The 128,455-nt window shown below is 28.5% G+C and overlaps 5 protein-coding genes and 1 non-coding gene across 10 annotated transcripts in view; 1 reads left to right on the forward strand and 5 right to left on the reverse strand.

Moving 5' to 3' along the window:
* The window catches only part of LOC149056758 (uncharacterized), a 2,207-nt gene extending 1,706 nt beyond the window's left edge, over positions 1-501 (reverse strand). The window contains exon 1 of the mRNA XM_089223172.1: positions 370-501. Coding sequence (XP_089079298.1) covers positions 370-501 — 132 coding nt within the window. The remainder of the gene's footprint in view (positions 1-369) is intronic.
* A 28,981-nt stretch (positions 502-29,482) lies between these two features.
* LOC149056759 (uncharacterized) lies at positions 29,483-34,322 on the reverse strand. 2 transcript variants are annotated; one of them, XM_089221875.1, is made up of 5 exons: positions 30,826-34,322; positions 30,526-30,590; positions 30,280-30,370; positions 29,987-30,061; positions 29,483-29,906 (listed from the first exon to the last, which is right to left on the reverse strand). In XM_089221875.1, the coding sequence occupies exons 1-5, from the start codon at positions 30,884-30,886 to the stop codon at positions 29,821-29,823; spliced, it is 378 nt and encodes a 125-aa protein (XP_089078001.1). In that variant the 5' UTR covers positions 30,887-34,322; the 3' UTR covers positions 29,483-29,820. The 2 variants fall into 2 exon arrangements, with proteins under 2 accessions (XP_089078001.1, XP_089078002.1); XM_089221876.1 differs by lacking the exon at positions 29,987-30,061 and having other exon boundaries at positions 29,483-29,749.
* A 2,827-nt stretch (positions 34,323-37,149) lies between these two features.
* LOC107162645 (uncharacterized) lies at positions 37,150-88,779 on the reverse strand. The gene is made up of 12 exons (XM_015509642.2): positions 88,413-88,779; positions 69,636-69,823; positions 68,215-68,369; positions 67,829-68,002; positions 64,459-64,757; positions 63,061-63,167; positions 62,831-62,978; positions 43,125-43,546; positions 42,381-42,897; positions 41,981-42,231; positions 41,616-41,848; positions 37,150-39,139 (listed from the first exon to the last, which is right to left on the reverse strand). Exons 1-12 carry the CDS (start codon positions 88,442-88,444, stop codon positions 38,882-38,884), a joined length of 2,784 nt encoding a protein of 927 aa, XP_015365128.1. The 5' UTR covers positions 88,445-88,779; the 3' UTR covers positions 37,150-38,881.
* Positions 88,780-100,509: 11,730 nt separating this feature from the next.
* Positions 100,510-100,581, forward strand: TRNAP-UGG (transfer RNA proline (anticodon UGG)). The gene has a single exon. It is a non-coding gene; the product is annotated as a tRNA-Pro (tRNA).
* A 95-nt stretch (positions 100,582-100,676) lies between these two features.
* On the reverse strand, positions 100,677-121,639 carry LOC107162646 (uncharacterized). Of its 3 annotated transcripts, none has more exons than XM_015509643.2 (13): positions 120,809-121,639; positions 119,204-119,383; positions 118,510-119,142; positions 117,867-118,093; positions 116,174-116,429; positions 114,360-114,410; positions 112,243-112,365; positions 108,335-108,605; positions 107,914-108,255; positions 106,747-106,895; positions 106,500-106,661; positions 104,898-105,037; positions 100,677-103,781 (listed from the first exon to the last, which is right to left on the reverse strand). In XM_015509643.2, exons 2-13 carry the CDS (start codon positions 119,360-119,362, stop codon positions 101,102-101,104), a joined length of 5,193 nt encoding a protein of 1,730 aa, XP_015365129.1. In that variant the 5' UTR covers positions 119,363-119,383; positions 120,809-121,639; the 3' UTR covers positions 100,677-101,101. The 3 variants fall into 3 exon arrangements, with proteins under 3 accessions (XP_015365129.1, XP_015365131.1, XP_089078435.1); XM_015509645.2 differs by having other exon boundaries at positions 120,805-121,639; XM_089222309.1 differs by having other exon boundaries at positions 119,204-121,639.
* A 1,676-nt stretch (positions 121,640-123,315) lies between these two features.
* On the reverse strand, positions 123,316-127,024 carry LOC107162642 (KICSTOR complex protein ITFG2-like). 2 transcript variants are annotated; one of them, XM_015509637.2, is made up of 6 exons: positions 126,679-127,024; positions 125,680-126,070; positions 125,358-125,617; positions 125,097-125,294; positions 124,070-124,307; positions 123,316-123,877 (listed from the first exon to the last, which is right to left on the reverse strand). In XM_015509637.2, the coding sequence occupies exons 1-6, from the start codon at positions 126,681-126,683 to the stop codon at positions 123,710-123,712; spliced, it is 1,260 nt and encodes a 419-aa protein (XP_015365123.2). In that variant the 5' UTR covers positions 126,684-127,024; the 3' UTR covers positions 123,316-123,709. The 2 variants fall into 2 exon arrangements, with proteins under 2 accessions (XP_015365123.2, XP_015365124.2); XM_015509638.2 differs by having other exon boundaries at positions 126,741-127,023.
* Positions 127,025-128,455: the final 1,431 nt, after the last annotated feature.

A 128,455-nucleotide genomic window follows, 5' to 3' on the forward strand; every position in this document is an offset into this window, starting at 1 on the left:
TCTTCATGAGTTTGTCTACTTTTATCAAAAAAAAAAATTTTACCGGAAAAGTCGTATTAAATTTTTATGAGCATTAGAATTACAATATTAGATATTCGCTCAATTTCTGTTGTACCTGATTCATTGTGAATGACAGCGAAATACAAAAATCCAATTTGTCAACACACACACACACACAGACCATTGTAATATCAATACAATAAATTATCCACTGAATATATAATTTAATCATACCTACCTATATAATATATTATATAATTCTATATTATATTTAAAATTGATAAAATCTTATGTTACTAACAAAACAGTTTTTATTCATTAAAAATATAACCATAATATATCAAACCATAATCAATGTATTATAATTACCTCATTATTGTTTCCATGATCTTCAGGTTCTTTTTCAAGTTTTTTACATTTAAGATTAGCCAGGTTAGGTTTTTTTCGTGGTGCACCCAACCTGAGACGCGCTTTTTTACCCAATCGCCAGTCTTTATTCATTTTGAAATTCAAACAAAATAAGTGACACGAAAAATTGAACTTCACTGTCCGATTATTTGGAAACAAGTAATACTTTTTTCGTTTTGTCATAATAGTATAAATTTGATCGAGTAGGAAACCAACTTATCACTAATCGGTTTATAATCGCCCGGCATACAGGTATTATTTTTATTGCGGCTACCTAGATTCTTAGAAATGTTCGAATGCCCGTACGCGCATGCACATGTCTAATTAAACGAGGAATAATATTCTGTTCCGGTTCTCCGGCACAAATTTTATGCCAACAGTACCAAAAAAGAAAGAAAAATTCGTATTGTTTTGATCGACTTATATTAATTTTGAAAAGTGATTTGTATTCGTTGGTCTATTTTCTAGGTTTGTTCGGAAATAGATTTACGATTTTATTTTTAGTTAATAGAGTATTATGCATAGTAAGTTTATTTTATTTTCAAAAAATACTTATATTTTGACTAAAATTTAGATAGTCACAAAATTAAAAAATCAAAAATTCACTTCCGAGCAAACCTAGAATAAATAAGCACAAATCAGATGTAGTTTTCAAAATTAAATTCAAGCAACTTGAAGTATGTTTATTTTACTTTTGCTTATTGGTATAAATGCGTGGAATATGAAGGTTGCTCCAGCCCCCTTAACCGTAATTTAGCGTATTTTAGCGTGATTCCACAAGTTCCTACTAAATTATTTGCAAAATACAAATAAAAATAAGTGCCGATGCTATATTATGCATATATTAATTTATTTTCTTAATTCTACATATAATATTATTTTATCATATGTATTAAGTATTTGTACATTGTGCTATTTGATGTGTATACTGTATAGTGTTTAATAAATTATTTCAATTTTAAATTTTCTATATAAATTACTACCTGTATATGGCTTTTTTAAAATTTTTTATTTTTTTCAAAATAAATTTAGAAAAACATAATATGTTTCATATCTGTGGAAAACGTACCTAGATCTAGTCTATGCCTACACTTAATATCTTATAAATCTATTAACAGAGATTTGAACAATAATTAGTGTCTGTATTTGCATTGTAACAACTGCCAACTAGATATTTTATCCTCACGGGGGTACAATCACATTTTATGCGTCGAAATTTCATCTTTAAAGAATCAATTTGTTAGGTGTCAAAAATACCATTGGATCCGCTTGTACGTTTAATACAATGTCAGTAGATAGATAAAATTATAATATTATATATTTTGTTTAAAGTCAAATCGATCTGCCGGTAAGACTTGATAGCCCTGAACGAGGATTACTCGCAGGTACCCACGCGACATCGTCGTCTTCATGATTTTAATAATAGATCTACGGACTACGACACAAAATAATTAAATATATTGTCAATATTTGTCGAGATTAGTTTATTTACAAGTGAGTCCAATTCATGTAAATAATACATTTTTTTTTTTTTTTATTCATGGTACAGCTTCAACTGCGCTAAGGTTATTAGCTTGTAACAAAATTGGTATTTAGTACATAGTAAAATATTGTTATACAATAGGTTCTTAAATTAGATTATACATATCAATTTGTTTTAAAAATGTAATTATTTTGTTGGGGTTATCATAGGTAGGGCTGAGGGCTTCGAAGAGGTTTTCGGGCAATTTTAGATTTTTTCTGGTATCTATATGGATACGGCAGTGGATAATGTGCTTGACTAAATAATAAAATTATAATGATGCCATCATTGATATTATAATATATAGGTTTATATAACTTCAACAACAAGTTCAATATTATAACATAATATGAAAGATTGTCTTATATTTTAACTTCCCGTTGTCTATCTATTTTAACCTCGTGCTCAACTTGATATATTAGCTGCAGTACATCTAGCAAATTATTATACTCTTACTGCATTATACGTTCATACATATCGCATTGTCATATAGGTACAAGTTAACATATTTTAGAAGGTCAAACGTTAAGTCGTTAAATATAAGCTTACTGTTCTATAATATTACGGATAGTAGATGTTGCAAATATTGTGATGTATATTTAGAAAATTTTTGAAAAATACAGTTAAAAAAGCTGTTTTATATTATAATGACAGGCCATACTATATTAGACATTGATTGTATTATAATTATTTTTCCATATTGTGATTTGGGAATAATCGCAGGAATTTATAATAGGAGGGTGGGGTGTTCTGGATAATAATAAATTGAAATGAATTATAGTGGTAAATACCGAAGACACAAAGAAGGGGATTTATTGGACAATGGGAGAGGGGATATTATAATCCTTATCCTCCCCAATGGGCACGTTACTGATCACACGACACTTATAATAATAACTCGCGTGTTATATTTATAATATCGTATACGATTTGTCATGAAAGTAGCGAAAAAGATCAAGTCTTCTCATAACTGTGTATATTAGTGGGTGGGAGCCCAAGTCTAATAGTGATATACTTTATATGTACATACAATATTACATAACCATCATATCCAACAGACCGTACGTACTTTTGATGTTAGACACTAAGATCTAAGATTTTCTATTTCTTGATAGCCTAACATAAAAACACTAAAAAAAAAAATGGAATTTAAATTGTATACATGCTGATAAGTGTGGATAACCATTCGTGCAACTCAAAAGTAATGTTTACATACGTAAATAGTGCTTTCGACTTTTTTTTAGAAATTGGTTTCCATTCACAGTTTTATTTATTTACATTGTTTATACACGGGTTATTAAATACTATAAGTTGATAAAAAACGATTTTGTGGAATCAACAAGGAAATATTTGTAAGGACTTTCTTTAATAACAAATTCATCGTAGTATAACATTAAATATATATGAAATTGTCAATATTTTATTTTGTAATTTCGGTGTTGGATGTTTGTCCATCGTCCCTTCGGTCCTCCGACAGGATATTGTAATAATTTTACTGTATTCGATTTGAATGCAATGATTGCATTCGATAAAAAACGATTCTGAGTGGACGAGGGAATCTTTTTATTTAATTTTATTCGTTTCTGCGGAGAAAAACAAAGCAATATAAGAGCAGCTTAAGAACGATTTATATAAATAGGTAATTTATATAATTATAATTATAATTTATAATTAGGAAATTTCATAAAACTGAAAAAAAAGAAAAAGCTCAAAAGTCGCTCAAATGTTTTGAAAATTTTACCATGTCTAGGTAAAGCTAATATAATAGTATAAACAACTGAAATTTAAAGTGTTTACAATTGTTTTTAACCGAATTACAACAAAAAACTCCCAAAATTAAAATGTCTATAAATAGCTCAAAAATAGCTAAAATGTTCCGAACTTTAAACCGTAAGGAACAAAATCCAAAATACGACAAAAAAGATCTCTAATCATTTGTCATTTGAAGCAATATTTCTAGTAGAAAACGTCGTCCGTAATTATTTAATATTATACAATCGTGAAATCGTACTTTTTCTCCTTTAACCGCTTTTATTTCGAGTACCGTTTCGAAAATTGAAAAATGACCTGTTTAAAGTACCAGATCAAGAACATTTCCTTTCAGAAAATATGCTTCATTTGATACTTTTGAGCAAGTTTAGAGGGAGAAAAAGTGTTTACAGAATAAGAAAGAAAAAGAAATAAACATCATTGTAAAACCAATACATTCCTCGCTCCACTCAGAATCTAAAATAAATTCAACATAATATTTATATTAAAACAAATATTTATTAAATAAAATTGCTCATTCTCAATTTGTGTTGTTTACATCATAATTATAAGTTATCTATAGCCACCCTCAAACCCTAAAAAAATGTTAACTTAGAGCTATGACCTGATGAATTTCATATTCATCACAACCGATACAACATATTTTTTTTTTTAGTTATCCCGCGGAAACTAAGGCCATTGGGAAGGGGGTAGTGCTGTAGGTTCTTATGGAACTGTAGGTTGGTTTTACACGTGGGTGAGAGTTTTGGCAGAATTTCTATTGGGGCACCCGTAGGTTTCTGCCATGCCCTGGAGTGGGGGATGGCGGCACTTGTTCTCCGGACACCGTGACTTGCCCGGAGAAAAATGCCACCCGATGGTCGAGGATCGAACCCGGTCCGGCTGAGCCACAGCCGACGCGGTAGACCACTCGGCCATCTCGTCCCCACAACATATTTTATAATGGGATATATTGTATTACACAGTAACATTATATAGGTACTATTGTTATTATTCGATTATTATCATTAATTTATTGCGTAAAACAGATGATTAAAATAAACACTATGATGTTGTTTGAAGTCGCTACTCGTTTGGCGACTCTTCGAATTGGCTCCAAAACTACGTATTGAACTATTGATCGTCAATAATAAATAATAATAAATAGATAATGGTCACCCAAGACGAGGGAATCTGCATAGCAGTATGATATTGTACATAATAACATAATCGTAATAATGCCAGCAGCAGTATACGATTATTATTATTACATTACATCATCGTTTGTTTGTGGCGAATGACAATAGTTGCTTAATATGCTTATACTATAATACCTATCTCTCTATCCATATAATATTTATTGACTCTTCCATTTTGTCGGTACCCGATAAACAATTAAAACGTATATACCTATATATATATATATATACATATATATATTTTTTTTATTAATTGTTTGATGCATCAACTGCATGGTTAAGCCGCCGGTGTTACATATTTAATTTACATTAATTTCTTACACACTTGCTTAATTTCTACTTATTACCTATGTTTACAGATTTACATTTTAATTTAGAATATTCAAATCAGTTGACGCGGTTCTGTTGAGTTGACGAAATTGAGGAGTTTTTTGGTCGTCTAGGGAGTGGGTGATAGCATCTCGTATAGTGTCTCAGGTAGAAACGTATATTATAATGTGTCTTATGACTCTTATGTCTAATATAAATATTACAAGCGTTGTGATTATGGGCGTACGACGAAACCGTCAGAGCAAAAATAAACTAGAGTTACTAGACATTCCTAAGAGTAAAATGATAATATAATATAAAATGTCAACGACGTCGATGTATTGTACATCAATATGATGTATTTTAATTTTGAATACACGCAACGTATACATCATCATCATCATCATCATCACCATCATAATTAATAATAATAGTATAATATTCGCATATTTTAAATGTGTATATATTATTATTGCCGTAAGTGTCAAGTGTCGCATTAATAGCGTTTCTCAATATTACTGTACGAATAAATTGTACCTACTTGTTATCCATAAATAGTAGTTAATTTCCAAAGGCCGATGGGCGCTTTTTATCGGACTCTCTGTGGGTACCTATATAAGTGCACGTTGAACTTTTGACACGAACGTAAAAATAACTCGTTCCAATTATAGTAGCGACTAATAGCCAATAAATTATACACATTGTATGCTATATAGTATATAGTAAAAGGTATCACCAACTTACACCTATACTGTATTTCAAACCGTACATAGTTCGCAACGGATCTAATAGTAATCTATATATATATATATATATTATTAACATTGATGGTTTATTATAATATATAGAATATAGAACCTATTGGCTATTATTAATATACATAATAGCAATATAATGCTAAAAAATGTCTGATAATTTTCATTAACTTTAAAAGATCGCTCGGATATAATGTTAGTGGCATTATGGTAGGTACCTATATTATATTATTATATTATATCGTAGATTAAAAACTGCAGCAGCTGATCAGTCGTCAATCGCATGATAATCACGTTTAAACTATATTTTTCGTAAGTATATTTTTTTTTTTTTTAGAAGCATATATTAAGAGGAATTCGATGATATCACGTGAATATAACATTATTATATACACGAATCACACGAAATAACTGGCTCAAAACATGGGCGTCAATACCGAAATAATATTTTGATTTTTTACTTAGAACCATATAGGCTGATAAGGTAGCAAGGGATACCAAATAAATTCCCAAGTTTAATAAAAACTAATTAATAATTGATTGAGAAATGATAATAGTGATAGGTAGTTAAAGTGGATATAATTAAGTGTCTTTCGAACACTTTTTCCTTGAAAATTAAATTGTGATATTTATGATATATGTCTGCCTAATTATTGACCAAGACTTCATTAGACTTCAATTAGACTTCAATTGAACTATAAATTCGTTCAAAGATTCTTGCTGCCTCGTGATTTTACTCCAAATTACGCATCCCCCCTGCTTAGGACTTAACCGAAATCCAAATTAGTAAAACTGGGCTTCCGAAAACCGAATAGAAATCGAGAAAATCATGAAGATCGATGATTATATTGTACAAAATATGTCATAAATTATAATAATATTGCATCGTTAACCATTCGTCACTATCGTCAGTGAACGCATTATTATTGCAGTCCGCGTGCGCTTAAAGAATTGTTTTCCTTTTTTTTATTTACCCCGTCCGATCAGTTAACAAAAACCGTACGACCGCGGAGGGTCACCGCCTCCCCGAACATTAATTTCAAGAACGTAATTTAGCCACCTTCGAGATGCTCGGCAGCGGTCCTGCGATGAATGATTTACGATGGCCGAAAAATAAAAATAAAAAAATCTTCTATTGTCGAGCGATTTTTTTTCACAGCTCCCCGGCTTTTTTTCTTTTCTTTATACCATTCGTTTTGTTCCGTCGACGGTTGAATAAGTAAAATGACTTAAATTTCTAGAAGAGAAGGGATTTGACGCCGTCATGTGTCGTTTATATATATTTCATACTATAACCACGGATACGACGAGCACGCTGAAGACGATTTGCTCCTCGTAATCGATTACGGAACGGCAGTTATTTATAATATTTTATACATTTATTACTTCGTCGTCCTAAATCAAATGTACGAAATTCGAATGTATTACTATTTCGACAGCATTATCGATATGTGTATTTAATATCATGTGAGTACTTACGGTGAAAAGCAGCAAAGTATAATATTATATACATTTCTTACATTATCTTGCGACAGTTCCGTCGTTTATTAGTCGTAAGCAGGACCTGATTTACCGATTCGTGGGCCCCATACAATTTACAATTTTTGGTCCTAAATATTCCATCTCTATTTTCTTCAATGCTAAAATAAAAATGTATGCATGATAATTGATATATTTTTTTTTTTAATCGGATTATTCAATACCAATAATAATTATAGATCATTAAATAGAACTCGCGAAAATAGCCATTCCATACAATAAATATTAAATAGTATAATATATACTAACAATTATTACCTATAGATTTAAACATAATTAGATTATTATAAATTTATGACACCTATTATATTATTAGAAAAATAAATTACCAAAATCGAAAGTATAAGTTTTGTCTGTTGGTTCCACATGATAAAAAAAATCAATTAACTTAACTGTTTACAATAATTATAATGAACTATAAAAAATTTATTGAGTTAAAACAATAAAAAATTTAAAAAATAAAAAGTTAAAAACAAAAATAACTTACTAGTTAAATTGAAAAGTTAAAATGCCCACAGATTTTTCGATTTCAGTAATTTAATTTTCATTGTTATATTTTTCAGTAACGTCTGTTTCTAAAAATAATAATTTGTGATAATTTATGAAAATAATAGTAAATATAAGGGCCAAATGTAAACTACTACACGAATAACCTTTTTACCTGGATCATCATTAAATATAAACTCCTACACTAATAACATTTTAAAATTTTTACCTGAAAATCAAAGATTCTAATCTCCCTACATAGACATTTTTATTTTAAACGTATTACTATTATTTTATTATATTTTTCAAACAATTTTTGTTTTAAGATTAAATGATTATGAATTTATGACTATTATTTTATTAACACTTTTATTATATTTTAAAAATTTTGTTTTAAATGTAAATGATAATGATTATTGTTTTATTAACACTTTTATTATATTTTAAAAATTTTGTTTTAAATGTAAATGATAATGATTATTGTTTTATTAACATTTTTATTATATTTTTCAAACCATTTTTATTTTATGTGTTAAAATATTGTAAGACTGATATTTTTGTAGGAGTTAACACTATCTTTTATAGGAGTTAACACTATCTTTTGTAGGAGTTAACACTATCTTTTGTAGGAGGTAACACTACATTTGTAGGAGTTTACCATTCCCCAATATAAGAGTATGACTTCAATACTTCATATTGTTATTAAACATTTATTACCTGACGATAAATTAGTTCTAAACGTAAATTTATCTAAACTACCATGTAATTTGTTTGATTCTTGATCTCGTTCTTCCTTTAATTTTTTCTTCATAGAAAAAAATGTTAAATCCGAAACATACTAAAACGCAATCTATTCAAATCTATTTGCTTTTTCAGTATAAGTAGGTACTGTAGCTACACGTATTTTGTGTGTAAAATTTACGTTTTTCAAAAAATATGAAGGGTCCTTTTACGCGTCATTTATAGTCGAAAATTATACGATAATACCAAATGTTAATGCGTACCAGCGACGGACTTTAGACAGTGTATAGGTAATTATTAGCAAATTAGCTATAAAAATATTCAATCGAAATCAGTAAGTACATTATTTTGTTTCTCGATATGAAATTGTTATGCATGAATGCACACGATACACATTATATTATAACATTAAAGTGTGCATGAATGAATGTATAGAGAAAAAAGATTCGAATGGCACAAAAGTACCCCGAGGCCGAACAAAGGTAATACGCACTGTTCGTCCGTGGTTAATATTTTTTTCTTTCTTTTTATCATTAAAGTTTTTTTGAATACCAAACGAAATGTACAGCAAAATATAAAAAAAATACCGTCATAACGCTCGACATCTTCCGTATGCCCTAGACAATCCCTCTCGCAAATGCTTTTGAACATGCATTTTCTACCCTCCACAGAAGTACGGCGGCTTAAAGTTGTGGGCGCCACGGGGGATTTTTTTTGCCAATAGGCTTTCTGTTATAATATTCCCCTTCGTGTTTTGGGAAAAAAACTTGCAAAACTTTTAGTGCATTAAAAAAAAATTCAAACGAGTTACAACACAAAATATAATATATATATATATTATACATAAAAATAATATGATGTATTTATATTTTATACAATATATAATATCGTGCGTGGGGATAACTATGCAAAATATCAAAGGCTGTCATTATAAACCACGAGGGTGCTCATTATTTAAACGTAATAAGAAGTAATTGAGTTAAATATCGATGCAACATCGGCATAATATAGATATATGAAAACGAAAATACGTTCAAACGACGTAAAATAATAATATTATGCTATGATAAAAATACAATTCCATACAAAAACCAACTATGCTAAATGGAACAACTCGTCAAAAAATATATTATATTAAAAAAAACACAATTATCTGGGAATATGTTGAAAAATTATAAAGTACACTAATAGTACTATAATAAGATTTTACTCACTATAGAAATCCAAAAAAAATGTAAAAAAATATACGAACAAATTATTATCGTTCGTAAAATTATAAATACATAATGCACGAGTATAATAGTTGTTATTAAACGTATTTTATAATTATCACGTTATATAATTGTTTGATTATTAATATAAATTAAATTATGAAACTTTAATAAGTTTGAATCTTTACGAAAAAAACATGTTTTAAAATATAAATATGTTATATTTAAATGTCTCAAAGAAGAAAGTTTACTTTTCTTTAATTGACATAGTTGTGAGCACTAAGCACGATCAAGTAAACAAATTTATATTTTTCAATATTTTTCTATGCTTGTACAAACATTTTATAATTTAAGTATAAAACGAGAAATATATATCTTCTTTATAATAAATAACCTATTTATTTGTAATCTACTTTAAGGTGGAAATCAGAAGAAGTGCTTTAAAAGTTTCTAATTCTACTTTTAGTTGAATAACTAACATTCATATTACATAATTATGAAATTAATATTATAGTATGACGTATTATATATGTGTACCTTAAAGACACATATATATGTATTATATATAAATATAAAGCAGCGTACACAGTTTATAATGGCTTTGGAACTTTTGGTTATTATTATGATGGCTGATGAATGATGATAAGTAAATGATTATAATAAGATAATTTAGAGATGGATTAAAATAAAAATGAGAGTCCAAGGAAGAACTACTTGTAAATATAAATTCAGTACAAGTTATCTATTTAAATGTCAATAGCCTAATGCTCTGCACAAAAGTTTATGAGTGTGAGGCGTCTGGCATGCCGATAAATATAAAGAAAAAACAGGGTTAGATACAGAGTTAAATCATGTGTTCTTTCTTTATATTATTATTATTCTCACTAACTTAGCACTAATGCATTTTTTTATTTTTTTATTTTTTTTTTAATGTATAGTTCGATTGAGTTCCTATACTGGTAGTTCATAATATTATTATCACTATATCTGGCTAGTCGCATCCCAATCTACGAATACCTAGGTATATGCAAATATGATATGATAGGTTGTAATCGATTTTACGTGATAATGTCTCTGCTATCTTTTTTCCGTTTTCTGCTTTTCCGGCATAAATACGCATTATATATATGATAATTAGATAAAAGTATGTTCATTTATAAAATATTATCAATGACTACAACAACTAGTTTATTACAACGATAGAAATTATAGTATAATATTACATTAATATTAATTATTAATGATAGAACTTTATTCGAATTTGTTTATTTTCTAATGATGACCCTGTATTACTATCATAATATTCTTAACCATTATTTTCTATAACCGCCATCATAATAATATAAAATAACGATATCAAACAATTATTAGTATTATCTTTGGTAAAATATTTTTTATATTTTAATATATAATTGTTATAAATTCAATATTCAGTGAAAAACAATTAATAACTTTTCTCACATTCTTATACGAATGCAGCAGCATCGCAGTAATATACAAAGTTAAGTAGATATGGCTTAATTCGATGTTTCCTCTTTGAACTGTTTTCTTTCCAAATTCTTACGGACATTGAACGTTATTTATAGAAAATACACAATTACATTAATTTATAGCTAAACGATTATTTTAAATAATAATTAATGATTCCTAATAATATAATTTAAAATACCGAATCGCAACTTTAAGATCAATATTCAGATCATATCCATCAATAAACAGAATAATAATAAATACACTTTTGTTTAAAATTATATAATACTATATTATTACTATAATAGTGCATATACGTTAAAATTTGTTATAACTTAATGTGTGTGCATGGGTTCACTATCCAATTATTGTACAATGTATGCATATTATCATTTTTACATCATTTTACGAGAAAGCAATTTTTGTTAAATGGTCATCAGTTTTCAATATCAAAATACTGTTAAATAATTTTAATAGCAATATACAGGATTATCTAAAACGACTCATAAATCATAATCTGTTGATCGGAACTTTGCTTACTATTATGCTGCTTGATATTATTCAATGTAACTATAGACTTATTTTTGGTGTAAGTACATCAAAATGTGATTTATGCGATTGGAAGCCCAAAATCATGTAGTGCATTTATATAATTTACCATAAACTTAATTAAAAATATTATCACCTCATTAAATGTAGCTACCTATATCAATTATCACTCTAAAGTCTAACATAATATCTTAAATCATATAACAATTATTTGAAACCGGATGAATCATTACAAATGACCCTGTATTACGATAGCCTTTTTGTAGCATCTCAACGTATATCAATATATATATACATAATATATGTATAGGTATATAAACAACACGTACACAATTTCGCGTTTAATTGGGAAAGATGATGGTTCATTAGCGAAGTAAATATTATATTATACCGGTTGTTTATCTGATCAAAACTAAAAGTAATATTATAATTATTATACTATATACATCTACGTGTTTAAACATTTAGACAATCGACAAACGTAAAATAAAATTGATTATTGCTTGATTCGTATTTAAAAATGAACTAAATAAAATTATAATAACATTGACGCAATCGCATGCGAATACAAATAAATGTTATATTATCAAAATCTGCAGACACAATGATGTGTTTTATAATATTATAATTCACCCACTATAATCACAGGGTCACTACTGTGGGGGTATCGTATATATTATAAAATATTATACAGATAAGACGTGTATTATATTATATTATTTTGACAAATCTGCAATGAACTGGATGATTTACGCGTTGTACTGCTATATGTAGCGATTTGAATGAACGAGTAGGTACCTACGTACTACGTATCATAATAATATGCGGTGTGCTGTGTTCAGGTAAATTAATCGGGTTCGGTGAATATTACGTTTTAAATATTTTTATCAAAAAAGAAATTATTTAAATGATTGATATGAAAAAAATAAATAGCCACTAGATTTGAGTAATATACGTCAAACCATCTTCATTTAAATGTTTACCAGAACTTATTGCCTATACCTATATAGTTTAATAAATAATAATATACATATGGAATATATAATAGCATAATAAATAATTAAAAAAACTATAACTAATGACCTATGATGCCGGGTTGTAAAAAAAATAAATAAATAAATAATTTACCAATACAGATACTGTAATAAGAATTCAAAACCGAATTATTGAAAGACTATAATATAGTCAATCACATTTTGTGGTTCTTCTGGGTACATATATATATTATATACATATATAGCTGCTAATCAGCCGAATCAGCATTACGTAGGTATGCAATTCGCCAATGGTAATAAAATACAACTGAAACGCAATTACACAATCGAATCTCCTAGATATATCAATCGATATCAAGATTTGCGATATACCTCGTTACAGATACGTTTAGTTCTCAAAGTTGAAACACAAAACAAAAACCACCGATATCGTAACGCCTGTGAAGTTGGCCCTTACACTTTTTCAAAACATGTTTTTCAAAGTGCCATTATTTTGCAAGTAATTAGCAAGAATTTGCAAGTCCAATGTCGAAATTTGCAAGTCAAAAACAAAGAAGTTATAAGGGGTAGAATCAAGTAAGGGCCCACTTCACGTAGCCCTACTTGTTGTCGGAAAATTTTGAAACTAGTGTCAAAACACTCGTTTTAATTTGCAAGAATTTGCAAGTCCACTCCCGCAATTTGCAAGTCAAAATTCCCACCCCTACGAATTTTCAAAATTTTTACCCCAGCCCTTACTTGTTGTCAGAAAATTTCGAAACTAGTGTCAATAAACACTCGTTATAATTTGCAAGAATTTGCAAGTTCACTCCCGCAATTCGCAAGTCAAAATTCCCACCCCTACGTATTTTCAAAATTTTTACCCCAGCCTTTACTTGTTGTCAGAAACTAGATATTTATTTTTTAACAATTAACTATAGTTAACCTAATTACTATTAGTTATTTATGTCTAAAAATTGGTTATTTTCATGTTATATTGTTGCCAGTGGCTGCAATGATTTTTAAATATGTTGTTTTAGCCGATTTTCTGTGATTTCAACTGAAACCCGAGATAAAATGGATGACTTATAGTAACATTGTTGTGTTTAATCTCACGTAACTTATTAAGAAAGTTTACTTATTTTTGCAAAAAATTTTTATCATTTAATTAACATAATATATTTACTAGTCATAAAATAAAATAAATGTTTTTTCTACGTATACCTATAAATCATTATAAAAAAAAGTATCCCCTGTTATAATAAATTTTAAAATACAAATTTTACATTTAAATTTGGATGTACATTAGTAGATGTGGATTTAACTTTTTGATAGATTCTTTATTTTTAATTTTTTCGATTTTTGGTTGTAAATCATTGTGCAGCTTCCAGTTGCCATTAAATCTTCTCACATATACATTACATAATGTCTACTTGTGTAATTAATGATAGATATTAGGATGTACATGTTAATGGAAAAAATGATTATTACTGTTTATTTAACACAGTCAAATAAAAAAAATTTTATAAATTAATTCTGCGTTCGGCCGAGAAACAGGCAAATTAAATAACTACTATTTCTTATGTAGCCAATGCACAAAATCAAATTAAATAAATGTAATGATGATATTATATATACAATAGCATAAGCACTTTTTCATCTTCAATCGAAGCGAATGTAACTAATAGTACTAAAATCGCAATAAATTATATTCGATTCGTGTGTGTGTGTGTGTGTGTGTGTGTGGGCGCGCGCGCGCGTGTGTGTGTGTGTTTTAGTTTTAAGTTTTAACATTTAAGTTTATTACAAAGTAAAAAAAAAATTTAAACTATACATATCTAATAATTAACTGTATTCATTTAACTTTAACTTATATGAAGATGGTAAATGACTGCAGCGAGGCCGAGTAGTTGTACATATGCGTATGAAAGTATATGAATCTAAAATCAAATAATCAACTACTAAAACCAAGAGATATTTTTAATTTTTATTAATCGAATCCGAAATTTTAATTTTAGATTCTGAGCGGAGCGAGGAATGTATTGATTTAAAAATCATGATGTGTGTGTGTTTTTTTTTTTGTGTCTATATCATCACGTTTTGGGTTAAAGTGCTTAGTAAAAGTGCTTTAATTTTCGAATTCAGTACCTCGTTTGATAAGAAAGTGAATCTAGTTGGTAATTTGGAGGGTCAAAAGTAAAAAATTCTCAAAATTCAACTTAAGTTGAACTATTTATAGGCATATGCAATTTTCGATCATTTTTAGATTTTTTTAGAATAAATATCGATAAAAATGTATTTATTGGGTAGAAAAGCTCCTAACATATTTTTTACAATAATAGTAGTTGAAAAATAAAATAAATTCAGACATATTTTTTTTTATAAGCATTCAAAGTTTGAATTTTGACAAAATACGTAAAAATCACAAGAATTCGCAAATTATCTTAACCTAGAAATTCATAAAAAATTTTCTTTTTAAATCTAAGATTTAAACATTTTTAATTATCTATAAAATATCCTAGACAGATAAACTGTCTCTGCTCAGACTCGTTTTTCGTATACAATGATATAATATCATTGAATTCAAATTTAATTCCATCCATTACAGTAACCCACTTGTAACCTACTGTACAGTAAAGCGACATCCACGACTTGCCCACTTTTTATAAATAATTACTTTACAATTTTCCGAATTCAAAGTTCTAAATATTGAATTTTGTATAAAACATATCATAAAAAATATGAAACGTATTAAGACTAGTAATTAAATCTATGATACTTTTTTTTTTATAGTAGGTACCTACTTAAATATTTATAAAATTATAAAATGTTTTAATATTATTATAAATTACAATAATTTTTAAATCATCAAAGTCTCAAACATCCTGTCAGAAGCCCTCTACCCAGACAATATAAGACAAATAATAACCTTTATTACTAAGTTTAACCTTATTAATAGAATTTAATAATTATGTAACTTATTGTAAATAATTTAGAGTTAAACAAATTGTTGCCAATGGCCATAGTTGCCGAGGCTTAATTCAAAAAAAAAAAAATCATCAAAGTTCTCGCATTTATTTAGTTTTTATTTGATTAAGACATTTCGGTGACAGCGCACATAAATGGAAAATATGGTAAAAAGGTAAATTAATATGGTTACTATAATAAGTAGCCTATGATTTACATTTCTAAAAAAAATAGAATTTAAATAAATGCATAATTTAATGAAAACATGGAGGATAGGGTGTATGTCAATTCGTTCTGCATAATATATAATATTATATATATGTAAGCCAAACGTAAACTCAAATAGTTATCAATGTCTTCATCAGAAGAAAAAAATTGTGCATTGTATATATAATATTATTATATAATTATTTACAAATGATTATTATAAAACGTGTATCAGTATCACGTAATAAGTAGGTATCCACCTAATAAAAAATTATATTTTATAGCATAAATATCAGTATGATCTAGAAATATGTGAAAATACGTCAACATAATTGATCACGTACCTACCTACTGTCTAAGCAGATTATTTTAATTCGTATTGTAACGATTGTAAATCAATTACTAAATCACTAATAACAATTATAACAAAATATATTTTAATGTTATCTTTAATAAAATATAATCTATATTATTTTGAGAACGCTATAATATAATAATGTGTAAATTAGTGATGTATTGTTATTTTTATTTTTGTGATAAAAAAAGATTCACGTGAACACCAAACGTGTCTATAATATTGCTGCAGCAGCGATTGCTGCAGATGCTAACGAACTTTCAGATTATCGCAAAATATACAGTGAAAATTGTTTGATATGTTTGAGTCCTAGCTATATACAGTCATGTAAACAAAATCGCGATAATATTATTATAGGAGACGGAATATTAATATATTTATACATAACAATATGATGTGAATAAAGCTTCAAGACTAGTTTTGTCCACTTGTTTTTTTTTTCATTTCGTAAACGTTTTGAGGGCAATATTAGTTCACATATAAATAGTTTAAAGTCAAATAATAATTAATCCGTATGTATACTTTAAATTATAATGTGATTCACGACGTTTATAATATGTTTCATCAACACTTGCAGATTCGTGCAACAATTATTACGAATGTGAAATGTGATGTTTATAACATTCTTATACCTATAACACGTGTGTAATATAATGTTATTACTGTATAGCTGTTTCGTTTAAGGCATTCGAGTTACATGAAAACTGGCAGACTAAAAATTTGGCACCGTATCCTGCTAGGGGTTGTGTACCAACTATCAACTCATTATACATATATATATAATATATACATGTGTATACCTTATATTATGGCAAAAGAAAAACGCCAATCAGCAAATCTCTCGGGTAGAGACGCCATATACATACAGCTACCTACACACATATAGGAGACAATGTTTTCTCGAAGCGATTTCTGATTGCGATTCCCTGGGTGTTTTTCTGTTATTCGTAAAAAAAAAAAAGAGGAAAAAGAATCAACCACTTCAGCTATTTCGCGCGGAGCACAATATTGTGCTCTACTTATATATATACATCACACACACACACACAAACACATATTTATATATATATATATACAAAAATAAAAAATAAATAAACAAAATCACCCGTCCCCCAAGGGTGCGGTCAAATATTTGGCAAAACGGTATAAAAGGTTTTTGGTTTCAATTGTTCCCCGGGGTGCAAAGTGAGTAAACGAGCCCCCCTCCGAAAAAAAAGAAAAGAAAAATAAGGTCGCACACATTTCGAAAAATAAACATCACCGCTAACCCACCCATCGCATATACGCGATAACAATGTATACGCATACATATATGTATATTGTATATCCACACGCCGTCGTCTCCAGTGTCCTTCTATAGTTCTATAATATCCTTATTGCAGAACCACAACCCTGCACATTATTATTATTATTATTATTATAAGCATATAATATGTATAGTCACGTTGCTATTTATTTTCAAAAAAGCTGGTAAGTAAGTGGATGTTTCTCTGCTGTACAGTAGGTTATAGGTGGGTTACTGTAATGAATTGTATTAAGTTTAAATTCAATGATATAATATTATTGTATACGAAAAACGATTCTAAGTAGAGACGGTTTGTCAGTCTAAGATATGTGAAAGATTTAGGCCCGTTTCGCCGAATCCCATCTCGCCGAATCATAATTAAATACAATTTTGTTTCGTTATAAGTTAAAAAAAAAAATATTAATTTTATTTATATCGTCAGGTTAAAAATGCACATAAAGTCAAATAAAATCATATAAAGTCATATAAAACATAAAAGCTGAAAACTTACATATTTAGTAAATTTTTTTTTTTATTCCATATGAAAGTGGTAGATGATTGCGTCTAGATTTTCCATAATGGTTATTTGTCCATTCCTAAGTCTGAATTAAAATTTAAAACATAATTGTAACAATTAATATATTATAATTGTATAATAAATGTATTATTATTTACCGCTCTTTTGCAATTTTTAGTCTGTCTTCCAACGTTTTGTACTTTTTTTCTAATTTTTGGAGCTTGATTACATTTTTTTTTTTAGGAAAGAATATCAAGCTCAAAATTTTGCTGCTGGTTTTTTAGTTTTTTGATCAAAATAAAAATGTTTGGATATGGTCGACTTATGGTCCTGTTGAGTGCTGCATGCCAACCCTCGATGTGGTTAATTGTCCTCGTATGTTCTGTATTTTCATTAGATCTATCAATCCTATGTATATAATTATCTACCAATAACAGCAGGTGGCCACGGTTTGAATTAATTTTATACCAAGGCATATAAATTATTATTCACTTTCAAAATACAAAACTTATTTGACTATAATAGTATTATGAGTGGAAAAGGTGACTGCAGACCAAATAACGTGACTGTGCGTAAACCCATCATTATATGTGTAATATTTGTAGATGTAAGTTTTTATTATTATTGTCACTTTATCAGCGATAAGATTACGGAACGATGTTTCCGCGACGATGTCACCTGAAATAGCTTACTTCCCGTTTTAATAATATATCGATTTTCATCAAAAGCGGAGATAACACACGTAAAGAAAATAAAGTTCTATTATTCTAAAATGGTCCACTTTAGGCGATTGTAGTAGTATATTATTGTTGTAGCATATTTCCTAAAAAAAGCTCTGATGAGTAAAAACCCGTGGTTTTCGGCAAAATGGGATTAGGAAAAATAGGATTCGGCCAAATGGGATTTATCATCAATCCATATAAAACTGGTTTTTTTGTCGGCCAAGTGGGATTCGGCGAAATGGGATGATACCATGTGAAACTACCTACCGATAAAATAAATTCAAAATTAATCAAATCAGATTCATTATGAACCCGACTCACTGAGTCATCATATAATAGGTATATACAATTTATTATAAAGTATTAATATAAGTCATTAAGAGGACGCCACACCCGCATGTGTTGTCTCCGTCTTACAAACGTATAACATAGCAAAATCTGTTTAGCGCGGGACCACTTTTCTCCCTCAATATTTATAATAGAATTTTCAAAATTTCACAACGCATAGGTAAGAACTTTATCTGTGTCATAGCGTCGTTATTTTTTTGATAGCACAAACCAATAATTTTAAGTAATTCAATGAAAAAATAAAAAATAAATGTATTTTCTTAAGATTATAACTTTAATTATATTTATGTTATCAAAAAAATAACGACGCTATGACACAGATAAAGTTCTTACCTATGCGTTGTGGAATTTTGGTAATTCTGCTATAAATACAAAGGGAGTAAAGTTGTCCCGCGCTAAACAGATTTTGCTATGTTATACATTTGTAAGACGGAGACAACACATGCGGGTGTGGCGTCCTCTTAATAACATTAACAAATATTATATTAGAATATAAAGTATACTTTAGAAATTTAAGTATATCTATGAATAATATTTATAAGTTACAGCAATATAACTAAAAACTTTATTCTTGATTATTTAATATGTAATTTCTTCCAAATTTTGAATTAAAATAACTATAAAAAAAAACTGTGTTTGAATAATATTTAGATTTTTTTTTGCAGCAGAATTAAACACTTACGTGGAATCTATTGTTATAAATTTTCAATCCTTAGCAATTAAAGTTGAACGTCATATAAATTTTTAACAACTGAAGAATTTGTAAATTTTCAATCAAATAAATTTTGATACAATTCGAACTTCAAATAGTTAAAATAAAAAATGTTTTGTAACTACCATTGTGACAATATATTTGGAGCCTTGTATTAAATTTTAAAGTTTTTTACCCAACGAATAAGATTTTATTGTCATTTATAAAAAAAAAAACTAAAAAGATTGCAAATGTCTATAAATAACTTAAAAATATTCGAAATATTTTTAAAATTGTATCATGATGTATAGGAAATTCCAGAATAAACGTTCCGTGAAAATTCATGTGTCTACGGTAATTTTTTATAAAGTCACATCAATATCTAAAATCGATTTCCTCAAAAAATGATTTTGCGTAAAAATTCCCGTTTTTCCTTAATTTTTTTTTAACTTTTCCAATGCTTTTGAAAACTAATAGCAAAGACAATTTCAAATTTTGTCCTAACCAACTAGATTCACTTTCCATTAGGAAAAGCTACATAAATTGAAAATCAGAGCATTATTTTCGACAACTTATCGTGTAAATATAAACACACACAACTACATTGCAAAATCAATACATTCATCGCTCCGCTCAGAATCTAAAATCGAATCACTTGTTTTTGTTTTCATTTCATAAAAACAAATAAATATACGTATTGCGTACACTGCTGCTGCTTCTGCATCGAATTGATTTATGGTTGAAAATCATCTACCTATTCACTATAATTGACTTTAATCAATCAAAACTAATATAATTTAAAATACATAATATTAAATACGTTTTGGACGATTTAATATGAATCAGTTAATATTAGATGCGCATAATATACATACATTATATCATAGTCATTTATACAGACTGTATAATCAAGTTATGGGTATACCTACTATACGCACACGCACATATTATATTATTATGTATAGCCTAACCTACAGTATACGCTATGGTGTTTTTTATGTTCCATTGACGTATATAAACACTTTAGCGTTTGAACCATATCAATCGACATTTATAATTACGTATTCGCGCAAATATATATACCGTAATTATATATATACGTAAATACAGCGTAACGACTGATTGCAGCTAGGGTTGGTGTACAATTTAATTTTAGACGGAATATTTTAGAAAAAATTAACTTTTTGGGTTGTAAACAATTTTAAACTGCCTAAGCTAATTTAAATGGTTTTATACAGTTAAAAACTGTTTTAGGGTTTTCATAATAAAATCAAACTTATTAAAAAATTGTTTGTTATTATATATTAAACAAATACGAGTAATTATAAACAAATTGCAATAGGCAAGTGGGTATATTTAAAAATAGTGTTAGTGTTTTTTTTTTTGATTTTTCATGCTTTATAAAATATCAAAATATGCAATGAACATGCATATATGCTCTAAAAAATTGTCTTTATTATGGAATTGAAAAGTTAAGGAAGACGACACACCCTCACGTCCAGCGTCCAGTTGTTACCATCTTAAAACGTATTTTTTACATTTGTATAAAAGCGCAAAGAGCGTCGTTCATAATCGCACACTTTTATATCTTAATACCGCATAATTTCCCCAAATCAAACCGTTCAATACCACACACATTAATATATTATATCAACAACATATACATTCATCTAAAATAACATTATCGTTTTTAGTACCGCACACTAGTTAATCATATTTAATCAAGATCACAAAATCATAAAAATAAAATTTCCGGGATTACCTGTACGCAAATTTCTACATCCACACGTTTCTCATTTAATCAGATAAGATACGTTTATAGTTTTTATTTTCCAAATATTAGTATCTAATAAGTTAACAACGTTTAGTATATGATCTCGTCTCTTTTTGACTTCACTGCGTACAATTCGACAAGAATTTACAGTACCTACAACGATTAACATCGAATTCGCATAATGGATGACGAGAGACGAGTTTACACAAATAATAAAGGTACGAAATCAATAACTAACTATGCATATCAAATTTTTCGTACAAATAAAAATTCCGGTGACTTAGTTTGGCGTTGCAATAATAAATTATGTAGTTTTATTATGGTGACGACAAATGCAAGCAGTGGCGTATTTTGGGGGGGTGTCCTCCATGTCTAGACACCCCCCGACATTTAAAAAAAAGTCCTAATATATTGGACATTAGTGTTGTCATTTATTTTATAGTATACTATTTTTATCAAATGTAAAACTTCTTGTCAATTCCTAACATATTAATTTGTTAAAAAATTAATTCAATGTCTTTTTACATTAGTAAATAATACTAAAAATTTTGTTTGTGAGGTTCAATAAATGTTGACACCCCCCGAGAAATCACCCAAAATACGCCACTGAATGCAAGTGTAAATGTATTTATTAAACAGAATAAAAGTGAACATAACCACGAAAACAATGAAATTAATTCGGATCTAAAAGAAATTCGATGTGCCATTAAACGTAAGTCACAATTGCAATTATATGAAAAACTATTAAAAATTAAAAGGCAAGAACTATGTCTTCCAGTGACTTCAGTGTGTGCAGATAACATTGATGCTATGAGGCAGTCTATGTATCGCGAAAGACAAAAACTTCTACCCTCTATGCCTGTGTCACTATTGGAGGCTCTTAATAAGATAAAGGAATCAAACATCACACTAAATAATGGTGAACAATTTGTGTTTGTAAATAAGTCCGCTCAAATAATTATAGTGACATGTAAAACAAATCTCCAATTTTTATGTAATGAAGTTGAATTTATATTAGCAGACGAAACTTTCACTTGTTGTCCTAAACATTTTTACCAACAATATACCATCCACGGTGTTTGTAAACAATATTATGTACCACTTGTTTTTTGTTTTTTACCATCGAAAACAAAAGAAATTTATAAACAAATGTGGGAAACATTAAAAGATTTATGTTTAAATTATGCCAATAGTATATTTCAGCCTTCTCTCTTACTATTAGATTTTGAACTTTTAGCTCACATTGCTGCTAAAGAAGTATATCCTTTAATTATTATTAAAGCCTGTCGTTTCCATCTTGGTCAAGCATGGTACAGAAAAATTAGTTTTATTCCAATATTAAATTTTATTTTTTTTAATTATTTGTTTTTTTTTACAATAAAATATTTTTCATAATTTTTACATTAAAATATGTTTAATTTTTAACCGTCAATAAAATGTGTGCGGTTTTGAACGGTGTAAAATGTGCGGTTATGAACGGTAAGTGTGCGGTAATGACGACCGCCGAACGCAAATAGCGTTTGAAATTTGGCATGGTGGAGGACTGGAACTCTACAATAATTGTATTTAATATTTTTTTTTTTTTTTTTAATGTAGGAAATGTTTGAGAGAGTTATACCCTAAAACCCCTCCCCCCCCTATTCACACCATCGATACAACATATGGTAATTATTACGAAGTTTGCGTTCAACAGAACCAATTTTGTGTTGTTAGTTTTTATATTGGAGTGTATTGGAATATAATAATAAAACTCATAAAGTCATAACTCATAAATGTGATCATCATAACAAACTAAACAAACGTACAAACGTCTAACACAGATAATGGTCTTACCTTTAAGTCTTATAGTAGAATGTAAAATGTGTACAATACGTGTTGTACACGTTTTATTCGCCTGACTTGGTGTACTGTTTTTAATGTACTTAAAAGTTAAGATATACATGCAATAACAATCCTGCGACCGGGCACCAACCTAACCTACGCTACTCTGTACAGTGTACACACTACAAAGATGCTGATCACGTTCACGTTATCACAAGATTATATATGAAGCACATAATCATTAAAATACGACCTCATATAGTACAGTAGTATAACGTCGTCATCGTCAAAGAGAAATCTGCCAGTCACAACCACCCATTAGAGTCAAATAAGATATGGACGTACGCCTTTGCTATGGCTGCGTGACGAACAAACGGATGACATTATACAGACGGAAATGATTAGTCTTGGCGTGGTGTGTGGGTGGAAATAAGGGATGGAGCGATAACTGTACGGCGGACGATGAAAAGCAACTCGTTTAGATAAGTAATTAGAGTGGAAACGACGACAACGCCGTCGTGTACCCAGAGGCCAGCTATATAATATGTATGTGTATGGTATATATATCATGTACACATTATACAGCACAGTGGTCCTAAAAGGCAGTATCACATATTCACATTAAACATATTATTATTTTATCTATTTATATGTATGTACTAGCTGCACTAGACAGAGAGAACGGGACTTCAATCGGAATGAAGTTATGTAATACATCACTGCACGCTCAGACTATATATCTATGTATAGTTTATTATGTGCAATGGGTATGTACGTGTATATATATATACATAATATTATATACATGGACCACGAAAGCTATACATAAGTATATTATAACATAATATCTGATGATTTATTTCGTTGTCGTCGCGGCCGAATATAACAATAATAATGTGAACAAAGACGATCAGCCATCGACGACCACTATAAACAATATGACGTTTTTCACCAGCAAGACGTGTTCAATGCAATGCATACAATATTATATTATATTGTATTTAAAATTTTAAAAAATATCCAACGCCGACGCAGTGCCGATTTCGAGGATCTCTGGGTTGTGGCGTTAGGGTAAATGGGTAATAATATTAAAAATATGTCGACTTTTGGACAATGTTCATAATGTTTTGTTGTTCAGCGTCATATATTTGAATTTTCTTCAACAAGTATAACCATCCAGTCATGAGATGATTGTGTACAGTGTTGGCTACAACTTAATTACCACGTGTTACAGATACATACGGATTTCATTTGACTTTGTTTTTTTTTTTTTTTTGACATGACATAAATCCTCACGTACCTAATTTTATACTTGTGTATTTACCCCTCCTAAAGACACAGAATTATTTTATAGGCACTTATATATACCCGTGATCTTCTTAGTTTAATACCTGCAACTCAGTTTTTATAGTAAAACGACTAAAACGTCTGCACCATTGAAATGTACTCTTATGATGCATTGATGTGTACAGTGTACCTACCTATATTATAATATATTATTTAGGGCAAACAACTGAGCCAAATTTTATCTGATACGACCAACAGTAGAATGATGTCGAGCCAAGACAATAATTAGATATTTTACACATGTACACAGTGACATCTGACAACAAATATATAATATTGTAATAAAATGTTTGAAAAGAGCTAAAGTGCTCTTGATGTTTATGTTTAATAATAATAATAATAATATTTTTGATGTTCTCTACAAGATACAAACAGTCACAGTCGTCACTCTACTCGCGCGTATCTATTATTAATATTGCAGCAAAACGACAAATTTCAACGTTAACCCGATTTATTAACACACACAAAGTTACGCCACATGATTCTTTCTATATTATGTTATAATAATTCGCATCCTCATCCTCTTGACGTGCGTTTAATAATAAGTCCATAAGTGCGTGCAAATTCGACGACAAGAGATATTATTCAAACAACAACAATAATATGCTGATTTAAGTTTCATCCACGGTTTAAAATATTTAAAAGATACGCCAATCTGTAGATGTCTGTAGATAATTAAACGATATAGGTATGTAAAGGTTCGAAAATCACAAATGTTTGTGTACAAAATCGATCTTGGAGACCGACGTGAAAAAAAAATACGCAAAATCTTCCGTAACAAGACCACGTGACTTATGATAATAATATATACATATATATATTTCGTGATGTACATAAACTTTACGACCGATACGCTGCAGAGTGTGAGAGCAACACGACGTACATATATATGTGCATGTGTGTGCCTGCGTCGAATTATACTCGAGGGGTAAGTCCTGCGTGTCGACAGACCGATTACTGTCACATCAGTCACTGTCTGTATACAACAATAATAATAATCCTCACGAAAACACATCTTCGTTGACTTCCGCAAAGACCGACGTCGGGTCCGGAAAGACCAGCCCTGTATACAAGTCCCAAGAGGCATCTTTTGTGTATATATATGTATAAAAACTTCGTTTTTCCAAATCCCATACTAGGTGTAGAAAAACGTGCATAACATATACCAGCTGCAGCGAGGCAGTTTGAATATTTGTGTAGCCAACGACGACACTGGTTAGAGGAACGATCTTTAATTTTTTTTACAAAATGAAAATACGACGGAGAGAGGAATGACGATACATTTTATGCTCTACCGCGGTGAATGCATAAATATTTCATTTAAAAACACTGTTTTAGGTACATTCGAGTCTTTATAAATATAATTTTTTACTTGTCCCTTGAAGAGTTTTTAATGTTTGTTTCAGTTATGTAACTCGAAAAATACATTAGTCGAATTCATTTTTATTTCTTTAGAAGACGCAAATGCTATATAAATACAGTACACATAACTCATTGGTACTAATATCTCCGTTTGGTGATAATATTTGTAAAACGGAAGCTATAAAAACTTAAATCAAACTCTTAGATTCAACAACTAAACTATAATATTATGTTCTTCCGCTTCAATTGTTATTAATAAGCGTTCTTAGTATACGCGTATATTCCGATCATTTTCTACTGCAGCTTTAATTTGTTTCTAGTCTCTACATATACTTTCGTTCCCTGAGCATAACGTCATGTTCGCTATAGCTATATATATATATATATATATATATCAAAGCCACAGAATAATCTATGAATTATTATCGTAATCAAAAAAAAAAAAAAAATGTGTTTTGATAATTGTAATAGTTTAAACGAACCAGAGGCATCCGAAGAACTCCTAACATTGTATAGTGCTAGGTTTTTAGTAAATTTATTTTATAAATCGTATACAAATTTTAATGACGCTCCTGCATGAATTCTACTGCCGCCCCTATGGAACGGTAGAAGAAAAGTTTGAACCGAACAAAAATTTAGCAACCCTACTTAAGGTTGCTAAAGCAGCGCCCTCGAATGTAATGTATAATAATGCGAACGGTTATACGAACCACGTACCTACATTGTTATTAAAATACAAGTAAATGTTATCAGTGACATCGCTTGTGGGATGCAATACATAAGTGTGGTGTGCATTTTTTCTTTTAATACCACTGCCTATTGTAAAAACATAGCAAGTGTCAAGTCACACATTGTATTATTGTTATTTTGAGAGTAAATCCATTGATTTTGAATCTACAATCTACATATATATATATATATATATATATATATATATGGGTAATGCTATAACTGATTTAAAAGTTAATTTGTGTTAAGACCCATAGAACAGCGTGTGGAAATAACACTTCGCACTGAATATCATATTATTGAGTTACTGCAGCAGTAACATTTTGTATATGCATATTATTGTGTATAATTTTTTTTTTTTTTTTATTAAAGTCAACTCGTGATAAAACGAAATTCAAGGGACCGAGAAAAAAATTCGTTATATCGAAAGTTCGTTACATCGAAATTCGTAATGCTATACATCGTTATACCGCGATATTTTCAAGGGACCGGTAGTTTTATTCGTTATATCGAGATTTTCATTATATCGAATTTCGTTATATCGCGAGTTGACTGTATTAACATCGACAGCAAAGGCCATTAGTTACACTTATTTACAATAATAATATAATATAATATGTACTGATACAATGGTAAATTATTTAATTAGGGCAAAACATTATTTTTTTATAAGATTCAACAATTTTGTTTTTCTTAAAAAATTAATTATGTCTAGGTTTTTTTCATGAATAGGTCCGAGTGTGGAGTCGAGGTTGTATGATATCTTATGTTCAGCTCGTTCTTGGTTGTGGATTATGCAGTCGGCTATTATGTGTTTTATTGTTAATGCAATACCACAGGTTTGACAAATAGGGAGGTCCTCTTTTGCCATAAGGAAACTATGGTTTGATTCTGGTGTGTCCTATGCGAAGTCGGTTAAGAACCGTCTCCTCTTCCCGGGTGAGTTTTGGGTTCGTCTACCGGCGGATGTCTCTTTTAATTTCGTTTAATTTAGTGTTTTGTAAGTTCCAGAGTCTTTGCCATTTATTTATAGTATATTCGTTTATGCATTTTTTTTAGTCAGCATATGGCATTTGGTTTATTAGTAAGGTTTCGTTATTGTTAATGGCTATAGAGGCTTGTTCATCGGCTAATTCATTGTCTCTTATTCCCGAGTGGCCAATTTATGGTATTATACATTTCATTAATATTGTATATTATTATATCATTATTTCCATTGTTCATTAAGACCTGGATGTGTGATATGTTCATTGTCCATATTCGTATATTTATATACACGTATAATGAGTTTCTTTAAAGTTTTTTTGTTTAACGTATATAAAAAATAATAATCAAACAGCTTATTAAACGCAACCCAACCGATAATTATGTTATAATAACGTCTTACAATGTGAAAAAACTTTTTTTTCGTAATTATATAACTGCAAAACCTTAAAAACGAAACGGTTATAATATTATACAAAGTCATCGCATGTACCTCCTATTATATAGGTACTTCCACTTCAGTTTTTTTCACGTATAGACGTCGAAAAAGTTTTTTAAGTTAACGCATTATTTACATCTAAGAAGAAATTAAAACGTCATATTATTATTATAATCATAACATGAACAGAGATATATAACTATTGTATTCGAATGAAAAGTTTTTCTTTGGGTTTCTGCGAATAATGATGACCGTTTTGGAACGACTTTAAAAACTGTCATTGTTCAAAAAAAGTTTCCGACGCGAAAATAAGCCAGCAGGCAATATTATATTATACAGTTGGGATAAATGTTTGTTTTTCCGTTTCGAAAACTTACCTACCCAATAGGTACGTTTCGAAAACAAAACAAAAAAAACCCCACTAGACAGACATATTTCCTCTATAGTGCTTTCCCAGTGCTTATATGTATAGGATATAGGTAGTCTATAAATATTATAATGCAAGGTACCTATTGATGCTCTGCACGCAATAATTTTCCATTCCGTCAAGTACCTACATAGCTGATAAGCAAGGGCGGTTTGGGACCCAATAGGCCCACTGTTTTCCAAAAATAAAATCAGCCCTACCGTACATCAACACCTAGAGTTCAAAAAAATTTTACCTCTTCATATTTTTTAGTTTTTAAATTAACCAATTAAATAAAATATATTTATATATTTGGATATTGTGATTTAAGTTTAATTTTCTTTAAAATATAATATACCTATATACATTATAAAATTAATTTTTTTTTTTACAGATGTTCCCAAAAATAATTTATAATAAGAGTTTTTAAATCACTATTTAATAATATTATGTATTTTAACATTGTTTATAGAAATAAAAAAAAATTACTCCTAAACAAATTAACATATTATATTTAACTTAACAGTTCATACTTAAAATACATCTGTAGCATCTATAATATAAATAGTGCAATAGTAAAATAACTATTTGTTAACAAATAACATTTATATATAATTATAACATTGATATTATAATATTTAAAATAAATAATATTATATATTTATATGGATACACTTTGGTTTTTACACCGATAACATCTGGTTCATCAATGATAATAATTTTTATTATAGTTAGTATTTCTTTGAAATCAATAGCATCTAATATATCTTTTTCTATAGACATTTGCATGAATGCTTCAAGATGGTCTTGATTTAATGAAGAGTGTAAACGATTTTTAATTATTTTAAGCTTGCTGAATGCTCTTTCACAATTAACCTGTGACCTGTGTAACAGAGAGTGTTATAACAAATTCAACTGCAGCATACAAATTACAATATGCAGGTGAAAACATATTTAATTGATATATATTAATTTTTGTAGACATATTAAGCATGATTTTGTATTATGATTATTATTGGTAGTTTTTGATTTTCCACATCCTATAAAAAAGACAAGCATTTTTTTTACTAAACATAATATATAACTAAATATAAAAACAGTCTATATTAATATATTTTACTTTTAATTTCTGAATCTATTTTATCATTTTTATCCCAGTCTAGAAAAAATTCTTCATTATCTTGAAACGTATCATCTTCATCATCATCATTATACATTTAAAATTAATTTTACATTTAAATTAATCCAATTAACCCGTTAAACATTTTAATTTACAGATTAATAAATATTATTTAATCTACAATTCATTATTAAAATATATGATATTGTAATGTATAATAAAATAATTAATGAATCAGTAGATTGAAATATACCTACTACCCATAGTATACTAAATTCTTTATAGGTACTTACCAATGAATATTTTATGTTCCTCAACCTCAGGTAACGAAAACGAACCGGATACACTACTTTGCTCGGTTTGTTCTTTAGCAGTTGAACACATCTGAACAATCATAATAAATATTTAATATTAAAATAGGTAGCAAAAACGTTAACTAATAAATAATACTACAAACACAACTTAATAAGTATTAGGTAGATCATACCTAACAAGAATACTTATCTAGTGAAAATATATAATTTAAAAAGTTAACTCGCCAAAGGATTGTTCTCTGCAGTTTCAACTGAGCAACTTTGTAGTTTGTATTGTGTTACACAATCATCTAAATATTGAGAATACAACTAATATAAAAAAGTAATTAAGTGCAAGTACTAATAATATTGAAAGAAAAATGAATCCAGTTAACCTCTTAAATATTTTAATTTACAGATTATTTAATATTATTTAATCTGCAATTCATTTTTAAAATATATAATATTGTAATGTATAATAAACATAATTAATGAATCAGTAGCTTGAAATATGTATCTATAGTATACTAAATTCTTTATACTTACCAACGAATACTTTGATAGACAGATCAGATCCAGATGTAATTTTTTTTTTGTTTTGGGTCATTGGCAACAGCTTTCAAATTGATCATTTTTTTTTTTTAAACGAAGCTTTTCAGCTCCGCCTTTTGGTTTTTTTCCATAATTTAATACGTATTAAATTATAGCAATATTAATTAAATATTTAATTCTACACATCTACACTGAATATAATTGGCAAATAATTTCATATACGATCTTAGATGTGCGAGTACACGACGCAATCAAAATCGTGGGAATAAGAAAACAATTCGTAATTCGTATCGAAAATTAGCCTACTGTTATAGTGATAGTGTCTAGGCTATTATATAGACTTAATATTGTAATAACTATAAACTATTTTAAGAATATGTTTTCCGGTATTCCCAGCGGCAGTTGATCGCTGATAGCACAGCGATATAATATTATTATCCTATATTTCATATGAAATATATATATATATATATATATATATATATATATACACCCATAAACTAACATATTACGTAATACTCGGGAATCAAAATTGTATACAAATATACAATTATCTGTTTCAAAAATATTTTTAATTCAATAAACGTTGGGATATTTTGTACCTGCCCGATGAATATAATATGACACCGGCCCACTGTGCAAATGCACAGTAGCACCACAGATTATATAAAATTGATATAATCTGTGGTAGCACAGTGGCCCCGGTCCGCCACTGCTGATAAGTATACGTTGAGCATAATATTAAATAATAAAAGTATAGGTAGGTATAGGTAGACCATGACTAAATAATAAGTATATATTATAATATATGGCATTATAGTTTATTCGTATGTACGTGCATCATGGCCGTAATATCTAGTAGGTACATACAACATACCTATAATATATTTTTTCAATTTTTATTTTTATTTTTATTTTTGTTTTTATTGAGAGGGAATCGTTATGGAGAAAATGAAATATAATATGTTTTATCTATGGCATTTTCGATTAATGAAGTTATTGATCGACGACAGAATATACCTAACTAGGTAGATATTATATTATTTATAGTATAATATAATCTTATTTAGTTATGTACCTATAATATAATAATGGCCATTTTCAAAAAGTTTTATTATTTAACTTTTTTGTGCGGCATACTCTTTATTATTTCAGTGCGATCACAAACCGAATTCGATCGCGTTCCTAGTTTGTAAATACTTAATTCATGATGAATGCACTAGATACCTATATGATATATACCCACAGATTTATTGCTCTATATATAAGAATTTTGAAAACGTTAAAGTTTGTTAAAACATACACCACATTGCGTTACTCTCAGTCTTCGCTGCCTACATATTTTTTTTTATTTAGTTTAGCCACAACAACACAGATTATTGACAATACTAATTTACTTATTGAAAAAAAAAATACGAATAATTCCGACACGAATTCGATGAAACCAGTGGCGTACGCAGGATTTGTCAAAGGGGGGAACTTGAAAATAAATAATTACTCAGTAGTTACAGGTTTAACAGATTCACTAGTGCATCGGAATAACGATGCTTGGATAGACGGATATAGTGTTGCTAAAATCAGTTGAATTGTTATCATAGATTATAGATCTATACATGGACTGTAGCATCTTTAATCGTGACTACTGATTATGGAATGTATAAAAATATTATATATAAACCTTAGGAGTTTAGCCAGTTTAGGACAATATGGTTTGCATTGTTTGCAATAGATAGGTAAACACACGATTTAAGAAACTATATTAAATCGAGGTAAATATGTGAACAAAAAACAATAATACGGACAATGGGGGGGAGGGGTCAGATCGTTAGCCCCTCCCCCCCCTGCGAACGCCACTGAATGCAGCTATAATAGGTACATAAAATATTATTACATATTATAATATTATTAAATAAAAACGTAGGCAGTTTTTTGATGCACATCCGGATACGACATTTCCGATTATATATAATGCAGGTACTTGTGTTTAATATATTTTATGTAATAAAATAAAACTGTCGATCATCGCCACTCGTACCACTTATAAATATTTATCTAGTATTTTTTGCGTATAGAGTTGTGCTTACGACTGCTGCAATTTAATATCTACATTAATAAAATAAAATAATAAATTGTGTTTGACAGCGATGATGCACGTGTAGTATCAAATTACTAAGTACCTATAGGCTACCTACTACCATCGAAATCATCGACTATGGTCTTTGAATTAGTGTTGCCAAAAAGGCCAAACGTACGCAATCGTGTTCTACCCTTATGCCCGACCCCGTCGAGTCCTGCTGTATTTATTATTATAGCACGTTACGTCACTCAGTGTCACCCGGACAGGGACTACGTTACCGAGTGTAGGTACTACAACTGCATCGTGTGTGCTCTCGAAGGAGGTTGATGTACATTAGTGATGTCGCATAGGGAAGCTTATTTTATTTTAATTATAGTATACGAGAAGATAGGCCGACGCCTGGCTACAAGATAATGATATACCATTTATATTTATATATTCCAATAATAATAGTAATAATACACTTTTGTTTGACTCAAGAAAAGTATACATTTTTTTTTTTAATTACACAATATAATTATTGTGAACCCTATCCACCGTTGAGGAATTTAAAATAACCAAGTTATATACTCCAGTTTTACCCTTGAATATCAGGATTTTACTTATCATCTCCTCGTGATATTTTATTTTATTTTTCCTAGTTCTATGACACGGATTATGTCGTATAATATTAGATATAAAACTGTATATTTTAGAACTCCATTATTGATTATTTTTCCTTCGCTATAGTATATAGTAATATATAGTTTTGAATATAAGAAAATATAAGAAAATGTATATGACATGTGTGTAAAGTTGTGTGAAAGATGTGGGCCAACATTGGAAATCCTCATAATCCATGCGTGCAAGGGGCTCATTTGCAGCATAGCTTGCGGTAAACATTGCAGGAGCACAAAATAATGGATAGTATTATTAGGTACTCAAAGATTTAGTATAGGCTTTGAAATAAACTTTTATAATTAATTTCTATTGACTATATAGGTAAGTGCTTTACTGATTTGCATACATATTTAATTCACTCAGCCATCATGGAATATTTATAATTTAAAATATAATATCATTATGTTAAAATCTTCTGTGAGCCAGTGACGTGATATTACATGTTTTTTATTTCTCGTCCGTGTATATAACGAATATCTTAAAACCACGTTATATAGTTGTAAGTACTATTACACTTTGCTTTTTATCTCGTTTAAGACACAATATTCACTAAGTCTATACACATGGACATGGGTGGTATGACTCTTTCGAGTCATCCGTTTCATTTGCATGCGCAGAATATACCCGAATTGTAGGCAAAACAATGGTAATTTGTGCGTCCACAGACTTGAATATTATTTGTTTATTTACATTCAGATAAAAAAAAATATATATATGAAAAAATTCGTTTTACCAAAAACTAATTGAAACAACGATTACTCAAATAATGTGGAAAAAAGAGAAACATCTCCGGAAATTAAAAAAGCAAAATGCGTAGTATGCGAAAAAAATGAAACATATAGATGGAATAGTATAAATTATTGTGAAAATTATATAAATAAATAATATGGGTGTGTGTGTGTGTAAGTATATCAATGCATTAATTTTAATTTTCCTATAATATGTATAACAAACTCAAACGAATTTTTATATCGTTTCAAAGTCTGTGGTGACCGTGAACGATTACAACAATATAAATCGAGTAAAAAAATAAAATTATAATAAACGCAGAACTTACACATGAAATCAATGACGTTTATTGGCTGGTGCTAATATTATAATATGAATGATAAAAATTAATATGCAATAACTTGATAATACTATTGTCTAAGGTCTAAGGTCGATTCGATGAGCAAGAAAAAAATTAATTTTAACGCATTTTGGGTAAACGCACATTTACATCATATTATTATGACGCGCTCGAGAAATCGTTTAATAATAATAATAATAATTTGTTTTGCTATAACATCATATTTATGCGAGCAAAGGTCTGAAGTTTCCTTAATGTCTTCGTGAATTGAAACGTCTTAGCCCTACCGGCGTCACAAGAATGCTATATATCTACCTATATATAATACGCATATGTCTACACTATATGTATGTATATGTAAAAATTATGTATTAATTTTTTCAAATGTAATATTTCACGAGTTTGAACATCAGTATAGTAAATACGCAGTATAGCCTGTTGAATAGAATATCAACAAGTCAAGTTCTAAGTTAAAATAAAATAAAAATTACATAGCTTAACTCATTTACCTCACGATTAAGAGGTACCTACTTATTAAGTCAATAAACAAAAAAAAGAAACTGTCCTATATGTTCTATCTTATTATGTCTTATGAAACAATAATTATTATCCTTGAAATATCTATAGACTATAAGTGATGGCTTATAATAATAAAAATATTATATTGAACAAAATGAATGTATATCGCCAGCAAATATACCTAATCATAAACTCATAATAATATACAAGGAGATCCACTATACATGATGCTCACCTTTATTTTTCTATTTAATAATGAATATATTCAAATTTTTATTTTTTTAAATCTTAAAATGTATTGTACTACTCACCTCACTTTACTTACTGTGCATTATTTAGTGAATAATTATTTTGGAATTTTCGATTTGTATATATTATTTAATTTAAAATTCAGACCACCTAGTTTGAATTTTGAATAAGTACAAAAAGTTTCATAAAAATTATCCACTAAATAATTTACAGTACAAAAGAGGAAAGTTTGGAGGATTAGAATTTTGTGTCACTGTGAGATACTCTCTTTAAGTAGAACAAAAAATCCCAAGTATTTAAAATTTCAAAAATTCAAAATTTAAATACATATATTATTAAAGAAAACTCAAGGTGTGAGCATATGTTTGGTGAATCACTCTGTATAGTACAACGTACAACCAAGCGCCATTCTCTGAAAAAACTATATTTTAAAAGGTAACGCCAATTTAAATTTTTTTCATATTTATGAGTTACTTTTTAAATTAACTATAAATTGTATTTCATTATGTTCGAGTAATGTGGCATAACTATCAGATATTACTTATAAACAAACACGAAAACACACAATCGCACACATTATAATAAAATAATAAATTACTATATAATTCTATATCTATGTAAAATAATATATTAAAAAGGTAATTAGACGTTGAACAGTTTATCTTTTGCTCGGCTTTAATTTTGTTATTAAATCGAGCATTGATTTAATGGCATATATAGGCATATACATTATATAGGAGTAAAGGTAGACAGGTAATATTTTTAATTGAACAACACGTCTAATCAGTAGTAATTAGCCGATTGTCTGTTTAAAAAAAATTAAATTAAAGGTAGGTATAGGTAATTTGTAAACAGTTACACAATTTAATGATTTTATGTAACATAAAAACAAAATTTTATCGACCTTACTTAACTATATGAGCACGGCAGCAAACGGTATAGGTACCTTCACGTACACTAAGTCAGCACGTGAAAAGGCTAGAAAAGTTGCAGTTGTGGTCGACGGGTTTTGAACTGGATAATCTAATTAAAAATCAACTACGATATTACATATATATTATATAGGTACATATAATAATACAACGGCACGATAATAACACAATCCCGCCAATCCTCTCCCGAAATTTGCTACTCATGCGTTTTATTTTGCACGGCGTCATAATGATAATTATATTATCAAAAAGTATAATTAACTAGATGATGATAATATTAATAAAATAATTAATAATCGCGAAATAACTTAATTATATTACGACGTAAAAGTGAGGTCGCATGAACCTTTTGTCCCGAGTCAAATGTCACACTATTGTGGTCATCGGATTCGTCGGACCTGCCCGAGCGGGATAGACATACTATAATAAAATAATCGAGGTAATTTGATATAATATATTTACAAAGAAGAGGAAAAGTTGAGCTTGACACCGACGACAGCGATTAACTATTGCAGCTTTGTATTAGACATTAATAGTATCATTGGTACTAAAATGTTATAAAAATAAATAAATAATATTGCGGTTGAGTGCGACAAGATTTCGGGGGTTACAGGTAGGTGATACCCCAAAAAAGCTCTACCTATGTATACCCGAGTGTACCGAAATCTTGCATACCTGCGCCATATTATGTTATTATATTATACAAAACGTTTCCGTATTGGCGTCGCTTTCGCGTGATAGAAGATTTCGGGCATCGAATGCGTGATTATTATATGATAGACTGCACGGGAAATACATAATTTAACACACCATTATATTATATGTGATAATATATTATGTATATGTATTATAAATGGTTATGTTTTAAATTGTATAGATGAACGTATCTAAGCATATAGTAATAACAATGATATTTATTTATTTGTATAATATTATATATATATACCTATATATATTATATTAATTTATAGCAAACAATGCCAACTGCTTAACTAAAATAACTACTTTGAAAAAAAAAATCAAATCAAAAACAAAAAAAAGTTAACAAAATAAAGAAATGTATCGAAAAATATCTTAAACGCTTATACTCACGTAAATGTCTCTTAATAAATATCACTAAATATAATTTTTCCATCTTAAAAAGAATTATACAAAATAATATTTGAGCATTCGGACGTGTATTACACAAAACCATCACCGTTCACTATAAATTAAATCCTTTAGCTGCGAGTATAAACAATTTAAGAGCAGTTATATTATAGCGTATAGGTACTATGCGCTCAACGATCACACACCACATGAGAATAACATTTACAGAACATTACAGTAACTTTAAATTCTATATTTTTTTTATTTTTATTATTATTACTTAATTGTTTACGTACCTATGGGTAACAGCTCTTAAATTGTTTTACTACACTCTTGCATCATGCGTCCCCTCCATTACAAAATTAAAACATTAAAATTACACAATATATAAAGGTTATTAGGTACATATTATAAGTTAATTTCGGTAGCCGAAAAAGAGATTATGAAGTTTACTTTTGGCGTAGAAAAAAAATGTTAATTTTAAACTTAATATTAATAAAGATCAGTTGTAAGAAGTTTCTCATTGACAACGATAATAATAATAGTAGAAAAATAAAAATAGTAATAATTATAATAGTAATGATATCGGTATACTCTCTGGGAAAATGCAGTACATATAATATAATGATAACCAAATAAAAATCGTTTTCGCGGGGTTGAGCACATTATCCCGAAACCAGCGCTATTCGTGGGCAGTGCGTAATATTTTTCGCTAAACATAAAATCGAAAAAAAAATCAATAAGTTAAAAACTAAGTGGTACACAGCAAGCGATGGTAAACGCAAACAAAATATTGGAAGAGATTAATGTGTAAGAATATGATATCATAATATATAGTTTTTATGTTATGTGAATAAGAAGACTCGGAGCAGAGATGAGGGACGTACATTTCGAGGGCATACATTTATTTTTTTTGTACGGGGGAGCATAATTACAACAATAACGGCGAACAGTTATATTATATGCGCGATTTATGTCGGGCAGGACAACAGATAAAGACAAAAATAATAATTGACGTAATTCGTTCATCGCGACGGTTTTTCGAAAGGAATCGGACTCTAATGAGTTCAAGCCCTGAGCCACGCTACGATGTGTATTTGTAGTTATCATGAGATAAGACTTCGAACAGATTGTCCTCCTCTGCTCTATCCTGCGCACAACCGTTGTACAAAACAATTAAATTATTATTATTATTTATATTATTGTTGACGAGCGATTAAAAATTAAAAAAACAACAAAAATTAAAATGACATAGAGTGAAATATTATCATGATAATATTATAAAATTAATGGATAGCAGAATGGTAGTATGACATTTGAGTTTTGTGTACGGATATGATTGGTACTAAATAATATACGTATGTGTGATATACGCAGATTGTATATCGATTACAGCTCGGAAAACTCGTTTATATTTTTCTACTGCTCTTACTCCTGCTCCTAATCTTCCAGAATCTATGCCGCGGCCATGTTACCACCACCTCCTCCTCCTCCGATTTCCAGGGCCTTCAGGAGTTCCGATCCCTGGAGCAGCGCTCCGCCCGCCGGCGCATTAACGTCGTAGTCGTGCTCGGTCAGGTCCATCAGCGACGGTATGGCCGTGCTGAACGGGTCCAACAGACACGAAATCGCCTTTAGCCTTGATCGGTGCCTAGGCTGTGAATCATCTTTCACAATCGAGTTCTTGCCATCCATCGATTTTCCAGCGTCGTCCTATACCGGCACACACACACAAAAAAAAAAAATACGTTAACGTCCATCGGCAGTAACAGAACATAAATAATAATAATAATAATCGTAAGAGGGGGTAGGGAGGGAAGTTGGATGTCCACTCTGCGGCGCAATCGTCGACACGTATCTAATGATAATCTACGACGCGCTCAGCTATAAAGATTTATCGAACATATTTTCTCAAACTAATCGCTAAAAAGAAAATGCTCGTGATACGACGATCGAGAACGAGAGTATCGACAGTTTCAAAATAGGTCACGAATACTCAAACGCCTTAACCCTGCGCGAATGAAATCCAGACAACGGTTTGATCATCATATTCGAGGGTTGTAAATCGAATACGACTGACCTAAGAGAGGCATTGCACTCCCTCCTATTAAGACAACAAAGCGATATCGCATATTACGTTCTCACTCTCTCACGCGTACTCTGTCTTTAACCATTTACGCGTATTCTTTCTTAACACCTATCACAGCGTGCGGTGGTGGTGACCCTCTTTGACATTATAGTGTCTATATCCAGCAGGTTCAAACGAAACCGTTTCGCCGCCACTCGAATTTCTGTTCGCTTTAAATACCAATATTAACGTTTAGTTACATCGTTGTACACCTGAGCGGTTGGTCTTTTTGGCGACGAATACGATAACGTCAAGTGTTTATAATGGGACGATAAAATAGTATACGAATCTGGATATCCCTGAACGACGAAGCGTTCTCTCAAGGGCCGTCGCCTCGGATCCGATAATTCGGGGCGAGTATACAGGTACTCGAATTTTCATAAAACTATAAGTATAGGTTTAGGGGGGTTAAAGCTTTCGACACAGACGGACCAGTTTAATTTTAAATTTTCGTAATTCTTTGAATATCCGACACGGTCCCCGAATGATTATTATTTTTAATAAAATCGATTTTTTACATTGACGAAGAAAGTCGTATAATAATAATAAAGGTTGATCACGTTCGACCAAAATAATCTGATATTCGACTACGGCACTTGCCGATGTTTCAGCCATGTGTCGCGTCATAACAGCCTTTAGAAAATCAACAGATTTTACTCATATATTTTCATTTTCATCGTACAGGAAAAAACGATACACGTTTTAGAGACGTTGTCCATGCAGAGTCAAAGAGGTACACAGTTTAGCCACCACTTCGATGACTACTACTACTACTATTACTACTACTAATGAAAGGATCAAGAGAGCAATAAAAACCAAAATGTTTTTTTATTTATTATATAGACAAAATTATTTCTAAAACAAAATAAAATATTATTAACTATATATTTCATATAGCATAAATTATATATATATATATATATATATATATGTGTGTGTGTGTATAATAAACAAATAATAATAAACAGTAAACAATTCACAGTCGTTGACGGTTGCACCACCACAGGATCTGAAAATGTCAGTCGCCTAACGTAAAATATAGGTACATAATCATAATAATATAACATTTATTATAATATCATATACTATGGTAGAATGACTATAAAGGAGTATAATACAACCGATAATGTATTAGAGTATAATATAATATACGCATATAAGAATCAACAAATGTGGTGTATTATTGTTATATTTATTATCGTTGTTATATTATATGCATTGTATTGCACGTGTCGTGTATATACTAACTATACTATGATAATATAATCCCCGGCCAAAAACGGGCCACATGACCCCAACGAAAATCGTGGCCGTTTTCGCTGCACCTCCTCCGCGACGCATCTCTAACACCTGAACGACGAACACGGGTGTTTTTACCTGTACAAACGCGGAAGAACAAGCGTGCACGAGTATTGCTCTCATGTTATACAATATAATCAACAATATACACATATCTAAAGTTCGTATCTAAACCATATCGCATCACCGGTTAGAAGGACTGGTACGGGATCGATCACGCGAACGCGCACACGTCTTCACGTATTATACCTATATATTATTATGTACAGAGTGCACCTTTATCAGCAGGGGGGGGGTAGATAGTAAGTTTAAAATTACGAGAATCTTCGAAATAATATCCTACTCCTACCGGGCGCAACACACGTGCCGTTTAATACTACATCGTTGGCGCAAATAGAGGTAGGAAACGGGAGGGGACTGCTGCTGATCTCTCCGGGAATTCGGCCGACTGGAAAAGTTGGTACCGATACTTGGTACTGAGCATGTACCGATATAATTTTAATAAAATCATATCACTGGAGGATGGGAACACTTTGGTACCCCAACCGAGCCGTTTGCTGCGCCTACGATAATATTTTAACGACACGTCCGCGCGCCCGCTCAAGTCCACTATATACGCGATCATCACTTTGCCGTCACGTTGCGCCGTTGCTGCTGTTCGTAAAAACGCGAATGACGCTGTTGGGACGCGACGGACGCGACCGCGGCCGTTGCAGAGTTTTTCGACTTGGGTGACGTGAAACACACGTAACCGGCACTCACGTCGCAACCGCTGACCAACAAGTTCATCAGCACGCTATTGGATGCGCCCTGTTTGGCCGTCTCTTCTTGCCGGCACCGTTTCCACGACGACGGCGCCGTGGCGGCGGTGGCGTTAGGCCCGGTTCGTTTGACACCGACGCCGTTGGTTCGAGCAACTCCCGCCGTCGACACGTTGCAGTCTGATTGTTGTTGTTGTTGTAGTCGCATAGAGTTGTTATGGTTGTGACGGTGATCTGCGAAACAAAAACACAATAGCCCGAAACGATTAGCGCATTGTAACACCACAAAGCAATATTGACGAAATATGCGAATGTGTTGTTTAAATAGTATGACAACAAGCACGCTTCCAATGACGAAACCCTTACCTGCCAGAGCGGTTGGTTCGGCCGGGGGAGAACCACCCGAGTTGTACCGCTGGTGCAACATTTTGCTGATCGATCCCCACGAGTCGCCGCCGTCCAAGTGCAGGAGGCCACCACCGCTGTCGAAATGCTGCTGTCTGCAAGGCAGCGCATCCGTGTCGGTCTTCTGCAGTAACTTGGCTAGACTCGGAGACGGCGGCGCGTCACTGTCGATTACGTCTTGCCCGACGATGTCTTCCGTCGACGGCAAATGCCTATACGAAAAAGATACACAGAACGATTATAAGACTGTGTGTTCATCATAAAAACTACCGTCGACAGTACAACACCCCCTAAATCATGAGTTTCAACCACAAAATAAGATTTCCCCTGTATTTTCGCCGATAACTCGTGCGTCGCTCACCAATTATTGTTGTTGCTGGTGTCTTGGTGGTTGGTCACGGCAGATGGTGGTTTGGGTGACGGCGACCTATCGCCGCTTCCCCACAGCAGGTCGTCCGACAACAGTGGGTATAGGTCGTCCTCATACAGGGGTATGAACTGGTTTTTGAGCGACAGGTCCAGATCCAAGTCGTTGGGGCTGTTGTCCAAGTCCATACCCAGCAGCGAGGACATGGTAGGGTCGCACATGTCGGCAACGGCGTGCTGCGACAGGTCGTCGCTGCCGTGGTGGAGGTGATGGTGGTGTAGGTGGTGCATCGACGGTGAAGACCGGGAGGCTGAAGAGTACGCGTCTTGCAACGATGGCGGTGCTGGCATAGAGTCGAACGGCGCCAACGAACAGTCGGTGAGTATGAGGTCGTCGAGCACATCGGACATGAACAGACCCAGGTGCCCGAGACCACAAGTGTCCAGCGGCACGCACACGTCACCGGCCGTTGGGGCCAAGTGAGTCAAGTCTTCCGGTTCGTCTTTGAGCACTAAAAACCAAAAAATAGCGATAAAATGCATAGCTTTATAGCATATAACGTATCCTTATAAGACAAAGCGTTGTAACAAAATTATATATAAATATACAAAGAAATCTTCACAGCAAAAGGACACCTCTGTGAATGGCGGAGAAAATTTCAGCAACCGAAAGTGTCCGATGGTATTTAGAGGTTTCAGCGTAATATACAAACAGAAGCTGACAATGGTATACACTCACTAGTCAGTCCCGTGTCGTCGTCCGAAAACGTCAGGAACCCTTTGTTCATGTCTTCGGTCCGTGGGGCGAAAATTTTGGCTGTGGTGGCTTTCGGGCTTTCCGAACACGGTTTGGGCTTCTTCTTGATGACGCTGGCCGTCGACGTGGTTGGCTGCGGTGCGGTTCTCGGTTTCCCGTCGCTGTTCACATCCAAATAAACTGGCCCATTTCCGGCCGGTAACAAGAACGTTGCCGAGTCCACCAGGCACTTGGGCTTGAACACTTTTTCCGTGGACGACGGTCTCTTGACGACAGCTGGTTGCTGTTTCTGTTGTTGCTGCGGAGACGGTGGAAGTGACGACGGTTTGTCCTCGACGGCGAGCTTACTGACGACTGGTGACAACTGGCAAAGTGAATATATCTCGTCACCGTGTTCCACACCACTGCAAAAACATAAATAAATCGAACCTTTAAAAACAATACTTATGCATATTTTCGATTTTTGAATACATGCGATATTATCTTTTTGGTATTTATTATTAGTATTTTTTTTATTTCACGTTATCGGTTTACATTTTATTTTATTTCGCTCTAATTGTCTTCTTTTTTTTCCTCTCCTACTTGGCAACTGGCGGCCGACAAGAATGTGCCAATTGGGACGTTTATTTTCGATTGCCATCGTGGTAAGAAGTTCACGGTAAGAAAATAAAAAATAAAATTGCAGAGGTAACACGACAGTACAGTGTACCTATATAGGATAATGCAAATCAGGCGTCCGAAACATGTACGTCGGGTACAACTAAAATGTACCGCGTATAACATGTGTAGTGAGCCCGTGTGTGTGTGTGTATTTATATTGCGACGGAGTGTCTCGTGCTCTCGGCAGATTTCGGCAAAGCTTTTGCAATGGAAAAGTTCAAGGCCGTTCGGTAACCTTATATCACTATTCGGTGCACCGTTTCGTTATCAGTAGATACCTATAGACTATAATAGTAGCGACGCCGTTTTAATTTCCCTCTTGTAGTATATACTTATACGAATAATCAACGCGATGATAATATAATCACTATATAGAGTTATACACAATATATAATATTATGTTTGTAAATTTTACGTGCCTAATTATCAATTTTGGATCGAATTAACACACGACAGCAGTATTTTTTACTATTACTATTTCACGTTATTATGCTAAAAGAAATAATTATTTGTATTTATTTTTAAGGCAGTTCTGCAAATAGTTATTCATATATCAATCTAAGAGAATTAATTCCCTGCTCATCATTACGCGTTTAATCGGCATTAAAAATAAACAATTTCATTCATACTTTATGGGAAACCATAGGTACCTCCTAGGTTATTTATTTCGCAACAACTATAATAAAGCTTCAATACGTTAACATTAACTAGATATTTTTTATGCCTAAATGCACATTGTAATGCGCGTTTAAGACGTTTAAGTGTATTAATTTAATATAATAATAATAATAACAATAATAGGAATAATCTATGTTCGACTGGGTCAACGAACTGTTAACTGCTGACATTTACATGAACACGAATTGCTAAACACAAATTCAAACCATAAGGCTTTCGAATGACGACTACGATGATGACAAAATACAAAAAAACAAGAAATGATTTCACTAATTAACAGAAAATAATTTTACGAGTTGAAATAGCTAAACTACCGGCTTTACAATTCGGACCACATTCCCGCACACACTACTTCACCCGAACCGAGAGCCAAATACCACACAAATAAATATGTACAATTGGCATATTAACGTACTTATTACATGTGCAGGAGTAGGTGTAAAATAAAAACTAAAATATTGAAAGAAAATAACGTATTTATGATGATAACAATTTATACAGTAGTTTTTACTGTAATATATTAAAGAAAAGATAATTTTATGTTTAATATATTATATTATAGCTTATAAGTTATGTCATATAAAAAAATAAAAAAATAAATTAAACAATTATTTTATCTTCTAAATGGTTTGTTTTATTATGCGTACTGAATACACTTAATAGAACGATGATACCGGTTTAATTCTAAAGCATTATTACGTCATTCTGCGAAAATAATTTCTTTTTACTATTAAAGAGTTAGTAGATAGACACGACCAAAAATGTTAAATTGGTTGATATTATCCATAAAAAGACATGCGTTTACGCAAAAATAGATGAGAAGAATTAATTAATGTTCGTTCGAAAAACCGTTCTAACACAATATAAACACAAATTAAATTAAAAATTAGTTTAAATTTGGCGAGAGAGCAAACCAAAATGTAATGAAGTTAAATATAAATGTTAATAATGTTTCAATTAGATTTACCTCAGATATAGTAAAACTTATAAAAGTAAAATAATAATTTTAATTAAAATAATAGTGATAAAAATTCCAATAAAATGAATTTAAACGTTTGTACTACTAATAGGAATTTAAACTTTAGATCTATTATTAAAAACAAAACTAATGCTATTCGTTTTAAAAGTGTACGAGAGATCACACGAAACTTAAAAAAAATTAACTGGCAGCTAGCACGCAACTGAATAATATTATTCAAGTCTAGACTAGACCAGTCGACAGCTGTTACACAGAGTGACCACCATTGCGAGCGCTCACCTACCGGCAACGAAATCGTGCAACGTATAATGTATTTCGATTATCATCGTTTTGTCGAAATTTATCTCGTATACAATAATAATAATAATTGAACATTCACGATTCACGTGTACGAAGCGCTGATAACACCAGTAAGTTGTTGTAACTATAAATGTATAATAGCAATATCCAATGTTATACCTGTCAATACACGTCGATAACCCATGGAGAACATTATATACGTAATAATAATAGGATAACTGCAGTACTCCCAATAAAAACATAAAATAAAAAAAATTGCATCTTTCACACTTTAAATTTAAATAACAACCGTAGGTAATACCTACTTCTGTTAATGAGGCAACACATACGATAGCAGTCAGCACCGAGTCAATATATGCCACGAAACCAATATCGATAAGTAGGTAGAATATAATAGATATAGATATTATTTTTGTTCTCTAGACATTTTCGTTTCACAAAGCTCAAATTAAAAAAAAAAAAAATTAAGTCATTCGATATTCATGAGGAACTCGTTACACGGAATAAAATTATGTATATTATTTAAATGATAATTTTACCTAGCGTTTGATACACGTGTAAGTACGGTAAATGTAATTATGTATGCAATACTATATAATATGTGTTTCAGACTTTATTTATTTTTTCATCCGTAAGGAAGATGTTGTAATTACACATGTTGTTATAAACATAGACACGTTTTTGTTGCATAATGATTTAAAATAGTCACTTGGAAGAAGAAACAATAGCAAATCTAATATTATGTAAAGCGCTTTAAACAATACCAATATTGGCACATAATATAATATACTGTATTAAAGAATTAGTACTACAAGCAGGTATATTATTTAACCATGCCTATATGATTATTATTTTTACCGAAAAACTTTTCAAGTGATACAAAATTGGTTTGTTAAGAAAACGGGTGTTTTTTAACGATTCGATGACACGAATCTCGTCGACACACGCGTGTCATAAATACTCACAAGTCACAATAATTATTAATCATAATGATATTATAGTACAAAACTTTGTATTGATCGAACGTTCGGAAACCAACGTTGAAAACCTCCATGGTTAAACTATAGACATATAGTTTCTATATAGTTCTACGCATCCATTGAATGTAAGTATATAAATATATACGACATACATGCGAGTAGGTGGGAGACGCAAAACATATGTTTTACAAGTACCTATAGACAATATTACACACGCCGCAGCGGTTAGTTTAAAGCATTCATCATATTATTATGCATATTTATAATGACAACGCCACGCAGTTGGCCAGAATTATTAAATTTTTTATTGATTTTAATCATCGCTTCATTATAATTATATTATTATTTTATAATATAGAACCGAGCCTATCAGCCAGCTCACACGGATGCATATTGTAGACGTAATAAACGAATAATATATGCCTTCAAATAATTGAGATTCGTTTTCAATCGCGAGCAAAAAAAATAATATTGTATATATAAACTGATAAAATGAATGATTATTCGCGTTGGCCATAATATCATTAATAATAAGGGTATCTAATTGAATATGAAAACCGTCCCAACGCGATGACGACGACGGCGATAATATTATGTGTATCTATGATAGGTTATATTATACGTATTTATATAATTGTATTTTTTACACTTTTTTTTTTTTTTTGGTTACCGGTCCTGGTCCAGGCGCAGTTAAAGTTACGCATATAATATGTAAATGAAACACCCACAGCGTTTCAAGACAAGCAGTGATCTTAAAATAGCGAAGCGAGCATTTTCATAAACAAATCCTCTTCCGAAATTATAATGTCTCTACTAACTGTAATCACTCACTCTCACTCTAAGGCGCGACGTTGGACACAATATTGGACGATGATTGATAGAAAAAACAACAAAAGTATTGGAAGGTGATATTCTACGCTGCTTGGCTGTCAGAAATCTTTTTTTCAGAGTAAAAAAAATAATACCTAATACGAAGGTAACGCATATATCTATAGAATTCGGAACCCCCGCGAGTCCTGTAAAATATTTAAATAGGCGTATATGTATACTTTGTATACTTTTTTTTAAAATTATAACAAGAAATATACAATCTGCACCCTTGAGCACAATAAGTATAATATGTGATATAATTTTATATACTAGAATAAATATCAATCACCCCCTCCCCCACATCAAGTGCATGCAGCTGCATTATGACGTAAACTGCATCAATTCGTATATTATTATCAATACAGTTGTGACAACTGACTATTACTTCAGGTCGACGGACGTTTACGCTAAGATAACCATCTCTAAACGAATAACATAATTTTCCAACACAGTCGTTCTCAAAAAAACAACAAAAAACTCCAACAATTTATGTAGCAAAAACACTTCGACCGAAATTTATGTACAACAGATTTTTTCGACGGCGTTTCGTATTTTAACGAAGGTTTTTTGCATATCACAAGTATTATTGTATTCGGTACAAAAAGACTTTCAATCTCTGCGTGCCTGAAACTAAATTGTAAAATATGTCTGACACCTGAATAATTTAAGACATTCGGTGACTACGCATTAGTTTTTAAAAGAGACTTCGGCTGAATTAAAATATTATATTATATATATATATATATAATTTTTATAATATAGATATACGCTTGTACCTCCGATGACTCCACGTCGAAATAATTACATTTTGTGAATACATTATACAAGATGTGTTTCTAGACCGTTTAGAACGTTGTTTTGGCGTTACACGTTTTGTCCTATTTGGGAAAATAATAATAATAATATAAAATCCTTCGGAGCGAACCAGATTTTCGTGTATTTTTGTTATAACACCGCGCGATCCCGAATTGGTTGCAGTGAAACGCGCAACAACCAAAACTGGATCTGAATCAATAGGCTGCGGTGCAGGTTTAAGAAGTATACTAGAAATTAATGCACAATATTATTATGATTAATGATTTATACGATTTATAGGTAACGCGTATCGATAGTTTTACTTTTTTTCTTGATTTTACCTGTATAACAAGCAATAACTAATAAGAAATCGCGGTCAGCGGTAAAATCATTTTCAAAACAAGACGTTCTATATACTATATAATATTATAAAGTAATAACTGAAATATACGTCATAGTTTTTTTGTATTTTTGTATTTTTCCGCTTTTCATAATAATATATTATATTATAGTAATTATGAAACGGGTACGCGCATACGATATTATTATACGAGTAAAATAGGAGTATAATAAATATGGCACAACGCCTCAACTATACGATCCGTTTACGATTTATAATATTAGTTTATATAATATTATAATGTTAATCTATTAGATTTATCATAATAATTGAGCAGGTAAAAATATAAACAACATATCAGCAATCTCGGATATAACATTAGTTAAGTTAACATACATAATATAATTTATGTAAGGCTAAAATATTATTATTCAAGTCTTCAAGAGAAAAAAAATGATTTAAAAACAGATAACACAATTATATTATTATTTTATCAAAGATTTATGATCTTTTTTAATGATGAACTTAAATAATATACAAAACAGATTTAAAGTAAATTATAAAACCTCTGAATAAATAATAAAATCGATTTTTTAGTATATCTATATTAAATAAGGTAGGTAGCACATACTAGTGTTATCAAAATATAACGGTTTTTGAACCCAAATAGCACCAAATCAACATAAAATGTATCAAACGATTATAAATGAACATTATTTGTTAATTTATTAATTATCTACAATGATTAATTAAATATCAGTTTGTAGTCTAAGAACAAACAATCTTGTCGTTACTTAAAAATTATGAGCAAAATAAAATATAATACTTAATTACAATAATCTTCAGAGAAACGTTAAAATTTTAATGTTCTTAGGCAATAAATGTAAGTAATAACAGATTTTCAATAATTATCTACACAAAAATATGCCAACTTATTAATAATTAATGACTATAATATTATATATCTGTATGGCTGTATTTTAATCCAATTCAGTACCTAGAGTGTACTTATATTGTATAAATGTATAATAAATTATACACGATTTGTATAAAGAGCGACAACGCTAAAATTGCAAAAACTTACACACAGGAATACGTGAAATCGGAAATGTTTAAACTTCTATTATGGCAAGTCTATACTACCAACATCTTCAAAAGCATGAACACAATAATACGAATAGGTTTAATTCTTTTAGACTATATAGTAATTAGCAGATACTATACTGCACGTAAACAACAACATCTCATCAAAAATATTTTATTTTCTGACCTGCGTCCAAAATATTTAGTTTTATTTGTATTGGCTACGGTCTGCTCTAATATATATACATATATATGCATGTATTTTAAGTATGTATATTGGTGATGCTGAGTATATGTAATAAAATGGGTGTGCGCACGATCCTGATTTATTGTTTCGCGGTATACCTAATATAAAACGGCCGACCAACTTCTCACAGATTTTGGTTCAATAAATTTTTATTGACCACTCTTGCAATTACATTTTAAACTTATTATTATTAATGTCACCCAGCAAAGAAACTATAAATTAATTCGTTGTACGATGGTACCTAAATATATATTATACTATATTATATGTATATACAAGCAGACGCTAATCTGTCTAATTAACACGAAATATGAATACTGATGTTAGTCGAATATTATACAAAGTCCGTGTATAATCGTTACGTATACCTACACTATAATATTCTGTTACGAACGATATACCAACTGATTTCACAAAACTAAAAAAAAAATCTTAAAACGTGTAGAAATAAATATACAACTGTGACAACGTTCAGAAAGAAATAAATAGCTTTTCATACACGTCAAGCCGAAGGCATATTATACTGATTATAGATGTTAATAATTATGCAAGAGCGAACCACAATATTTAAACATGGATCGTATAAATTATCATAAAAAAACCAGCCAGACTACTCGGAAAGGACACTATTCGTTAGGTTTCGAACTATGTCAAAACTTTCAATTGAAGGATATAAAATGTTTTTCCAAAATTTTTTTATCTATCAAAGCAGAGGAGTCAATACAACGCTCTAAAATAATAAAACCGAAAATAAATATTTAAAGTGCCTATAATATTAATTTGTAACAAAAACTCATAGCTATAGAATTTGCCAACAAATAAAACGATTATTGTAACTGAATTAAAACCAATTCATTAAAATAGCGGATAAACGAAAAACAATGCCACTAAAATGTACATTTAATTCTTTATCTGTACCTATGTATAATGTATATATCTATAATATATTTGTTTAAGCATTGTGTGCACAACAATTTCAAATTAGGTATATCCACAAAAACAGAATAGGTACACCTTGTCATATTGTAATATTTAACTAGGTAACATTTTATCGGTTTTGTTTATACACGACCTAATATTAGGTACATGAAAGTGTATCACACATTATGAATGATTTATGCACTTTTATTCGTTGACGTACCTAATAGAATTAATTAAACTGCGGGTAATTCCACGGGTAATGACCATTATGTACAACAAAATTATCATGAATGAAATTGAAATATGTATCGTTGACACACCAATACATCATAGGTTAGGTTTATCGTAAATAAAAATATCATATTAATATAGATAGTGGTATTAAAAAATAACGAATATTTCCATTCAATAAATGTAAGACACAATATTAATTTTATCTTGTTCAAAATAATAGACGAGTTTATATCGCCAAGTATACTTAGGTAATATAATAATTGTTATACATAGATACGAACATTGATTAGATTATGGAATAGTGTCGTTCGTCCTTGATAATCGAAATTGATTTCTTTTAGTATGCATTAATAGCATAAGTTCCCTATATATTTAATCTACTACCTATTTATATTTTTGTCAATAGTACCTATACATAAAATGAACAAATGAAAATTTTTTTTCACATAATTTCAATAATGAATATTCATTATCTTTTGAGCATTACATTTTTGTAGTTTACCATGCGTACACACAACACATAATTAATGAAACCAATCTACTAAAAAAAAAGAATTATTAAATAAATAATAAAGAAAAAAGTTAGGTAATATGACCCAAGATAAGTTCTTTCGTTTGTTTTTATATACACATTGGTGTATACGATTATATTATACATTTTGTTAAGGCTAAATTAATTATTTTTAAGCGTGTTACCTTATTCTAAATAGAATATACATATTACACAATTATTATTTATTAATGTGAACTGAAAAAACACTGTAAGAGGTACCTACAAATAAAATTGATCATATAAATGTTTGTTAAAGCTTGAGACGTTAATTTAAAAATATTGACGTTTTATTCAAATAATTGCATAATGAATTATAAACAGGTTATTTGTATAGGTGGTACTGAATCCACAATAAAACAAAATACTTAAAATAGTTAAATACCGGTTAGTTTTCATTCATTAGCCAGATGATTTAAAAATGAATAGTTTACTTAATTTAACTTGGGTTATGGTTTCTAAAATTTAAATATTTGGTAAATAAGACAAGCAATCAATGACATTACATCCATTATGTAAATAATCATATCATACATCTAAATTTTGTAAATCTCGTGCTAACACGACTTTTACTAGTTATTTGTTGTTTTTATAATTTGTTAAATTGGTTTTTATTAACTAAAAAAAATTATAACGTTACAATTGGCATGCAATTAAAAAACGTCCATTATACTTAAACATAAAACAACGCGTACCTCCTCAACTGTTAGCATCAAAATTAAAAATTTTGTAAATACATAATAACATTGTGTATAATAAGAATTAAAATATATTGTTATTAAAGTAATGAACTTTATGACCAAATAGTATAACATATAACGAACATTAAGTATTTACACTTGAATTTTACCGTTCGATCGTAAACATAATATTAGAGATCAATAGAATTGCCAACATACATGTACAGTATATATATATGTATTATATAATGAGGTATTGTTATAAAAATAAATAATAAATTGTACGTATGTTGATCGTTCACTTGAAATATGTTTTCAGTGTAGTTACTTTTGGTAATTGTTAATATTTAGAGTACTTATATGAGTATACAGGACTACAAGCACAATATTTTTTATGCAGTCATATTTATCTACCTATAATATAACAAATATTGAAAATAATAATATTATTTGTTTTTGTTTAGAATATGAAAATGGAGCCTTCTGCCAGAGCGATGTGTACGGGAAACATTAAAATAATACGATACAGGAAGAGGTAAAAAAAAAAAAAATTTAAAAATTTGTATCGATAGGTAACGAAGAGTTACTCAAGGCGAGCGCGTGGCCTTGTTTTGATTGTTGGAGAAAATTTTTACAAAGCGGGCCGCTAATTTTAGAACTGTTCAGAAATAGAGTTATACATCGAACGCGACGTCATCGTCACTATACCGTAGACTATACCATATACTATGCGGACAAGTAGCAATCGTGAAAAAAACGCTCAACCATTAATTTATAGCTTGCGCACCGTTATAATTTCTACGGCAGCGATAAATCACACAACAAATTAACTTTTCATCGCACTCGTCGATAGGTGTGTGTACAGTTTCAAACATGTTTTTGACGCAACTTTGTTATCTTTTATTACAATCATTACTATACCGTGATGCAGCGTAACAGGCATATTATTAAGATTTAAGAGCTGCCAGTAGTTTTCGGTCGGAAAATCTAGATAAATCCGACTAACGCCAGTATTAAGCATAGCACCTTATATCTCATTTACCTAGCTGTTACACAAAGATGCATAATATAGTACTTATACGAGTCGTATGAAGATCGGAAAAATAACGTTTTCCACTTCTGATGATGTCGGCGTTAACAGAATAAACGTCATCTACGTGTATTATCATATTATAATTTGGATTATGTTTTTGTTTTTTCGTGGTAAAATTAAATTATTATTATGTGTATAATATACATCACTGTTATATACGACCAATATTATAAGTACCTATATTATAAGTACCTATAATATAATCAATTACGTTATACCCATATATTACACAACATTACAATGCGTAATATGGAAGACGAATGATTAAATTAAGAAATAACAAATGTGAAATAAATTTTTTTTACAATAAAAAAATTGTTTAGATCTCACTAAATATCTATTCAACACAATACAGTCATCATTATCTTATCTAAATAAAATCACCTGCGGGTTAGCCTTTAACATAACAAAATTATGAAAGATTTCAAACCTGTAAAAACGTTATCTCCAGCGATAGGTATATATTATACTCTATCATATTATCTATCATAATATATTATGGGTCAGTTCGACAGGTATAACCTGTCGAACTATATGATGTTCATTAGACCATAATTATTGTATGTGCTAAAAATATATTCATATTTCATGTTCATGGAGGTAAAAAACAGAACTGCAAGAAAATTACGTCTGGTCCTGCAGGTTACAATAAATCGGTAAAACATACATATCATCGTGCTCATAAATTATTATAATATACCAGTATTGTTTTTGTGTATAATTAAAATACATTGAGTTTTTAAAATCAATAATGACCACTGCAGTAAACTGTCTAAACTCAAAGGGTCATGCAAGCCAAAAGTCCAAATTTTAATACGATAAAATTATCATTTTGCAACGATTGTACATCGCATCATAAGATGTAAAACGATTTAAAAAGTTAAAACACAGTTTTAAATTTTCATTATTTCACAGTGCATCATAAAACAACTGTTAAGAGAATACCAACACTAGTATAATTTTGTTTTATGTCTTACTGCACAGTGCACACGAGTAAGCTAAATTTAATTTTTGATATTATATGTATTATAACCTATTACAACAATTATGTAAGGAACATTTTTTTTTAAATGTATATATACCTACGGCAACATGGGCCATTGAGCGAAGAAATTATTATATGTGTTAATATAAGTTGAAAGTTTTTTTTAAAGTAAATTTGTAATACTATAATAACTTTCTTAAAACAGATAATATTATTTGTTATCTTATTTATTACCATTATTACAGTTATTATAATTAGTGTTGATACCTTAGTTTAAAAATGTAATCACAGCGAATAAAATATGGAGATGGTTTTATTATATTCTACGTGTACAAAAGGACATTTTTTTTTATTAACATAACCACATAACATCATAAAAAAAAAAATAAAAAATAACAAGAACAGCACAAAATTTTTTTTTAATGTATCACCGAATTATAACAGAGTCATAGAGTGTACATTATGTTATTTACAAGTTTACAACTATTCTAATTGTAAAAAATACAATAATCTATAAACGCAAAACCGTAAAAAACACTATATTGGATTAATTGCATTTTGGAACTTTCAAAATTCAGATATGGTATAAAACAATAAGTACTTTTAGTGCTATAACATATCAACAATTGTAGTTACCTAAGTTTTGTTACTGAAATTAAATAGAAATAAAAATATTATATAATCTTGGCAAGGTTCAATAACAAACAATAAATATGTATATGAGTATTTTAAACAATAAAACCACAACAGTATATTTTTTTATGTCTTAACTAACATTGCTAAGTTAGAAGATAAAAATGATTAATCTGTAGATAAATTGTTTCGGATAGGAAAGGAAATTCAAATATGTACGAAGCATGTTTATGATACAATCATATAGGTATATCTTGGATTAACACCCAAAGAAAAATAGGTTAATATAAAACTAAGGAATAAGTTATTAAAAAATATATGATCTTTATCATAGATTTTAATAAACTCATTTATAATAATTAATAATTAACTGTAAGTTCTTCATGTAGATAAATCTAAAATCGTTAAAAATACTGTATGAATATTAATAAACAAAATGATAAAAATAAAAGAGAATAAATTGATAATACAAATTATTTCTGAATATTGTTTTAGATAATTAAAAAGGAAAGAAAACTTTATTAAACTACCAATGTAAAGTTATTTTTTTACAATTAATCAGAATGAGGAAATTATCGGATTTTACTATACAATAGTACCTATGTGATTATATATTCATAGAATTTTCGACTAATTTTATAGGTAACTTGGTTTTGTTATTTGATCATTTTATTCATATTTTTTCCAATTCTAATTTTTATTTTATACCATCAATTGCAATGTCTAAAGAAAACCAAGAGAAAATATATACATATAGGTACATAAAAAAAATGAATACTGATATAACTAACATAAATGCCCATATTATACAAGTATTCCAGTTTTTTTAGTCGAATATTTTTTTTTTATAATTAACCTGTCATATTATCTGATGGATGTGTATTGTGTGTATTTTAAAATTATTTCTATATGTAAACGTAAAGTAATAGAACTAATAAATAATTATTTTTATAAACACTCAACAATTTCTACTCTAAAAATCTAAAATTATGCTGATAAAATTGAAATCACAACTAATCATCGACCGAATCATTACGAAATCAACATCTGTTACATATACGTAAACAAATATAAATCATTGTTAACATTTTTCATAAACGTATTAATTATTATATCTATATGAGTATATGTTATAAAATAAAAGTAATCAATGCGCTTGATAATCCATTGGTTTACTAATACTTTATTTGTACACCAATATTACAAAAAATTAACTCATTTATTATATTTAACTCAGTCAGAGGTAACCAGCTGTATATTTTACAGGTTACTATAATATGTCGGATAATAAATAATTTATGAAAAAAAAATGTTTTATATTTTCTATTAATATATTATGTAGATTATCAAACTAATTTTACGAAATAATAATACACCTACTCAGAATCAAACACACACACCTCACACATGGACAACTCATGAAGAACCAACCACCGTCAGAAAGCACCACATGCGGAGTAACCCTCTCAGTAAATCACTTGATGACAGAATGCCAATCAAATGAAGAAGAGAAAAACTAAATATACCAACCAACTTATACGAATCAATCGGACCCGACTGTCAACCCGAAAAAATCATGTCATTCCTCAGGACAACCAAAATAAATAAATACATTTAATTAGAATAAATATAGTCAACAGCCCTTCCCCTTATTATTGTAATTAAATTGTCACCTAAAACATGTAAATTTTAAGTAATAGTATAATGTAAATTATGTATAAAGCTATGGCCCATGTCGCCGATTATTTTTTTATTATTACTAATTTTAATTATTGTATTGTAGAATACAAATTGATTTTGATTATAATTATAATTTTAAGACATTAATGAGTTTGAAGTGGTACCTAAGTACACATTTAGTTTGAAAATAGTGACAAATAATATGTGAGGTAATCAACAATAAACTAGATATTAATTATATTATAAGGTACACCATATTAGCAGAAAAATACTTAAAGAAGCAACTATGTTTTAATAACATTAATATTACATTTATAATAAATTAAATTAAGTCTTTTAAAAATCCAATACCAATAATCCAATATGAAATTATGTAGCCTTAAAAATTTAACAATTTCAACGTGAAATATTTCTGAACAAATCATATTATATTATTGTTTACGTTTAATACTTATATTATTTATTATTTAATTTTTTGTGTTTTACAAACATAAAAAGAAGATCTTATGTATCTATCTGTTCACCCATCCGGACTTCCATTACCCATGGTCACAATAATATATTATTGTTGAATTTCTTTAAAAAAATATTTTACGATATTTTGTTAACCTAAACCATTACTTCTATTATTAATGTATCGTTGTCTCTGATAAATTTCATTTTATTGTCTTTAAATCAATATAATATACTAATATTATTTCCATATTTTATATAATATAAATATATAGGCATATAGCAACCAAAAATAAATAATCATGTGTTATACTTTGATGTGAAATTTATGTAAATTTGAACATTACATACCGAATTAGATTAATCAATATACACCAGTGGCGGATTAAGCAATTTGCCGCCTACAAGCATGCAGGGCATTTGCCGCCGTATCATTTTCAACTTTTTTTTTTAAAGAACAAAATACATATAGAAATACATTGCGAAAATAAATTATTATTGACAAAAACAACGTCGTATCGCCAATTCGCCATATCGGCTATCGCGATAATGTATAGCTATGATTGTATTTAAATACACCGTGCCCAGGAAAAAACATATTTTTGCTAATAATAAAAATTTGAGTTGATCGCGTTCATCGAAACCATTTTAGTATTCAGTGAGTTAATAACCTAATGAGTAATGACTTATGACTAATATATTCATAAATTACAATATAATTTAATATATAAATTTTTTTTTAAGTGCGAAAAATTTGCCGCTCCAATCACCTGATTACTTTGCCTGTAGGGTAACCTGCCACTGATATACACATTTTACAATACATTTCAAACGCATAAATTATATTAAGTTATTAGGTAACGCGGGTATACAACTATACACGTAGAAATGTAGAACATAAATATAACAACACGTGTATTTGTAGACTGCAGTGAGCATTTTTGATGCGATATTATTATTTACTTTCAACAGAAAACACTCGTTTTATACATTACAAATATGTAGAAAAATTCTTTATGTTTCCTTTAAATGAATGCACGCTCAGATTTATGGTTTTATTGTTATATATGAATATGATTCATACATAACTGAATGACGGTATATTTCATTATTTATTGAAAAAAATAAAATAAAATAATTTCGCGAAGAATCATATTACTGTATTGAATAGGCTCTAAATACGATATTTCAATATTATTTTGTATACTATCTTCAACAAATAAAGATGTGAAGAACATGATAAATCAGATGAATATAATTTAAATAAAATATCATAATATGATCTTTTACATTATTCATTGTATAAATCAAGGGTAGTAGACCTATGATGGTAGCTGAATGGATCAAACAAAAAAACTATTAGATTTAACAAGAACACAAATAGGCTAAAGAAAATTGACTTTTATAGAAGTTTTAAACAACAATACTGTGACATACCTATAATACTCTATTTGATAGAAAATGCATAAAAAAAAATGTATTGTGTGATAAGAACTTAGTGCCATAATTGAATGAGTGTTATAATAATATAAATAACAAATTAGAAGAATTAGAAGAATTTGTACATAACTTTATGGGTATAATGCAGTTTATTAAATTAAATATAGTTAGATTTAAATCTATTCGAATTTAATAAAAATGCACAATTCTTTAAATCGAATGTTATAAAGAATTGAATTTTTGCTAATTATAAATTATTATTTACAAATTATATAGGAGTGATTACAATTTACAATAAGCATTTAATGTTTATATCTAAATCACCATATATTATAAATTATAAATATGGAACCATAATTATGTCAATTGTCAGCTAATAAAGACACATAATTAACCAAATGAATGCGAATAATTTCTTAAGATAAAAAACTACTTTTCGTAGTTCAATAAACTTAATACTCATAAAAAATAATTTATAGTAAGAATTTGTATATTATACTATAGTTGCACTTATGGTACTTATCTCTTAGTTGTTTTAACTTGCCTACTATTATTATTATTATTATTATTATTATTTATATATATCAGATAATATAACTTATGTACTTCAGTATAATTTACTTATGAGAGTAGAATATTATACAAGATTATTTAAGAAACCATAAGTATATAATTCATTTCAGTATAACTAAATCACTTATAAAAGATAAAATGTACATCTATCAAAATAATCACATAATATTTGTTTGAGATTATTTAATGTAATAAAGTATCATATATGTATGCAAGCATTGCTAAAATACGCGATAAGTAGTTAGAATAAACAATTTAAAAAAAATATTTAAAAATAATAGCTGATAATATATCCGTAAGAGTTCTCAAAAAGTTCTCAAACTCTCACTGAATATACTTTGATAGTATACGTATTATCCAATCAAATAATAATAAATAAAATAATGAGAATTAAAAAATGATTTGCTGAATCAAAACAGTTATCTCATAATAATATTTGTTTTCTTTTAATCTTTGAAAAGTTATTTTACCAAATACCTAAAGCGGCAAATTTAAATATAACATTGGTATTGATATGTGGCAAATCATTATAAGGCCTATGGTTTCATTAAAATTACATGCATATCTTACAGGACATTTATAATTTCTGGTAAATTTCACATTTATTTACTGATTACTGAACATTATTCCTATTTCTTTTCACATCATAAATATTAATTACCAATTTATATTTTTAATAAGATATCTATAAATACACAAAAATGATAAGTAAAAATTTTTATTTAGAATAATATTAAAAGTTTAATACGATATTATGCTTGTATATTACTTACATCATGCCTTTGATAACTATTCACATTTATAAAAACTTAATTTACTACACACACATTAATTTTTAGAAAACATTCGTGAGAAGCCAATTCTATACAACGACACACGCTACAGCAAAACAGACAGCAATAAAAAATGTATTTGAACATTTTAGATCGTGTAATAAAACTGTTATAACAATTTGTTATAGGTACATAGTAGAAGCTAAAAAATAAGATCGATTATAAGATATAGTAAAAAAAAATTAAATTATAATATACTATGTCCTATAAATAACATTTCTTTAAACTTTGCGAACCGAGCATGAAGACTTAAACTCTTATAGATTATATCAATCGATATTAAAGGAAAGTATAATAATATTATGTGTTCAATGAGATATTTGATGATGAGTAACCTTCGTGGCTATAAATTCTTAACAAAAATATATATATAAATTTAAAAATATTTACTGGAAAAATACAGAGGCCCCAATTTCGCCAAAGTATTTCAATATCTGCATGTGTAGTAGAATATTTATGATTAATAGAACTCGTTTGAGTATACATTAAATAACCTATGCATTTAGATTTGTTAATGTAGTCTGTGAAAATGGTTTGTACCTATAGCAAGGTCAGCACGGAGGCTGATATTTCTAATATATTCCGATATTCGACACTTGTATGACGCAAACGCTGTATGCAAATATAATATTATGGTTGACTTAAAAATCACAAATTTCTAATTCTTTTAAACGATTGATTTAAGTGATCAGCTTACGAATTAAAGTTGTTAAGTTTGTGCAACGTTGACAATAAATCCAATAGAACATAAAACGGAAATTACTTTTACTTTTACGCATAATATTTAAACGTGAGGCGATAAAAAAATTGGATACACCGCGAAGTCTATATACCTACTAAAGTATGCATCGAGAATTATACAAAAACGATGGCCAATGATAATTCAAATAAAGAATACATACGAATTACGAATGCACAAGTGTCAAACATCTATTACGTGCATGACATTTTTACAAAACAACGCGAAAGATCATGTAAAATTTCAGTAAAGTTATAGTTATAAAAACAGAAATCAATAAAATTATACCTAAATTATAAATGCGCACCAAATAAGTCCTGTTTTTGTTTTAATGTTATGTTATTCTCACGAGTATTTTAAATTTGTACGAAAACAATTAAGTTGTGTTAGTTTTGAACAACCTAGTCGATAATTAGGCTAATGTACACACATTATTAGCGATTCTTTATTTCACGCTTAAAAATGAATAATATAAAATATACAAACAGGCAGTATGATTGGGTAAATGCAAGAAATTGTCAACATTTCATTATATTATATTTGAATTTATATAAACTCCTTACACGTACACTAGAAACAGTTCAAAAAACTATTATATCGTACAATACTACTATTATATTACTTGAATAAAACAGTCTTATTATAATAGTTTTGTTGCGCATGAATTGCCTATATCAAGCGCCGTGAAATCGTAACAAGATTTTTATATACAATATTATTCTAGCCAATTATAATAATGCATATTATACAATAAATGCTTAATATTGTTAGTGTAAGATAATGATTATTTGATTAAATGTGTGCAAGATATCTAATTTGATTATTTGTGATATAATTTTTAAAAAAACCTTAGCAATTAAAAAAAAGTATAAAGTTAACATTGTATTTTAACGCAAAAATAATGTTATACTGTTATTTAAACATTGTGTAAAAATCAAAATTTATTAAAATCATTATTTCATTGACGCAATAATTAACATGATATTATTTTGCTGTTAAAATATATAATTACATCTAAATAACAATACTATACTAAATTTCTATTAAAATAACAGAGAAAAAATCTTTCCCCATCTTGTTTATCAAGAAAAATTAAAATTTTAAAACAAATAAGCAATTATGATAGGCATAATTAATACACTTTATATATAAATATGCATAAAGAAAATAATTTATCAAATTCTATTTAAAAATATTATTAAATATTAATTAAAATATCTAAGTACTTGTGTTATTTTTAAATGAATAATAAAAATATTATTATAATATTATAATAATATTATAAATACCTGTGTAATTTTAAAATCAAAAATTATCAAGACACATATTTCTAATTACTTAATCAAGATGAATTTGAATAAAGAATTTTTTTAAATAGATGTTTCTTTCTGTATCAATTTTACTATTTATTTTAATAACAGTTTATTTTGTACATACTACATATATTTTCTAAATATTCATTTGTGCTATATTTGTGGATGCATATGTAATATTCTAACATACTTAAAGATATAATTCAGTATTCGTTTTAATACTATTACAGATTTTGTAGTCATAAATGTATATAGAAAGTAGTTATTATTTTATGTTTACACCCATGTTTGAGGAATGTTTCTATTGTGTTTGTATTATTTGATTAAATTAAACTTGCTCAAAACATAATATAGAATACAACAATACTTATAAAACCATTAGATATTCTTTTCAACTGATTTATATTCTGTTATATTGGATACTAATATACTACAGAGATAAGCTTAAACAAAGACAGACTGGGATATTATTTGTCACAAAGTATTCAATAATGATAAAATAATAATAAAAGTAACATTATAAAATATTCAACAACTCCCAGCCAACATATTGAACAGACCCAGTGTACTACAGCAAACTAACATACTATAGCCAGTCAGTCATTGTATATGAGCATAAGACATCTTACCTGATTACGTAATTAATACACATAATGCTCTCAGGTTTGAGACCCTTGTGGTCATTAAGTATGGTAGCTTGGGTAATTATCCAAACATAACCACCTCCTTTTGCCAAAAATCTATACTTGTTTGTCTCTACTTGTCCTTTCTCGAATACTGAAAAAAGTATTTATTTATTAATTAAATCTTTTAAATCTTTCTTTAAATAAATAATTAATATTTAAGTCATTATACTCACATATTTTAAAACTTTTTTCAACTGAATTACAATCTTGAGCATGGTAATAATCAAACACAGACTTTGCAACTAGTGAATCTGGTTCATAACCCACATAGTTTGTTAAACTAAAAATACAAAATAATAATTGTAATAATTAAAGATAATTATTTTCAGTTATGCACTTTTAAATGAAATTATTTAAAAATATATCTATAAACCACATGATATAATTTATTTTTATTTTATGTAGACCAAAAACTAAATTAAAATATTGAAAATATTTGGAATTAATATTTTGTGTTAATATTGATTAATATTTAATAATATATTTATCTACAAAAATTGTATTTTTTTAAAATGAACTTCAAGATTAAAAGTTATGAAATCATAAAACAAAAATTAATATTTTTTTAAATGTCAAATAGTTTTAAAATGTTGGTCCTATACACAGCATAAGTTTTAATCTAAAATGGTTCAACAATAACAAACAAAGTTAATAATAAATATAATATATCATTGATACAACACAAGCAATAACAAAATAACAAAACAAATGATCAAACTAGATTCACTTCATTATTTTAATTAAAATGATTAGATATTTTAAAGTTCTATTGAAAAATATAAAACTTGGTATTTGTCCTAAAAGTGTTTTAAATTGTTACAATAAAAAATTGTACAAACATAAATAGTACTGTTATTTTGATAAACTATCATTGACAGAATCATTAGAAAATTGTATAACTATCTATTTGATTCCTGTATTTGAAAAATATATTATATAACTATTAAAAGCAGTTGGGTTATAATGTTATTATAAAAAATTTTATTAATTGGACAAAAATTACAAAAAATAAAATAAAATTTTAAAACTACTTCAATTATCCTAAGACTTTAATAATAGACGAATAATTGAAATGTGATGATTTAAGAAAAAAAAATTCAGAACAAAAAAAAAAATAGTAAAGATCAATCAATTTCTTTAGAAAGTCAAAAATAAAATATTAAAATTATTTATCATTAAGAAGGAATTAAATTACTTTTTTTTAAATGATCCTAGATTAATTAATCGTTGTTTTCTTTAAATGTAAGTAGGTAAAAATAAATGAATATAATTTTTAAATTGAAAGAAATTATTTCTTACAAAACTGTTTTTTAATTCATATTTACAAATACTAAAGAATACAATTATTAAATTGTGTAATTATGAATACATTATAATTATTAAGTTTAAATATTTTTTAATTTTAATTTTGTTAACATCTTTATTAATAAAAACATTTATCATTTCTGAAATTCAATATTAACAAGATTCTATTACTTACTATTTAAAAAAAAAAATAATATTTATTTTATGACTTCAATTTAAAACAATAATTTATTACATAATTTGAACAATGTTTTGTTCCAACTCACACTTCATCGGCAATTATATATTTCATATCCAATGAATGCTTGCTAAAAAATATCTTGCTCTGTTTATACAATGGTATCTCAATATTTGCAGGATGTGGTATTGGTTCAGCAATTGACACAAATATATGAGTTGGAGAATCGGAAGTATTTTCAAACTTTAAATCACTATTATTAGATTTACTATCAGAATCTGTTTTTTTATCTGATTCATAGTCTGAATCAGATTCTCTATCTGATAAAACTGATGATTTTATTTTGGCACATGTGTTGATAACTGAATGTCCTGTAAAATGCAGCACCTAAAATGTATAAAATTCTTATTATTCAATTATATACTTCTAGATAAAGTAGGTTAACTATAAACTAGGTGTTCTAAAATAGACAAAATATATGACAATTTACAGAATTTTGAATAAATGTTGGTAAAATTAAAATCTCATACAATCTAGAGTGCCTATTACATAAATGTATAATACAGTAATATTGTAGATTAAAAACGCAACAATTAAAAAAAAAAAAATAGGACAAGAAGTTTGCATACTTTTTTAGTAGTAAATGCAATATTTTTTGAGGCTTTAGAATTATTGCATTTAGGATGATTATTAGTCATTACTAGAATATTTATAACATTGTAAGTATTTATTAAATACAATTTTAACGATTACAACAAAAATATCAACTAGTCTAGAAGAAGAATATTGTCCACCATTAAATATATTTATTTAATAGTTAAATACAAATCTGAATACTATGAAAACCAATTATGTAAATTACATATAATATTGCTAACATTAACTTAATCAAGAATACATTGTAAATATATGTGGATAGGAATTTTAAACTAGCTTTTAACCAAATTTAAATATAATCAATTAAGACTGTTATTGAAAATGAATATTTTGATAGTAAATGGTTTGATAAATCACGTAGATACTTTTTATCAAAAACTAAGCTTAAATAACTTAAAACGTATAAAAATCACAAAACATGAAGTACTTATTCTTAAGATTTTTATAGAATGATGATGGAAAAAAATGACACATTTTTAAAATGTTAAAAATAATCCACAAAAATTGTTGGTAGGATATCGATTTGAATTGTTTTTATATCATACTAGCTGAACATCCATGCACTTCGTAGCCCGTTAAAAATCCTACCTCTTATATGTCTGAAACTGTTTGTTGAATTCGTTTCCTGTGATTATGCTAGCAGTATATTATTATACATAATACATATAGATAGCTAAGGGTTAAAATATAATAAGTAATAATATTACAACGATATTCATTTTAGTTTATAATTATGTAATTTTATTTGTTTTATCGAGAACAGTCTGTTGAATGATATTTGGGCCTATCACTTTTTAATTTAGCCTATGTTCTGTCCATAAGTCTAATATTATATCCCTGTACCAAATTTCTTTGTAATCGGTCCAGTCGTTTAGGAATGCATACAGGACAAACAGACAGAAATCCATTTATATATATATATACTCCGATATTCGTATATATATAAGATGTATAATGTATTAATTCATTATAATATATTATGGACTTTATACAAGAAAATCATTGTGTAGATTGTAAATTTACTATTTTAAATAAACATTTTTTTATCGACCAGAACCAGAAAACGGTTTTTTCTTGTTTAGCAAATTAAACAGTTAAAAAAAATTTACAAACATCGCTGCAAAATGTGCAATCTAAGTGTATATCTTAATATTATATCAATTCGAGTATGAGGTAGCTAGTAAAATATTATAAATTTATAATGCAATACAATAAATAGTACCTATTTATATAATAAATATAACAAATGGTCCAGAATACTGTTAATTGTTAAATTAAATTAATTTATAATAAATCGAGACCGCATAGGGCAGTGATTTAAGTATAGGTAAACATTTATTTATACAAACAAAATAAATTAACTATAAATAGTTAATTTTAACACATATTGTGTTCACCAATTTAGGGAACACTGAATTTCTCGTTTGGATTATGTAGGAACAAATCGAATTTTTTTTATAAGCAATTGGTATATAAATACACATTTTCAGATAAATTTCAAATTTTTAACGCTCTCGGTACGCGCATACGCAACGCAACTAATTTTTTTTTTAATAGCAACCTGTATTTTTGATACCAAATTCGGATAGACTAAATTTGTTTAAGTCATTTTGACCAATTAATCATGGCTCTAAAACCAAAATTGAATGAATGAGAGCCATTCAAATTTTAATAAATAATACATTCTTACAATTAATTATAAAATTCATAAAACTATTTATAATTATTTATTATTGGTTACTTTTTGAATGTCGTTACGTATACAATTGCAATCAATTTAAATTAAATAATTTTATATCCGTATTATGTTAATCTTATTTATAACACGTATAAAAAAAAAAAAACGTAAAAATATTCAAAAAGTAACCAATGATAAATAATTATAAATTTATGCATTTTATAATGAATTGTAAAAATGTATCATTTATTAAAATTTGAATGGATGGTTCTCATTCAGTCAATTTTGGTTTTAGAACCATGGTTAAATGGTCAAAATGACTTTAAAAAATTCAGTCTATCTGAATTTGGTATCAAAAATACCGGTTTCTATAAATAAAAATAAGGCACGTACCGAGAGGGTTGAAAATTTGAAATTTATCTTAAAATGTGTATTTATATACTAACTTGTAAAAAAAATTCGATTTATTCCAACATAATTCAGCCGAAAAATGCAGTGTTCCCTAAATTGGTGGTATATATATACCTAACATATAATTATGGTCTATCTAATGTTCAAAAATTAAATTCTCCAATCGTGGTATACGTGATCTTCTTTAAAAGTAAAGAAAGTTAGGAACTTCACGTCTACGTCATATCAAAATACCTCCGTTTATACCATATTATAGGTTGCGAAAATCAAGTTGTGTATAATTCTAAGAATACCAATTTAATAATTTGGATAAAATCATTAATTATTCACAAGAAAAATTATCCTGACAAACAGGTATTTATTGCATTGTGTTGAGGTAAAAGTGGAGAATCTCAAACTATGTTGCACTCATTCATTCGCCGTTAACTATTATACCTACTCAGTAATAATATATTAAACATGCCACTCACGCAGTCACGCGTTTCAGATTTCTGAGAAACGTTTAACATGTTAAAACGGGTTGTGAGGTTACTTTGTTTCTTGTAAAATAGATGAGTACCTGACTGTAGTATAAAATCGTATTGTTTAAAAACCCACAAATAATTTTATAACTCCATGTAAGTAAATAAATAGATATCAACGCATTCAATTTTTCCTTTATAGAGTATATACTATATAGTCATCATATTCACCATAATATTAAAATACATGCCTTATATGACGCTGATTTCAAATTAACATTGCGCCCTTTATTTGTCAGAGTGCATTTCATTCGAACAAAAAACGACTTTTGTTCACCTATGTCTTTGCTGGTTAAAATGGCTTTCAATTCGGCTTGGTCACAAAGATGGGCGAACTCATAAATTGACTGTCCGATCAAATCAATCTAAAAAAAAAAATATCTGCCGTAAATTTGTAGTTAAATTCAAATTATATTCTTCTCGCAATAATAAAATCATTACACAAATTAATAAAAACATTCTACATGCAATGATATCAACGAGTGAACGAGTGTATACTGTTACGCCCTGTATACGCAGTTCGCGCATGTCAAATTAAAGTTTACGCTCCATTGTTTTAAAATATAGTAGAAGGTACCTGTGATAAGCCTAAATAGTTGGAAATATTTTCCGATATGAATATTATATCTCCATCTGCCGAAGTAATTAAGACAATGCCATCCAATGCTTTGTTGCATATCCCACTCATGTTTGGAGGGCAATCTTTCTCATCGGATTTTACATCAATATTTGCTGAAAAATTCATAATAAAAACGAATATCAGTACATGTATTTGTAAATTTATTTTCTTCATAGATACATAGCTAGAATATTATAACAATAGATTTTTAGAAAAATTAAATAATTTAACTGATTATTAAACAGCTAAGGCCTATGGTCTACTCCACCTCCCAAGGCTGACAGGATTTATGTCTGACCCCATACGTTAAAATATTTCACAATAAAGCCTATTTTTGGACTGTTGTTTTACTAAAGAAATAACTGTAAATCATTCGAACGTTTAAGTTGTTAAATATTAATATCAAGTTACAATAATATTTGATATTACAGTAAAGAACGCGTTACATTATAAAGAAATAAAATAAAAGTATACAAAATTGTTCTAATTATATTTTATTTTAATAAATTAGTCACATATTACTTATTAAGGTAGATATTAATTACAAATTTATAATCTATTTTAAACCTGTTAATTTTATGAATATTTTATTATATATAATATTTATATTATTATAATATTTGAGTGAATTTATCCATAAAAAAATAAGAATAATGCAATATAATGCATTGAAAGTAAAAACATATAAATAATTTAATTATGGATCACCTATTACATAAAGTTTTACTCAATACGAGTATGAAAATCAAGAACTTAAACTGAAACTTATATTTTAAGTTTAAGTTTTTCTATTGAAAAATAAATATTCAAGTTATCAATTGTTTTCAACATTTTAAAATGTGGAATATTGGTTTTTAAATGTTAAAATTTTTAGGTTATGAATGAAAATTTGATGGTTTTAAGTTTTAATGCATCATTAAATCATAATTATTTAGTATTAATAGCAGGTACTTAACCTTTAGTCTATGATAAGAATATTTAATTTAATAAAAATGATAAATTTCGACGTCCTATATATTAAAATATAATTAAACGTAATAATTGGTGTTGTTGAACGTTTTTCGGTTTAGCTGCAATCGGATTATATAGTTTTTGGACAGAACACAAAAGTTTTACACATATACGTAATGGGTATTTTTATTTGTGTACAATCGAAAGCTTTACTTTACACACTTAAAATAATACTAAAAATTGTATACGTATAATCAAAATAATAAAGCGCTATTATTTTAGTAAGTATAAAATTGATTTAAGTTTGCAGTTTTAATTTATTATCATTTTTTATTTAAATATCCTAGCGACACTGTAATATTATAACTATAACTTTCCTTTACTCACGATTATTACTATTACATAATATAATTTTGAATTATAATTACTTGATGATAAAGCGTCCATAATTTTGAAAGATGCAATAGTCAATCGCATAACAGTCGCTTTATCTAACTGACTAATAACTGATGCTGGTAAAGGTAATGCTGATCCGAGATCAGTAAATATCTCGGTTTCTTTACTACGTCTAGATCGAGCTGCATCTCTTGATTTTTCTTTTCGTCTCTCGGAATTTCTGGAAAACGTAAACATAGTATTAATTAAGCAATTAGCTAAAAGTTTAGTTTTCAACTTAATAATTAAAATTATGAAAATATAAAACAAATAAAAATAATCTATAGGGCTGGGATTTCGATGCACTTTGCATTGTTTTCCAAAGCTTACTGTGTGCAATGCTCGTCTGGTCACAAATTTGTTTTATGTACTTATATGAATGAGAATAAGAAAGTTTATTTTGCATTTTTAGGGATTTTTTAGTTTTTAGGTCATTTTCTTAGTTTTGTGGGGTATTTTAGAGTTTTCGGAAACCAAGTATGAATTTGAAATTTTATTTAAAGATTTTTACGCCAACATGGTTTTTATATAAATATAACAGAATATAAGTAGGTATAAATACTCGTAATTCGTATTATATTATCAACAATTTTGAAAACCTTAAGGTTTGAGTATCCACTAACCCGCATTTCTTATTAAATAATCTTGAATCGGTAAAATCAACATCCGATGATATCGTTCGACGTTCAATACGAGTTTTTAAGTCATAAAAGTATTTTTTAAGGGCATTTTTTTGGGTTTTTAGGGCATTAATATCCAAGACCAAATTATCTAATAACACATCATGCTGTAAATCCATATCAGTTCAGTATAGTTAATAGACATACATACACAGAACACGTATAGTGTATACATAAAATAATTTTAATTTTATTATACTATATTTGATGCATTATACTAATGTCATAACTGTTGTTGAATAAAAGAAGTGTTGCACTATAATTATTTACTATTTAGAGACAATAATTGTTTTTAGAATCATTTAACGATACTTTTAGTCTTTAAATACTATACTCTCATTTTTTGGGGTGTTACATATGTATATTTTATTTATTTATTTAATATATAACTATTATTTTTTTTTTTTTTTTTTTTATTACTTTAAAGCCTCAACAGGTTATTAGCTTACATATTTTAAAATATAACTTATATATACAGGTACAATTTACAATACATTTTACAATATTACAATAAAATTATTCTTGGTAGGTATGTGTAATTAAAGTAGGGGAATATCTAGGAAAACATATGAAATTATATGAGGTTATAAAGTTTGGTTATTTTTAGGAAAGTTAGAATATTAATAGAATTTTCATAGTCCGGTCCGAGTGCTTCGTAGAGGTGTTCTGGAATGTTTAAGGAGGTTCTGGTATCTGTAAAATTTCGGCAGTGTAGAAGGACGTGTTTGATAGTTAGAGCTTCTCCGCAGGTTGTACATTGAGCAGGATCGTCGTGTCTCATGAGAAAGCTGTGTGTAAGCCACGTATGCCCGATTCTGAGTCTATAACTATTATTATTATTATTATTAAAACCATTTCATGTTTTACATTCTGAACGGAGCAGTGGATGTATGGTTTTACAATGTTTTTTTTTGTGTCTGATGATGACGCTTTTTATACCAGCAAACAATTGTTCAATGCTAAGGGTAATTTGAGGTAGTAAAAACTAGTTTTCGATAGTTTAAAAACATGTTGGAGAGATAAAAATTAAAAAATGCCAAATATTTTTCAAAATAATCAGGTACTTACATAAATCAGAAAAAAAATTATAGAAAATAGGAAAAAATATAATTGTAAAACATTTAACTCTTAAGACTATATGGATTAGAAATTAGAATTTAATAAAATGTTTCTCATAATAGTTAAAAATATCAAAAAACAAAAGTATATTCAATTATTTACTTATTATGTACCTAGGTACTATGCTATACATATTATATAGTGGTATACGAATTTTTATACAGATTTGAAATTTATGATTTGACAAAATTAGATATTTAAATGAAAAATAACAACCTTCATTTTATTGTAATTAAAATTATATTAATAGTAGGATCTTATTTGTTTATGTTATTTCTATACACAGTGAAATTTTTAAAATATTTAGACTTATTTCATACTATTTAGTACTACGAACCTAAATAAAGAGTCTACGTTCAGAATCTTCTTTTCGTAAAGATACAATAGTTTATATAATTGTAGTCAAACTTATCACATCCATTACAGTAACCTACTCAATAATGATGTACACTTTAAATAACTACATACCTACACTTTACAACTACAAGCAACTTTTTATGGATATATTCAACAAGTAAGTACCGGCTAATTAATTTTAATAGAAAATAATAACCTAATCACCAGAGCATATTATATAACAACTCACAGCTTTAGATATCACGTGACCATTTGTATATACACTAGGTACAAACTTATTAGTTATTAATTATTATACAACTATAAAGTATTAATTAACCATGTAAACATGTTTTTTTTATGATGTATTTAAAACAATAAGTAAAATAAAAAAAAACAGTCGAATGATAATGACCTATACTCATAAGTTATGAGTCATAACCTACCTACTCCCCAAAAGATGAATTACGTTGGAATATATTATTGAAGGTTATTGTTACGTTGAAAGTAAGTCGAAGGAGATACCTACAAAAATATATTTCAATAGTACAAACATATACCTATACAACCTGCTAATTATTGTTTGTATGTTTATTATATATTCACAACAGTACTGAATCAACAGTAGGCTGCACTGAGTATATTCATATTAATTTATTGTTTATTTTGTAATTTCCGTCAATTTTATAATATTTGAGTAAAGCTAATGGATAGCATACAAAATATTTAAAAAGATAAAATTAATTTAACAATGATTTTATTTTCATAAGAAAATTAATGCATTTATCATGAAGGTAAATTAAAGTTATAACTATTAAGTCTTAAAACATATCATTCATATAAACATTCACTTCAACATATAATATAACTAAGACGATAAATCTTATTTAACATAACCTTTTACAAATACATATAAAGAATAAAATAATTAATTTAATTATTAACTCAAAGAGAAGTTACTCATCCACAGGTCGATGTATCGTATGGGATAAAACTAATCATAATTTATAAGTAATAACATCACGTACCTACCTTTTAATATATACCTAAGAAATATCTTTTTCCGTAGAAGATTAATTATAGAAAATTGATATTACAACATATTCGTCATCGTCAGCATCCAAAACCTCATCATTAACAACTCCTACCAATAGTGTTTCAGTACATGGTTATTATCAAAACTGTCGCGGTCTTAGGACTAAACTGCTAAATTATAAATGTAATGTATCTCAATTTAATTTCGCTTATTTAATTTTAACTGAAACTTGGCTAACAAAAAAATTTTATGATAATGAACTTGGTCTGTTTAATTATAATATTTATAGGTTTGATAGATGTTCTAATTCTAGTAATTGTAATCGCGATGGTGGTGTCCTTATTGGCATTCGCAAGGATATTTCCTCTCATCTTATTTTAATTTCTGAGACAAATGTTGAACAGATTTTTGTTAAATTTTCTATCGGTGCTTTTGTTATGTAGTTGGTGGGGTGGTGTTTATATTCCTCCACATTCCAATCCTGATATTTATAAATCTCACGTCAAATCTATTGAATCTATAACCTGTCAGTTCAAAGACCATATTTATATTTTCTGTGGTGACTATAACCTGCCTGAAATATTATGGGATAATGATTATGGTGATTTACGTTACTCTTTTTCATCGTTCCCCATAGCGCCGTGTATACCTGAAGCATTCGCAACCTATTCGTTCTTTCAGTTAAATAATATTCATAATTGTCATGGTTCGATTTTAGATCTCGTTTTTTGTAACACCAAGCTCATGTCTGTTAAAAAATCCTTTGAGCCTGCTGTCTCAATTGATCCCTACCACCCAGCTCTTTATATGTCTCTATCTTGTTCTCCTTTGGACCTTAACAGTAAACGTGACCAATCATTTTATAATTTTTCTAAAGCAGATTATCACTCAATTAGTACATTCTTAGAAACATTTGATTGGTCATCTACTTTCAAGCCTCATCTTGGCATTAATTCTGCTGTTAACGCATTTTATGATGCCTTGCATAAAGTGGTTATTGATTTTGTCCCTAAATGTAAATATAGCTTTTCTTCATTTCCTCCATGGTTCACTAAAGAAATTAAAAAATTAGTCATATTAAAGAAACAAGCACATGCCAGGTTTAAATCTTCATCTAGTGTTACGACTACAAAAAATTCTCCTTCTTTAGGGCAAAATTTAAATACTTATCCAAAAAGAGTTTTCGTACTTATTCATTTAATGTTGAATCGTCTTTTATTAGTAATCCTATGAATTTTTGGAAATTTGTAAAAAAAAATAGATCTAATAGTAATATATATTCCTAGTTCTTTAAAACTCAATGAACACATTGCTTCGTATGATCGTGATTCTGCTGAGTTATTTTCAACTTACTTTTCCTCCGTGTAATCTTCTCAAAAAGTTGCTTTAAACGTTGACGAACTTGGTATTTCTTCGTTTGACTTACCGTCCAATGTAGCTTTTAGTGTTAATGATGTGTTTGATAAGTTATCTAGTCTGCGTGGCGTTAGGTCTATTGGGCCTGATGGTCTCTCTGGTGATTTTTTATTTCATCTACCCTCAGCTATCAGTTATCCGCTCTGGTTATTATTCAGGCGTTCTCTTGATGAAGGAATTTATCCAGCTATTCTAAAATTTAGCTCTGTTACACCTATTTTCAAGTCAGGGGATCCATCTTCTGTCCTGAACTATAGGCTCCATTCAGTCTCATATCTCTAAAATTTTGGAATCTCTAGTATTAAATGATATTCGTCGGTCGATCAACCCTATTATTATTAAAAACATGAACAACATGGGTTTCGCCCGGGTCGGTCAACTGTTACCTGTAATTTAGTTTTTAGTAATTTCATTTTATAACTCTTTTCAACAACGTTCGCAAGTGGATGTCATTTACACGGACTTCCACAAAGCTTTTGATTCCGTTAATCATGATGTTCTAATTCAGATCCTTATAGCTTCTGGTTTCGGCGAGCCCCTATTGTCGTGGTTTAAATCCTTTTTAGTTGATAGATATCAATGGGTCTCGCTTTTCAATTTTAAATCAACTTTATACTTAGCTTCTTCTGAAGTACCTCAAGGGGGGCACTTGTCACCAATACTTTTCAATATCTTTATTAACATCATAGATAGCGCTCTTCATCACTGTCATTTTTTGTGTTTTGCTGATGATGTCAACTCTTTATGCAAATTGATTCGAATGATGACTGCTTAAAACTGCAAAGTGATATTAATCGGTTCGTGAGTTGTTCGACAAACTTAATCAATCTCTAAAAATATCCAAATGCAAGGTCATGACTTTCACCAGATCTGGTACTTCTCTAGTTTTCCCTTACCATCTGCGTGACACTGTAATTTCCCGTTGTAATGATTTTATTATGGATCTTGGCTTTAAATTTAATAGCAATCTTGACCCGAGCCTTCACATTGAAATGATTTGCTGTTCTGCTTTAAGAACATTGGGCTTTGTTATGAAGTTGGCTAAAGACTTTGGCCTTTAATCATCTCTTAAGGCTCTCTATTGTACTATTGTACGGCCTATACTTGAGTATGGTGCCGTAATTTGGAACCCACATACAGCTGTAAATGCTTGTCAGTTAGAAAGGGTTCAGGGTAGGTTTTTCCGGTTTACTAGCTATTTACTGGGCATTGATTGTCCACCTCATAACTACATACCTGTTGCCACTAATCTTGGTTTAGTAACTTTAGCTGAGCGCCGATGTTACTTTGGTAATAATTTTTTAAAAGATCTACTGACTGGTGTTATTGATTCTCCTTCTTTACTTGCCCTAGTTGCGTTTAAAGTTCCACAGCGTTCTATCCGTTCTAATGCTATGTTTCATATACCCTTAAGTTCCACCAATTACATGCAAAATGAACCTTTAAGACGTTTGATGTCGCAAGCCAATACGAACCCCACCTTTAACTTTCTTGATTTTTAATTTCACACATACTTATAATGTATTTCTATTGTTTTTATTTACTATCATCATATAATAATTGTAATATCATTTCTGCACATATATATTTTATTTATAAAGGGCTCAGCCCGTAAATTCTTAATAAATAAGCGTATAGTTAACACATATTTTTATATTACCTTCAAATTTCGATTGCAATAAACATTTAGATGCAAATATTCAATTTATACTTAATTCTAATTTTTATTTTTCACATTTTTTTAAAGCTTGTTTAGGTGGAACACCTACATGTTGCAATAAATTATTTTGAGACTGATTCACGCAGTAGTATATAGGATATACCTAATACTTAATGAATTTATTAAAACTGGCAAGCATTGTATTAGGAACTGATATTTATAATATAATATTGTTTTGGTCTGCACGTACTTGTTGAAATATGTAGATACAATTTTATCACGCACGTAATATTTTAAATTTAAATATGAATAGCTAATAAAACTATAGGAGGCATTGACTTAATAAGAACAGAATGTATGATATGAACCCAGCGTTAAAAAAATGATAATTAAATCATTTTTTTCAAACAAAATTATTTTTAAAATAAATACTGAAGATACTTTGGTACCTAAGATTAAACGATATCATTTTTAAGTCATACAGGATTTTTAAAGCATATAATACTCACCCCCACTTTTTCTTTTAATAGTGCATTTATTCAAATTTCTGTTTTTTTAACTATCTATTTAAGAAGTATCCATTATAGCGTTGAATAATTTTTGTTTTTCTAATGAAATCCTCCCATTTTTACTTAAAATTATTCAGCAAATGATTTTCTTAGTAATTGTTATGACATATATAGGTATCTAAATCATAATTCTAAAGAGTAGTTTTTGAGTTTATTATCCTTAAAAATAGTTTTACAAAAATATAAATTATGATATGTTACCTATGTTAGTAGTAGTACCTATAATATAATATAATATAATAATATAATAATAATAATATAATATAATATAATATAATAATATAATAATAATAATATAATATAATATAATATAATACATATTATTATAGCTATTTATTATACTTTAATAATTTTTACAAATGATTTAAATTGATAGATCAATAGTAGTTCCTAATATTTTTAAAACATCTAAATCTCCATATCTACTAAACATATTATTATCTTTAGTACACAAATTTACATGAATCAAAGTGATTTAGATGTATCAAAATTCTCGAAAAAATAAATAAATAAATAAATACCTCCCGATTAATTAAAAGTGAAAAAAGAGGGTTCCTATTTAGATAAAAATTTTTTTAAAAACGGAAGTTTGTGTTGACTCAAGATCTTCTGGAAGTGGTAGTAAAAATCTTAAGTATACGAAAATATGGCTTTCAAATACATTAAAATTCCTTAAATTTAAATTGAATATAATATGCACATAAATTAAGAATAAAAATAGGGAAAGTATATAGAACTTATATAGAACTTTCAATTGATTTTAAAGGTGGTTAGTTATTTTTTGCTAATAAAATTGAACGGATTATACACTATGAACAACATGCATTAAGTAAGCATGAAAATGGTTGTAAATACTGTTGCTAAACTCATGTTAATTTTTTAAATATTTATCCATATATTCTAAAATGTGTTCACAAACATAAATAATAATAAGAAAATGAACACAAGACATACGAAAAATTACATGAACACAGTAGTAAGTAGATCTCTACCGACATGAAACTCCATAAATAGGTAAAATCTCGGATAAAATGTTATGTTATAAGTATAAGGTCAAAATTTGTATGTTAAAAATAATTGGGAAAGAAAATATGATATTAATAATATGCTAAAAAAAATTACAAACATTCTTGTAATATTTACATAAAAATAAGAAAAAATGTATTTATTAGCTTGCAATAGGTACTTGTATAAGTCATTAAAAAAAGTATAAGTGTTTAATTGTACCAGTGTCCATGAATTTTTTTTGGGGTGGGGAGGGGAGACATACAGTACATAATGTACGACTAACAAACCTAAAAACCTTACTGAAAACTAGTAAAATTATTTACCAACCAATTACCGTTGAGAAAATGTAAATATATATGTTTAAAATGTTTTCATAAAAAAAAACTATAAAAATAATCAAGTATTAATGATCCAGATTATGCGTACAGCGAAATATCAATTCATTTATAATAATTAATAACAATTATTGAACTAATACCTAAAATATATTTTTAGATTAAAAACACCGCAATGTATATAACAGGTCAATAGCAGTAATTGAAGATAGGTATATTAGTCTACAGATTTAAATTTAACATATTCTATCTTTACTCGATAATATACACTTTTGGAGGATTATTATAGTTATTATAGTTATTGAATCACGTATTCACATCGAAACTAATTTTTTTATGCTATATACTTTATCAATCATTTGAAAAATCAGGAAATACATATGACGTAACCTAATTTATAGATAATACAATTGAGATTTTCCAGATTATAAATAATGTACATAAATCATTAAAGGTCGTTTAGGTTCTAATAAGCAAATTTATCAAAACATTTTTTAAATATGTTTTGACATAGGTACGTTTTAATTATTTGTATCAATAACCTTCTCATGAACATTTCTAATTATAAATATTTGTTTAGGTTATATGCGCATTTTTTTTTTACATGATACAAAGATAATACACTTCTAATCATAGGATAGGTGCTATTTAAATATTGTATTTTGTTTATACAGTAAAATAGGTAAATTACTAATTACTAAATATTAATCATAAAGATAGAAAAAAACAACTCGATCAATACATTTTTAATAACATATTTTCGTATCATACTTCTATAATAACTATATAGGTTTTTTTAGTCAATCAAACTATATTATAGCATAACGCATATTTATTCATAAGTGGCTATCTTGGAACGTACAGTTGGAACTATATGTATAGCATGCATAACTATTTTGAATTGACTTTCATCTACTAATAAATTACTCTACCGAATACCCCATAAATGATAAATGTCATATTAATAACGATTGACACGCACTACCGTCATAATACTATTATACTACATTCATGATTTGAATATTATTTATGAACATTTTATAAAAAATACCCTTAATTAAGACCAATGCAACATATTAATTTTCAATTGAATTTCTTATACGTAATATTAATTTTTAAATAAATAATACGCCAAATAATCTATTATAATTTATTTTAACTGTTTAAATAAGCCTGATGGTAATACAGCTGTCATGTTTGAAGATATTCAGATTTATTAACATAATATACTTACACATGCAACCATGCAAGTATACTTACATTATATAATATGTATATTACAAAAACGATATACCTATTCTTTTGATTAAATTAGGTATATTATTTTGGTATATCCCAGATTACATATATTAAAAAGCGTATACGTATATGTAGTCCTATCAGTTGTTGGAAGTTGTGTTAGAACGTAATACAGTGCCACCAAAGTCCCAAAAAGTATTTATATTACCGAATAAACTCTATATATTATAACACCCACCAACCATAACCATAATACAAATTTTGCAATAATTCCTACAACTTTTATTAAGTCGTATTACCAACGAATAACTATAAGTATTGATATCTCACATAGGAACCTTACTGTCGTCAGATATTAAAAATTATGAAAAAAACCATAGGCGTGCGCAGGGGGTATGCAGGGACGCAGGGTATGCAGTTGCATTCCCTGAAGTTCTGTGAGAGGTGAACATCGACTCTGGAAAATTGAAACATCCTGCAGTTATCAGTTATCAACTACCAAGTATTTCCGAAATACATACTTCTTGTATTATGTAATGGTATTTATTACAATATTTTTTTAAATTAAACAGTAGGTTTTTCAATATTTGTGAATTGTGTATACATATTATCAGAATTTTACGAGCTTAAAATAACTTTCAGTCCGCGCTATTGTCAGCCTTCTGCATATCCTAAAAAAGAGTCCTGCGCACGCCTATGAAAAAAACGTTTGTTTCTCAACACCTTCATATATATAATATGCATTATATATTATGAATCGATTTAATTTGGTAGCTGATCACGAAAGTCAACTATGTTTTAACGGACCACTAGAATCACCAAATCAATCAGAAAAGTTTGCTTATATCAACTAATAGATTTGAGTGGTTTTATAGTGTATTTAAATGCGTTAAAGCCAATGTTAAAGCAGTTGGATAGCTTCTTTTCTCCTAAACCATTTGAACAATTAAATTGTTACGAAGCTTGCCATCAGAAGTTTAAAGATACGAGCAACTTTTTAAACAAATATTATATTTTTGAAATTATTGATTATTTGTATTTATGGTTATTTTTTTTATAAGATTCAGTAGATATTTTTAAAAAGTAATTAAATTAGAACCAACATTTTGTTCGACACTCGTCGTTGACAGTTTAAAATACTTTAATGTTAACAGTATAGATTATAGACGAGAATTCATTAAGGGGTGGGATAGCATTTAATTTACCATTGTTGATCAATTCGATTCAGTTATTATTATTTAAAGAATGAAAAAAGTTGGAGAGGAATCGAGTAGATTGACATGATTTTGTCTACAATGAAACATGATGATTATACAATACTGTAATTCAAACATCCATAACAAATAATGTATGTTTTAATGGCGTGTCTATACCTATGATACGTGTATATACCCCTTTTTACAAAGCTTTAATGGTACTTATTTGTTTACTCTTGCCTCTAGCACCATCCTCTATTCTTCTTTCTTGACCTCATTTGATTAATCGTTCTTAACTCAGTCTGCTCAAGAAAAAAATTTTAAATTTTAAAATGCCCACAACTTTTTGAGGAAAATTAAAGCGAGGATCATAAAAAAACACACAATATGATAATATTCTTAGCTTGAAATGTATTAATAAGTTTATCCATCATAATATTTAAACTAACATAGTAAAATAGATTCAGCTGATAGTATTATAATCTTTACTATCTAACTCAATACTCATTTATATTAGGCGAATTATAAAACTATAAAATACATTAACTAGATATACTCAAGGGCGTAATTAAGTGGTGGTGAGGGGGATATATCCCCCCCAGAGCCTATATAATGTGTATATTTATATATTAATTTGAAGCTTATGGAATTATATGTTTTATCGTGCTGACATCACGACGAAATATATTAAATATAATTAATATCAGGAAATCTATAAATTATTGTTTAATTTAAAAGTAAATTTTAATTCTAATATATTCAAAATTTACATTTTGAAGAAATTATTATAATATTGTATAGGTACTAAATTGAGTAGAATTTTAAAGCACATTTATTAATACATTGTGTGTACATATATATTAGTTTAAGAATTTTTGATGAAATAGTTTTCCCAGATATTGTACTTGAAAATCTAAGTATTTTGTGTGGAAAACAATGTTTATTCCCCCCTAAGACAAATTCCTAATTACGCCACTGGATATACTCGTACGATACCTAATGACAAATTGAGAAACATCAGAATATTCAACGTAGCTAAGTTGTAAACATGACACGGCAACAGCAAATAGTGACCCCTTCCATCATATAACTTTACTGTCCACACACTCAATAAATTTATTTCTGGTGTTTTTATCATCGTCTATATGCCATACGTAAATATTACAAATTTACAATAGTTTAATTAATAGGCAATATTAACCATATTAATTTATTACAGAACAGTGAGCGAGTGAATAACTTTACCTACTGGAGAAGTGGCGAAGATCGAATAGGTTTTAAAAAAACTACTGTTTGATAAACGATTATTTATATCACTTAGGATAAAATATATTTATTATTTATTATTTCACATATACACGGTAAAACGTCATATACAATTAGACAATGTTTGAAATGAATTTCCCACATAAAAAAAAGTTAACAAAATCGGATATTACATTATGCACATTGATTATAAAGATACGTATTTTTGTAGATAGATATCAGTGATTTCAATCAAACCTTCAGGAGTAACTAACTTATACGTTGAGTATATGAACAGAATAAATCATAAATAACAACGAAACGTGATAAGACTCTGCGTAGCCACCGCCACAACACCATGATACAAACAAAAACTTAATTATAATATAGTTATTACTTATATACAATGAGAGTGGAGATTTTTTTTATTCGGTATATAAAATCACGCGATTTTTTAATTTAAAATTGGAAACAAGAATATTTTATAATTAAGCGAGAAGTAAATCGTATGACACCATCACACATGGAATTTTAACTCGTTTGTTAAAATGTCTAAAATTGAAAACTACCTATTTTGCGTGATCAACGTATAGGTACTCCTACCATCTACCAATTGGCAATTACTGTAACAGCTTTAATAATTTTAGATGATAATAAATATAGATGTAATATTAATAATACTATTATCATTAGTCATCACTTATACTAATATACTATTATATGTTCATGATCATACCTAATATTATTATCGCATGTATATTTATACCAAAAATGCATGGACAAGTATATTACAACTACATCGAGCCGTCGAGGTGTAACAAAACCACTGTCAACTCGGTTAATTCATCAGCAGATAATCCAATACGTTATATATATTGTTAGTAGAAAATATCAGATGTTCACAGAAATATATTATTACAATGAAATTTATATTCTAATTGCTTAATCAATACAAACGTGATTTACCATTAATATCATTTAGACGATTTGTCTGGCATCGGGGGCAGGCACGTATCCAGGGGGTCCATGCCCCCCCCCAATTTGTCAGCTAATAAAAAAAAAGGTTTTATATATCAATTAAGTATAAAAATTGTACTAACAATTTATTTCGACCCCCCCCCCCAAAAAAAAAAAAAAATCCTGGCTACGTGCCTGATCGGGGGGTGATCGCTGATCGAGCAGGTCTCTGTGTCCTGTGACCGGGTAGGATATTATAATATATCATATATTATAATATATGAACGTACGGTAGTCACCCCACGCGTTATAATAAGTATAAAATTAAAAAAATATCAGTAGGTTTTCTAAGCAGTAAACATTGGAAGTAACAATTTATAAGTGCTAATTAAATTTGTATTTTTAAGGAAATATATTATTTCATAATTACCTATATGACAAATGTTTTTGGTACACTATACTTGTCTAATTATTATATAAAAGTAAAACAAAAACTGGAACGTTTTAATAGTACTTAATACACGTTAAAATCAGTGTTTGGAAAGAACGTCGTTCATGAATGCATGTTCACACGTTCACGTTCATTAGTTAGTGAACGATACGCGAACGTCGTTTATTTTTTTAAAATAGAACGTGAACGTGAACGACGTTTATATTTTTAATGAATTTGAACGATTTTGAAGACGCTCAATTTATTTAGTATTTAATAAATATAATATGTATATAATTTATATACTTTAGAAAATGTATATGCTCTAAAGTCTAAATTGTTTTTATTTTAGGGTTGATACCTATATGTTTATGGGTTTTTATACAAACTGCTGGTAAACTATTTGTAAACAAAAAATTAGATGAACAACCTTATGAACGCGTTTATTTTTTCAAAGAACGTGAACGTGAACGCGTTCGTTTGAAAAAACATGAACGTGGACGTGAACGAGTTCCTTTTTTAAGGTCTGAACGTGAACGAATTCATTTTTTTAGTGAACGTTCTGAATACTGATTATTATTATGTTTTTGTTTGTATCTACTTCAAACTGGTTTGTTGTTGATCAAGCAATTCATTTAGTATGCAAACGCATAAACTTCCGGGTCATAATTATTAGATATTTTATTTATGATATAAAATAAAATAAACAGTAGCGATCTGCAGACAAATTGTTGATAGTCAGACTCGGGGGCCCAAGATAAGGGGAAGTAATAAAAGATTTACATCTATGTTCTACCCTTTATTTTATTCTATCTTGACAAAATAAAACATAACAGTTTATTATTATATTTTTCATATTTTAGACTATTGTGCACAATAGATATTTTGCAGGGTAGTTGTTTCTTTTACTATTATTAATAGCTTAACATAATATTATGTGTAATATGCTTACTTAGGCAATAAGAAATATGTATTTTGTACAACAATAATTTAAGCTTAAACATTTAGATAATTATAAATTACAATTATACCTATTATAAATTTAAATGACATTTTGAATTGATCAGATTTGACAACATTTTAGTACCTACATCCGAAAAATATAATAAAACGTAACAACTAACTACCACGTGGGGTGGACCAGCCAATGGTGTCAAACTACATCATACGAGACATCATACCACTAGAGAATAACATTCTAGTTGCGTAAATATTATTTAAATTATATACCAATTAGACAATTAAAATAATTTTTAACTGAGTACCTACATAGACTTTAATGAGAAAATTACATACTACCTAAAATATTTAATTTTTATACCAATATCTTTATAAATTTAGTGTTCATCAATAATTATTTCAATAATGAAACCGAGGTGTAGACTGCTACTGCACCTGTGGTTTTATTTATATTTATTTTTAATTTCCAAATGACAATGAACATAATTATACAAATATATATTATATATATTATTCACTTATGTACCTATTCATAATTACTCACTTAAAACAGACAACATTTTAGGAAGGTAGTCAATTCATCTAAACAGTCTACGCCCCAAGAGACTTCTACAGTATTAAAATTTGAAACTTGTAACCCGATTCAAAATATATTAAGTTACTTGTACATACATATTTTCTTTAATTTGTATTCTATTATATTTTTATGCAATACTATTTCTACACCGATGCCAAGGGAAACAGCATATAAATGATCGAAAATATTATATTTTAAACTCCGGTTAGCATAATAGGTAGGCGAGTAGGTAGGTATTAACACATTTTATAACTATCATATTTTATGTGGTGTTTTTGATTTTGTACTACAAAGATACACATTTGGAAGATTTAATGAAGCTTAGGATAAGACACATGAAAAATAGATTATACATTATATACATGATATACTCACTTACACAAAATCATTTCAAAAGAGTTAGTTACTTGATAATTTCTTATCAGTGTTTTATAATAATGAAATTGTAACTCGGATTGTAACTAATAATGCAATCAATATTTAGTCTCATAATTGTATAATGTATATTACCTATATAATTTTAATAATTATTTTGATTGAAAAATATCCATTACACATACAACCATTAACACATGTGACCATGTTTAGAGTAATATTGCATGGTATTTCATGTAATTATGAAGCTGCAAAAATAAGTTTCTCCCATTCAAGCTACTTTTCCAAAATGTTTGATAGGTTTTTCTAGGTGCTATACGTTATACTAGTAAGCTGATGCAGTATTTTAAAGATAAACCTCGAGATAAACTATTTATCAATTTAAAGTTATGTATTTCTAATAATATTTTTTTAAATCTAACTTAACCTAACCTAAACTAGGTAACTTCCAAAGATTAGGTAATCTAATAAATAATCCATGAAACAGGTAAAAATTAATAAATAACACAATATGTTGTATACATTTAATCGAGCACTTAATATTTACATGGTAAAAATTGAAAATAATAATAATAAACAAAATAAATAGTTTTAATTTATCTATTAATTTTAAAACATAATAAGTAACTTAAGTATTAGTTTAACCAATTACTAATATATTTTTAGTTAATAGTAACCCATAAGTAATGATTTTCATTTTAAAAATTAAAAAAATATAAAGGTACCTAAGTTACCTAACACTATATTTGAATAATTGCCTTTAAAAATGTATAAAATATATGATGAAGTCCCAGATAAAGCAATGAAAGTATACTACCATGATCCAAAAGTATTATTCAACACACCACTGGTGGTTATTAATAATTAGACAACAACCTAAACAATAAAATTTCATTCCATTTCACAAAATAAACAAATTAATTTGGTGGATAAAAAAAAAAATAGAAATATGAAGTAGGTATCATTATTTTTTATGGAACAATTCAGTGTGATAAAATGTATTGATTCAAATGATGAATATTGTACCAACTATGTTATTCATAAGTTTAGCTGAACATAACTTGATATTAATTATAATAAATAAGCATGTTACAGTTAAAATACAATAACACCAAAACCAATTATAGTATTATCAATATGCTTGATAGGAACTAAAATTTAAAAAAAGTTAAAAAGTTAATGTAAGACCAAACAACTCTACCTATTTATTTTATTTGAATTAATTATAAGACATTAAACAAAAACTATGTTTATTTAACTACTATGTACTAACGCCCTACGTACAGAACTACATTTACAAATTATATTTTAAAGCGGTAATTTAAGAACAATATAGGTACAATGGTACACAAAAATTAAACTTTCCTACTAAATTTAAATTTCACTTTAAATGATAATAATAATAATAATCAAAAATATTAATAAATCACAAATATGGAATAATTAAGAAAGTAGATAGTAGGTATAATTAATCATCTTAAAATACAAAATAATGTACTAAGCATAATTCTAACTGTTTAAAAGGTAAGGTTTAAGAATAGTATAAGATCCAAACATACCAAAGAGTAATAGGTACACAATGTTTTTAAGACATGTTGATACCAAAATTCTGACCAACAACAGTTCTCAATGAGATAAATACTTGCTCGATACCCATTAAATTACAGAATTCAATACATAAATATATATTTTGTTCATTATTTCATATGAATGTATCTACCTACTTATTATTAAAATGTTTGCTAGGAATAATATTAGGTTCTAAAAAACGAATTGGTAAAAATATATCAAAATATATGATTTAATTTATTGGAGTCTTTGGGTCATCTGGGTCTCCGTGTTATAATTTTTTTTTCATTAATTTGGTATTTACTTTGATATTAAAAATCTGTATGTTATTTACAGTGCTATGAATTATCTGGTGGACTGATTGAATGGCAACTAGCCTACTATACTTTATGATTTGTAGTTACCTACTAATTATGTATATTTAATAAGCATTGAAGCAAACTCATGATTTTATGTTAGTCTCAGCAAAATATTGGGCTCAATATCCCTTAGTATGATCAAAATAAAAACACGAGTAAAAACATATCTAAATACCCAATATAGGTAATAGGTACATTATATTTATGTTGTACAATGTATAACATTATTCAACTCTCAAACCACCATACCTACTATTAGCCTAATTATTTTATTAATTATCATATTGAATGGTATTTACCTAATCATTTAAATTGTTTTTAGTCAGTATTTATATATTATATAGGTAGGCACTTATCTACCTCCAGGCAAATGTCTTTTGTTGATTAGACAAAAATAGAATGCAACAAATAGTTAAATGCTCGGCTAAATGAGAATCATGTTGCAAATAAGCAAATAATATTCTCACATTTTAATCTATGTGATATAATTTTTCTACACAATTAAAATCCACTTAAGCATAATGATCTTAATACTTGTCTTAATATATAACACAATAGGTTGGTGAAACACATTGAAGTAGCCAACAGGCATGATATGAGTATGATGTTTAATAAATTGACGGTTTATCTACAAGTTTCTTATTTTTCAAAGTACTCAAACTAGGCTTGATATGCGACTCGATTGGCTACAACTAGGTATACTAGAATAAATACTTGTCAATATTATATTATTTCTTATAATTATTCTTACAGACAATAGAAATCACTAATCAGACAAAAAAAAAAAATGTCCAATGAATTGAATGGATCTATTATATTATTTTAACTTACCTACAAAACATGTTGTAATAAAAAGAGCTAATTGTTAAATTGTTATCTATCTCAAGCCAGGCTGTTTAGGAAAATTTTCGAAATGGTATAGATAATTACAGAAATACGGAAACGGTTATCTATAAAACACTGTTTAAAACAAAGAAACCTTAAAAAGTACGTCTTTTGGTTAACACCATCATCAATTGCACTTCGTGATCCGATTCTGACGAGTTTGAGCATTTAACCTCTACACACCGGTCTATAACTGGATAATACGACAATAGTAATAAAGGGATCGCATTTAAAATGAGTAAAAATAATATTATTTCCGCATATTATATATTTTAATCCAGAAATTGAATGTAATCTCATGATACCTAGTTGTAACGCGTTATCATCTAAAATTTTGATGATAATAACAATAACAATATTATAACAACAACAATAACAAAAACAACAACAACAACAACGACTGTGCAGACTATGACAGCGTTTGTCCGCCGAAACAGACCAGGTATGTGGTTGGCTGATGGTGGTTGACACAAGTGAGTGAACTAAAATATAATACATAATATTATTATGTATCTATAAATGCTAAATAATTTCACGGATCGAACGTACAGTGAGAGGACGACGGCGTTGCCCAATAATGTACGCACTACGCGACGAAACGATACGTCGATAATAATAATATTAATATTATGAGATAGGTACCCATTATACGATCGCCAGGCCGTGACCTCGTTGGTCGTACACGCGAGCCCTCGGGCCACCGGCGGCGGTTACTTACGTTACGAAGATGTTATTTTCTTTTATTTACTATAATATTCGTCTAGGTAATACTACCTAAACCTGTGCAATGTTATTGTTTTGTCACGGTTTTCGTTTTACCTTCGTTTCTCTTTGGGTTTTTTGTTTTCCATTGCGACGTTGGCGGGTCGCACGATGCGCCACTACTTTGTTCGGGGGCCGTCGTAGGCCGACGACCGCGACTACGGGACAAACTTTCACGCGAATACGCGATGGAAAATAATATGCGACGCAATCGGTCGGCGGCAAACGGTAATAGCAATATTAATCGATTGTTTCGGTCAATAATAATGATAGCGACGACTATAATAATAATGGTAAAATATGCAATATCGTCCGACACACTGAGCGTGCGATGGTTATCTGTCGATATTTCGTCGGGACTCGCGCGCGAGCGCGACACACTACGAACACAAACGTACGGCAATCGCGAGAGCACTGAACAGCGAGCTCTGCCGCTCTGGCCACTGTAGGCGGGCGGCGTCGACGGTAAAAGTTTCGGTCACCCTTCCCCCTTTCCGCGCGGCACACCCGCAGACCGTACCTTTAAACAGACCGAGCCTGAGCGGGCGGGCGGGTGGGCTCGGACTTTTTACTGATAATTGCCGTTAAACGGAAACCGGTTGCGGAGCACTCCGAGCGCATCGGTGGATTTCGATTTTCGAACAGTTTTCGATCCCATCTCGGCTACAACAACAACAACTGCAGCTATAATGTGGCGCGCCCCACCGCGTAACCCGTTCGTCGGGGCTTGGGCGCTGATTGTGTGCAAGCTTTTTTTTTTCACACAAAAACAATTATTCCCAAAGATTTCCGAGATTCGCCCCGATCACCCGTACGTCATGGTATGTCAACGATTTTCTATGCAATGAGCATTAATCAGTTGTAGCTGAAGACACGCGATTGGCTATCATAGCCTTATTGGTCATGGGACTAAAGGACTAATAGACGTTGTTTTGAGGAAAAAAATTATTGCTATATTGACAACGTGGCGGTCTACCGTTTACGTCACGGTTGTCATTATTCGTCGTCTTTATTGCCGTTGATGTCATTATTTATTATTATTGTTGTTGTTGGTGGTGGTGGTGGTCATGTTGAACTCGATCATGGATTCATGAGTCGAAATTTTTTTTTTTGTACCTTAGTAGGACGTGTCGTACCGAGTTATGACTAGTGACTAGTAAATTGCACTCTTGCCACTCTTGCTGTTGTTATCGTGACATCAAATGCCTACAACAACAATTACAACTTACCGTCAACCATGGTCTATCGTTTATCGTTTAATGCTTTTGTAGTTTTGTCATAAAAAATTATCTAAGGTTTGCTGAATGATGAATGCTGATAAGTGAAAACCAGACGTACCAAGTCACAAAATATGACGTACCGGTCCAGTGTTGCCAGTAACACAGTAACCACGGTGTTGAAGTGAAACTATGCACTCTTGAAGGGTCGTGCGCGCCGCAGTTATTTATTAACTACTGTCTATACTGGATTTTTTGACTAGCTCGTTATAGTTTTTGTTTGGCCCGAGAGCTATACAAACAACAATACAACATACAATTAAAGATAATAATAATAACCATTCGTCAAAAACAGCCGGTTGAACCATAAATCATGTGATTCCTACTTAGTTATGCTTTAGTCACATACAACTTACTGTCATCTACCATTATAATAAGCCGTTTTATACTGCTATATTGCCTATACTTATGTAGTATATCTCTAGAATTTAATCAAATCTCCCCATACATACAGCGTATTTTCTTTTAGTCGCACAAAATATTTCTGTCCAATAATAACCACGGTTTTTTTTTCCGTTTACGAGAGAAGAACTAGGGAATACTGAAATACTACATGTTTTTGATGATTTTCAATGACCTTCCAACGATTTTCCAAATTTTCATACGATTTCACATACTTTTATAGTTTTATAGTAGGTACCTATTGACTCGTATTTAGTTAATTTTGGTTTCGGATCCATAGTTTAAGTTCAAAATAACTTTAAAAAATTGTATGTACAAATATACTGTTTATAATATCCCCTCATACACCTTATTACAAAAATATATTTAATTGAAACAATTAAAACAAAATTTTTACGTAGCTATAATATACAATAAATATGATAACATGAAGTACCAAACATTAATTTGGTAAATTTTGATTCCCGTATTACAACAACGGAAATCAGTCACCAAGTAAAATAACAAACTACTATGACAATAATTATTATGGAATACAGTGTAGACCTAAATAATTTTAAAAATGTCTTATCAAATGCATGTTAATAAATAAATAACAACATTTTCAAATCAAACTACTTTTAAAACTGTTAATTTTCACTACCTATATATGTGCATATAGGTACAACTAGACCCTAAACTGTGGGGGTGATAAAAATTTAAAATTATACAAAACTTACTAATAAATTACGTTTAAAAAGATTAATAATAAGTAATACTATATAATAATATTATAATAAAGTGATTCTCCTGCAGTATTCAGTTTTTATATAAACGACTTGTTAAATATTTTTCAATATTTAGCAGTGATAAGCTTGAAATTGGTTCTCGTGCCGTGCGTTGGTCCATGGCCAGTTTTTATTCACTCCATTACACAAATTAATACACAATAATACTATATAACTGTATAAACCATTAAAGTCCATAAGTGCATAATTAAACAAGTATAATTATCTTGGGGGCATACAAAATATTTAAAAGTGCTTGTAAGTTGTAAACAATCTCTAGCCGGCTAGCCACAACCTTGTTGAGTATATATACTATATATTATAGTTTACCTACATATTATACAAATATGTACTTAATACCTTTTTTGCTATATGTTTGTTATTATTTAGGTTACACACATAATATAATACGTATAAGATAAAGATGTAAAATATATACCTAATACATAATACACGTATGTGATGGGATGCGTGAACCTCATTAGTCATTATATAATGATTCTCAAACAGTTAATTAGGTGTTATTATAACTTATAAATAAATAATTAGTCTATAGGTTAATATTTCTTTCGGGATTAGATCTAATATAATAGCAGTATCAATAGACAATATTCTATTATGTTTATGCGTATGTCCATTTATTTAATTTAATACATCATACCTACATAATATGTATTATATCGTATACACTATATTAATATGATATAGAATTATTTTTTAAACTATTCATTTAGGTATATTTTAGAAGTTAGGAGTAGATATAATTATTTTATATAATATCAATTATAATTTATACCTAGTAAAGTCGTAAGGCTATAAGTACAACAGTATTTATAAATATTATATTTCCAGTAGAATGTTTTAAATACAGCCATATGACACTTGTCAGCTGAGGGTAGAGGCGGTTTGAGTATAATATTTTTGGTGCACTGCACCTCCAATGTTAGGGGGGTGGGTGGTCTTGGTTGAGCATGTGCTGACCGCAATGTTTAATTTTAATGTTCAATAAATGCAAAGTAATAAAGTACCTAATCAATGACATATGATAAATGATAATCGTGGCTGAAACTATTGAAAGCGTCGAGTTAAGAATATAAGGGCCTTATAATTATAAACTATAAACTTATTAAAAAATATTTATTTGTAATTTATATTATGATGGTGGTGGGGGGGGGGGTGTCTATATATTGTCTTGCACCATTAAGTATAATACATTCAAACCGCCTCTGGCTGAGGGTGTCCTCTATATGATGTATTTTTTAAAATCTTTATGAATACCGTATGGCGTATACGTGATATTATTATAACGATGTGTATCTATAATATTATAGAGTATACAGTACCTGTACACTGCAGTATGACCTTTAGTGTTATAACAATTCGTGAATAACAACATGCATGATTATTAATTAAACCTATACTGAGTGTCCCGCCTTATGCGATTCATTCAATTCATTTAAAATCATAGAATAATGGAAGTTCCATATTTTTAAATTTAAATTGGTAAAGTTTCAAATAACACACTGTATACACTTGGGTGAAGTTAAATTATAAGGTATAACCTACTTTAAAAAGAATTTTGATTTCGATAGATTTATATAATTAATCTTTTATACCTATTCAATTACTTCTGTTGAGTATTGTAACGAAATCATTAAGCGTAATAAGTAATAACTAATCGGTGTTATTAATAAATATTGGGCAATTTTTATACCAACAAATAATAAAGCACACTTAGTATATTTGATATTTATTTTTAATTATTATTATCTATATTCTATATGTACGTATAGACGTATTTTAAGTCTAAAGTATTATTATATATAATTTATTATATTTAATAATTATTTATAAATATCAGATAAATCGCAATAGATTTTTAATAAAGCCTAAATAATGCGCTTTACAATACTGCCTATATTATATTAAGTAAAACGCTAAATAATTTGAATTCATAAGGTAGCTAAATGGTAGGTCATCGGCCATCGGGATATTATAGTAAACTAAAAACTCTTATATCTAAAATATAATGCGAATATAATATATTAATATTATTATTATGGTATGTACATATTTTAATATTGTTAAATATTTCTGAGAAAATTATAATACCAAAAATCATATTAGTAGTAAATAAAGTACCAGTACACACAACACACAAGGGTGGAATGAGACCTAATTTCGGGTTTGAAAAACTTATTTTTCCGGCCCAATAAGCTCATCGGTTATTGACTGTTTCGGGGACTAACCTACAGACACAAACATGAAAAAATATATGCTTTCATCTATCAAATAATATAAAATTATTTATGTTTAAATATTTTAATTTAATATTTATTATATTAGAGGTATAAAAAATATACATATAGTATGTAGGTACTTATACATACTATCATAAAGTATACTTTAATAACTATTTAATTTAATTAATATTTAATAACTTATATTACTCATAAGTAAGAGAAATTTAGAAAATAATTTGGAATTTTCACTCACTTTATTTATATTCATAGGTACCTGAACTATAAAGAATTTATTTTTCAATCACCATCAACGTGAAGGACTGAAGGACTCTAAAAGTGTTAGGTTGTCATTGCATTTCTCAAACGGTTTTTTAGATAATTTAATGCAGCAAAAAACTAAAAAATACGAAGGAGTGGAATTATCATACATGATAATAATTATCAACATTCAACGTTTTATAGCATCTAATGTTCTAATATTAATTAGTATATTATAATTCATAAATCATTATATTAAATTGATATAATAGGTAACATCGCGTTGATTTCACTTAAAGATTATTATAACAAAATTAATTTGTTAATTGTAATAAGGATCATTTAATATTATTTGAAATTTTGAAACGTATAGATTAGAGTATTAGACTAATTGTTGTTTAATGTTCAATTTTTTTTAAAATTTTTTGTCACAGGGCCGACCCCCTCCCCCTCCTCATATATTATCCGTCAGTGCCGACCCATCTGAAAAACATAAAAATAAATTATTGATAATATCACATGAAAAATATTTTAACGCTTGTTGTTTTTATTATTATTATAATGGATGGTTAGTGTACCAACATACAATGTCCCGCGAGGATTTACACCCATTGCGATATCTCACGAAGTAAAGGGGATACAAAAATTCTGGTTTTATAATAAGATTCACAGGGATACCGGGTATGATGATAAGAACTACAATTATTTAATTTTTTAAATTTATTGTTTTAATGTTTTTGTAAAATATGTAAAATATATTTTTTTATTAAATTATTTCCAAAAAAATTAAAATAGCCATTTTGTAGGGTTTATTTTTCTGAAAATATTGACATTTCAAAGTTTTATTTTCATTATTGAAATAAAATATGATTATAATTTATAATTATTAGGAAGACGGAAAGTATTCGGCCGGCCGTATGGGAATGCGCGCGGCGCGGCGGGTCACATAATGTTTGATAACTTATAGAGTTAGAATGTTTATGACTTTAAAAACACTAAAAAATGCATGCAAATATGCACAATAAATATCAAAATATGCCCTTAAAAAAAATTAAACATGTCATTTTAAAATTTTATTTCTAATCCAAAATTTATTTTAAATTAATTTAAAACTTTTTTACAACTTTAAACTTAAATACAAATATATAAAAATAAAAATATAGGTACTAACAGAAAATTAATATTTAATTTTGTTTTTACTCAAAAGACACAAACAGGTATACATAAAAATGGTTAGATATGGGCAGTGACAATATATTTATTGTCACTGCTTTAGATAAGTTAATTATATACTATGGATTTCATATTTTCTTATTTTCGTTATTTTTAAACTTTTTTACCAAAACATTAAAATAAAATAAAATTATGAAATAATTGTAGTTCTTATTCCTGCAGTGAGTCTTATTACAAGACTAGAATTTCGATATCACCGCATTATTTCGGGAGATATCGCAATGCGCAATGGGTAAATCCCGACGGGACACCCTGAATAATAGCTTGCTGTTTTTACTTCTTATTTTGTATAAGTTCATACCTATATAATAATATATTGGTTAGCTACAGATCAAGTGTTAATACATTTATACATGTAATAGTTTTAATTTATAGAAGGTAGGCATGTAGGTAGTATGGATATATTTTAGGTAATAGCCATAGGCGCCCGCAGGGGAGGGCAAGCTGGGGCATTTGCCCCCCCTGGCTTTTTCAAAATATTTTTTTAAATTGAATGTTTTAAGATAAATTACTATATACTATACAACAACTTTAAAGTATAAAATAAGTTGTAATATAATAAAATATAATATATTGTATACGAGTATAATAAAAAAGGTTATTATTTTAAAACACCTAGTAAAATTATAATATTTATCTTCAAATCCTAACATTGCCCCCCCCCCCCCTAGAACAATTTCTAAGGGCGCCTATGGCGTAATAGCAGAAATCCCCAATACTCATTAGTCATTATCAATAAATTATAATACCTACAGAGTACAGGCGTAGTGTGACTATACGAATATTACGAATCAAGGTAGATATAGTGGCACTACAACACATTTCTCTCATTTTAAGTTTGCATATTAATATGATAATTATTATCTGTCACTCTTTTATAAGTATAGTTTCGGTAAAACTTTATAGGATTTTTCGATAAAACCTATAAAGCTTATATTCTATATTAAAAAATAGACTAACTAGCAAGTTTTACTTCAATATACGAGTAGTACTAATAAATAATAATATTATATTTCATGAGTTGCATTAAAATTAAATTGTTGGCTCTAAAAAATTTGGATATTATTTATAAAATAATCAATTATTGTGCCACAAAAACATAATATACTTATATAATATGGCAGATTAAATTGTTTAAACTATAACATGCCATTGTGATTTGCTTTCATTTTCTGCTGTTTAGCACCTATTATATGATGGCGTTGAGGTTAACACTTGGATACTTGACAGCTAACGAATATGAACATTTGTATGTTATAAATAGATATTGTAAATTAACACGATTGAATACTTAAGTTGAAAACATGAAAAATATAAAAGTATATTATATTACTAATTAGAAATTATATGTATGAACATTGTATTCTGTGTCTAAAGTCTAAACTCTATCAAAAAGTAATAAATTAAATCTTTTATTAATTACTACGACTAAGTACCTACGTATAACTAAATGTATAGTAAAATAGACACCTACCTAAATAAACCTAATATTAATACAAACTATAATATTTATATATTGAAATTTTTCACTAATGTCTAATCAACATTTAAAACTATTTTTATCGATAATGAGATCCACAGTATAAAATATTTTCAGGGGATCTCCACAACTAAATATTCATTATAATTTATAAAAAATATAAATAAAATACAGTTATCCGGGTGTTCGTTTTAGGAAAATAAAATCAATCATGTTATTCATTATTTAAAAATAATAAAAATAAAAACTTAACGTAAATCAGCGGCAGCGAAAGGGCAGAGCAGAAGGCGCAGCTGCACATGTCCAGAGCCCCACGGCCTTCATTATTTTATGATTAATTGTAACTTTGTAAGCCTATAATTTTGTTTTCAAATTAAATACACAAATTCAACGCTTTTTATTGGTTCACTGAACTCCTATCATCGTTGTATTCCCAACACGGCCTGCGAACTAATATATACAAGCTCCGCTGTAATATGATGTCGGCAGCCAAGATCAACAAACAGGACGGTCACCGCGACACCGCGCAAGTCAATTTCGACAAATACAGCGCGATTATCGCGCCTGACTATTATACCTAGCTGAGCCCGCGTGCCATAATGCTATACGAGTACGACTAAGCTGCACCAACGACGCCGTGACAAATATCGCCGTGGGAGCCGTCCTCGAACAGAACGTCAGCGGTCAGTGGCAGCCGCGGGGTTTTTCTCGAAAAGATTATCTACCGCCGAACAAAGTAAATAAGATGACGCATGGAACATTCTCGCCGCGTATTTGCAGAGCATTATTTGTCCGCATTATACATCGAAGAGCGTCTCACGCGCGACACTATTATGAATGGACCACAATCCGCTCTGCACCTACACAATATGTTTACACTATCGAGGCAGAAAAGATCATCTACCGACGACAAAATATTTCGTTTCTGTATCAATTCATATACACTGAAACGTCGAACACATTTTGCGGGCACGAGGACAACATCACCGTCAACGACGCTCCGCAGTCGACACTTGAAATCGCCGAGACGACAACGCTACCGGACTGTGGGCAATCACCAATCACCCAGCTAACCATCCGCAGCTCCAGTACATAATATTATTGCTGATAATAATATTTATTGCTATTACAACAAGTTTGTTGTCGCTGCAAGCGCGCGCCTCACTGCAGAACGGCGTGCAGTATTACCGAATTGTTCCGCGGGCAGTGCGCACAGTTTTCTACTCATCGTTATAGTACTATACACGGTCAAGTCCGCGGCGGTTTCCGCGCTACCGTTCGTCTCATCAAATTGCGGTATTGCTGCAGGCCAGACATGAATGGAGAAATCACGCGATATGGACCCGGGCCAGCGAACGGCGCCAACGTACACAAACATATTATCGCGACGTCCTGCAGCATCACACGGAGCGACACTTCGGTCACATTCAACTTGCAGATTTGATTGGGTCGCTGCTTGCACCGTCCAGCCAGGGGCGCACCCAGGATTTTTTTTTTTTTTTTTTTGGGGGGGGGGGGGGCTAAATTCAAATAATTTTAATATTAATAGGTAGTATTTATTTTGAAATATGTACAGAAATCTTAAAGCTGTTAACAATATTTTACTAACTAATTTTGTTTTTTTGTTCCGGTTTTAAGTCGTGCCGTAGCGGTGATTTATACCTGTATCACATAAATAGGTATTACCTATTAATTAAATTATGAATAATATAGTGATTGTTTTTTTTATAAATTTAACCTTTTAAATTATAAAGTCGTGACGATAATAATAGACAACAGAGGTCTCACCCGGGGCCCGAAATGACAGGTAGAAATATAATATAATATTATGTTATACCTAATGTCTCAATTTCGATAGTTGGAAATTTTTTTTTATAATAATTTAAAGTCAAATGTCAAATGTCAATTGTCAATAAACCTAATAAAATTATCAAAATGTTTGGGGCCAGCCATTTGGGGGGGGGGGGGGCTAGAGCCCGTTAGCCACCCCCTTGAGTGCGCCCTTGCGTCCAGCGGATATACAATAGTACCAACTAAGTAATTACCACCGTCGGCCGATTCACGCGCTATATAGCCAGAGGCAGGCTGGCCGATCAAAAATATGTTGGTATATATACGCAGTCTCACAGATCTTAACAATGACGATGGTTTGTGAGAAACAGCCAAACTCACAATGATACGGGTATACCCTTCATTAATAACAAATGGATAAAGACGCAATTTCAAAACTTTCACAACAATTAAAAAAATTCGGACGGAGCCCGTCACTATACAACCAAGGAAAAAAAAAACACTAAACTGCAGACGTCTACGACCTCGACTCTCTCAGGACATTTTCCAAACGGATAGCGAAGAGTCATCATCAGAAGACCCATGAACTCAGAAGCTACGAGAAAATGTGATTTATTTGACCGGTCATACGGTTATACCTAATATGTACTAATAAAAATTATGTAAACAAATAACCTCCTTCTCAATAAAACTGTCCTATAGGATATAGAATGATGGTCTACGCACAACCAATGATTGTAGGGACGTATAACGTAGGGTTTACAATTTACTGCAGTTCATATTTAACATTTAGACTAGCTATAGAACAGTCTAATAAAGAATATAACTATAAAGAGTAAATATCTTTATTTCTATTGTCACAAAATATATAAAGGTTGAATACGCTCGATATAAAGTAGACTTGAAAAAACAATGTATGGTAATATAATTGTATAAATAGTAAAAAGTTAAAGAATAGATAACTGATAAGGTGATAAAGAGTATATTATGAACTTAATTAACTGTGTATGGGACGGTTAAATGTATAATATATGTTTATATACCTATCGTACGTTTAAATACCTAAACACTAAACTTTCAACTATATACAGAGCGATTCACCGAGCATGCTCACCCTTATTTTTTCAATAATGTAGACTTTCAAAATTTGATTTTTGGAAATTTTAAATATAGGTACTATTAACTGATGACCATATTTTTAATTTTTTTGTACTACTTTAAAAGAGTACCAGAGTGTGGATATACAAACTTCTGTTTTTCAAATAAGAAACCTCCTTTTCTAGTGAGCCTAAATCATTAATAGTGGATCATTTTTTTTTATTACTTTCACGTATCATAATCAAAATTCGTACAAGTATATTTTTTTTAGTTAAGTATTCAACTTTGTGTATTAAGAATAAAAATAGTCCACGGAAAAATGAATTTGTAAGATATATAGGTATCTAATAATATCGATTTTTCCTTCTTGTTATTTACTCGTAGTACAGAGAATATTTTACTTATGACCATCGAGGCCCCGAATTACCAACCAGTTACGCTTTTAGATTCACTTCACAGCTAGAAAATATACTCAAGTTGAAAACTAAAACATTTTTAATGCTCCTACAAAAGGCTGACATGAAAAATGACACACGTCATTTTAAAAATCAATACATTTATCGCTTCGCTCAATATCAAAATTTACTGGCATTCGTTCAGCATGAGACCTATTGAAAAAATGTTGATTTATGGATTAGATCATCAAAGTTTCCATAAAACATCGAACATCACGTTTCCAATTTTTTTTTTTTAAATGGCCCCGAAGTAAATAATTTACAGGGCCTTTATTTTTTTAATTAATTAGGCTCTATAGATAGGTATAGCATATAGCACCCAACAATAACATATTAATTATTATATAAACATTTATCAGTTTATTGCGATGGACGCTGAAACTTGAATGATTAGCGGTCGCATTTCGGACCGATAGAAAATTACCTTGAGTTAGTTTAAATGAAGCGCGTGCGTTTATATATATGGACCCAAGTCATAATACGGCCGTGTCAAATATTTTTACATACAAATATGATATATAGGTGTGTCGGCCAAACATCATATAAATATATTATAGGTACGTTGGCAAAATAAAAACATTTTATAGAAATGATATATTATTTCTATACACGGATTGTTAAATACGAGCGAGCAATAAGCACGTACATCTATTATGTTATTATAAATACTCAGTTTATCATCAAATAATACTTATATATATGAATAACATCTCCTAATTAGTGAATAATAGCAATATACAATAATTCTGCCAAATATATATAGACATATAGTTATATGTTATTATATATATATACTTACACGTAATGCTTGAAACGCGAGATTTCTTTATCACATCAATCTATAAATGGAGTTGTACTTGATTATTGTATTTACCACATTTTAGAAATCATCGACGATATCGTAATGTAAAAATGTAGCATATTTTTATTATTTTCAACATGCATATTGTGTTGCAGCAAAAATTACATTTTAAAACAGTTAAGGTAACGCGGTGGTCGACACCGGCAACTACTGATGTATCCAACATTGGGACGAATAATAAATAATAAATGTATTAGAAATTGACTAAACTGCGCTCCTTAAATTAGTTTTGTTCTAAAACTGAATCTATATTTTTAAATGAAAGTATTTTTCATTTCACTTTCATGTGGCCTGTTGGTCTAGGGGTATGATTCCTGCTTTGGGTGCAGGAGGTCCCGGGTTCAAATCCCGGACAGGCCCAACAGTTTTTTATTACTTTTTACTAACTGTTCAAAACAATCATAGTTACGAATCATTAATTACGAATCAAAAATAACTTCCTTACATAATAAGAATTATCAACTTTAAATGATAAACCATTGTTTAAATATTTTTTATTAAACATTGACAAAAATGTAAAATTGTATGTACTGGCTCTCATTAAAAAACATATTGAACAATTCATGTTAAACAATCAAATCTTCTGGTGGAGACTAACACTTAACCCCCATGGGTTCTCAACATTTAAATTGAATGAAGTTCTTCAGGTGACTACATGGATCAAATTAATGTTCTACAGCTATAACTCATAAGTTAAAAATGAAAACCCAAATTACAAATTTTATAAATTCCTTTTATAAATTAATATAAGTATAACAATTTGATTCATAGAACATGTAAAATTATAAAACATAATAATTATAACTTCCTTATATTTTGTAGAAATAAATTAAACACTAAAAGATGTTGTACTTAAAAATCTAATTTATGAACACTTAATTTATTGTAGTCTTATAAGATCAAGAACGTCTTTGTTGTCAATATAAAGTTTAACTTGATTTGGTGATGTACCATCATTCTCAGTAATGATGCACATAACAAATGTAACATTGGGGTTTGCCAACTTTTGGAAGTTACTCAAACTATAATTTTCTTTTTTGCCATCAAGAATCAAGGAACAGGTCATGCATAACATCGGAATTTTGCTTATACTTTCTGGTAGTTCATATAAATTTGCTACAGACAACATATCCAAAGTATCATCTATGTCAACGACTAAATACTTACAATCACTAAATGATTCCAACTTCACACGTACATATTTTGAATTGATTTTAGTGAGATACAACTCGCCAACTATAGGGTTTTGCACCTCCAACATATCTGCTGTATCCATATACCTTTCCAACAGTTGGTTCATACATTTCTGATCGGTAGATATTGCTTTTATTTTGAAATCGGTAAAAGATTTAACATGTGTTAATTGGACATATAAAGGATACATCATTTCACCAACGTCAGAATCTTCTAGCTGCAAAGATACCACACAAGGATCTCCCTGGGTTTTTATAACCATATTAAACTTAACACCATCAATTGATGTAATGTCTTTAAACATGTCATTAATATTGGGAAACCAAATTTCATTTTCTTGGCCAGCCAACTTTGGAGCATATAATGAACAGCGTCTTACCAATGGAGGGCACATGCAAAGGAATTCTGTTGGCTTATAGAATTCAGTACAATCTTCATATTCACCAAAGTCTAATAGATAACATTTAGCACTGATACTATCAGTGATTATTTCTATTTTAGCTCTACACCAACAGTTAAAATAAGTACTTAATGTAACAACAATGGAACCAACCATACAATCATTTAAAGATAATTCAACTATGCTCAAATCTAGGTCTTCAGAGATTCGTTTCATATACAACATTGACAGACTCTCAGAGTGCACATAAAAATATTGGAATGTCTCAACATATTTTATAACCACTATTTCTACTTCAGGTATAACCAAATCAATTTCATGAATTTTTTTCTCAGGAATGTTATTTAAGGGATTTTCCAAAGTTGGTTTTGCATGATCGCCATTAAGTTCAATGTTGCTCAAAATGGGCCTACTTTCAGACATTTTACTGTTGTTAGAAGTGTCATGGTGATCTATAGTTAAAACTGTATATAACATATCTAAACAATCTACACCATCATAAGTCAATGTCACTTTATATGGTTCAGTGTTACTTGTTGTTGTCATAATCCATTTATATTTTGTCATCATATCTGAGATAATATCAAAATTTAAGGGATCATTTATGTTAACATCCACAATTTCTTGATCTAGGCAACAGCGAAAGTACAATTTTTCATCACTAAAGATACATGGGAGAACTTTTAATTGTATTGCTTTACAAACAGTGCCATCACTAATGATCCGAACAACTAGATTTGTTTTAATGGGATTCAACACTTCAGCTTTATACCATAAACCATTATTTTTATCAGTCAATGCTGCCACTAATGTACCAATAGGTGGTGGCTTTGGAAAATCTTCTAAGTTATTAGCAATATAATTTAATTGTGTTTCAACATTATTATTATTTGAACCACATTCATAATCAACTTTTTTTACATAGAACTCGTTGAATGATTCAAACCTATTGATGGCAATATACCACTCCATAGATGACACAGTAGAAGTAACTTCAGGTTCGTTGATGTAATTTGCAATTAATTTCACCTCAAGTAGCGATTGAGTATAAGACATCAGCTTACATTCAACATCTCTGTTTAAAAGTGTATTAATATCAACATTTGACACAACTTGACAGTGCAAGGCACAATTTGGTATTTTTTGAATTTCACTAACTAATTTAGTGGTTTTCAACGCTTTGAATTTTTCACCTGAATCTATTGCCAAAACATTTTCAGAACTTCCATCAACATCCAATATCAAAGCTCTGTGCCATTTTTTGGTTACTGAATGTAATGCAGCACACATTGAACCAATTTCAGTTATAGCTGGTATCATTTTTGATTGCATTTTCATAAGAACCTCAGAAATAATCTCTAGCTTTTCATTAAGTAAATGAGGAACAATCCAACAGTCACTGCTTGAGTTAATACATGTGACTCTCACTACACAACCATTTTCAAGGGTTTCCATTAATTTGTTTTGAGATTGCACTGGTGTCATTTTGTTCGGCAACGCATTAAGTGTTCCATTGTGGTCTACATGCATATTAGCTAGGAACATTGTTCTAGACATGTTACATGCCATTGGAAATGTTTTAACAGTGATGACGAGTGCTGGTAACAATGCAATTTTAGTATGGCCTAAACATTGCAACTTTTTCTTTTCTATTTGCTTTTCATAACCAAAGTCAATGCAATGTACAACTGCCAATTTGGAATTAATTGATTTAACTACACATCTATAATATTTACCATGGCTTTCAAACATGGTTATGTCTCCCGGTACTATGGAAGTTTTGCTTCCTAATTTACCAGAAAGTTTTGATAGATTTTCAGATATTTTTTCAACCATTGATATATCTTGAGATCTCTGCATGTAAGTCAAATCACCATCAACGTGTAAAAATGATATTTTCTCAATACCCCGAACAATTGGAGTGGAAAGTGGAACAGAATAATGTTCTTTTATACTTATACATAACCTAGAAAATCAAAAAATATTAAATCGTAACAAATACAATTCAATTGTAAAATTGTAAAATAACTATTATAAACCAGTTAGTTTTTAATTTTCATCATATAGATTTTACCGATAAAAAGAATTCTAAAATAATAGAATCCCTTTTAATTATATAATATATTTTCTAATAACTCAAATAGAAAAGATGTTAAGATTTCAGAAATATATATGTTATCAAAATTGTTATATTTTAAGAAAGCAGTTTATAATTTATAAAATTTATTTCATAGTTAAACATATTCAAATCATAATAAAATCTGCGCAATTCTGTTAAAAAGTTTAGTTACAAAATTAAAAAAAATGGGTAAGTGGATGTCGCTCTGCTGTACAGAAGTTTACAAGTGGGTTACTGTAATGGATGGTAATAAATTTGAATTCAATGATATATCATTGTATATGAAAAACGATTCTGAGCGAAGAAGATTTGTCAGTTTAGGATATTTTAGTCTTATACAGTATAAGACTGTAATAGTATAAGTTATACTATATTAATTATAAAGCTATTATTAAAAAAAAAAATTGTGATAAAAATAAATTCCAAATTAAGCAAATTAGATTCATTATGTATGTGTTTGTATTGATTTTGGATTTTTTTGTCACAGAATTAACTAATTATGTGGAACCTTGTATTAATGAATACAATTTTATTGACATTTATAGAAAAAAAAAACTAAAACAGCGGAAAACTTCAAATATCTATAAATAATTTAAAAATTTTATCAAGTATAGATATAGATATTTAGATATGTAAAATAAACAGATGGTGTAAGTTTCAACAGTTATTTGTAATTGATTTTGCGTAAAATTTCTCCATTGCTTTTGAAAATTACTGAGAATTTCAAAATTTGAGTTTGCCATTAAATCATTTAGATTCATTTTTAAATCAAAAAAGCTACTGAAGAAAAAAGAACTATATAAAAAAACATAATTCAATGTAAAATTAATACATTCATTGCTCCGCTCAAAATCTAAAATGTGAAAAGTAATTTTTATAATTTTTATGTGTTTAACAAAAATTAAAGATAGATAACTGTTTTCAAAAAATATTTAAACATAATTCCAAAATATATCAACTTACATTCCTTTGGGATCAATAGATTTTACTGTTATTTTATACAATGTTTTTTCAGTAATTTTGATGTCCAAGTCTTTACTTTCCAAGTGACAATTTAAACAAAGTTGAGGTCTTCTCAATAAATTACTAGTAATTGGTCGAATCTAAACAGTCATGAATTTTATTTTTAAGATAACTAAATTAAATTTTTTTCAATCTTATCTTGGCAAATTAAATTTTTTTCATATTCTTGAACTGTTTTAAAAATACATATGTGTAACTCAAAATATACCCAAGCCAATCTATTTTTATCTCCCTTGAGCTATCTAAACTCAGTTGATAATAGAAATAAGTAAAATATGAGTTTACGATTTAATTTTTAGGTTATATTCAAGGCTCAAGCCTGGCTAAGATGTTTTTATAAAAGAAATAATAAAAAGCATAATTATTCATAAAGTATGGTATCCTTTTTTACAACAGCTACAATTTTAACAGTTTTATCAATTTTTTTTTGTACTTGCTCCTAATATTAATGGATATAATTTTTTAATTGAAAAAATATCCAACAAAAATAAATTTATAATTAACAATCGGCATAGAATTGAAAATTTATCTGTTGTTCATTTATAATAAATTATAAACATAATATTCATTAATATACATAAAATCTGCATAATAAATTATTAAAGGAGCACACAACACAAAAAATAAGTTTTTTTTATTTGAAAGAATGTTGAATTATAAGCATAATGGTATAGGTTTTACGTTTCTACTCACATTATTCAATAAGTTATGCTTATGGGCAATTGAAAAAAGACGCGTGACGTAATTGGGCCCTACTCTTCGTAATCGCCTATCTTATACGTGTAAAAGTTCCTCACTTCTCACGATTAACCACCTGAACATTTTATTTTTGAAATTTAATTCACGTATAAATATGTGGTTTTGTGTGTTTAAGACGACGCAAGAATCAGAATTTTTTATATGACGTTTAGTATTTTAAATATTTAAAATCTTAAAAGAGAAATTTTTGAATTTTTATTTCGTATTTAAATCACCATGGAGCGCCGTTTAACAAAAATATCACTTTTAAGATTTTAAATATTTAAAAAACTAAACGTCATATAGAAATTATGATTCTTGCATCATCTTAAACACACAAAACCACACATTTATATGTAAATAAACTTTCAAAAATAAAATGTTTAGGTGGGTAAATCGTTGTGAGAAGTGAGGAACTTTTACACGTTTAAGATAGGCGATTACGAAGAGTAGGGCCCAATGATGTCATGCCGCTATTAAACATTTTATAATATCTCTTAAAGTAATAATTTTTTTTGCATCAGATTTTCACCAAATCATTTCATATAGCCATAGATACAATAATTTAACATTTAAAAATAATTTAAAGAATTTTTTTTTGTGTCGTGTGCTCCTTTAAAATATCATTTTTTTTAAACATTTATCATTAAAATATGCAATATGCATTTTTATACTTTAATTGAATTATGGAACAAATTTGTATCAAATCAAATTTTGAATATGCAGATGCATGAAGTTTTGAGCACTGGTTATAAATAAATAGAAACAATTTTTGATTTAATAAAATATTAATAAAGCAAAAACCTGATTTAATGAAACATCAGTCAATAAACCAATATCGAACATGTTAACTATGATGGACTCTTCATTTATGTTTTTAATATAAGCTCTATACCAATGCTTGTTATCAACAGTTGCCAAACAATATGTATTTTGTAAGTGATTGATATCCATTAATTCAGAGTCCTGTATGCATTACAAATTAAACAAATCAAGGTTAAATTATAACAATTAAACATAAGTCATTATTAGCAAACATAAGTGAACTAACAGGGTTTTCATTAATGTGTTTTGCAATTTCGTCTTCTAATTCATCAACAGTATTTGGTTCTGGTTGAATTCTAATTTTTAAATGGTAATTATAGACATATGATAGAAAACATTGACCGATTAATAGGTTTTCTTCATATGGATTTTCATCTATTAAAATAAAATTCCAGTTAAAAATTGTTTTCAATTAATTAAACTTCTTAAGTTTCTTAAGTTATACTAATTTGTTAGTTCTATGTTGAAAAATATAATATAATAATAATTATTTGTTTTATTTGTCAATTACATTAGTATTACAAAAAAAAGTGAATATATTGACACTTCCCCAATAAGCATGGAATATGTGCATTGCAAGTTTGTTATCTACAATACAAATATACATTAAAAACTACAAAAAGAATATAAATATTAAGATTATTAGATGTACATATTATTTGAATTTAAAGAGTATGAAATTAATTAATTGTCTTTAATTGAATGTTTTGATATGACTTAAATTGATAATAAGTTTTCTGCATACAGCAGTTATAAAAAAATTACACTTTTCTGATCTGTTTGAATTGAATAACTGTTTAGATTTAGTACTGTGTGCATGCTGTATGGTTAGCTGCTGATATTAATAATTGGAGTAAATAATTTTAGAAAATTAAGTCCAATAATATTAAAAATACCAAAATAATAATACAGTTGGATAGCTGAGAGAAAGATCTTTATTAAATATGATTTTAATTTAAATGTTTACCACAACTTTTAATTTATGCAAACCAGTTTAGTTTATTCTACCCCATACAAAAATTGCATATGATTAAAGCAAAAATGTGTGCTAATGCTAAGTATGGAATCTTAGATTGTTAATGTTTAACTATATATTTCAAACAGTTTAAGTTTTAAAAAAAAGTCATCTAATAAGTAAGAAAAGGAAATATAATCAATATGATTATTCTATTTCAAATGTCCATCAATAATATCTCCTAAAATGCTTATAACATCTGTATCACTGTTATGGTTAGTAGTATCATAACATTAACCCAAAATGGATCATACTTATCTTTACAATACCTAGTTGTAGTAATATTAATATTAAATTGCAAATGATTAGTTTCAAAATAAAATCTACAATTTAGTATACAATAGAAGACACTTTAAAAATGTATATTATAAATTATACCAGTTTTCATAGCAGCATTTAAACGTTGCCCAATTCCTGACTGAAGTATAGCATTCGAAACATCCACATTGGTATCTTTATGAATCAACTGCACTACTTTAGTACCAGATTCGTTAGTTTTTACGATCAATACCTTATACAGTTTACTTATTTTAAAGTGTGGTTGTAACATTAACGTAGTATCAGTATTTATAACGGGGAACCACATGTCATATAATGAGCAATGCATTACTAATTGCCCAGGTACATTACAATCACTTTCAACAAAATTGTACAATATGATTTTGTCAAAATATTCATTGATTATTTTATCTCCTTCATCAATTAATTGTAATTTTATATCTATAACAAATAAATAAAATTATTTTTGGCTAAGTAGTTACAACATATTGAACACAATAATTAAATCAAAGTAACTAACTTTCAATTTTAGAATCCATATCAATTATTTTAGCACGATATATAGAATCTGATTGAATCTGACAAATAACATACATATTTTTCACAAGATCGTATTTTTTTAAAACACAACGAGAGTCTAAAACGGATTTAATATGATCCATATGAGGTTCAAAATTTGGATTGTATAGTCTCACACTAAAGTCAAATGGTGATTTGTAATGAATCAATGAACCAATAATTTCTTGTGCCTCATTTAAAGTTTCTTTCTTTAAAACCATTATTGGAAATACCTGAAAAAAATATTATATCATATAAGGGATGATTTATTTAAGTAGCTAATTTACAAACTATGCCATATATTAAATCAGTATACATCACCAGTAATCAAATTAACTAGTACTCATGTCATAAAATTGGTTTACTCTGTTAATATTACCAAAATGTCAGCAAAGTGGACATTCGAATAATTAAAAGATATTCATGTAAGCGCGGCATTCATTTCCATCCGCAGAAGCCTCCCCTTTACCAGAGATTACTCTTATATAAGATAGTATAGAAAGATGATTTATAGTGTAGTCTAAGAAGTAAGAATACATATTTTACATAATTAAATTATTTATGTATTTAGATAAACGTCTAAGATGGCTTTAGTACAGCAGAATATATATATAATAACTAGAGATGTTACAAACTGTTCGATTTTCAAACCGAACCAAACTCTGAGTATTCGGTTCAGTTTGAAAACCGAACTGGAAATTCCAAATTGAAGTAATCGAACTGAACAAAATATCTAATAGTTCCGTTTGATAATCGAACCAGAGAAATAAAAATAAAAGTCGATGGAGTAACAGCTAAAATTATAAATTATTATTAAATAATGAATAATTAATAGATTAATATATATTAGTTCTTTAATGTTAGCTTGTTTTAAATATTAATGCTTTTCGCTTTTTCTTATCAGTTATCATCATATTAATAATTAAAAATTAAAAATCTCATGCATAATAATTATTAACTAGGTATTAAAGTATTTAAGTAAATAGTAGTAAAATCTTTATTCAATAACTCTGAGGTATGGTGGCTAAATGATAAATAAATAAATAAATAAATATTAAATAAAATAATATCCAATTTAACTTTTAATGTTTAGTTCAAGTTTGATAAAATATTTGATGAGTTTGATTCGGTTCGAGTTCGATTAAAAGTGTGTAGGTTTGTTAATTTAAAGAAAAGTTTGGTACGACCTCAAATATTATGGTTCTTAACATTTCTAATAATAACATACCAAAATAAAATAACATATGACATACGTTCTATACTTACATAATCTTACCTTATAATAAGATTTCTTAAATTACAATTAAGAAGTTATAATAAATAAGAATTTAGATAACCACTAAGTCATAAATGTATGGTGGATACTTACAAATTAAAGAAATTAATTCTGGCTTAATTTCTCATCCTTAAAATTCTATCTAAGGGATTATTAAATCCATAATAAGTACGGTGGATTTTAATATAGAATGTAGAGCAATTTTGAGAGTAATATTGAGGAACATTTAAAGAAATACGTTCTAAGAGAGGAACATGTAATTTTACCATTAATAAATTTAGATAAGGAGGAAATATCATCTTCTTTATGACGAATAAATAAAGGACTGAGATTAAGGATAGTTTTAATATAATTTATATTATTATCATTTTCATAATTGAATATTTTTTTTAAAACAAATAAATCTCAAAAATCTTCTATGCATACTTTCGATCTTTACAATATACCATGTCGACAATGGACACTATACAATAGACTCATACTACAATATTGATCAGACCAGGGAACAGAAAAGGGAGTTAAGAGGTTAAGACAATAAATATCAGTAAAAGATGAAGTAGATCTAATCAAAAATCCAAGGGGTTTTAGAGCTTTTAAACAAATTTGGTCAATGTGAGTGGAAAATAATAAAGAAGATTGGAATGTAATACCAAGACTATGAATAGTAGTAACATTAGGAAGTATAACATCATTAGGTAATTGAATAATTAAAGTTAATTTAATTTTTTGTACGACACAAAGTAATTTTTGAACATTTCAAGATATTGAGCTTTAATTTATTTACAATACATCAATTAAGAAGTCTATTTAGGTATTCTTGTAGAGTCAACCAATCACTGACACAGGCTTTGATAAAGTTTCAAGTCATCAGCAAAGAGTTTAAATTGGCAAGATTTGAAACTTGTATCGATATTGAATAAGATTATTAAAAATAACCTAGGGGATATATGTCAAAATTGTGGGACACAAGATGTTACATTGCATTTAGATGATATATAACCATTAATCATTTACTTTAACTTGTTGATTAACTAGATATGATTCAAACCATTTTAATAAATTGCCAAAAAAGCCAATTTATTTTAACTTTTGTATAAGAATTATACGGTTTACAGTGTCAAATACTTTCAGGAAGTCAGTATAAATGACATCGACCTGAAAACCTTTTTCAACTGGTTCAAGTTAATTAGTATAGAAGTATAGTAAATTAGTTTCAGTAGACCATCGAAATCTAAAACCATGTTGATTTAAACTGAATAGTTTTTTAAATGGTTAAGATAAGAAGGGTTCTAAAAGTTTTTTGAAGAGTTTATAGGTAAGGAAAAAAGTTTGGAGATCAGTCTGAAATTAGATATATTATTTTTAGGGCCAGACTTGAGTACAGGCACAATGTAACTCAACTTCTGAGATAAAGGATATAATCCACTTGATAAAGACCAGTTAAAAAGGATGCGTATTGGTATTGACAGAACATATTCACATGATTTGAGGACAATTTCTGGAATTTTATCTAGACCAGGATTACTACTACTTACTAATTAGTACTTAAACTGTCCAATCCTAAAAATATTTCTGTCAGTGGGGTCTGTATATTCAGTAAATTTATCACATTAGGTAACTAAGAGGAATAATTATTTAAATCTGGGGTATCCATAAAGTAAACAGAACTAAAGTAATCCTTAAACAATTTAGCTATTCCAGAGCCATTTGATTTACTAATATTGTTTTTAAATTTTTAATGTAGCTCCAGAAAGACTTAGGGTTGTGATATTGAATAATATTGATATTATCTCTATAATTTTATTTAGATTCTTTTTTGCATTGTGATCTTAGTTTGGAAAATTCAATATAGTAGGTGGGATCATGTTGATTTAAATAATTTATGGATACATTTTTTTTCAAAAATTATTTTTTTCATTTTTTTACTACACCACTTAAGTACTAGTAGTAATAAAAGATTTATGAAAAACATTAATATCATTAAGGGACAATAGATGTTTTTTTAATGTACCAAAAAGTTTATTTATTAATTGAAAAATCAAGATAAAGCAGCATACCCAGAAAGATGCTAAAGTAAACTACTTCAGACCACTCAACCACTCCATTATTTAAATTAGGGTGATCCAACCCGTGACCCCATCAAGCTTTTTTTTGCTTTTTATAAGACATTTATTTAATAATTTTAGTACTATATAAATGTGATCAATTAAAAAAAATTAGACTATGGAGATAGAACAAAAGCAATACTTATCTAATATCTATACATATTCTATAATATGATAACTTGTGTATTATATTGTTATATATTTGTTAGAAAATATAATACAAATAAGAATATTTTTTTCTTTTGGCACCCCCACTCTCCATTAGTGTTTATAAATGTATATAATTGGCCGCCAACTTACTATAAAAGGTAGGATCAATCTGATTTAATTGATTGAAATCGACTTTTTGTTTTGATTGTTTTTTTGCTTAATATAAATGTTATTTTTAGATTAATTGTTAATTGTGATACATGTTAAGTGAGTTTTTAGTACATGTGCCACAATAAATTCTATCATCAAATGTAAAATTTTAAGATATTGTCAACTCACTTGTCTTGTAACTTCTGGTTCTTTTTCCACCACTTCCAGATCTATGATTTCTTTAATTTCTGAATCTGAGCTTTCTTTAATTTTCGAATTTTTGCTTACTATTTCATTTTCTATTTGAATTCCCTGAAATATAGAATGAAAAAAAATTACTGTACAGAAATGTAAAGGTTTTTGAAAAAGTATTTAACCAACAAAAACAAATAATCATTACAATTTAAACCTTATTGAACATTGTAAAAATGACCAAATGAAGTTTGAATACATTACTACCAATTATAAGGATCGTGTTTTTAAAATATAATAAGTGCTATTTGTAGGTGCTGTGAATACCTCACACCCATACTTAACTAAGAATGCCTTAGTCTTACAGGCGATGTTACAATTAGTGTATAATAGGCAGTTCATTTTTAAATCAATGTATACTAAAATGACAAGCATGTGTAAATGTATACATTTATATTTTCTAATCAAAAGAGTTTCATATATAATGTTATAAATCGATATTTTTCAAAAAATAACAGTTGATTGACATGATTTTTATTTGTCACATAAAATAACTCTCCTTTCTTTCCTCCCTCCATTTACATACTTTACACACCAAATTTTGATAGTCAAATATTTTGTTATTATTTCTTCTCAACTTATAATTAAGCACAACACAAACAATGACATATAATGCACAAATATATGACATATGTTAGGTAGCATTAATGTCAATATTAATAAATTAATTTACAATTCTTATAATACATAGTAGGCCGGCAATTAACTGTAGTTGATAATATTCAAGATAATCAAGCCACTAAAAGCCTGTTAGACAACTTTGCAAAAACAATATTAATATAAAAATAAATAAAAAATATATTGATTGGAAATGGTGCAAACTAATAATAGGTAATTACTTATTAGCCAATGATTTTAATGCAAAATTAATTCTAAATGCACTTAATTACCAATTACCATTTTGTATAAGTGACAAAAATATTTAAATACTAGTATCTGTTTGTGCCCTGTGGACTGCCGTAACTTTAATACAGTGAAACTTCTAAATACCGGACACTCTTGGTCGTTTAAACGTTGTCCACTATTAAGAGGGGAAATACAGTGAGTACACATTTCACCGTCCGTTATTTGGAGGTGTCCGTGAAAGGAGGTTTCACTGTAATAGCCGATAAACAGAAGAAATGGAACTAGTAGAAGTTATAAAATATATGTTTTGCAAATATTGATTAAGAATGATTGAGTATCCTATTACCTCATAAATAAATTATTTATATATATATATATATGTTTTTAAATCATTTGTTCAAAAATTCGAAGGTGCTTGACACCTCCTGGAATACTCATAAACCATGCTATCAACACTTTATTTAGTTGGTACTAGTTCATTATGATTTGTCTGATAAAATTATTAAGTTTAAATAATTAGAAGAATACATAACATAATATGCTAATCATATGTCAGAAAAATAAATATATAAATTACATGGCTGATGTAATTAAATGATTATCATTATAAAAAGTTAATGTAAATAAATACCAAATATTATACTTGAGATTGTAGGGCACCAAGTTCATATTGTAAAATATTATAAAAAGCGAAAAAGTAGGTTAGGTTAGGGGGAGGTATTTAATTTGGATTCAATGATATAATATAATTGTATACGAAAAAAGTATAACTAATAAAATTTTTATTGTAATTTATAGAAAAAAAAAAAATTAAAACTAAGAGTTCGTAAATAGTTTAAAATTGTATAGTGTATAGCAAATGCTAATATAAACATTCAGTGAAAATTTCATGCATCTACAATAGTTAGTTTTAGAGTTACACCAAAATCGATTTTGTCAACATCTGATTTTGCGTATAAATCCCTATTTTCCTTAATTTATTCTCTTTCCCTACACTTTTAAAAATTATTGCTGGTTAAAAATATAGACTTCTTCGATATACGAACTGGATTGGCTTCATTATCGAAAAAGTTTCTGAGTTGAAAATCAATGCATTATTTTGACTACTCGTTGTGTACACACACACACACACACACACAAAATACATCATTGTAAAATCAATTCATTATAAGAATAATAATATATCTAAAACAGGACATTCTACTTACATTAAAATGATTTATTGGAGTTGTACAATTTTCAATGCTTTTAATCTCATCCTGTAAATATAAATGCATTCATGAAACTTGATTTAATAAAAAAACTTTTTAACTTTTAAAAGTGATTTATATATTATATTTTAAATATATTTAGACTATTATATTAAGAGAAGATGTTTGCGACGTTGTTAGGGGTTATCTCTGAATCAACTGAACCAATTTTGAAAATTCTTTTTCCAACAGAAAGCCATATTATTTGTGAGTGTCATAAACTATAAGCATTTTTTCATAATTCAACCCATATCAGTGTTAAGTTATATAATACAAAGAAGAAAAATTGGAACTACTAAACTGATTAAAATTTGTTTTTTACCACCAGAAGGCTACACTTCCCATGGATCTATAGACTATCTTGATAAATGGGACTTAATTTTTTATACAAATGTGAGATTTTTTATATGCTCCGTGCCACGAGAGAAGGAACCCGTGTCCCAACCAAAACGCAATCGAATTCGTGCGTGTATGCACGCCACAGCGCCAACTGTAGAGGACAAAGTGGGGGAAACGGAACCCAATACTGCTAACTGCCGTCAGTCTGCATGCGCAAAACGGGTTCCTTCTCTCGTGGCATGGAGTATAGAAATAATAGATAAAATATAATAAATATAAATATATTTTCGTTTATAATGGAGTTGCAATTGGTTGTACAATTTAGTCTAGATGAATAAGAAATTAACAATTTGCTATTGATACCAATTTTAAAATTGATTCATAATTTTATACAGCTAAAAATGTGATAAAAATGTTATGATTAAATATAATTTTAGTCTTGTATCATATATGACTGCTTTAAAAATCTTTAAATTATGATTAAGGCAGGGTAAATCAAGGGGAAGTTTTGAACATAGCCGAGTATAAAACAACGAATTGAACACTAATTTTTAATCATATAATTGGTATTTTTAACGGGCAACAAAGTGTACAGAGATAAGCTAGTTTTTATAAAATTTAATTCAAACACTCAAAATTTGCAATACATTTCTTAATTCTTTAAGTAATATGATTTCTCAGGTTGTATTTAAATATTATTTTGAACAATCTTTAAAAAATGTTGGCTAAGTGCCTAAATCATATTAATTTCAATAAAAATAGTTAATAATTATTACTACATATGAATATATAAATACTTTTTTTGTATTTCAAATTAATTAAATTACTATTTAAAACATTTATTTATTTATTATATAGTGTTAAATATAAAAAAACAAAACAAAGTAGAACTTTATTTTACATTAAATTCACAACTTATAGTAATTACTATAACTCAAGTCAGAATTTAAACTTTCTTAAAATACCTGAAATATGATGCTAATATTCTTTAAAAAACAACAAATATTCAACTAATGTTTTCTGAAAAATTAGATAAATATTCAAAAATAATCAATAAATTAATTATATGCTTAAAAATAGGCAAAATTCTTTAATTTTTTTTTTCATTAGTCAAGTATACACTTGTATAATTAAATAATTGCACTATAGTAACAAATAAAACAATATATTTTGTGTTTAATTGCTTAAAAAAATATTAAAGATTAAATGATTATAAAAATTTAAAAACAAGCCATTATAAAACCAAAATATAATTTGATTTGAAACCACGAGTTTCAAAAATACAGTTATGTTAGATTTATGAAGAAAAATGTTGCATTAATTTTCATCTTAATTATTGTTAATAACTAGTAATTAATTGTAGGTTCATTTATTACTAGACACTTTCTGTTACCTAGTATTACATAAAAAGTATTTAAAAACTGAATACATACACTTATCTCTGTTATTGAAAAAATTTCTTGCGACTTTGAAGATATTGAATCATATGTATTGTTTGAAGCTTTGCATACATCAATATGCTCTTCGTTATTTTTTTTAAATAACTTAACTTTGTATAAACCAAAATTAGGATCAATTTTCAATGGTAACATTTGAAAATATTTATGAATAAACATATTTTGATCTACAATAGTATCTTTCGGCTTGTCTACTATCACATTCAAAGATCGCATTTCAATTAAAAAGCAACTAAAATATAGCATACAAAAGTTATTATAAATATAATTATATAATTATTAGGGAACGGATTTTATTGTAAATACATATTTTTAATGGAATGAGATATTTTTAATCTGATAAAAAATGAGCACGATTCAGATCATTCTTATTAAAATAAGCCCAATTTTATTTTACATATTTAAGTGAAAATACATATATTCACATATTTAGTAAATAACTGAATATTTCGTAAAAATATGGGTATTTGTGGTTTTTTCACCAATTTACGACATCAAAGATTATTTGCCTTATCTGAATGGCATTCACATACCTATGGTCTATATATACGCTGTCGAGCCTAAAATAATATTTGTAATTTTTAATGACGATAAATATTATCTACGTTTTCTAAATGGACTTACGTACTTTATACCATGTAAATATTTTTGAAGGAAAATAATACATTTCTGCTAATTTTGGTTATTTAATTCATACAACTGGAAACTCGAAATATGTCCTTATCAGAAAGTTTATGCATTGTTGAAGAATCACAAAACAAATTAGAAAAATGTTAGGGTCTCATGGAAATGTAGTAAAAAAAAAATGTAAATATGTGATAGCAAAAAACAAAAAAATAATTAGAGATATTCACCAAGGACTAAATCCAATCCAACAGAATTATTGGATGTAAAACCCACATCATTTGATGTAGTTAAGAGGACGCCACACCCGCATGTGTTGTCTCCGTCTTACAAACGTATAATATAACAAAATCTGTTTAGCACGGGACAACTTTACTCCCTTTGTATTTATAGTAGAATTACCAAAATTCCACAACGTATAGGGGAGAATATTATCTATGCACTTGCGTCATTATTTTTTTTGATAGCACTAACCAATAATATACAATAATTAAATGAATAAACTTATGTTCTCAAACTGATAACTTAAAGTGTACTTATGTTATCAAAAAAATAATGACGATATTGCACAGATAATATTCTCCCCTATACGTTGTAGAATTTCGGAAATTCTACTATAAATACAAAGGGAGTAAAGTTGTCCCGCGCTAAACAGATTTTGTTATGTTATAAGTTTGTAAGACGGAGACAACACATGCGGGTGTGGCGTCCACTTAATATGAAATATGGTATCATTACGTCAGTTGTGTGGAACATTCATTCAGTCAATACAAAAACATTTAAAGACCAAATCGCTAACATTTTACATTTTCAAATCTTAGAGAATATGTAGTTTCGCATTTTTAATAATTAGATAAGAGATAAGATTTTTATACTTACTTTAGATACTTATTTTTTCAGTTAAGTGGTTATTACATTATTTGATTTTTTTTTTATACATATTTCAATAAAAATAAGTACATATTTTGATTTTTTATTGCAATAAAATCCGTTCCCTAATAATTAGGTACTACTGAAGTATTAGTAACTAAATATATTAACTTACTTAGAAGGTATTTCAAAGACTGCAGTCCTAGGCACCAATTCTTTAATTCCATAATCAACTAGATCAATATACAATTTATCTATTTTTACTTCTAAGATTATAGCTCTAACCAATTTGTTATGTAAAACAATCAAACAAGGAGTATAAACTTCAAGAACAGGTGCTAATTTTAAATTTTGCCTATCAATTGAATTTAACATATTGGTTAATGCTTCAGATTCATTATCCTAAAATAAAAAAAATAAAAAATAAATTAAATGCATTCTTGGAAATTAATTTGTTTTTATATTTTATAGTAGGCATATTTACGTTTTAATGTTTTATCTACCTATAAACTTTATATATTTTTAATATTTAATTTTCATTATAATTTCATAAATATGGCACTTAATATTAATTAACTTTCTAATCTGTCTTTTTTTTTTATAGGTAAGGTGAAATAATTTTCACATTATTTAAGATTGTTATGAATAATTATTATAGGTGAGAAATATACAAACTCAAATACTAAAAATAATAATTTTGTCTAAATGCCAATTAGAAATAAAGTAGAATAAGCTTCTATTTTCCACTAATATTTAGCATAATAGTACATTCAAAATCTTTTTTAAGAACTACTACTGTATTGCATTAATATACTTACAAGTGTCCGAACCGTTAATAGAATTGAAATGTTGTCTATAACAACTTTAGTGACGCTTATGTTTATCAAAGTAACATAATCTAAACGTTGAGATCGTAGAAAAGAACCAAAGCTAAAAGGTTTACTATTAATTGGGAAATGGTTGATCGTGTCGTTTTTATTATTAAACTCAATTGTTGATTCCAAACTTTTAGCAATGGTGATCATTGTAGCCAAATTAATATTATCTGCTATGCCTTTGTCAACTAAAACTTTGTCAACACCAAATAATGATATAAATGTGATTCCACCAACTTCAAAATCTCTTCGATATTTGTAATATTTATTGCATAAAATATTAACTAATTCATTGTTTGATTTTGGTTTACTTATGTATGTACTCAGCAAAAATGTGTATACTGTAGCTCTTTGACACAAATCAATTAAAAAAGATGGATCTACATCTTGGATTACTTCTCTTACATCAAAATATGAAGCCACCATAGTCCTGCCATAATCTATAAGGACTATAGTGTGAGTTTTGGCTACTAAATCTGTATATATAATCCGACATCTATAAACTCTTGATTCATAGTCATTTTTCCAAGTATATACATATAACTTGTTTCCAAATAAGTCCAATGTATTACATTCCTTTAAAAAGTGAAATATATTATCAGAATATCAAAATAATTTAATTAATTAATATTTATACCCTTGAATAATTTTCATAGTTTTGTACGTTTTTTTCTAAATTTGTTCTCTTTTGGGAGTAAAAGTTTGCCCAAACTTTTATGAAACATCCTTGAAATTCAGCATGAGTGATATAAAGGTCATTATTAGTAAACTTTTGAGGAACTAATGATTTATTCATAATTTATTCAGTTGTTATATTCTGAAAAAAATTAACAAAAATGTTATTAGTGTAGAATTAATGTAGTTGTCTCACATACATGCTGCTTATAATAAAATTATTATAATTTTTTTATGTAATAAAATGACATTTTTTTGTCGTGTTTCGTTTATTGAATTAAAAATGTTATCGGTACATATGGTTAAAATTAATATAATATAATTAATTAATAAAATTAATGTTGCATAAGCATTTCCAGATATCATGTCCCATAATTTTAATCAGCTTTACAAAATGGTTACTTTGATAGACTGTTTGGCAAATAAATTTCATAATATATCTATTTTAAAGAATTATGACCAAAATTATGACTACTTTTAAAATATGCATGGTGTTGGAGGATAATTTATAAAATCAGTCGGATAGATTGTATAACAAATGAATAAGTCCATGAATACATAAGCTGAATAATCAAGGATTAGGCAGTGAAACATGATAAAAATTGAAAAGAAAAGTACAGAAGCGAGACAAATGGAAAATTTCTGTTATCTCTAGGGCTGTTAATATGAGACGCAAAACTTAAAACAAAAAATTTGCATTTCTAAAATATAAACTATTTATAGTCAATAACTCAATTGATAAGCATCAAAGCAACCTAAAATCAAATACTTAATGGACCCAAGTTAAATAAATCAATTAGATTTATGAAAATTATCTATCTAACTGTCCTATACCACAATGCGGTATTATAATGTACCATACTAACACCAATAAGTAGTTATATATCAAGTTGGTCATTTTCTCACCGATAGGCTTTTGAGCTTTTTTTACATAGGAATATATTAGTAAAATGTATAATTCATACTAAATAATTGTTTAAACAATTATTAGTGATTAGTAACAGAAAATACTAATCTCAAAAATACACAGAATTTAAAATTCTATATATCTATCTAAATGAAAAATCAAATATATTCATATACCTAGGTACAACTCGGCGAGTAAATTATAGAAGACAAAACATTTGAGTTGGAGTTCAGATCACTATACAATTATTTTTTTATTAAAAAATGCAAAATGAAGTTTAGGTACCCTCAACAAAGTTCATTATTAAATTACCCTGGCTTAAAATGAATTTTAACATGAAATAGCAGATGTATAATATAAAATATATAACCGGCATTCCGTTAAATACAAAAATATTTACTTAAACATAAATCATATAATTTAGATACATGTTATTTGCGATAGAAATGTTAGACTTATCGATTCGGAAGACGATTTATTTCCAAGCACAGCCTTAAGTCGATTACAAAATTGAAAATATAGGTACCTACCCACCTACTATTAAATAACCGACAGTTGTATAGTGTTTTGCAATCGATCAGTTGCTTTAATAAGACGAAATAATAAATGCGATATACCAAAATATTGATGACGATATTAAAATATGAAATACATACTTACTTCTGTTCTTTCGCGCAGTAGCCAAAAATACGGGTCTATTATAGTCTCACATTCAGTAACAAATAACCATAATTGTACACGTGTGCTTCAAAAACATCACAATAATCGCAATGAATGCTGAATGGGAATTTTTTAAAATCTGTCTAAATGCCTGAAAATACTGAGAGTTAAAAGCGAAAACTGAAAATCGAATCGCGATTCGCCATTTGTAGATTTATACGAATGATTATTAAAATTAAACGATAATATATTGGTTTGAATAAATGATTTAAAAATAGTTGCCTCTAAAGTCATAAGCGCTAAACTACAACATTATTAATATAAAACATAGCAGTCTTAACGATGGTAAATACCCAGGTTGAACTACAAAGACACAAAACAATCGGAACTAAATTTAGTTGATTAATTAGAACTTAGAAGCGCATTTTGTATAATATTATCCACAGTCGGCACATTCCAGTGTTATCGCGGGCGTGGAAGAATATTTCTGACCGTCGTATTATTGTATAAAATTAGACCACAATAATACAATATCAATTATGGCGGTCATCATTCATCACCCGAGACCTATAAACCATAATAATATCATGGCTGTAGATTTATTGTAAAACTGATGTAGTGAATAGTGATGTACAACAATAATATATATTATGGTCGACGCTTGCCGCAAGACACGTTGGAAATTGGAATTTGGCAGCATAATGCATATCGCTAACGAGTAACGAGAATCAAGTCTCAACTCTCAAGTAGTCAAGTGATAAAATTTGAGCGGGACACGGACTATAATCACTGTTTATTGTTCTTGTATAATGAGTGACCAGTGTGGGTCGTCCGTAAACACAATAGTGATACTTACAATCACGGACTACTACACTGGACTGGAAGCGAGACGTTTACCGCCGGACCTCTTAGTGTCCGCGAGAGAGGTGTACGAGGGGGAATCGTACATGAGCGAATCTGGCGCCATCTATACTTTAATGATAAACCATTCCCGTCAAATAAACCTACATAAATATTATATTATAATAAGCACATAACTATAACATAATATTGTCATATATTATATTCCACACGAACATTCCTATAAACTCTAAAGCACGGACTACGTTACGCTTATGTTTATCGTTTGAAGAAATTGGTAGTATGCCTGTGGTAAGCCAGGCTGAGCTAGATTAGCTCATGTACTATTTCCCTTTCAACACCTCTCTCGCGGACACAGACTGACTAAGCGGGCCGGTCCCCGCATAGAGTAATTACTCTATGGGTCCCCGTCACCCGCCTCCAATGACGTTCCCAGTCCAGTGTTGTTGTTGTAGTCCGTGCTTACAATATTATTTACAACCGTAATCACTGTTCATTGACATAATAATATTGGAACCATAGATAACAGATTGGAACCATGACACAACCATTTTAATTGGTCTTTAATTTTAGTGCTATTTTTTGAAATTTTAAAACCGTGGAATAAAATGTTGTAATCGTTATTAATTACGTATTATATTAATTAGTAGATTTTTGATATAGTTATAACCATTAAATAAATTAATATTTTAGATATTGAATTAAAAATAACACTAAAACCAGGAACAGACTTTACAGACTAATGACTATATTATGTACAGGGCGATTTAAAATGGATTAAGAGGACGCTACACCCGCATACGTTGTCTCCGTCTTACAAGTGCGTAACATAGCAAATTTTATGCTCAGCAGATCACGTTTAGCTCCGTTAGTTTAAAATTTAGAGTAAATTGACTTCTTACAAAAATTAAAAGTAACATTATTATCGAGGGCATGACGTAGGCTTTTTATTATATTTTAATTTTAAAGTGAGTTATGTGTATTTTAAGATATACAAACAATTTTAAATTTTAAAATACCCATAACTCAATTTAAAATTAAAATATAATAAAAAGCCTTCGTCATGCCCTCGATAATAATGCTACCTTTAATTTTTGTAAGAGGTCAATTTACTCTAAATTTTAAACTAACGGAGCTAAACGTGATCTGCTGAGCATAAAATTTGCTATGTTACGCACTTGTAAGACGGAGACAACGTATGCGGGTGTAGCGTCCTCTTAATCGTCTTTTATAGAATAATGACGAACCTAGGAAAAAAGAACAACAAATATATTTTACTTTAAAATTACAAATATTAGCTTAAATATTGTATAGTATATGCCATTACTGTCAAAAAAAATAAAAACATTGTAACGTTTTTTCCACTTAAATATTCTTCACATGTTTTTAATTTATTCTGTACCTATTTTTTATGCCATTAGTATTTTAAATGTGCCATGAATATATCATTATATATATTATGTGTCTATGGGCTATTAATTATTATATTATACTCGTATACTGTAATCATAGACAACTATACACATTATACTTGTATGAAAATCAGAGGTGATGCGGACATTGTTATATTTCTTCTGACAGAATTGAAGTAACCACAATATTATTAATTTTAGAAAAGTTAATCAATAAACATAGTTAAGCATATGTCTCGGTAATATACATATAATACTGCAGTATACATAGTTTATACAGGAGCACATAGCGAACAAATAGTGATCTAAGATATTTAACAGTAAATTATTATTATGCTGTAGGCTACCATTCACAAGACTAGGGATTAATATTAGTATTTTGCTAGACTAAATTGATTGATAGTACTGATGTAATTTCTAAAATAAAAAGGCTGGCCAGTTTTAAAATTAGATAATTTAAAAAGTTGTTGAATTTATATATTTTTACAATTTAATAAGTTCTATTATTCATTAAATACCAGAAATAAAAAAAATACCAGTAATTATTAAGTGATATTTTAAATTGAATTTAAAAAATCTCTTTCAAAAACATTGTAAAACAAAATATATCTTAAGAGAAAACTGTATATTACATTTTATTAGGATTATATTTATAAAGACAGTCTCTAATGATTTTTCTTTTTAATGGTTCTTTGTACTTTTCCATAAATGTTGAAAGCTGATTTTCATTTTCAATACATTTTGATAAGCTCTGGACACATGTATTAGGTAATTTTAAACCATAATAAATATAAACCTAAAAAATATGGTATAACATTTTATGAATAGAAGTACAATATTAAATTATAAAGATGCAATTTTTATATGCATTGCAAAATTATTTTTTATCTAAAATAATGTAAAGGAATTTTTTTTTTAAGTCTAATTATTAGTCAATATACTTAAGAGTTGCATCCAAAATATTATTAAGAAATAAAAAAATATATACCTTCTGTGAATTAGTTATAAACACAAAACTAGGCATAGATTTTGTATTTGGTTTTACTGTATACATTCCACAACAAAACGCAGAAACTGATTCTTCAAACTTAAATATTGCATGTTGACTTTTCTGATCCAAAATAAGAGTATCTCCATTCAATGAACATGTTATTAAATAATCAGGACCACCATCTGCTATAGACAATTTACTTATGATGAACAGTTCTTGATCAATGTTTTTACTCCTAGAAACCCAAAAAATTGAATATACATTAAATATAAGCAGCTTTGGGTAGAAAGTAGTAAAGTAACAATAATTTCTTGTTTTTTTTTTTTTTTTTTGAGTAACAATAGTCAATAACAAACCTTAATTTGTTATTTATCAATTGAAATAATGCAGAGTAACATTAATTATTTAATAATAAATCTTGTTAGATAAACAGTTATATTTTTAACGGTTCCGTAAAAATTCCTATTTAATTAAATTCTTTAGCTAAATGTAATGGGTAAAAATGTTAAATTGAGCCTTCTTATAATAATAATACTTTTTATTTAAGCCATTTAAAAATATTAAATTGTTTACCAACAACAAAACTAAAATTTCTAAACTTAATACATATTGCACTTTTTATGCACTTATGTAGAAGCTATTAATAGTATTGCTGGAGGTGTTAACACCATAAATTAATAAATAATAAGTAACCATAATTTTAGAGATACATTATTAAAACTATAGGATAAATATTAAATAAAGAAAATATTTACACGCATAAATAATTTGATTTAAATTTTGTCATTTTATGTTAGTTTAATTTTAATTAATTAAAAAAGTGGAAAGTAACATTGTAACTAATTAATAAGATTGAGTTCAAAAAAATTAGGTAACACAACCTATTTTGTATTTTTGTGTAGAAAAGTAATCTATAGATTACTATACCTTTTAATTAAGAAGCTAGTAACATAACTTACTCAACAATGAATATAAATTACAAACTATAACAATAATACAATATTAATTATCAATAAAATATTACCACAAAATTGTTTCTTTTTTCGCCAACATTACTAAACCATTTAAAGAAGCAATTCCATATAAATGATCATTTTTATCAAACAGTTCTTGATCACATTTCTCATCTACTTTGAGATCTCCTACCATTACTGAAGATATTAAAGGATTAAGAAGTTCTACGGGCAATTCATTTTCATTTTCATACTCAATTGTCTTTTCGCTGTAATAAAATAAATTATCAATAAAACTATATACAAACATGAATTATTTTAGAAAGGCTTACATTAATTCTGGAAAAGCTATGGGACAATAAAAACGCATTGCACTGACACCAGGTTGAGAAACAAGTAAAAATGGTCGATTTTTATCGTCTTTAGTCAATATAATAGATCCAATTTGGTTAGCACACTCCCATTTATGTAATGGTACTAATCGTCCAGCAGCCGCACTCTGACTCCAACGATAGGAACGTACCACTCTGTCAGTTAAACCAACAATTAGTTCCAACATTCCATCAGAATCTATATCCCCTAGTAAAATCACCTACAATTATTATGAATTACAATACTAAAACAATTTTAATTTACTAAATTTTCAATATTTACCTTAGTGTTTGCTGGAATTCGCTGATCGTGAACGGGTTCAAGTTTCATAATACATTCATCAGATGCATCTAATTTACTAAATTTTAAACACAAATAAATATGACACCAGCCATCACCAGATATAACAATTAAAGCGTTACTGCCACAGTTCATTAAGTCTCCAATAGCTATTGCAGTAATTATGCCTAATCCAGAAATTTTTTGGATCAGCCGATGACCTTTAAAGATGAACAAATCACCTTCCACACTGCCAATAACAAGTTCAATTTCATTGTCATTGTCCACATCACCTAATGCAATGGCACTGTTGAATACATTTCCAGGCAATTCAAAATCAAAAAAGTCAACAAAAGTTGCAATATTCATTTCATTGTCATCCATTATATAGAGTCTAAAAATAAAATAAATGTTTTTTCTATAAGTATTAGCTAGAAGTTAAATGTAAATTATATACATATTGGTTACATAAATAAAATATGAAATAGTGGTTCTTATTAAAATATTAGTAATCATATACTACTATTTTTTTTTATAGTTAACACATTTACAAGACCCAATGCAATTATAATAGAATTTAAAAAATTTAATTAAGAGGACACTACTGCATAGGCATTTGAAGTCTTCATATAAAAAACACGTAACACATCAAATTCACACTCAGTGGTCAGTGGATCATGTGTAGTTTTGTTAGTTCAAAAATTATAGTGAATCGACCTATTATGAAACTTGATGGTAAGAACATATCTGGTGTTTGTAAGTGGATTTTTTAGGATGGTTCAATTTTTTATTAAGTTTTCTGTGCATGGTATAACATAAATTTAAAATTAAAAGTGCTCATAACTCACTTCCAAACTGAATTAATATGGAGACAACAAAATATGTATGTCACTTAATCTTAAATGTTTTAGTAGAAACGATTTAATGTGATAAACATGCAGATTTTTAAAACAAAATTTTAAAGAAATATTTAAAAACCATAAAATTTATAATAATTTATACCTCATACACAAAAATAAACTGTGTCATAAATTAATATTAACTACTATTCGGAAATAAATTACTTTATGATTCCAACCAATCCACAATAATTTGAAATATAAATTCTTGATCACTAGTACAATGTTTTATAGTTCAATATTGCATATTGTTTGTTTTTTCAGTCACAATTACTACGTATATCTGAATATAACATATTTTATCAAAACAATTAGTAAAAAATTTAAATTCAGCAGGTTAATAGTTAATACTACAGTATTAACACTTCATCGATAATTTATTGGACTTGCTCTAAGATCTTGATCTTACACAATCAATTGATCAGCAATATTACTATTGTTGAAAATATGCTGAATGGTGAATTATTTACCATATAATCATACATTATCAATATACGAATCACGAAGTAGATAAAAACCAGGGTTACTTAAATTTTATTTCTAAACTAGAGTTGTGAGTAAAATGGTTCTGATTGGCCCATACTTTTATGGCGGTAACATTTTTTTTGAGAGTATTTTAATACTCTTTTTTTAATAATATCTACAAACATGACAGTTGCTTGCATTTTAGATTTAATCTTTGATATTATATACCTTCTGAAATAGGTTGATGATATCATAATAGTTACATTCATAGTATTAGAAACTATACAATATGCTTCAACTTTGAGTTATATAATTATTTATGTTTTACCTAATCACAATATCATTATATGAGCGTTTTGCATCACGACAGCCTGCATTTCTTCGTGGAATCTATAAATGATCTGAAAGTCAAAAAATGTATTAAATATACGAAAATGTATTTGTTAGTTTTAATCTCAGCATTTGTATGATACAAATTAAAAATTAAAAATTACAAAATACAAATCAAACAGTTTTTAAAATAACATTAATAAAAGTTACTTTATTATTACATTGTGCTACAAGCAAAATAACTAAATGGACATCTTCCATCACCTATATCTGGGCAGTATTGTTTGTTAAATACTTTATAATACACATAACAGTAAAATACAAGACTCGGCAAATTGACTATTTTTAAAAATCAGTTACTTATAAAGATATTAATATACATAATATATGCAATATTATAACCATTATTTAACCATTTTTTTAGTCATAATAGAAGAAATAGATTTAAATTATAACTTACCCAGCTCAGGTAGTGCTGGAACAGGATAGCTCCTCTCATATGGTATGTCAAGGAGTCGGCGGATTTAGACGTCGGTGGAGACGATATTCGAGCAAAAGGAGACTGCAAAGCGCGTCAGACAGTCGAGAGGTGGACGGGTAGTCGTGGGGTAGGATAAAAGTGTCGTTTTCTATAGGCTGAAGACCAGCTTTTCTGGATGCTTAGAGGCCACCATTTTTGTATAAATCGCTATTGGTGAATAAACGATCTAGGAATAGGTGGCAGTATTGTGATAAACAGTTACCACCTGTTTCTGATTTTTGAACAGGAACAAGAACAAAAAAGTAACCTTCGGCCAGGACCAGGGTTCCGGAACCTTTTCGTAGGAAAGAGCCATTTTTTTTTTAAAGTTACCAAGCCATGATGTTCAGAGAGTCGCACAGGTTGGTTCGGTCCAGGAATCAAACAACCTTCTATTTTTTTTGTAATCGTAGTATTCTGAGTATTCTGCATTTAAAAAAAAAACCTATATTTATGGGTCTCGACATTGATTCCCGGACGAACAGTCTGGATTCATTTTTTGATTGCCGGACAAAACGTCCGAACACATTTTTAGTGTCGGACAAAAAGTCTGAAAATACAAAAT

Source organism: Diuraphis noxia, unplaced genomic scaffold (assembly GCF_037042655.1).
Source record: "Diuraphis noxia isolate RWA-SAM2 unplaced genomic scaffold, SU_Dnox_SAM2 contig0003, whole genome shotgun sequence".
In the NCBI taxonomy this organism is placed as follows: Eukaryota; Metazoa; Arthropoda; class Insecta; order Hemiptera; family Aphididae; genus Diuraphis; species Diuraphis noxia.

Excerpts from the sequence above, each read along its gene's own strand:
- LOC149056759 (XM_089221875.1), bottom strand. The coding sequence starts at position 30,886 with ATGACCCAAAACAAAAAAAAAATTACATCTGGATCTGATCTGTCTATC. Across the intron at positions 30,591-30,825 it reads GTCTATCAAAGTATTCGTTG|ATGATTGTGTAACACAATAC; the intron begins GTAAGTATAAAG and ends CTCAATATTTAG. Across the intron at positions 30,371-30,525 it reads CTGCAGAGAACAATCCTTTG|ATGTGTTCAACTGCTAAAGA; the intron begins GCGAGTTAACTT and ends ATGATTGTTCAG.
- LOC107162645 (XM_015509642.2), bottom strand. The coding sequence starts at position 88,444 with ATGGAAAACAAAAAACCCAAAGAGAAACGAAG. Across the intron at positions 42,898-43,124 it reads CGACGACACGGGACTGACTA|TGCTCAAAGACGAACCGGAA; the intron begins GTGAGTGTATAC and ends TTTGGTTTTTAG. Across the intron at positions 41,849-41,980 it reads CGAACCAACCGCTCTGGCAG|ATCACCGTCACAACCATAAC; the intron begins GTAAGGGTTTCG and ends TTTGTTTCGCAG.
- LOC107162646 (XM_015509643.2), bottom strand. The coding sequence starts at position 119,362 with ATGAATAAATCATTAGTTCCTCAAAAGTTTACTAATAATGACCTTTAT. Across the intron at positions 118,094-118,509 it reads TATTAACGGTTCGGACACTT|GATAATGAATCTGAAGCATT; the intron begins GTAAGTATATTA and ends TTTTTATTTTAG. Across the intron at positions 108,606-112,242 it reads AACCAGAAGTTACAAGACAA|GTATTTCCAATAATGGTTTT; the intron begins GTGAGTTGACAA and ends TATTTTTTTCAG.
- LOC107162642 (XM_015509637.2), bottom strand. Across the intron at positions 125,618-125,679 it reads GAATTCCAGCAAACACTAAG|GTGATTTTACTAGGGGATAT; the intron begins GTAAATATTGAA and ends TAATAATTGTAG. Across the intron at positions 123,878-124,069 it reads TTATAACTAATTCACAGAAG|GTTTATATTTATTATGGTTT; the intron begins GTATATATTTTT and ends CATATTTTTTAG.